This window comes from Pristiophorus japonicus, chromosome 5, assembly GCF_044704955.1.
Source record: "Pristiophorus japonicus isolate sPriJap1 chromosome 5, sPriJap1.hap1, whole genome shotgun sequence".
Lineage (NCBI taxonomy): Eukaryota > Metazoa > Chordata > Chondrichthyes > Pristiophoridae > Pristiophorus > Pristiophorus japonicus.
The window spans coordinates 178222185-178366363 of NC_091981.1; the positions used below are offsets into that span (position 1 = coordinate 178222185).

The following is a 144179-nucleotide window of genomic DNA, read 5'->3' on the forward strand; positions in this document are numbered from 1 at the left end:
ATCTCCAGGCTCCTCCCACAGCCCTCGGTGGGACCTCTCCATCCCCAGCCTTGCCTGCACCCTCTCCATCTCCCCATAAGTATTGGTGCCATAGTATTATTGTTAAATTGTTCTAACTATAGCTTAAAGATCTATAGTTAGAGGGAGAAGAGGGAGATAGCATATAACATCGCATTGGTCTATTGGTCAGACTGATTCTACCTGTCCCATCTAGTTGAATACCTTTCTCACAACAGCCTACCACTTTACTGATGCAATTCCCTAAACAACAATCATTTGGGTCACATGGGAGCAGGGATATAGAGAGGAGGCCAAGCACCTCACAACAAAGAGGGATTCCAAATTGAATGGAAAGACAACCAAGAGATGGCTGAGGTGCTGATCTTTGCCTCTGTTTTGATTGGTGAAGATGATTCTGCATTGCCTGAACTGACAGATAGATGCAGTGCTAAAACTAAATCCAAGGCAGTCAATACAGAGTTAGCCCTGGCTAGTATTAGGGCCCATAAGGAAGATCTGGCTGCTGTCCCTGGTACTGTTCATCGCAGAGTATTAAAGAAATGGGGACTGTGGTTTGACAGTTGCTGGCTCACATATTTAGCAGTTCATTGAGGACTGGAGCTAATCCTATGGACTGGAGGGAGGCCCATGTGGTGCCCACATTTAAGGAGGGAAGCAAGTCACAACCGGGGAACTACAGACCAGTTAGTTTGCTATAGGCAAACTGCTGGAAATGATTATTAGAAATGTGCAGTACAATCATATCAAAAGAGCAGAAGTTATTAGAGAATCTGAACGTGGCTTTTGTACATGGAGATTCTGGGGGAGAAATTGGGGTCAATTGCCCCTGGGGGCACTAACAGGACGCAAATGACTTTTCACTCGGGCGCGGTGCCCCGAACGACTCGCACTAAATTTCGTGGGAGTTTAGCGGCGGTGGTAACCGGTCGTGCCCTGCTCCACTGATGATGATGACGTCATCATCATTCGCAGCAACCTGTTTTCACCCCAGAGCAAAAATTCGGGAGTGCCTCCTGAAGGTGCGCTGGGCGATGACAGCTTCAGGGGATGCGTACCCCGAGACAGCAGACTGCTCACGGGGCGCTAGTTACAGGGGAGGTGGCGTGCACAGAAAAAAAAATAGCCGACTTACTGGTCGCGGATCATTGTATCCTTTAACGCAGGGTCCTTGTCGTGATCTGGCAGCTCAGCACACTGCTGATTGCAAGACACCCCGCTCCCCGGTGGTCCACATAGGGACCTGCAGAGTCTGCAGCTGGGCCCTCCCCTTTAATGGTGGGGAAGGCCCCTTCTACGCAGCAGCATTATGCGTCCCAGTGTGTAGCGCTGTGTGCCTCTCCCTGTGCTTCCGCCCTGCTCACGCCCCACAGAGGAAATGGAGTGCATTATAAGAACATAAAACATAAGAAATAGGAACATGTGTAGGCCATACGGCCCCTCGAGCCTGCTCCGCCATTCAATAAGATCAAGACCATAACATGGTAGAATTCTTTATTAAGGTGGAAAGTGACACAGTTAATTCAGAGACTAGGGTCTTGAACTTAAGGAAAGGTAACTTCGATGGTTTGAGGCGTGAATTGGCTAGAATAGACTGACGAGTGATACTTAAAGGGTTGACGGTGGATAGGCAATGGCAAACATTTAAAGATCGCATGGATGAACTTCAACAATTGTACATCCCAGTCTGGAGTAAAAATAAAATGGGGAAGGTGGCTCAACCGTGGCTAACAAGGGAAATTAAGGATAGTGTTAAATCCAAGGAAGAGGCATATAAATTGGCCAGAAAAAGCAGCAAACCTGAGGACTGGGAGAAATTTAGAATTCAACAGAGGAGGACAAAGGGTTTAATTAGGAGGGGGAAAATAGAGTATGAGAGTAAGCTTGCAGGAAATATAAAAACTGACTGCAAAAGCTTCCATAGATATGGGAAGAGAAAAAGATTAGTGAAGACAAACATAGGACCCTTGCAGTCAGATTCAGGTGAATTTATAATGGGGAACAAAGAAATGGCAGACCAATTGAACAAATACTTTGGTTCTGTCTTCACGAAGGAAGACACAAATAACTTTCTGGAAATACTAGGGGACCGAAGGTCTAGTGAGAAGAAGGAACGAAAGGAAATCCTTATTAGGAGGGAAATTGTGTTAGGGAACTTGATGGCATTGAAGGCCAATAAATCCCGGGGGCCTGATAGTCTGCATCCCAGAGTACTTAAGGAAGTGGCCCTAGAAATAATGGATGCATTGGTGATCATTTTCCAACATTTTTTCGATTCTGGATCAGTTCCTATGGACTGGAGGGTAGCTACTGTAACACCACTTTTTAAAAAGGAGGGAGAGAGAAAATGGGTAATTATAGACCGGTTAGCCTGACATCAGTAGTGGGGAAAATTGTGGAATCAATTATTAAAGATGAAATAGCAGCGCATTTGGAAAGCAGTGACAGGATCGGTCCAAGTCAACATGGATTTATGAAAGGGAAATCATGCTTGACAAATCTTCTGGAATTTTTTGAGGATGTAGCTAGTAGAGTGGACAAGGGCGAACCAGTGGATGTGGTGTATTTGGACTTTCAAAAGGCTTTTGATAAGGTCCCACACAAGAGATTGGTGTGCAAAATTAAAGCACATGGTATTGGGGGTAATGTACTGACGTGGATAGAGAACTGGTTGGCAGACAGGAAGCAGAGAGTCAGGATAAATGGTCCTTTTCAGAATGGCAGGCAGTGACTAGTGGGGTGCCGCAGGGCTCAGTGCTGGGACCCCAGCTAGTTACAATATACATTAATAATTTAGTTGAAGGATTTGAGTGTAATATCTCCAAATTTGCAGATGACACTAAGCTGGGTGGCGGTGTGAGCAGTGAGGAGGATGCTAAGAGGCTGCAGGATGACTTGGACAGGTTAGGTGAGTGGACAAATGCATGGCAGATGCAGTATAATGTGGATAAATGTGAGGTTGTCAACTTTGGTGGCAAAAACACGAAGGCAGATTATTATCTGAATGGTGATAGATTAGTAAAAGGGGAGGTGCAACGAGACCTGGGTGTCATGGTACATCAGTCATTGAAAGTTGGCATGCAGTTACAGCAGGTGGTGAAGAAGGCAAATGGTATGTTGGCCTTCATAGCTAGTGGATTTGAGTATAGGAGCAGAGAGGTCTTATTGCAGTTGTACAGGGCCTTGGTGAGGCCTCACCTGGAACATTGTGTTCAGTTTTGGTCTCCTAATCTGAGGAAGGATGTTCTTGCTATTGAGGGAATGCAGCGAATGTTCACCAGACTGATTCCCGGGATGGCAGGACTGACATATGAGGAGAGACTGGATTGACTCGGCTTGTATTCACTGGAGTTTAGAAGGATGAGAGGGGATCTCATAGAAACATATAAAATTCTGACAGGACTGGACAGGTTAGATGCAGGAAGAATGTTCCTGATGTTGGGGAAGTCCAGAACCAGGGGACACAGTCTAAGGATAAGGGGTAAGCCATCTGTGACTGAGATGAGGAGAAACTCCTTTACTCAGAGAGTTGCTAGCCTGTGGAATTCCCGACCGCAGAGAGTTGTTGATGCCAGTTCATTGGATATATTCAAGAGGGAGTTAGATATGGCCCTTATGGCTAAAGGGATCAAGGGGTATGGAGAGAAAGCAGGAAAGGGGTACTGAGGTGAATGATCAGCCATGATCTTATTGAATGGTGGTGCAAGCTCGAAGGGCCGAATGGCCTACTCCTGCACCTATTTTATGTGTTTCTATGTTTCTACGGCTGATCTGATCATGGACACTCAGCTTCACTTCCCCGTCCGCAGCCCATAACCCCTTATCTCCTTATCATTTAAGAAACTGTCTATTTCTGTCTTAAATTTATTCAGTGTCCCAGCTTCCACAGCTCTCTGAGGCAGCGAATTTCACAGATTTACAACCCTTTGACAGAAGAAATTTCTCCTCATCTCAGTTTTAAATGGGCGGCCCTTTATTTTAAGATTATGCCCTCTAGTTCTAGTCTCCCCCATCAGTGGAAACATCCTCTCTGCATCCACCTCGTCAAGCCCCATCATAATCTTGTACGTTTCGATAAGATCACCTCTTATTCTTCTGAATTTCAATGAGTAGAGGTCTAACCTACTCAATCTTTTCTCATAAGTTAACACCCTCATCTCCGGAATCAACCTAGTGAACCTTCTCTGAACTGCCTCCAAAGCAATATATCCTTTTGTAAATATGGAAATTAAAACTGCGCGCAGTATTCCAGGTGTGGCCTCACCAATACTCTGTATAGCTGTAGCAAGACTTCCCTGGTTTTTCCCCTTTGCAATAAAGGCCAAGATACCATTGGCCTTCCTGATCACTTACTGTACCTGCATACTAAACTTTTGTGTTTCATGCACAAGTACCCCCAGGTCCCGCTGTACTGCAGCACTTTGCAATCTTTCTCCTTTTAAATAATAACTTGCTCTGTGATTTTTTCTGCCAAAGACCTCACACTTTCCAACATTATACTCCATCAGCCAAATTTTTGCCCACTCACTTAGCCTGTCTATGTCTTTTTACAGATTTTTTGTGTCCTCCTCACACATTGCTTTTCCTCCCATCTTTGTAACGTCAGCAAACTTGGCTACGTTACACTCAGTCCCTTCTTCCTAGTCGTTAAGAACATAAGAACATAAGAACATAAGAATTAGGAACAGGAGTAGGCCATCTAACCCCTCAAGCCTGCTCCGCCATTCAACAAGAACATTGCTGATCTGGCCGTGGACTCAGCTCCACTTACCCACCCGCTCCCCGTAACCCTTAATTCCCTTATTGGTTAAAAATCTATATATCTGTGATTTGAATACATTCAATGAGCTAGCTTCAACTGCTTCCTTGGGCAGAGAATTCCATAGATTCACAACCCTCTGGGAGAAGAAATTCCCTCTCAACTCGGTTTTAAATTGGCTTCCCCGTATTTTGAGGCTGTGACCCCTAGTTCTGGTCTCCCCGACCAGTGGAAACAACCTCTCTGCCTCTATCTTGTCTATCCCTTTCATTATCTTAAATGTTTCTATAAGATCACCCCTCATCCTTCTGAACTCCAATGAGTAAAGACCCAGTCTACTCAATCTATCATCATAAGGTAACCCCCTCATCTCCGGAATCAGCCTAGTGAATCGTCTCTGTACCCCCTCCAAAGCTAGTATATCCTTCCTTAAGTAAGGTGACCAAAACTACACGCAGTACTCCAGGTGCAGCCTCACCAATACCCTATATAGTTGCAGCAGGACCTCCCTGCTTTTGTACTCCATCCCTCTCGCAATGAAGGCCAACATTCCATTCGCCTTCCTGATTACCTGCTGCACCTGCAAACTAATTTTTTGGGATTCATGCACAAGGACAGAAGAAGCTGGTGGACTTCTTCTGGAACAACAGGAAGCACTGGGTCTCTGTCGCGGTCTTGAGTCTCCCGCTTGAGGAGGGCGGTCAGTCGTTGGTGTGCGTCAGCGCCCAGCTCGCGACTTTCCGTCTTCAGACCCTGCAGAGATACCTTTACGTCGAGCCCCCTCCTAGGTGGTGCGCTCTGGCGAGGTATTTCTTCCGCCAGCAGCTCGACCTCAATTATGACACGCAGCTCCTGTTTGTGAACTTGGGGGGTGCCAGGACCGCCCTCCGGGAGCTGCCTGTCTTTTACAGGGAACTCATCAGGGTCTGGAACAAAGTCTCCACCAAGCGCAGCTCTCCGCCGGCTGGAGTGGCGGCCGTCCTGCAGGAACCGCTGCTCGGGAATCCGTACCTCCACGGCCGAGGCTTCATGTGGCGGTCGGAAGAGAGGGCTGTGGCTGGTGAGGTGACCAGGGTCAGGGACCTGCTCGATGGCGGAGGAGCGGGCTGGATGGCACCAGTCACGCTGGCGCGGCGCCTAAATTCTGCCAACGTCCGCCGCGCGGCCGATGCCATCGAGTCGCTAAAAACAGCTCTGGGCCCTGACTCCGTTAGGTGTATCGAGGAGGCTCAAGCACGTGGGGAGATCCCGTCCGAACTGACCCCCGTCCGGACGGAATTCCTCATCGGTGCCAAACCCCGGAACCTCCCTCGGGGGCCGGCGCCTCACAACTTGAGCCGCCTCGGGGAAATCCCCTCCGTGCCTTTCAGTTCCGCGCGGAGGGGTTTCCTGTACGGGCTGCTCCTGCACACCCTCAACTTTGCCATCCTCGCCGGCCGTCCGGACACGCCATGGCGTACCATCTTGCCGTCCGGAGGAGGCGGGGGTCCCCGATGGAGGGCACTCTACGCAGGGGTCCTCCCACTATTCATCGGGGACTTGGCCTGGAGGGTGGTGCACGGAGCAGTGCCGTGCAACAAATTTTTAAGCCGGTTCACGGACTCCCAGGCCGCCTGCAATTTCTGCGGTCTGGAGGAGTCCGTGTTCCATGTTTTTATTGAATGCACAAGGTTGCAGCCCCTGTTCCACTATTTGAAGGGGCTGCTCCTGAAATTCTGGCTGCACTTCAGTCCCACTCTCCTGATCTTTGGGCACCCTGTGCGGAGGGGAGCGGGTAGGTCCGAGGGCCTCCTCGTAGGACTGCTCCTGGGCACGGCCAAGGGTGCCATCAGCCGGTCCAGGCAGCGGGCGGTCGAGGGGGTCGTTCAACCTGACTGCCTGCCTCTCTTCCGCTCTTACATCCGATCCAGGGTGTCCTTGGAGATGGAGCACGCGGTGTCCACCGGTACGCTCGCGGCCTTCCGCGAGAGGTGGGCACCGGAGGGACTGGAGTGCATCATCACGCCCGGCAACCAAATTTTAATTTGATTTTACGTTTTAAAGTTTAATTTGTTTTAATTGCCGGTGCTTTTAGTGTCCCCCTCTCCTTTTATAGGGGGCACTGGAAAAAGGAAAAATTTGATTTTAGTGCCCCAAAAAAAAAAACACAAAAAAATAAATAAAAAAGGGGCCTTGTAAATGTCTTGTGTGTGTCATCCAGGTCGGGTGGCACGGATACATGTTTTATGTTTTTGCAGGTGAACTCCAAAAAGAGTTTCATGCACAAGGACCAATCGTAGAGCAGTGGAGGCGTGTCCTGCTCAGTTGGAGCTGTGAGCAGTGAGGGAAGCAGCAAGCAACTTGAGCTCCTGCCTGGAGAGCCCTGAGACCAGCCCAGGAAGAGAAGGAAGGAAGGGGCTTCACCTTCAACTTTTATCCAGAGGGAGAGGAGGAAAAAGCAGAAAACTTTGAACATCTTTATCATTTCTGCAAGGAGTTGGAGAGAGGGGGAAAAGACAACAACATCCAGTGTGGAAGGAGGGAGACTCTACTATCTCTACAGGTGGGTGTGGGTGCATTTCCCCAAACAGACTTTGTTGTATCGGTGGGGGGAGGAAAGAAGACCACTGAGGGCCGGAACATCGCGGGGGGTGTGTGTGTGTGTGGTAGTGTGCGTGGGGGCTGTGCTTACAACTAGGCCCCCCCCACAATTGGAACCCCCCCCACCCCCCCCCACATTTGCCTAGCCTGGGATAGCTGGAGCTACCAGGCTGAAGATTGTTATTAATCACCCAATTAAAGATCGTTAGGAGTGCCTGGTGGCTCCAGCTACCCCAGGTGAAGACATCTTCTCCCCCCACCTGAAGACCACCTCAAAGACTTTTGTGTTTTGCCATCTGGGGAGTGCACCCACCCACAGCTGCGAGGAGAGACCTGCCCTCGCAGCCCCCCCCCTTCCCACCCCCCTCTCTCTTTTCTCTGCTACTCTGTTTCTCCCCTCTCTCTCTGAGAACCCTTTCCTTCCAAATTTAAAAAAAAAACAATTAAGACAACTGAGCAGAGGGAGCAAGGCCTCTCCCCAATTGTCAACGAGGGGAGAGGTGCCTCGTTAAGGGCTCCTCTGCTCAGTTAAATACACGAGGCCATTAAAGACCATTAAGGCCTGTGACTTTGGGGTGGGTGTAGCCCTTAAAGGGACCCCGTGATGGCGACCCCATCCACGCCGGTGGCAGGGCCAGCAAGGACGTATGCGCAGGTGGCAACCGCTTCCACAGCACCTCCTGCGCCACCCGCTGCCCTGCCACCATTTACACTTATAACAAAAAAACACGGGGTCAAGAGCTACACTCACCCCACAATGAGCATCGAGGAGTGCGTGCGGGCGATGGCTGGGGTAGTCGGCCCCTCGGCCATTGTCGCAGCCTCCAAGATGTCTGGGAAGGCTGTTTTCTTCCTGGGGTCGGAGCGGGCGGTGTCCCTGGCCCTCGAAAAGGGGCTCACGGTGGGCGGGACGTTCCTGCCGGTGGATCCTCTCGAAGCCACCGCGCAGAGGGTCATCGTGTCGAACGTCCCGCCCTTTGTTCCCGCTGGGCTCCTCCTCCCTCACCTACAACAACTGGGGGAGGTAAGGTCAGGGATCAACCCCATACCGCTCGGCCTCAGGGAGAGCAGCCTGCGCCACGTGTTCTCCTTCCGCCGCCAGCTCTTTGTCCGGCTGGCGCGGGAGGACATGACAGAAGGGCACTTTAATGTGGTGCACGAGGGGACTGCCTACCGCGTCTTCTGGACGTCGGACGGCGTGCGGTGCCATGCCTGCAGGGAGGTGGGGCATGTTCGCAAGAACTGCCCCGCCTCCAAGGCCGCCAAACCACCAAAGGCGGCCAAGGCTGGCGCTGCCGCCACCCCTCCCCCTAGTTGCGTCCGCGTGCCGGGAGCCATGGGTGCGCGGGCATCGTCGGAGGCCTTTGTTTTCAGGGCCTCCGGCGGGGGGGAGGGAGAGCGTCCGACCGGAAAGAAGGTGCGGAAGAAGACAAAACATCAAGAGGCGGGTCCTCTCGGTGCGCCGGATAATTTGACCACCGCGCTCAGCCCAACCCCGTCACCGGCGAGCGCGGGGTGCCCCGAGCCCGTGCCCGAGCCCTTGAACAACACCACAGAGGGGCCCGGGCGCGGGCAAGAAAAGGAAAAGGGGGGGGCGGAGCGGGAGGCCTCGGCAGACATGGAGGTCTCCCTGACTCCGCGCGCCCCCAGGAACAAAAAGAGGCACCGCCCCAATGACGCGGAGGGGGAACAACATCCCTCCGCGGAGGAGTCGGTGCCCGCCGCGTGTCCCGCGTCCCCCACCAGCGCCCCCAAATTGCGCTGCAGGCGCGAGGAGTCTTTCCCCGGGGAGGGTGAGACAGTTGAGGCTGCCCAGCCTCTGCCTCCCGGGGATGGAGTGGAAGATCTGCCTGTCGTGGGGGGCGTGGGGACCGCGGAGGAATGCGTAGCCGCCGGGCCGGGCGTCCCGGGGACTGAGGCGGGCGAGGCCGAAAAGGCCGAATCTGAGCCCGCCCAGCTATTACCCAACTTCCCCCGGGAGTTGCTCGACCCGGCAGAAACAAAATATATTGATTTTAATGAAACTGTAGATGCTGGGCCGGGGGGTGGCAGCGGGGAGGGGGAGGAACACCCACCCTCGCCCCTTACTTTGGAGCTGGAGCACTTGGAGGGCCTGGGGATTTCCTATGGCCGGGTCTCTCCTTGTTCTCCGGTTCCTGGGGCGGAGGGGGAACCCCTTCCGCTGTCATTTCCCGACCCAGCACCATTTTTAAAAGAGCCCAGTGGGGACTCCTCTGCCGACGATCCTGGGGGTGGGATCGGGGCAGTGCCAGGGCCGGTTGGAGCGGCCGGTTCATTTGCCGTACCTTGTGCGGTCGATGGGCCGGCTGCTGGCGGCCACCTCCCGGAGGAGGACGGGGACTCGGTGGGGGACGCGGGTGAAGACCTAGAGACCACCGCCAGTGAGGCGGTGGATCTGCTCGCGGCCGCCGCTGAGGCCCTCCTCGTTCCTGCAAAGGAACTCCGGGACTTTTTGGCCCAGAGCCGGGGTCGCCGCGACCAAGCCCGACTGGCCCTGGAAAAATGGTCCGAGCCGGAGCTGATCAAGGGGTCCGTCCGCGCCGCCGTTAAAACCTTGGCCGCGGGCGGGCCCTTGACAAAGGAGCAGCACCTTGAGCTGCGCGAGCTCGAGGGACTCCTCGCTGGGCTGCGGAGGGAGCGGAGTTCAACAAAAGACTCCGCTCCCTCCCCCACAATAGGTTAAGGTAGAGGTTGCACTATGCTTTTGCCATGAAGATAACCATAGCCAGCCTCAACATCAACGGCGGCAGAGGGGCACGCCGTAGATTTGACAATTTTTCGCTCCTGCGGGAGGGGAAATATGCGGTGTGCTTCCTGCAAGAAACCCACACCGTTCCGGGAGACGAAGCCACGTGGCTCCTGGAATGGCAAGGAGAGGTCCGCATGAGCCACCTCACCGCCATTTCTAGTGGGGTGGCCATCTTGCTGGGCCCGCATTTTCAGCCGGAGATCTTGGGGGTCGAGGAGCCCGTGCCAGGCCGCTTGCTGCACGTAACGGTTCGCCTGGGGGACGTGCCGCTCCATCTCGTGAACGTGTACGCCCCTCATCCCGGCCCGCAGCAAACGCGCTTCTTTGAAGAGGTGTCCGCTCTTCTTGGCTCCGTCGACGTCGGCGACTGCATTGTCCTCGGGGGGGATTTTAACTGCACCCTCGAGGCGAGGGACCGCTCCGGTGCCCCGCAGTGCATGACGGCGATGGAGAAGTTGAGGGACCTGGTCGGGTCCTTCGACTTGGTGGACGTCTGGCGAAATCTCCACCCCGACTCCAGCGCCTTTACTTGGGTGAGGCCTGGAGTTGGATGGTCTAGAGTCGACCGCCTTTACGTGTCTCGGGCGTACGTTTCCTGCGTCCCGGCGGCCTCCATGCGGCCGGTGCCGTGTTCGGACCACCACCTGGTGTGGGCGGAGCTCGCTTCGCTCCGCGCGAGGACGGGGTCCGCGTACTGGCACTTTAACAACCGGCTGCTGGAGGACGTGCGGTTCCAGGACTCGTTCCGTCGATTCTGGTCCGACTGGAGAAGGAAGCAGGGGGGCTTCCCCTCCTTGAGGCTATGGTGGGACGTGGGCAAGGCTCACGTCCGCGTCTTCTGTCAAGAGTACGCGAGGGGGTCGACCAAGAGGCGGGCGGCCAGAGTCGGGCGCCTAGAAAAAGAGGTGCTCGACCTGGAAGCCCGTCTCGGTCAAGTCGTCCAGGACCCGGCCCTGCGGACGGTGTACGAAGCGAAGAAGGCCGCGCTGAAGGACCTGCAGCTCGTCGGGTCCCGAGGCGCGTTCGTGAGGTCGCGGATCCGGTTCCTGCGGGATCTGGACTGCGGCTCCCCCTTCTTCTACTCGCTGGAAAAAAGGCAGAGTGTCCGTAAGCAGCTCTTGACGCTGCTGGCCGACGACGGCTCTCTCGTCTCGGATCCGGAGGGCGTCAACAACAGGGTCCGTGAATATTACGGGGCTCTGTTCTCTCCGGATCCGTCCAGCGAGGAAGCGCGTAGAGTTTTGTGGGAGGACCTGCCGAAGGTCGGCCCGGAGGGCGCCGAAAATCTGGAAGCTCCGCTAAGCCTGGCGGAGCTGACCGGTGCCCTCGCCCGGCTCTCGAGGGGAAAATCCCCGGGGCTGGACGGGCTGACCGTGGAGTTCCACAGGGCGTTCTGGGACGTCCTGGGGAGCGACTACGCGCGGGTCCTGGGGGAAAGTCTGGCGACCGGGGAGATGCCCCTCTCTTGGCGCAGGGCAGTCATCGTCCTGCTGCCTAAGAAGGGCGATCTCCGCCTCCTTAAGAACTGGCGCCCGGTCTCCCTCCTCAGCACGGACTACAAAATTTTCGCCAGGGCGATGTCTGCTCGCCTTGGTGCCGTGCTGGACCACATGATCCACCCCGACCAGTCATACACGGTCCCGGGCCGGACGATCCACGACAACATCCATCTGGTCCGGGACCTCATCCATTGCTCCCAGGAGGCTGGTCTGTCGGTCGCCTTCCTATCCCTCGACCAAGAGAAGGCGTTCGACAGGGTGGATCACGACTATCTGCTCGGAACTCTGCGCGCTTTCGGGTTCGGGACGCATTTGGTCGCCCGGATCCGACTTTTGTACGCCGCCGCGGAGTGTCTGATTAAGGTTAACGGGTCCTTGACGGCGCCCCTTCGCTTTAGGAGAGGGGTGCGCCAGGGATGCCCCATGTCCGGCCAGTTATACGCCGTTTGCGTGGAGCCTTTCCTGCGCCTCTTGCGGACGAGGTTGACGGGACTGGCTCTGCAAGGGCCGGGCGTGGAGGTCGTCCTCTCGGCTTACGCCGATGACGTGCTCCTCGCGGTAGAGGATCCCGCTGACCTGCGGAGGATGCGTGAGTGCCAGGAGATTTACTCGGCCGCGTCCTCCGCCAGGATCAACTGGGAGAAATGTTCCGGACTCCTGGTGGGTCAGTGGCGGGTGGACTCCCTGCCGGAGGAGCTCAGGCCTTTTGCCTGGAGCACGACCCATCTCCTCTATCTGGGAGTCTACCTTAGCCCCGACGAGGGAACCTGGCCGGCGAACTGGCAGGAGCTGGAGGCCAAGGTCGCCGCTCGCCTAGGGCGCTGGACAGGACTGCTCCGAGTGCTGTCCTACAGGGGTCGAGCGCTAGTCATAAACCAGCTGGTGGCCGCAATGCTGTGGTACCGGCTGGTCACTTTGACCCCTCCCCCTGCGTTTGTCGCCAAGATACAGAAGAAGCTGGTGGACTTCTTCTGGAACAACAGGAAGCACTGGGTCTCTGCCGCGGTCTTGAGTCTCCCGCTTGAGGAGGGCGGTCAGTCGTTGGTGTGCGTCAGCGCCCAGCTCGCGACTTTCCGTCTTCAGACCCTGCAGAGATACCTTTACGTCGAGCCCCCTCCTAGGTGGTGTGCTCTGGCGAGGTATTTCTTCCGCCAGCAGCTCGACCTCAATTATGACACGCAGCTCCTGTTTGTGAACTTGGGGGGTGCCAGGACCGCCCTCCGGGAGCTGCCTGTCTTTTACAGGGAACTCATCAGGGTCTGGAACAAAGTCTCCACCAAGCGCAGCTCTCCACCGGCTGGAGTGGCGGCCGTCCTGCAGGAGCCGCTGCTCGGGAATCCGTACCTCCACGGCCGAGGTTTTATGTGGCGGTCGGAAGAGAGGGCTGTGGCTGGTGAGGTGACCAGGGTCAGGGACCTGCTCGATGGCGGAGGAGCGGGCTGGATGGCGCCAGTCACGCTGGCGCGGCGCCTAAATTCTGCCAACGTCCGCCGCGCGGCCGATGCCATCGAGTCGCTAAAAACAGCTCTGGGCCCTGACTCCGTTAGGTGTATCGAGGAGGCTCAAGCACGTGGGGAGATCCCGTCCGAACTGACCCCCGTCCGGACGGAATTCCTCATCGGCGCCAAACCCCGGAACCTCCCTCGGGGGCCGGCGCCTCACAACTTGAGCCGCCTCGGGGAAATCCCCTCCGTGCCTTTCAGTTCCGCGCGGAGGGGTTTCCTGTACGGGCTGCTCCTGCACACCCTCAACTTTGCCATCCTCGCCGGCCGTCCGGACACGCCATGGCGTACCATCTTGCCGTCCGGAGGAGGCGGGGGTCCCCGATGGAGGGCACTCTACGCAGGGGTCCTCCCACTATTCATCGGGGACTTGGCCTGGAGGGTGGTGCATGGAGCAGTGCCGTGCAATAAATTTTTAAGCCGGTTCACGGACTCCCAGGCCGCCTGCAATTTCTGCGGTCTGGAGGAGTCCGTGTTCCATGTTTTTATTGAGTGCACGAGGTTGCAGCCCCTGTTCCACTATTTGAAGGGGCTGCTCCTGAAATTCTGGCTGCACTTCAGTCCCACTCTCCTGATCTTTGGGCACCCTGTGCGGAGGGGAGCGGGTAGGTCCGAAGGCCTCCTCGTAGGACTGCTCCTGGGCACGGCCAAGGGTGCCATCAGCCGGTCCAGGCAGCGGGCGGTCGAGGGGGTCGTTCAACCTGACTGCCTGCCTCTCTTCCGCTCTTACATCCGGTCCAGGGTGTCCTTGGAGATGGAGCACGCGGTGTCCACCGGTACGCTCGCGGCCTTCCGCGAGAGGTGGGCACCGGAGGGACTGGAGTGCATCATCACGCCCGGCAACCAAATTTTAATTTGATTTTACGTTTTAAAGTTTAATTTGTTTTAATTGCCGGTGCTTTTAGTGTCCCCCTTCCCTTTTATAGGGGGCACTGGGGAAAATTGTGATTTTAGTGCCCAAAAAAAAAAAACCAAAAAAAAAGAAAAACACAAAAAAAAAAACAAAAAAAAAAAAGGGGGGGAAAAAAAGGGCCTTGAAAATGTCTGGAGTGTCACCCAGGTCGGGTGGCACCGTTTATTGTTTTTATGTTTTCACAGGTGAACTCAAAAGAGTTTCATGCACAAGGACCCCAAAAAAAAAACCAAAAAACAAACAAAAAAAAAGGGGCCTTGAAAATGTCTGGAGTGTCACCCAGGTCGGGTGGCACCGTTTAATGTTTTTATGTTTTGCAGGTAAACTCAAAAGAGTTTCATGCACAAGGAGCACGACCCATCTCCTCTATCTGGGAGTCTACCTTAGCCCCGACGAGGAAGCCTGGCCGGCGAACTGGCAGGAGCTGGAGGCCAAGTTTGCCGCTCGCCTAGGGCGCTGGACAGGACTGCTCCGAGTGCTGTCCTACAGGGACCGAGCGCTAGTCATAAACCAGCTGGTGGCCGCCATGTTGTGGTACCGGCTGGTCACTTTGACCCCTCCCCCTGCGTTTGTCGCCAAGATACAGAAGAAGCTGGTGGACTTCTTCTGGAACAACAGGAAGCACTGGGTCTCTGCAGCGGTATTGAGGCTCCCGCTTGGGGAGGGCGGTCAGTCGTTGGTGTGCGTCAGCACCCAGCTCGCAACTTTCCATCTTCAGACCCTGCAGAGATACCTTTACGTCGAGCCCCCTCCTAGGTGGCGTGCTCTGGCGACGTATTTCTTCCGCCAGTAGCACGGCCTCAACTACGACACGCAGCTCCTGTTTGTGAGTGTGGGGGGCGTCAGGACCGCCCTCCGGGAGCTGCCTGTCTTTTACAAGGAACTCATCAGGGTCTGGAACAAAGTCTCCACCAAGCGTAGCTCTCCGCCGGCTGGAGTGGCGGCCGTCCTGCAGGAGCCGCTGCTCGGGAATCCGTACCTCCACGACCGAGGTTTTTTGTGGCGGTCGGAAGAGAGGGCTGTGGCTGGTGAGGTGACCAGGGTCAGGGACCTGCTCGATGGCGGAGGAGCGGGCTGGATGGCGCCAGACATGCTGGCGCGGCGCCTAAACTCTGCCAACGTCCGCCACGCGGCCGATGCCATCGAGTCGCTAAAAACAGCTCTGGGCCCTGACTCCGTTAGGTGCATCGAGGAGGCTCAAGCACGTGGGGAGATCCCGTCCGAACTGACCCCCGTCCGGACGGAATTCCTCATCGGCGCCAAACCCCGGAACCTCCCTCGGGGGCCGGCGCCTCACAACTTGAGCCGCCTCGGGGAAATCCCCTCCGTGCCTTTCAGTTCCGCGCGGAGGGGTTTCCTGTACGGGCTGCTCCTGCACACCCTCAACTTTGCCATCCTCGCCGGCCGTCCGGACACGCCATGGCGTACCATCTTGCCGTCCGGAGGAGGCGGGGGTCCCCGATGGAGGGCACTCTACGCAGGGGTCCTCCCACTATTCATCGGGGACTTGGCCTGGAGGGTGGTGCACGGAGCAGTGCCGTGCAACAAATTTTTAAGCCGGTTCACGGACTCCCAGGCCGCCTGCAATTTCTGCGGTCTGGAGGAGTCCGTGTTCCATGTTTTTATTGAGTGCACAAGGTTGCAGCCCCTGTTCCATTATTTGAAGGGGCTGCTCCTGAAATTCTGGCTGCACTTCAGTCCCACTCTCCTGATCTTTGGGCACCCTGTGCGGAGGGGAGCGGGTAGGTCCGAAGGCCTCCTCGTAGGACTGCTCCTGGGCACGGCCAAGGGTGCCATCAGCCGGTCCAGGCAGCGGGCGGTCGAGGGGGTCGTTCAACCTGACTGCCTGCCTCTCTTCCGCTCTTACATCCGGTCCAGGGTGTCCTTGGAGATGGAGCACGCGGTGTCCACCGGTACGCTCGCGGCCTTCCGCGAGAGGTGGGCACCGGAGGGACTGGAGTGCATCATCACGCCCGGCAACCAAATTTTAATTTGATTTTACGTTTTAAAGTTAATTTGTTTTAATTGCCGGTGCTTTTAGTGTCCCCTTCCCTTTTATAGGGGGCACTGGGGAAAAATTGTGATTTTAGTGCCCAAAAAAAAAAACAAAAAAAAAAAAGAAAAAACACAAAAAAAAAAAGGAGGGAAAAAAAAGGGCCTTGTAAATGTCTGGAGTGTCACCCAGGTCGGGTGGCACCGTTTAATGTTTTATGTTTTGCAGGTGAACTCCAAAAAGAGTTTCATGCACAAGGAGCACGACCCATCTCCTCTATCTGGGAGTCTACCTTAGCCCCGACGAGGAAGCCTGGCCGGCGAACTGGCAGGAGCTGGAGGCCAAGTTTGCCGCTCGCCTAGGGCGCTGGACAGGACTGCTCCGAGTGCTGTCCTACAGGGACCGAGCGCTAGTCATAAACCAGCTGGTGGCCGCCATGTTGTGGTACCGGCTGGTCACTTTGACCCCTCCCCCTGCGTTTGTCGCCAAGATACAGAAGAAGCTGGTGGACTTCTTCTGGAACAACAGGAAGCACTGGGTCTCTGCAGCGGTATTGAGGCTCCCGCTTGGGGAGGGCGGTCAGTCGTTGGTGTGCGTCAGCACCCAGCTCGCAACTTTCCATCTTCAGACCCTGCAGAGATACCTTTACGTCGAGCCCCCTCCTAGGTGGCGTGCTCTGGCGACGTATTTCTTCCGCCAGTAGCACGGCCTCAACTACGACACGCAGCTCCTGTTTGTGAGTGTGGGGGGCGTCAGGACCGCCCTCCGGGAGCTGCCTGTCTTTTACAAGGAACTCATCAGGGTCTGGAACAAAGTCTCCACCAAGCGTAGCTCTCCGCCGGCTGGAGTGGCGGCCGTCCTGCAGGAGCCGCTGCTCGGGAATCCGTACCTCCACGACCGAGGTTTTTTGTGGCGGTCGGACGAGAGGGCTGTGGCTGGTGAGGTGACCAGGGTCAGGGACCTGCTCGATGACGGAGGAGCGGGCTGGATGGCGCCAGACACGCTGGCGCGGCGCCTAAATTCTGCCAACGTCCGCCACGCGGCCGATGCCGTCGAGTCGCTAAAAACAGCTCTGGGCCCCGACTCCGTTAGGTGCATCGAGGAGGCTCAAGCACGTGGGGAGATCCCATCCGAACTGACCCCCGTCCGGACGGAATTCCTCATCGGCGCCAAACCCCGGAACCTCCCTCGGGGGCTGGCGCCTCACAACTTGAGCCACCTCGGGGAAATCCCCTCCGTGCCTTTCAGTTCCGCGCGGAGGGGTTTCCTGTACGGGCTGCTCCTGCACACTCTCAACTTTGCCATCCTCGCCTGCCGTCCGGACACGCCATGGCGTACCATCTTGCCGTCCGGAGGAGGCGGGGGTCCCCGATGGAGGGCACTCTACGCAGGGGTCCTCCCACTATTTGTCGGGGACTTGGCCTGGAGGGTGGTGCACGGAGCAGTGCCGTGCAATAAATTTTTAAGCCGGTTCACGGGCTCCCAGGCCGCCTGCAATTTCTGCGGTCTGGAAGAGTCCGTGTTCCATGTTTTTATTGAGTGCATGAGGTTGCAGCCCCTGTTTTGTTATTTAAAGGGGCTGCTCCTGAAATTCTGGCTGCACTTCAGTCCCACACTCCTGATCTTCGGGCACCTGTGCGGAGGGGAGCGGGTAGGTCCGAGGGCCTCCTCGTAGGACTGCTCCTGGGCACGGCTAAGGGGGCCATCAGCCGGTCCAGGCAGCGGACGGTCGAGGGGGTCGTTCAGCCAGACTGCCTGCCTCTCTTCCGCGCATACATCCGGTCCAGGGTGTCCTTGGAGATGGAGCACGCGGTGTCCACCGATACGCTCGCGGCCTTCCGCGAGAGGTGGGCACCGGAGGGACTGGAGTGCATCATCACGCCCGGCAACCAAATTTTAATTTGATTTTATGTTTTTGTTAATTTGTTTTAATTGCCAGTGCTTTTAGTGTCCCCCTCCCCTTTTATAGGGGGCACTTGGGGAAAAAAAAGGAAAAGGAAAAAAAAAGCCTTGTAAATCGTTGGTGTTTCCCCCAGATCGGGGGGGCACAGTTTAATGTTTTTTGTTTACTCCCAAAAAGAGTTTCATGCACAAGGACCCCCAGGTCCCTCTGCACCGCAGCATGTTGTAATTTCTCCCCATTCAAATAATATTCCCTTTTACTGTTTTTTTTTCCAAGGTGGATGACCTCACACTTTCCGACATTGGGTATTCCATCTGCCAAACGTTAGCCCATTCGCTTAACCAATCTAAATCTCTTTGCAGCCTCTCTGTGTCCTTTTCACAACCCGCTTTCCCACTAATCTTTGTGTCATTTGCAAATTTTGTTACACTACACTCTGTCCCCTCTTCCAGGTCATCTATGTATATTGTAAACAGTTGTGGTCCTAGCACTGATTCCTGTGGCACACCACTAACCACTGATTTCCAACCCGAAAAGGACCCATTTATCCCGACTTTCTGCTTTCTGTTCGCCAGCCAATTCTCTATCCATGCTAATACATTTCCTCTGACTCCGCGTACCTTTATCTTCTGCAGTAATCTTTTGTGTGGCACCTTATCGAATGCCTTTTGGAAATCTAAATCCACCACATCCATCAGTACACCTCTATCCACCATGCTCGTTATATATAGATTGTAAATAGTTGCGTCCCAGCACTGATCCCTGAGGCACTCCACTGGTTACTAGGTTGCGCTCCACTTTCTCTCAGGAGCAGTAACCACAATATCGTGAGCGGGGCTGGACTTCCGTGCCTGGCACAGGAACTCCCGCCTTGCACTTGTTACCGCCACCAATCGGGACGCGACACAATTTCCCTCCCTATGTCTTACCAGCTTCGTCAACCATTTTTGAAGAGGTCACAATGTTAGTCAATGATGGATACTTTTATCTTGATTTTCAAAAAAACCTTCGATAAAGTACCGTATCAAAGACTATTAAGCTAGGTTGCATCCAGCTGGCCATGCCCTCTTTAAATATATAAATCAAGTTCAATTATGTCATTGGCCCCAGTCTGCTATTTATGAATATTGAAAGACAATCAAATTTTTAGCTGAATATTATTTGTAGGCAAAGTGTAGTGACTTGGATGAAGGCATCAGGGAAACAATCCTTAACTTTTGCTGACGATATGGAGGGGTGTATTGGAGCTATGTGAGGATGAAATAGATTTCTGGCTGATAATTCCAGGCATGTGTATATCATGCAGGGTTACTCTATTAAGGCTGAAGTTCATGAGAAGGGCTTGAAGGTCATAGCTCATGAAGCACTTATGGTCCATGATAAGTGCACAAGATCTTAGAGAAAGCAAATAGGGTGCTAGGATGAATTGTAAAGGCAGTTAAATACAAGGCTAAAAATACAGCATTAGAAATATGATATTGCTTTATAAAAGATCCCGATATGGCTGCAACTAGAAAATTGTGCTCAGTTTTGGCCCACCTCACACAATGGAGGATATCGGGGCTCTGAAAAGATTCAGAGAAGAGTCACCAGAATGATACCAAGTCTTTGGGCTCTTAGTCATCAGGACAGGCTCAGGGAACTGGAAGGTTTTCAGAAACAAACACAGAAGGGTTATGACTGAGATTTTTAAAATGAAGGGAATAGATTCTGTTGGAGAGGATAGGCTAATTGGAATTAAACAGGGAAGAGAGGACTAGGCAATTTCAGTACAATGTACAAAAACATAAGAAGATAGCAGGAAGTATTTCTTTTTGCAGTTCACCTGTGCAGTCAATATGGATTCACAGCAGGCCTTCAAAAGGGTGCTGGCTACGTTCCTGGGAGTGGACCTCATCTCAAGTTATAGAAGGTAGTTGGGATCATCAGGTATTGCAACCTCCTGGAGTTTGCTTGATAGCCTTGCGGGGGGGTCAGAGGAATATTTCCTAGAGTTTGTTTCCTAAACTGGCCTAAGGTTTTTTCTCGCAGCATCAGAAAGTCCTTGGAAACTTGGAGTTATTCCCAAAATATTTTTTCGGAAACATAACTAGAGAAATGATATTTCAATAGAATTGAGCTACATACACAGACCACCGTCAAAAGAACTTTAATGATTTTCATGAGACTGGTACCATTTGATGATTTCCTTGGAGAGTTTCAAGTTGCCAAGCTCCCGCCATCCTGTTGAGTACCATCTGCAATGAAGTCTTCAGGTACCTGCATTGATATCTTTCTGATTTACTTCACTGAGTAAGCATTCCACATCAGATTCCCAAGTGAAAGACAGCAACCCTGCAGTGACTTTGGACAACAATAGACACTGAGGTTGCCTTTGGGCATCTGGGGTTTTTCTGTTCCCTGATGTGACGTTCCACAGGCAATGCTGCATTATTCTTCTGGTACCACAGAGACTTCATATTCCAACACTTTTCCGCACACCACCATCTCCAGCTCATTGTGTCGAACTGTTCCATTGTAATAAGAAATTGGGACAAGAATTGTCTCTGTACATGTTTCTCTTCTCTGGGCATGTGGCTTCTAAATATTTCTACATTTTGTTCTTGAAGTCTCCTGCAGCTAATGGTCTAGAAAATCGATCGCACTTCACAATGGGTGAGCAGGAGGTGCCCACTCGCTGTATGCACCTGCTCACATGAGCGCAGAGACCATGTGAAATTCGTGCTGGCTGCTCATTATCGCATGTCAGGCATACATGTAGCCGGTGCATCCCACGCTGCTTATTGGCTGCGTGCCTGTTTGGGGGAGAGTGGGGAATCGGGCATCTCTAACGCCACTTAAAGTCAGTCAATACCTCTTAAAGGGGAGGTGCACTGTGGCTGTAGATAATAGGGAAACATTAAAGATCAAAATGGCATCAAGGCCCAGAGAGGGCACCTAGGTTTCCTGATGCAGCATTGGAGGCCCTAGCCCAGATGGTGGGCAGGAGAAAGGAGATCATGTGCCCCACCCGGGGGAAGAAGCCCTCCAGACAACACTTCCGCTGCCAGTGGGAAGAGGTCACTAGGGAGGTTTAATGAGGTGATGAGCCCCCAGGTCATTGCTGCAATGGTGAAAAAAATGTAATGGCCTCACTAGCAGTGTTCTCTTTCATTTTCTTTTGGAGGCTCAACCCCTTAAACGGGCTGCACGGCCCATTCACATTTCTGTGCATGCGCGTTTTTTTCTGTTGTAAAGCCGGCAAGCGGCATGCATGGGAGTCCGGTCAATGGGAACATTGCTCGCTGGAGTTGTCGAGGTAAGAATCTATCTCTCATCTCAACTACGCTCTCCTCACACTTGCACCATTGTCAGTCACACTACTCACAACATTCTCCTCCTCCCTGACTCCCTTCACTCTTCTCGAGTCATGACTATGACCACTGGCAATACTGGAGACGGGTCTCTGGTAGTAGGATTGTCAGCTGTGGCTCAGTGAGTAGCACACTTGCCTCTGAGTCCAAAGGTTGTGGGTTCAAGTCCCACTCCAGAGACATGAGTACAAAATAAATCTAGGCTGACACTCCAGTGCAGTGCTGACGTAGTGCTGCACTGTCAGAGGTGTCTTCTTTTGGATGAGACGTTAAACCAAGGCCCCATCTGCTCTCGCAAGTGGATGTAAAAGATCCCATGGTACTATTTCGAAGAAGTGCAATGGAGTTATCCCCGGTGTCCTGGCCAATATTTATCCCACAATCAACATAACAAAAAAACAGATTATCTGGTCATTATCACATTGCTATTTATGGGAGCTTGCTTGTGCACAAATTGGCTGCTGCATTTCCTACATTACAACAGTGATTACACTCCACAAGTACTTAATTGGCTGTAAAGTGCTTTGAGATATCCAGTGGTCATGAAAGGTGCTATATTAATGCAAGTCTTTCTTTTCTTGCCCATTTTTTGCCTTCTCATTCTCCCACCCTACACACTCTGACAAAATGCAACACCCGTTCATCTTCCTCTGCTCGTCATTCACACTACAAACTAACCCTTCTCTCCCTTTTTCATTTCAGTTGCTAAAAATGTCAAGGACCCTGTGTCATTTCAGGAAGAAGGGGGCAGCCTTCCTGAAGTTGCAGTGTTACTCAATCTGACGCCATTAAGCATCAGCTCAGAGACATGTACTTTCGAGCGTAGGCTAGAGAAGGGGTCTTCACGTGGGAATCACTGGACACAAGTATGCAGAAGCTAGGGTAGAACATGGGGTGTCACAAGTGGCAGCATGCCAGAGGGCGAGATCACTCACTTTAGCTCTGCTGCAGAGGACTTGGATGATGATTTTGAGATCCCAGGCTACCAAATAAGGCTGATGGACATATACCAGGAAATGCTAGGTGCACTGGGCAGCCTGCCAGTGAGCTTGCGCACAATGTCTGAGAGCAGAGAGGAATCCAGCTCCAACTTGTGTCGGGGCTTTGCGCAGAGCATGGAGACTATTCTGTTGAACATGGAGCGAGTGGTCAGCTCCATGAACCGGACAGTGGTGCCTAACATGAAAAAGCCTCTGCTAACAGCTCTCAAAGCTGCCACGGAAGCTCAGATGGCTACCATCTTGGCTTTGGTAGCCACTGTTGACAGGGGCTTCAAGAGCATCATATCATTCCTGCACTGTTCTTGTGCAGAGTAGAAGGAGTGCCGGGGCGCAATCCCACTAGTGTGGTATTGGCTCAATGGGAGAGGCACCTATTGTCCTCTTTCAGGATGACAGCATGCCTGCTACCCTATTACCCACTCCACCACTGCCCTTGTAAGTGCCACATTGCCAGCTGGGCCAGACTGCCCCAGCCCACGTTAAGATGCTGCAGTCTGTAGCCACGCCCTCAAAACTCAGAGCTGCTCAAGGCCCCTTGATAAACATGTTTAAAATCATAAAGGAATGAAACAGGAGATAAAGGCCTAGAAATTTGAGTCGGCCAGAAACCTGCCAGTGCCACCATGGACCAAAGTTAATGGCCGTCTGCAATAAGAGCGTAGGCAGCACCGGTATTTTGGTGATGCCTGCTGATTTACATTAGCGCAGCACAAATCCTGCAGTGTAACGCACTGTTTTGTAGCATGGCTGTAGCATCCCTGGAGCAAGGCAGCTTTCTCTTAAAGGTAGTCTGTCATTCTACAAAGCAGTGTTGATACATTAAAAGGGAACTGCCTTCTAAACTGAAAAAAAATCATTTAAAAATAGGCAGTTTTTAGCCCTTAGAGCTCAATTGCCGTCTGAAAGAAATAAACATTAAAAGAGTTTTCAGCTCTGAAAGCTAAACGGCCTTCCAGATGTAAAAAATGGTAAAAGTGCTTCAGTACTAACACAAATAGTTCAACAAGCCAAGGAAGGGGCACCCAGGGTCTCGCACGCAGCACTCCAGCTTTGGGCAGGGGTCAACACTGCAAGAGAGGTCCACCAGAAAGAAGGATGTGGGACCACATCACCGAGGTGATCACTGCCAGCAATGGCATGGGGCATGGCTGAGTCCTTGACCAGTGGCGGGGCTGAAAGGATACAAGATGCTGGTATCCTCATATGTTATTCTCCTTCTCACATCCCACTTTCTCCTCATCCCACAATCTCTTCTGATTTACAAGATGCACATGGTGTAAGCATGCAGCTCTTGCTTTCCTGTTCTCCCCTCACCATAACTCTACCCTTGTGTCTTCCTCATTTCACACACCCAAGAAATGCAGCCTGCCCAGCCAGTGGTTGACCAAGAAGAGAGGGAGGAGAGAAGAAGAGAGGGAGAAGAAGAGAGGGAGAAGAAGAGAGGGAGAAGAAGAGAGGGAGAAGAAGAGAGGGAGAAGAAGAAACAACAACAATGTCACTTGATCTGAGACTCCCAGCCACCAGCTCCTTGAGGCCATCCACCAAGGCCATCTGCTGCATCTGCCACTGAAAGTCAGCAACCTTCCACTAGCCATGCTGCAGCCACTGACATTGGGTAGGATAGGCAAAGGCAGACACAAGATAATCACTAGGGGAATGCACAAGGGTGTTGTTTTGATTTCTTGATGTCATATTGGATGGATCGATATATAAAGTTGGATTGGAAAGTTTGGTTTGTGGTGGCTTTTATTTCAGCATCATGGCCAAAAGGAGGCTGTGATGGCCAGCAGCAGGCGGATGATTCCATGCCGGATATCCCAGCCAGAAAAGGGCTGTCTGTGTTGCATCCTTCCTTCTAGTTCCTCTTCTTCTACTTCTTCCTCTCCTGCATCTTTCTCTTCCCTCTGTGAGCGGATGCTGTAAATCTGATACAGAAACATAGAAACATTGAAACATAGAAAATAGGTGCAGGAGTAGACCATTCGGCCCTTCGAGCCTACACCGCCATTCAATATGATCATTGTTGATCATGCACTTCAGTACCCCATTCCTGCCTTCTCTCCATATCCTCTGATCCCTTTAGCCGTAAGGGCCACATCTAACTCACTTTTGAATATATCCAACAAACTGCACTCAACAACTTTCTGTGGTAGAGAATTCCACAGGTTCACAATTCTCCGGATGAGAAAGTTTCTCCTCATCTCAGACTTAAATGGCTTACCCCTTATCCTTAGACTGTGACCCTTGGTTCTGGACTTCCCCAACATTGGGAACATTCTTCCTGCATCTAACCTGTCTAAACCCGTCAGAATTTTATATGTTTCTATGAGATCCCCTCTCATTCTTCTAAATTCCAGTGAATATAAGCCTAGTCGATCCAGTCTTTCTTCATATGGCAGTCCTGCCATCCCGGGAATCAGTCTGGTGAACCTTCGCTGCACTCCCTCAATAGCAAGAATGTCCTTCCTCAGATTAGACCAAAACTGTACACAATACTCAAGGTGTGGTCTCACCAAAGCCCTGTACAACTGCAGCAAGACCTCCCTGCTTCTATACTCAAATCCTCTCGCTATGAAGGCCAACATGCCATTTGCTTTCTTTACTGCCTGCTGTGCCTGCATGCCTACTTTCAATGACTGATGTACCATGACACCCAGGTCTCCTAGCACTTCCCCTTTTACTAATCTGTTAACCATTCAGATAATAATCTGCCTTCCTGTTTTTGCCACCAAAGTGGATAACCTCACACTTATCCACATTATACTGCATCTGCCATGTATTTTCCCACTCACCTAACCTGTTCAAGTCACCCTGCAGCCTCTTAGCATCCTCCTCACAGCTCACACTGCCACACAGTTTAGTGTCATCTGCAAACTTGGAGATATTACATTCAATTCCTTCGTCTAAATCATTAATATATATTGTAAATAGCCGGAGTCCCAGCACTGAACCTTGTGGTACCCCACTAGTCACCGCCTGCCATTCTGAAATGGACCCGTTTATTCCCACTCTTTGCTTCCTGTCTGCCAACCAGTTCTCTATCCACGTCAATATATTACCCCCAATACCATGTGCTTTAATTTTGAACACTAATCAGCAGCACTCCCTGCACACTTTAAAAGCAGAAAATGCTGGAAATACTCAGCAGGTCAAGCAGCATCTCCACCTGGGATGTGAACTCTCTTTCTCACTCTACGGATGCTGCCTGATCTGCTGAGTATTTCCAACATTTTCTGTCTTCTCAGAGGCCTTCTTTTAACATCCAAAGCCTTGCAAGCATTCAGCAGAACTCCCTGCACACTTTAAAAACGTTTACATATATTGCTCCAAGCCACTACTTCAATAAAATATTAAAAATCCAGTCCAAAAACTTAAAACCAAGCTTATCTGAAAGATGTTTGTCCCTTTATGAAGCGCTAACAGCGTATCAGCAGGACTGCTTCACACAGTTTGTTTGTGCGTGTTTAGGACTTAGTTTAATGATGAGCGAAAACGGCCACATTAACAGTCGTGGTGTCAAGTCACGCAGATTGACATCATGATTTGCTAATTTACATTTCAGAGGCTGTCAACGGCAGCGCTATGGCCCTTACCAAAATGGCGGCTACCGAGTGCCGTGCCGGAAGTGAGGTGGCCGCCATTTCTTTCAAGAAAACCAGCGTTAACGGCCAGTGTTAAAGTAAGTAATTTCTCGGCCAAATAACCTGATTGCTTTCAGTGGTTGAGGGGTTTAGACAAGGCTAACAAGGCAAGAGATTTAGAACAGAGAGCAGGAGAAACCTTTTTGCACAGAGGATTGTGAGTCTGTGGAAAGCAATACCAGAAAAAGCGATTGAAGCAGAAACCATATCAATGTTAGATAGGTAGTTGAAGGAAAGGAGAATAAAGAGATATGAGAATGAGGCAGGTATATATGATAAGGACTACTGTGGAGGATAAATGCCAGCATGTGCTAGTTGGACCAAATGGTCTGTTTCTGTGGTGTAATTTTTATGTTGCAATTTCTATGTAATACTATCTAATACTGTACCATTTTGTCTGTCGGGGTTTCAGGAGCTTGGGTGACTTGTGCCAAAAGCTCAAAAAGGTCGGTGTATATCAATATTCATTTTGCACTCTTGCTGAAGGAGAACTACCTATTAATGACTGGAGATTGGATGTCATCACTGAAACCATTGTAACAGGATATATTACACAACACAACCAGTGCCTGTGTTTTCCAGTTTGCTTAACACTTTGGGGTGGGAATTCCTTCTGGTCTGTTTTCGTGACTTAAATGGGCATCACTTAAACCGATAGGCCCAAGGCCAGCCCACAATTGCACCTCATTCATTTTTTTTTTGGTTGAGCTGCTGGTGTCTGTCGCACCTCTGCAGACATCTTACCCATTTTATGATGAATATCGATCGAACCAGTTGCCTCACAGGCAGTGGCCCAAAGATAAGTCCAGCAGGGGGGGGTGTAAGGCAATTGGGGAAGGCGATTGGGAATATAGTGGAGACAAGGGAGCCCTCTTGCTCCACAGCAATGATTTCTGAATTAAAAATATAAATGTACCTTTTGTTGCCGGCTGATGCTTTGGCCTTTAGGGTCGCTGAAGTATCCTGAGCGGAGCAGACCTGGCTTCTGTAGCACTCATCAGCATTTCATTTCCCAGAGGGAGACGAAAACTGGTGTTAGGCCCCTTATTTATACATGTAAAATCTTAAAACCTATTTTAGATGGCCACCAGGAATGCCTGAAAAAAATGGCCTGACCTAATAGCAGGTCGTATGTCTTCCAGGCATAATTTGGGTGCAGGAAGTTGGCCCCCAAAATTAGCTCTCGTTGTGCCCGTAAAACGGATACAATGAGGTCCAGTTTCTCCCCCAGTAACATTAAAGGGATTATTAACAATATAGGGGCTGTGTGATTACAGGTACTAGTAATGAAACAAAGAGTAACAGGAAATATTTTAAATTATCAGAATAAAGCTTAAGAAAGATGTGAAAACTAAAGGACAGACAAAATAATTCAAGTAGCAAACAACAAATATGCCTTAAATTCAGAAATCTTCAGCAACATTTGTATGGTGTCTATCATCTGTAGTATAAAAACTGTGTGACTGGACTTCCAATCAGAGACTCAGAAAGGAATTAAAATAACCAATGCTTTTATTTGAGACCCTTCATCACTAACAGAGATTAATGTTAAAGAACATGGCTCTGAAGAGAATCATGACCTGATTTTTGCTTCAAGACATATCTTCAAATATTAAAATGAATCCTTGATTGTTAAACATATTTCAGACCACAAGAAGCTTAAAGATGAAAGATGTTAGTCCCTTACTTTGCTGCAGATGGTTATACAATCCTGCTAAAAGGAAAGCATATTTAAACCCAAATAAAAAAGCAATGCCACACTTACATCTCCGACTTATTCTCAATAATTTCTGTTTGCTGCGATAGAACAAAGTAGGAAAAGTACAGGACAAAAGACTGAGGTAATTCAAGTTTATCATCTTTTATTCCTTGATGTTATTCTTGTTCTCTGCAAACAGCATTTGTCAGTCAGTAACAGCTCAATTTGTACATTTGTTCACACTCCACTCCCACAGAAGGAAAACTGTGTACACAATCCCGGATATAGTACTGACTGGTACAAATCATCATACATATTTTATTATACATATTTGTCATTAAACCTGCTGACAAGGGTGGCGCTGTTGTTGTTTGGCAAACTGACCTCTACCTTGCAGAGGCTAATCGGCAACTCTCTGTCACCTCCACCTACCTTCCCCTGGACCATGACCCCACTACCGAACATCAAGCCATCATTTTCCAGACCGTTACAAACCTCATCTCCTCTGGAAATCTTCCCTCCACAGCCACCAACCTCAGATTCCCAACCCCACATAGCCCACTTTCTATCTCCTTCCCAAGATCCACAACCAGGACGGCCCTGGCAGACCCATCGTTTCAGCCTGTTCTTGCCCCATGAAACTTATTTCTTCCTATCGTGATTCTATTATTTCTCCCCTTGTCCTACATCCGCGACTCCTCCGATGCCCTCTGCCACTTTAACAGTTTCCAGTTTCCTGACCCCAACCATCTCCTTTTCACTATGGACGTTCAATCCCTCTACACTTCCATCCCTCACCAGGATGGCCTGAGGACGCTCCATTTCTTCCTCGAGCAGAGGCCCAACCAGTCCCCATCCACCACCACGCTCCCCCGCCTGGCTGAACTTGTTCTCACATTGAACAACTTCTCCTTTGGCTCCACTCACTTCCTCCAAATTAAAGATGATGCTATGGGAACCTGCATGGGTCGTAGCTATCCCTGCCTTTTCATGGAATACGAAGAACATTCTTTGTTCCAGTCACACGCGGGACCCCTCCTTCACCTCTTTTTCTGGTACATTGATGACTGTATCAGTGCCGTTTCCTGCTCTCGCCCTGAACTAGAAAATTTCATTCACTTTGCATCCAATTTCCACCCTTCCCTCACCTTCACATGCTCCATCTCTGACTCTTCCCTTCCCTTCCTCGACTTCTCTTTCTCCATTTCTGGGGATAAGGATAGTCTATTGACAAATATTCACTATAAGTCCACTGTCTCCCACAGCTACCTGGACTACACTTCCTCCCACCCCGCTTCCTGCAAGGACTCCATTCCATTCTCCCTGTTTCTCCATCTCCGTCGCATCGGCTTTGATGACACCACCTTCCACATTAGTGCCTCTGATATGTTTTCATTTTTCCTCAAACGAGGATTCCCCTCCACTGTGGTTAACATGGTCCTCATCAGTGTCCGTTCTATTTCCCGTACTTCCTCTCTCACCCCTTCTCCTCCCTCTCAGACCCATGACAGGGTTCCCCTTGTCCTCACCTTTCACCCCACCGGCCTCCATGTTCAACGGATCATCCTCTGCCATTTCCGCCACCTCCAGTGTGATCCCACCACCAATCACATCTTCCCCTCCCCTCCCCTCTCAGCGTTCTGAAGGGACTGCTCCCTCCGTGACACCCTGGTCCATTCCACAATCACCCCGAGCACCCCCTCCCCTTCCTACGGCACCTTCCCATGCAAGCGCAGGAGATGCAACACCTGCCCTTTTACCTCCTCCCTTCCCATTGTCCAGGGCCCCAAATACTCCTTCCAGGTGAAACAGTGATTTATTTGTACTTCTTTCAATTTAGTATACTGTATTTGCTGCTCACGATATGATCTCCTCTACACTGGGGAGACCAAACGCAGATTGGATGACCGCTTTGCAGAATACCTGCGTTCAGTCCATAAGCGTGACCTCGAGCTTCTGGTCGCCTGTCACTTTAATTCCCCACTCCACTCCCACTCTGATCTCTCTGTCCTCGGCCTTCTACACTGTTCCAATGAAGTTCAACGCAAGCTCGAGGAACAGCACCTCATCATTCGTTTATGCACTTTACAGCCTTCTGGACTCAACATCGAGTTCAACAATTTCAGACTATAACTCCTGCCCATATTTTTTTTCCCTTTCCTCCATTTTTTTTTAAACCCCTTCTTTTTTTCTTCTCTTTCCATGGCAGCTGGTGATGATTCTGTCATTAACACACCCCATCTAGACTCATCTTTTGTTTCCTAACTTGTGCCATCACCATCTCATTTTTGCCCATCATCCTTTTTGTCTCTTAAATCACTCCTGCCTTCTACCCTATCACAGACCTTTCCTTCTGTTTTTTCCTTCCCTCCCCCTTTCAGTGCCCCTGCACTTGCTTAAGGAGTTGTTACATCTCAAACTTTTCCGGTTCTGACGATGGATCACAGACCCGAAACGTTAATTCTGTTTCTCTCCATAGATGCTGCCTAACCTGTTTAAACTTCCAGCACTTTCTGTTTTTATTTCAGATTCCAGCATCTGCAATATTTTGCTTTTGTACACATATTTTATTATTGGATTGTGTTCGCAACCTTGGTGTCATATTTGACCTTGAAATGAGCTTCCGACCACATATCCACAGCATAACTAAGACCGCCTACTTCCACCTCCGTAACATCGCCCGACTCCACCCTTGCTTCAGTTCATCTGCTGCTGAAGCCCTTATCGATGCCTTTGTTACCTCTAGACTTGACTATTCCAACGCACTCCTGGCTGGCCTCCCACATTCTACCCTATGTAAACTAGAGGTGTTCCAAAACTTGGCTGCCCATGTCCTAACTCGCATCAAGTCCCGCTCTCCCATCACCCCTGTGATTACTGACCTCCATTGGCTTCCGGTTAAGCAACGCCTCGATTTCAAAATTCTTATCCTTATTTTCAAATCACTCCATGGCCTCGCCCCTCCCTATCTCTGTAATCTCCTCCATCCCCACAATCCCTCCCCCCCCCACCCCGAGATGTCTGCACTCCTCTAATTCTGCCCTCTTGAGCATCCCTGATTATAATCGCTCAACCATTGGTGGCCGTGCCTTCTGTTGCCTAGGCCCCAAGCTCTGGGACTCCATGCCTAAACCTCTCCACTTCTCTACCTCTTTTCTCCTTCAAGACGCTCCTTAAAGCATACCTCTTTGACCAAGCTTTTGCTCATCTGTGCTAATTTCTACTTATGCGGCTCGGTATCAAATTTTTCATCTCGTAATACTCCTGTGAAACACCTTGGGACGTTTCACTAAGTTAAAGGCACCATGAAATATAAGTTATTGTTGTTGTGTATTCTATTTTCCCACTATAACAAAATGTTTCTGAAGTAAAATTTATCAGGGATGATGATCTGAGCTGTCGATGTAACCATTACAGTAATGGGTAACAATTATCCCTAGAGCTGTAACAAATTTTTCTGAAAAATGCCAGCCTACATTATAACACACAATCAGTCCTCAATCTGATGTGGAAAACCTCTTACAATTGCCAGATCCTTCACAATCTCTACCACAAAACTTTGAGACATTCACAAGATGTGAGAGCATGTCAGGCATCAGAGGTGCTTTTCAGCCATTATGATTTCTTCCCTCCCCATCAGCGAATTCCAGAAATGTTACACAGCGAAGTCTCTGCCTGCTGAAGCAAGCTATGGACAATGCTTAGTCAAATGTGTGCTCAGTCAACAACTAGATGCTCACTGGAGTGATTCACTGTATAACATGCAATGATGCCGGTTGTAGTTCGCTGAGCAGATAAACTCTCTCCTGCCCCGGTATGAAACAACAATCCCTCTGCGAATTGTTCCAGGGTGTAGTTGGATGCAGAAAATCTCCAATTTGGCTACACAATCAGCCTGAAGAGGCATTCGATAAGGTACCATGTAAAAGATTGTTACGCAGGATAAGGGCTTACGGGGTTGGGGGTAATAATGGACACGATGGGCCGAAATGGCCTCCTTCCGTGCTGTAAACTTCTATGATTCTATGAATATATTAGAATGGATAGAGGATTGGTTAACGGGTCATTTTCAGGTTGGCAGGCTGTAACTAGTGGGGTGCTACAAGGATCAGTACTGGGGCCTCAGCTATTTACAATCTATATTAATGACTTAGATGAAGGAATCAAGTGTAATGTATTCAAGTTTGCTGATGATACAAAGCTAGGTGGGAAAGTAAGCTGTGAGGAGGACACTGCGGGGGACAAATTCACTCGCACCCTGTTTGGGGGTTAATTTTTTTAAGTTTGAAAGCTAAGTGCCAGGCTAAATCAAGCGCTCCACTTCCTTCTTGGTGCGCAATCGGCAACAGGCGGAGCGGCGACTTCAGCAGCGCTGCACACTGGGCCATGCAGCACTGCTGCATTCAAAGGTTCCTTCCCTCTCTTAAAGGGAAGGGCCATCGCTGCAGGCTCTGCAAAAAAAAAAATTATTTACCTGGACCACCGAGGCAGCCACGATCTCATGCAATCAGCCCGACACTCAATCCGAGGCGTTACTGCGACGATGTGCACGGCAATGATGTCACGATCTCCAGGCAAAGCAAATCAGTGCTCAATGCTGTAAACATAGAAACATAGAAAATAGGTGCAGGAGTAGGCCATTCAGCCCTTCTAGCCTGCACCGCCATTCAATGAGTTCATGGCTGAACATTCAACTTCAGTACCCCATTCCTGCTTTCTCGCCATACCCCTTGATCCCCCTAGCAGTAAGGACCTCATCTAACTCCTTTTTGAATATATTTAGTGAATTGGCCTCAACAACTTTCTGTGGTAGAGAATTCCACAGGTTCACCACTCTCTGGGTGAAGAAGTTCCTCCGCATCTCGGTCCTAAATGGCTTACCCCTTATCCTTAGACTGTGACCTCTGGTTCTGGACTTCCCCAACATTGGGAACATTCTTCCTGCATCTAACCTGTCTAACCCCGTCAGAATTTTATATGTTTCTATGAGGTCCCCTCTCATTCTTCTGAACTCCAGTGAATACAAGCCCAGTTGATCCAGTCTTTCTTGATAGGTCAGTCCCGCCATCCCGGGAATCAGTCTGGTGAACCTTCGCTGCACTCCCTCAATAGCAAGAATGTCCTTCCTCAGGTTAGGAGACCAAAACTGTACACAATACTCCAGGTGTGGCCTCACCAATGCCCTGTACAACTGTAGCAACACCTCCCTGCCCCTGTACTCAAATCCCCTTGCTATGAAGGCCAACATGCCATTTGCTTTCTCAACCGCCTGCTGCACCTGCATGCCAACCTTCAATGACTGATGTACCATGACACCCAGGTCTCTTTGCACCTCCCCTTTTCCTAATCTGTCACCATTCAGATAATAGTCTGTCTCTCTGTTTTTACCACCAAAGTGGATAACCTCACATTTATCCACATTATACTTCATCTGCCATGCATTTGCCCACTCACCTAACCTATCCAAGTCGCTCTGCAGCCTCACAGCATCCTCCTCGCAGCTCACACTGCCACCCAACTTAGTGTCATCCGCAAATTTGGAGATACTACATTTAATCCCCTCATCTAAATCATTAATGTACAGTGTAAACTGGGTTCCCACTGCCAGCACTGGCATGAAGCTCCCGCTGAATATGGCGCTAACGGGAGGAGCAAAGGCACCCAATTCCGCTTTCAAAGAGCCTGCAAAGGGATATGCTATGTTTTCAGATGCTCTGATAGTGACTCCACGAGACAATGTGTTGTGCTTGAACTGAAGTGACCTTAGTCCATTTAATGTAACTCCAGAGCAAGGATTACACCTGGTTGTCTGCCTTTTATACTCGGTCTGACACAACTGTACAGGTAACCTACAAGTCTCCCACAGCAGTGCCCTCTTGTGGCACACCTTGTAATAGTACAAGCAGTAACCATGTAGGTACATGACATCACTCTCCCCCAAGTCCTTAGTGCAAATCGCCTTTGCATTGACTGTGCTCTGGGCTTAGCTCTATCTGGTTGACCCTTGGAGGGTCATTTCCATCTTGGTGAGTAGGTGGTTTTTTGTTGGTAGTAGAGTTGCTGGTGGTTTCTATTTGTGTGTCCATGACCACTCCATTCTCTACCCCCCTCCCCCCTCCCCGACATACAGATTGTGCCGTTGGCTCATTACATTCATATACATTCAAGTCCAAAAAAAATCTGCATTTACAGTGTAGCATTCGTGGTACAGTTGTGAGATAAGTACATTTGAAGGTGAGGTACATACTTGGAATATACTTGGAGTCAGTGCTGGTGTCAGCACCGGTGCATGGGGACAAACTAGTGCCAGGACTGCTGGATGGTGTCCCAGTAGTCTGGTGGCAGCGCAGTGCCCAGTGCTGGCAGTGGGAACCCGGTTGGCTCAAGGGGCTTTGCCGTTGCTCCTAGCGTCGGGCTGGTTCACAGATGCCTGTGACCTCCCTGTCCTTTCCTTGTGCCCCGGGTCGCTGCTGCTCCCTGAGGAGCAGTCGTCTGGCAGTGCACAGGGAACTGCTGACTCACTTGCCTGGGCGTTATTTGGTTTGGGATCCTGGCTGGTCCCAGTCCCATTTGGGGGAACTGTCGCGGGTGACCCTTCATTCCCGAGTGAAGCCTTGGTGGCGATCGGGTCTGGGGGCTGCGCCTTATTGCGGTTTGCTCTTTCAGGCTCATGGCGGTTGGTGCCATCGGGTGCCTGAGAGGTGGAGCCGATTGGGGGAAGGTTATCGATACCGATACCGTTGCCATCCTGAGATCGCTTGCTCTGCAGCTTGTATATATTAGCTGCTTGTGGCCACACTCCGAGAGCATCACTCTGGTCCAAGGGACGCAGGCTACAGCATTGGGTAGCTCGTTGGACCTGTGTGCTCCCAATGGGTGTTTGCCCACAGCATTGACTGTATGCAGTTGAAATCCTACATCGCACCACATTTAATTACTTATTGTAAATAACTGTAGCTCCAATCGCAATTGCGTGACTTTTTTTTGCTTATTGCAGGTACACAACTCTGATCATCAATTACACATTGTACATGATCGCAATCGCGTGACTTTCCGTGACGGGACTGGACAGGTTAGATGCAGGAAGAATGTTCCCGATGTTGGGGAAGTCCAGAACCAGGGGACACAGTCTTAGGATAAGGGATAGACCATTTAGGACTGAGATGAGGAGAAACTTCTTCACTCAGAGAGTTGTTAACCTGTGGAATTTCCTACCGCAGAGAGTTGTTGATGCCAGTTCATTGGATATATTCAAGAGGGAGTTAGATATGGCCCTTACGGCTAAAGGGATCAAGGGGTATGGAGAGAAAGCAGGAAAGGGGTACTGAGGGAATGATCAGCCATGATCTTATTGAATGGTGGTGCAGGCTCGAAGGGCCGAATGGCCTACTCCTGCACCTATTTTCTATGTTTCTATATTTCTATGTTTCCTTGCTTATTGCATGTACACAACTCTGATCATCAATTACACATTTTACATCTAACTCACAGTTACTGTTACATTGATTGAGAGTGTGGAACTGTCCCTTTGAGTGTGGTGAGTTGTGGGCCTCCTTTAAGAGAGCCTTGCTATCTTTACCCCAATCCTCTTCTTTGATTGGTGCCAACGTGTTGCTCCATCAGCGCTGCACCTCGTGGTCTGGCCGCCACCATCTTTTTCTTCGGTGCATCACCTCGTGGTTCGGGCACTAACTTTCTTCCATCCATGATATCGACTGCTGTGATCCTCTTCTCCCCGGGTTCTGCCACCGAAGCTGGGAAGTCACCTCTGGGTCCGATTTTCTTCCTCCGGAGTCCTGCCACTGGAGCCCAGAAGGTGCGTTCGGGTCGTCTCAGCTGGATCATCTCCACACAGTCGTGCTGAGCAGTCTGTGTCTCAGGTGCTGTGCTGGCCTGCTCTCTGTGTGCCGGATCCAACCTCAGATGGGGGCTTGCTTTGCCTCTGAGCGCTGGGGACGTTGATCGCTGGAGGGGTGAAATCTTCCCATTTCCAATGGATCTTCTCCATCCACCTTCTTCCGAGTAGCGTTGGTCCATCACCTGCAACAATCCACAGAGGTAACCTTGTGCACCACGCCATCATGGAGTACCTTTACATCAGCACTACCAACGACTGGGATAAGTTAATTGGTGTAGGTGCGCAGCTTTGCCTGAACCAGGACCAACTTGGGTCGGTCAGCCTGATTGTCCCATAGTCTCATAAAGGCTTCTTGATTCATTACTGACTGGCTCGCCCCTGTGTCCACTTCCATGAAGACTGGAACGCCATTTATCTTGACTTCCATCCTCAATGGAGAACATTCGGTGGTGCAGGTGAACATGCCATATACCTCATCGTGGGGCTGAGCTGCCTCTCTGACTATCGCTTCATAGATTCATGGCCATCTGTAGACTCTTCATCAACACAGTGAGTCATATTTCTTTTACACATTCACTGGAGGTGGCCCCTTGTGCTGCAGCCTTCACATACTCTGGGCCCAATTTTGGCCATGACTTGCATCAATTTTTTTGGAGTAAGTTGTTTTTTCTGGCTTAAGTTAAAAAGTACCATTTTCCCCCAAAACCTTGCTCCAAAGTAAGTCAGTTAGGTACGATTTTTTTTTAGTTAAGTTTTTTTTCAAAAGGGGTCATTCCCAGACACTTATGCCAGTTTTGGCCATTTATGCCACTTTGGCCAGCAAAAACTTACTCCAAATTGACTTAGGTCAGCGTATGTGGCCAGTTCTGAAAAACATTGCGGGCAGTTAAGAATTCGGCACAGGTTAGTACACTTAAAGCACCAACACTTAAAAAGCACTAAACAAAGCACAAAAATAAGCATTCAATAACAAATAAAAAATACAAGGAAGCTGAGAGGACCTGCACCAAGACTTACAAAGCACTAAACAAAGGCCAAAAAGTAATAAGCAATTAATCAATAACAAATAAAAAATAGAAGTACTACCTTTATGCCAGAATCAAGTTTTTTTTAAAGTTCCCCCCCCCACCCTCATCAAAACACTCTTCCTCCCCACCTCCCACCTCAAACTCTCCTCCTCCCCCTCCCAATCAAAACTCTCAAGCACAACCATCAATAAATAAAAAATAAAACTGAAGTCCTACCTCGGCCCGGGAAGTCAGCGGACCGGCCGGCCGGTGCGGGAGGCCATTCGGCCAGGGATAGGGTGCGGCGAAGATCGGAGCGTCCCTTCGGCCAGGGATAGGGGCTGTGAGCATCGGGTCCTGCTCACAGCCCTCAGGACATGTTGGGAGGGCAGGAGCATGCGCGCAGCTGCCGGCAATGCGTTCCGCGCTGGCCTATTTCTCCGCCCCCCACTTCACTAGCTATGCCACGCTGGGACACTGGAGAGTCGGCAGAGCGGGCAGAATGGTGCCCCTTTTTTCGGCGCTGTTTCCAGCGCGCCAAGTTGGCGCATTTAAGGTAAGTGCGCCGAAAAAAGGGGTTGGGGAAAATTTAAAATGGCACTGGTGAGCCCTGTGATTCCCTCTGCAATGCCAGCATGGTGCTACTTGATTAGCCCCCCTCAGCGGACTCTTAAGGGACTCGGGGGTCTATTCTCTCTCCCCTGAGAAGATTCACGTTCTACAGTCCAGCCTCGAAAAGGTGCCATTCTGTGCACAGTACTTGCTGGGTTTGAGTCCTGAGGATGAGTCATCCACTTAGAGCCGCAGGTCGAGGTCATGAATGCCTGGCTCACGGAGATGGCCTTCTGCAATGTGACTGTGGTATCCTCAGATAGTAGCTTATGAAGAAGGCCCTCCTGGCTGATTCCGATGACAAAGATATCTGGCAGCGCTTTGGTGAGGTGGTCACCGAAATCACACAGTGCCGCCAGCCTCCTGAGGTCTGCAGCATATTTCGTGATCTCCTGGCCTTCGGGCCGTCGGTGTCTGGCTGTGAGGATGCTCTCTTTGGGCTTGAGTTGTTCTTGGATCAGCGTTACATGCTCCTCGTACATGGTCATTGTCCTCGCTGGTGCCAGCAAGTCCCTGATGAGGCCAGGGACAGTGGGTCCACAACTGGTTAACAGGATAGCTCTGCGCTTATCAGCCAGTGTGGCCAGATTGTTGCCTGCCAGGTTATTTGCTGTGAAGAAATGGTCGAGCCTCTCCACAAAGGCTTCCCAATCATCACCATCGGCGAATTGCTGCAACATACCAAAGTTAGCCATTTTCGCGTGAAGGTCCGTAATTTCGTCACCAATTATTATGTCCTCAGATGCTCTAATAATGACTCCACAAGACAATGTGTTGTGCTTGAACTGTAGTGATCTTAGTCCATTTAATGTAACTCCAGAGTGAGGATCACACGTGGTTGCCTGCCTTTTATACTAGGCCTGGCACACCTGTACAGGCAACCTACAAATCTCCCACAGCAATCCGCTCTGGCACACCTTGTTGTAGTACAAGCAGTAACCATTTAGGATACATGACAGGATATAGACAAGTTAACTGAGTGGGCAATAAAGTGGCTTGTGGAGTATAATTTGGGGAAATGTCAGGTTATTCACTTTGGGAGGAAGAATAGAGAAACAGAATACTTTTAAAATGGTGAGAAACTATTTAGTGTTGGTGTTGATTGCGATTTCGATGTCTTTGTACAGGAAACACTTGGGGGGAGAAATTCGGTCACAACTCATTTGGGGCGATAACTCAGGCGGAGCAGTACTTTTAGCGCCTTGAAAAAGTTTGCCACTCCCGCCCAGAAATTCGTCAGAATCAGTTGAAGAGCTGAGAGCTGACAGGGGGGATAAATCAGCCATTGCACACCAGAGCTGGGTGGGGGGCTGAGGCAGGGTGGGGGAGGGGGGCGGGGTGCGATAACGAAAGTTTGGTCGGTATATTTTGGTATGTATAGTCGGTATATTGCACATGTGCGGAATTTCAAATCAGATCCCAGGAAAAGCCGAGTCTTAAAGACACGGCATAATAATGCACCCATTAAAGTTTTCAAAGTCACTTGTTTTCAACCTGTACTGTTATGTCTGCCTGCTGCTGCAAACTCGGAGGCTCACGCACTGTACTCTGTGTAAACGTTGCACTGTCTGTGACCTCCGAGGGGAGTGCTTCCTTATTCTTTTAAGAAGCCACCAGTTAACGGTTCTGCAAGCCTGTACCGACTGTTTTTCCAAACGTTGTTATTGGCAGGCGCTCAATGAGGAGCATGTACTGAAATTAGCGACTGGGGCACAAGCGTGCGAGTTGCACCAGGAATACGTCAGGATCGGAGTGATCGTCATCAGCCAAGCACTAGCGCTTTACGCCCCCGGTGAGCCTCTCATGAATTTTCGGGCAGGGCACTAAAAGCTGCACACCCGGTCGGTAACCTCTTACGCTCCCATTAACGCCCCCTCTGACCGCTAACTGAGGAGTTGGACAACTGAAAATCCAGCCTAGAGAGTTAGCATGCAGATAAAGCAAGCAATTAGGAAGGTAAATGGCATGTTGGCCTTTATTGCAAGGGTGTTGGAGTACAAGAGTAAGGAAGTCTTGGTACAATTGTACGGGGCTTTGTTGAGAGCACACCTGGAGTACTGTGCACAGTTTTGGTCTCTCTATCTGAGGAAGGATATACTTGATTTAGAGGCGACACAACAAAGGTTGACTGGATTGAATTTCTGAGATGAGAGGGTTGCCCTATGAGGGCCTATATTTTCTGGAGTTTAGAAGAATGAGAGGTGATATCATTGAAACATACAAGAGTCTGAGGGCAATTGACAGGTAGATGCGAAGAAGTTATTTCCTAGAACATGGGGACACAGTCTCAGGATAAGGGGTCAGCCATTTAAGACTGAGATGAGGGGGAATTTCTTCTCTGAGAGTTGTGAATCTTTGGAATTCTCTACCCCAAAGGATTGTGGATGCTGAATCGTTGAATATATTTTTTGAGATAGATAGTTTAGGGAATCAAGGGTGATGGAGATTAAGCGGGAAAGACAAAGATCAGCCATGATCTTATTGAATGGCGGAGAGGGCCCAAGGAGCTGTATGGTCTACTCCTGCTCCTAATTCTTATGTTTTTATAAAAGTGATGCATCCGCCTCAGAACACTTACAAATTCAAATTCCTTTGCCCATTATTCTTAATTTGTAATGGTTAATGCATTCATGTTAAATTCCTTTGTGCTCTATTTTAGCAAGATTTTATGTCTTTGTTAAAATAGTGGTCACAGGCATTTGACACAAACACATTAACCAGTCTCTTAGAAATTAGGAATTTCAACTCCGTACTCTTCTCCCTCAGCAACATTGATGGTACTAAACTCAACCTTGTAATCTTGAAACACATTTAAAAATAAACTTGAATGTTTCAACTGTACTAAAAAAGGTTGCTGTTGATTTTGGTAAACTCGGGGAAAGTGTTTGCAGCAAACATTGTATCAGACAACAAAATCAATGTCTCCTGTGCTGTCCTGTTGTTGCCACAACTCTACAACTGGGAACATTCGTTGGTAACGTCTCCAAGAGTTTCACATGAGATTTTCATCAAATGCCAAAAAAAGTTCTGTAATACAGAGCAAAACAATTAAACAAATAATGAGTTTGCCAAGTAATTTTATTTACTCAACCATTCTATTATTTTATCTGTGTTAACTATTGTACCAAGTTTGGCAAGAAGCCCACAATGGAATACAAACTGGATTGCAATTATAGTATAGTAAAATGTTACCAAGTAGTTATGGATGATAAAAGTCTATCACAATTTATAGTGAAGCAACAACAACAGTATACATTTATATAGCATCTTTAATGGTGTAAAACCTCCAGAGACGTAATTTGACTTCAGCCACAAAAGGAGATATTGGAACAGATGATCAAAAGATGTAGATTTTAAGGAGCATCTTAAAAGGAGGAGAGAAAGATAGAGAGGCAGAGAGGTTAAGGGAGGGAATTCCAGAGCTTGGGGCCTAGGCAGCTGAAGGCACATCTGCCAATGATTGAGCGATTATAATCAGGGATGCTCAAGAGGGCAGAATTGGTGGAGTGTAGAGATCTTGGAGATTTGTAGGGCTGGAGGAGGTTACAGAGATAGGGAGGGGCGAGACCAATGAGGGATTTGAAAACAAGGATGATAATTTTAAAATGCAGGTGTTGCCGGACTGGGAGCCAATGCAGGTTAGCAACCACAGGGATGATGGGTGAGCAGGACTTGGTGCGACAACAATTTTTAAAAAAATTTATAAAAACAGATTAATCACAATACTCCACGGTATTTAACTGTTAATCATTTTTTAAAATTGAATTGATCAAGTAACATTTGCCTTTTAGCTAGAGACACCAGATGAACAGTGTCCTCTAGCTTGTTATAGCATCACAAAGCATTAGCACCCGATGAAACAGTTTTCCCATCGAAACAACAGCGCTTGGTCACACTGATTGTCAAAAGTGTTTGAATACTAGCACCTGGTCAGGCGAAAAGGAATCTGAATTGGTTACTTAGCAATTTTCACACCTTGACAAAAAGACTTGTAAAAAGGGTTTAACACATTAATTGTCAAAAATGGCATAACACTACGGGGCCAAAATTGTCCTTTTCCTTAAGGCCTGCTACCACCGCAAATTGGCGGCCACACTGCGGAATGGAGTGGCCATCGACTTTTAGTGGAATGGCCGCTGATAACCCAATTGCCCTTCCGATGTTTCCCTGTGGCGCCCTGAACCCCCCCATCCACCCCCACACCACTCCGCTGCTGCCGATCTGTGTTAAGTTTATCACCGTATTAAGTGAGCACAGCCGATCTACCCGCCCCCCCCTTCCCCCCGCCCACAATGGCAAAATTCCCCTCTGAAAATCTTCTGCCCGCATGGCGGCGCCAAAACAAGCTTTTCCCCGGTGGTCCAGTGAGGATGTGGCCTTCTGCCACTGCCACCATGTTATTTTGTCTGTCGGCCACAGCCTCTTGGGTGCCAGGCCACAGGCCCGGCCGAAACCCTCCCTGGTGGCCCAAAGTTTTAAAATCGCGAAGGCCCCCCCTTTAAGTGAAAGGGGGAGCCATGGTGACCCGGTGCCGTGATGACGTCATCGTGGTGGTCACTCCACAACCTCCAACTTCCGTCCCTCAGGTGTTGCCACCACCACCTATCCACCCCTCTAGTGTACTCACCACCCCCTTTAGGAGCGGCTTCCGGATCCAAATAAAAAAAAACAAAGAGCGGAATTTCGCTCAAGAGGCAACCTCAACCACCGCGGCGGTGAAAACACACAAAACGGGGTGGGAGCTCCCTATTTCGGGCGGAGGGCAATTTCGGCCCCTATAGCTTTAGTGAGGCAGTGCAATACTTAAAATGAATATGTCCAGATTTTTGCAATTCATTTAAATGTTTCATTCATTTAACAGGGGCAACTGTCATTGGAAAATATAGATAAAGGATTTGTGCATGAAGATTTTATTCTCTTAAAGCTTTATTCTTTTGTCAGCTATTTGTTTAAGTGTTCCTAACTGTATTGACTTGTCCAGAGTAGAAACAGCTGCAACTGAGGTCACGTTGGTGAAGGGACATCCGAGATTTCCTGAGGATGTAATGAGGTTGTCAGACAACACACTCCCCAAGGCTGTAGTGAGAACTGAAGGGAGGAAAACATTCCCATTGTGGCCAATTAAAGCAACTTGTACCTAAATGTTTTGCCAACATGATAGCTCTGAAAAAAACACACTGATGTTAGAGCATTCAGATAATTGCTGCTGATATACATGGGAGGATCTGTAGATGCAACTCAGTTTGATGAGCCACCAGTGTCATCACAGACCACAGACTAATGGCTAATCTTTTTTCTTACTGTCATTGTTTACATGATGTTACAACCAAAAAGATTTCCCCAAATGGCTGTCTGGTGTAATCAAGTCATAAGCTACGTATTGTTAACAATTGGATGTCTTGCCACCTGTTTACACTCCTATAGAATGTTAATTGTGTCCACTGACACCTGCCTGTCATATTTTAATGGGATTTTATAATTAACGTGACAGTCTGTGAGTCTAAAATCACCTTGTAATTGCACAATCTGGCTTTTGCTCACAAATTATTCTCATTGCTTTCCAATAATTTTTCAACAGAAGATTTTTGATCCTCCTTTTATCCTTCGCAACTTAAATTTCTAATTTAGAAAATGAGGGTTTAAATAAAATTAAAATATATTTTTGCAATAACATATCCATAGAATCATCTTTTGTCTTTTAATGCCTTAATAATGATCTTATTTGAAAGCCTCAACCTTTTACAGAAAAGCCTAGATTTTACCCAGACCTAGAACACTGAGCTGCATTTGGATTGGACAGGCTAAGGATGAGCAGTGTACATAATTTCCCAGGGTGCAGCAGTACCATTCAGTCAGCTGTACTGATGGAATACTTTAAGGGGGCTGCTAAACATTGCTGATTGCTTTCTCCTCTTCGGGAGACCAGGCCTGGATCATGACCTGAACCCCCAAGTGGATCCCAATTTCCGCAATTTGGTAAACAGTATGTCTGTTCTCAAGAGGCATACTGCCACTCAGGAAACACCATGTACTTTTGAGGGACAAATCACGGGAACTGTCAATGTAGGTATGATATATTCTTTACGACATCGCTAACAACGCACACTACAAGATGGCTCCAACACATCATGTGATCTTGTCACATGATCCTTTTATTGTAGTTACATCAGCAGTTGCATTACCACAGTAGTCCACTGGGTGGAGCAGTAGTCCACTAGGGGGAGCTCTATCACAGTAGGAAATCCCCATCACTCTGAGGCCGCCGGCCTTGTAAGGGATCGGCGTATGCTCGACCCCATGGAAACGCTGACATTAAGCCAGCACCCAGCAGATGGAGTTATGGCAAGACAGCACTTGAAGGGCATAAGAATTTTGGCCCCTATAAGTATTAGGCCTCATCAATATCACCAATACCCATGTATGAAAGATCAAATGACACATTGTGCATGTTATGTGTACCAGTGGCCTGGTGAGTCACCCAATCAAACCAAATCCTTGAGGATTGAAGTTTACAACCAGGATATAGCCAGAGCTAATGGTATATTCATTTCTACACAGCAAGGGTAATTGCCATTGAATTCCAATAATCAGGATAATTAACATTATCAATGAACCTTTCAATTTATTAGAGTAACTTGAAAAGAAAGGGAACTGGAACATTGTAGGGACAGTCAGTCTAATAATAATATCTGGTTGAGAGTAGAATCTGTGCTATGGCATGAGACAAATTCTAGGAGGAAGGAAAAGTTGAAGGTGGTAAAGAGATCCACAGTTTTGTGCTCCTGGGAAATGGTGAGTACAAGCAGACTGTGATGAGTGTTTATTTCAACATGTCGGAGATACTAGAAGAAAAGAATATAGCACGCATTACTTGGAGCTTAGAATGAATACAAGAGGGAGAGTTCCAAGCTAAATCAATCAATCCTAATTCAACTGAAGAAGTGCTTAGACACTAACGGAGTGAGGACAAAAGTGAAAATAAAGAACTTAGGAGAGAAGTTTAAAAAAAAAACATCAGGAAGGCAAAGAGAAATGACAAAATCAAATTATTAGGGAATATAAAATTAAAATAATAAAGTGTTCTACAGACACATAAATAAAAAAAAGGAAAATTAAAGTAGGATAGGGCAACTAGAGGATGAACAATGTAAACTCACAGGTAATGGCAAAGACATAGCAGAAGTACTGAATAATATTTCTGCAGCTTCCGATCTGTGAGCCACACACTTTCCTCCATCTTGGATGCTCTAGTCCCCATTAAAACCATTATTCTCTCTCTCCTTGGTCATTCCCCCTGATATGACCCTCATCTCCGCTCCCTTAATTCTAAGGGACACAGGCTTTAATGTATATGACGGCCATCTGGCTGAACCACATAGAGCACTATTGGGTCCTACTCTCCTCTCCCAAAACCATTCACTATTCCAGGATCATCCACCCTCACCTCCAACAACAAGTGCGAGGACCAGCAAGTGATCAGGAAGGCCAATGGAATCTTGGCCTTTATTGCAAAAGGGATGGAGTATAAAAGCGGGGAAGTCTTGTTACAGTTGTACAGGGTGTTGGTGAGGCCACACCTGGTATACTGCGTGCAGTTTTGGTTTCCATATTTAAGGAAGGATATACTTGCTTTGGAGACAGTTCAGAGAAGGTTCACAAGGTTGATTCCGGAGATGAGGGGGTTGACTTATGAGGAAAGGTTGAGTAGGTTGGGCCTCTACTCGTTGGAATTCAGAAGAACGAGAGGTGATCTTATTGAAACATATAAGATTATGAGGGGGCTTAACAAGGTGGATGCAGAGAGGATGTTTCCACTCATAGGGGGCATAATCTTAGAATAAGGGACTGCCCATTTAAAACTGAGATGAGGAGGAATTTCTTCTCTCAGAGGGTTGTAAATCTGTGGAATTTGCTGCTTCATAGAGCTGTGGAAACTGGGTTATTGAATAACTTTAAGACAGAGATAGACAGTTTCTTAACTGATAAGGGAATAAAGGGTTATGGGGAATGGGCAGGGAAATGAACCTGAGTCCATGATCGGAACAGCCATGATCGTATTAAATGGCGGAGCAGAATTGAGGGGCCGTATGGCCTATTCCTGATCCTATTTCTGATGACTTCTTTGTCACTAAGATTGAGACTATCTGTTCAGGTACCTCTGCCACTTCCTTAACTTCCCCAAGCCCACTTGGCCAAATGTCCTCTAATGTTCTCCCTTGCCATAGCCCTGAACTTGCATCTTTCTCCAGTTTCTCTCCGATCTCCCTTCATGCCCTCTCCAAGCTCATCTTGTCCATGAGACTCACTTTCTGCTCCCTCGACCCTATTCACACTAAACTGCCAACCACTTAACTTCCCTTCCTGGCCCCCATGTTAGCTGACAATGTTAATGATTTTGTCTCCTCAGGTACTGTTCACTCCCCTTGAAATCTGTCATCATCACCCCTCTCCTCAAAAAGACAACCCTTTCACCCCTCTGTCCTTGCAAAGTACCGCCCCATCTCCAAACTCCCTTTCCTCTCCAAAGTCCTTGAAAATGCTATCACTTCCCAAATTTGTGCCCATCTTTCTTGGAACTCCATGTTTGAATCCCCCCAATCAGGTTTCCACCCCTGCCATAGTACTGAAACGGCCTTTATCGAAAAGACATACTATGTGACTGTGACTGTGGTGAACTAACCCTCCTCGTCTTTCTCAACCTGTCTGCATCCTTTGACACAGTTGATTACATCTCTCAGTTGGCTCCAACGCCTCTCGTCCATCATCTAGCCAGGTAGCACTGCACCCACTTGATTCCATTCTTATCTATCCAGTCATAGCCAGAGAATCATGTGCAAAGGCTTCTCTTCCTGCTCCTACACCGTTACTTCTGGTGTCCCCCAAGGATCTAATCCTTGGCCCCCTCCTATTTCTTATCTACATACTGCCCCTTGGCAATATCATCCGAAAACACAGTCAGGTTCCGCATGTACACTGCCGACACCCAACTCTACCTCACCAGCACCTCTCTCAACCCATCCACGGTCTCTAAATTCTCAGACTGTTGATCCGGTATTGGATGAGCATAAACTTCTTGCAACTAAATATTAGGAAAACCAAAGCCATTGTCTTTGGTCCCCGTCACAAACTCCATTCCCTAGCCACCAACTCCATCCCTCTCCGTGGTAACTGTCTGAAGTTCAACCAGACTGTTCACAGATTTGGTGCCATATTTGAACCCGAGATGAGCTTCCACCCACATAGCCATGCCTTCACTAAAACCACCCCTACTTTCACGTCGGTAACATCACCCTACTCCGCCCCGCCTTAGCTCATCCGCTGCTGAAATCCTCATCCATGCCTATGCTACCTAGACTTGACTATTACAACGCACTCCTAGCTGGCTTCTTAGCTTCCACCCTCCGTAAATGTAATCTCATCCATAACTCTGCTGCCTGTGTTCTAACTCACACCACGTCCCGTTCACCCATCACTCCTGTGCTGCTGACCCGACATTGGCTCCCGGTTAAGCAACGTCGATGTCATGTTTGTAACCTTCACATAATTGTAACCTTTATATAACAACACTGTACACTGTGTACACCTGAGTAATGCACACCTTGATCACAGGGGGTGAACTTGTGGGAGACACTCCTCACCTGGTCATCCAGGTATATAAAGTGCGATCCCACGCAGGGTCAGCACTTCTTGGTCCTGGGAATAAACGTTCAGGTCACGTAGTGACCTTGTCTGCAGTACATGCCTCGTGTAATTCTATAGTAAGGTGTAAAGACACTACATTTGGCGACGAGAAACGGGAATCAACGACCCACGAGGATGGCCACAGGTAGCACAGAAGAACGGTACTGTGTTGGTGAGGACTGGGACGATTTCATTGAGAGGCTCCAGCAGAGCTTTGTCACAAAGGACTGGCTGAGAGAGGAAGCGGCTGGCAAACGGAGGGCGCATCTACTGACCAGCTGTGGATCCAAGACGTATGCGCTGATGAGACCTGCTCGCACCCGAGAAGCCGGCAGACAAGTTCTTTGAAGAGGCCAGCACTCTGATCGGTGAGCACCTCAAACCCGCGAGCAGTATACACATGGCCCGGCACCGGTTCTATACATACTGGCGTCGGGAGGGACAAAGCATATCGGACTTCGTTGCGGACCTTCGGCGTTTGGCCAGCTTCTATAAGTTCACAGACGCCTGCAGGGGGGAGATGTTAAGGGATTTCTTCATTGAGGGCATTGGTCTTGCCGGGATTTTCAGGAAGCTTATTGAGACCAAGGACTTGACTTCGGAAAGGGCAAAGGTGATAGCTCAGACTTTCATGGCAGGGGAAGAGGAGACCAAGATAATTTACGCGCGCAGCCCTGGTTCCAACGTGGCGATGGACCAGGGAGTTAACATTGTAAACGAGACACAGAACCCCGCAGGCAGGCAAGGGCAATTTGACACCGCCCAGGCAGCAACAGGCTCTAGCTAGGGTGGGCCAGCAACAGAGACAATGGCAGGGGGATTGGCAATTCACGCCATCACAAAGGGCAATGAGTCCTGGGATGGAACCATTGACACTCAGCAACAGAGTTCTCAGGAGTAATCAAAGAGACAATCAGAGAGGAATGCCTGTTAACAGTTCCTTTGTTCACAACAATCTCAGCTCCTGCTGGAGGTGTGGTGGCAGACATGCTGCGAAAACCTGTAGGTTTCAACAATTTATCTGTAGAAACTGTAACTTCAGTGGACATCTGACCAGAATGGGCAGAAATCCCGTAGCGAGGCTAGTTTATGAGGCAGAGGAACCAGATGAGGGGTCTGCAAGGCAGGGTGACGCTTGTGGCAAAGCTATGGACACTGAAGTCCAGCAGGTTCATGTGGCAGATGTCCACAGCTCGTACACCAAAACGTCACCTATGATGATGAAAGTTCTATTAAATGGCATCCCGGTACACATGGAGCTGGACACAGGAGCCAGCCAGTCACTTATGAGTGCCCAACAATTGGAAAAACTATGGCCACTCAAAGCTAACAGGCCCAAACTGGAATGCATTGACACACAGCTACGGACGTACACCAGAGAGATCATCCCAGTTCTAGGCAGTGCAAACTTGGTGGTCACACACAATGGATCGGAGAACCGGCTGCCACTCTGGATTGTCCCGGGGAATGGTCCCGCGCTCTTGTGGAGGAGCTGGCTAGCCGAGATGAACTGGAAATGGGGGGATGTGCACGCCATTTCATCTGTGGAGCGAAGGTCATGTGCACAGGTCCTACAGAAATTCGAACCACTTTTTCAACCAGGTGTCGGGACCTTTAAGGGCACCAAAGTAGTGATTCGCATCACCCCGGACGCCAGACCAGTGCACCACAAAGCCAGAGCCGTGCCGTATGTGATGCGTGAGAGAATTGAGGGTGAGTTGGACAGGCTGCTAAGAGAGGGCATAATTTCGTCTGTAGAATTCAGTGACTGGGCAAGCCCCATCGTTCCTGTCCTTAAAGCGGATGGCTTGATCAGGATTTGTGGCAACTACAAGGCCACCATCAACCGAGTGTCACTACAGGACCAATACCCACTTCCGAGAGTAGAAGATCTTTTTGCCACGCTGGCAGGTGGCAAGCTGTTCACCACGTTGGACCTCACTTCAGCCTACATGACTCAGGAACTGGCTGAAGAATCCAAGCTTCTGACCACAATCACTACGCACAAGGGGCTATTCGTTTACAACAGGTGTCCGTTTGGCATTCATTCAGCTGCCGCTATCTTCCAGAGGAACATGCTTAAATCCATCCCTGGAACAATCGTATTCCAAGATGACATCCTTATCACGGGTCGAGACACCGAGGAACACCTCCACAACCTGGAGGAGGTGCTACGCCGACTGGACCGGGTAGGCTTGCGACTAAAGAAGTCCAAGTGTGTGGTTTTGGCCCCAGAGGTTGAGTTTTTGGGCAGGAGGGTTGCCACAGACGGGATCCGGCCTACCGAATCCAAAACGGAGGCGATCCGTCGTGCGCGCAGGCCCGGCAACACATCGGAGTTGCGGTCATTTCTGGGACTATTGATCTACTTCGGGAACTTTCTGCCGAACTTAAGCACATTGTTGGAGCCGCTGCAAGTGCTCCTGCGTAAGGGTTGTGAATGTCAAGAACGGGCTTTCAATCGGGCGCGGAGTCTGTTTTGTTCTAACAAGCTGTTGACCTTGTACAACCCCTGTAAGAAACTGGTTTTAATGTGTGATGCATCATCCTATGGGGTTGGGTGCATGTTGCAGCAGAGTAATGATGAGGGCCAACTTCAACCTGTGGCTTATGCCTCCAGGTCGCTCTCCCAGGCAGAACGGGGATATGGGATGGTGGAAAAGGAAGCACTCGCATGTGTCTATGGGGTGAAAAAGATGCACCAGTACCTTTTCGGCAGAAGGTTTGAGTTAGAAACGGGCCACAAGCCGTAAACATCCCTGTTGTCCGACAGCAAGGCTGTCAATGCCAACGCGTCAGCTCGCATACAGCGGTGGGTCCTCACGCTGGCTTTGTATGACTACACCATACGGCACCGGCCTGGCACCCAAAATTGCGCTGACGCGCTCAGCAGGCTCCCACTGGTGACCACCGAGGGGGCGTCGGAACAAAGCGCGGAGATGGTCATGGCCGTTGAGGCTTTCGACACCGCAGGATCCCCCATCACAGCCCACCAGATCAAAATCTGGACCAACAGAGATCCCCTCCTATCCCTGATAAAGAAAGGTGTCCTGACTGGGGATTGGGTGCCCGCACACAGGGCGTGCCCTGAAGAGATCAGACCGTTTCACAGACGGATGGAGGAGCTCTCCATCCAAGCCGACTGCCTGTTATGGTGCAGCCGGGTAGTCATGCCCCAGAAGGGAAGGGAAGTATTCATCAGGGAACTCCACTGCGAGTAGCCAGGCATCGTGCTAATGAAGGCCATTGCCCGGTCACATATATGGTGGGCAGGAATTGACTCAGACCTGGAACACTTGGTTCGCAAGTGCACAACGTGTTCTCAGCTGGGAAATTCCCCCAGGGAGGCCCCACTCAGCCCGTGACCCTGGCCCACCAGGCCATGGTCACGTATTCACGTAGACTATGCGGGCCCATTCATGGGAAAAATGCTCCTGATTGTTGTCGATGCGTACTCGAAATGGATCGCGTGCATCATATTGAATTCGTGCACGACATCCACCACCATGGAAAGTCTGCGTACGGTCTTTGCGACCCATAGCTTGCCGGACATCCTGATTAGCGATAATGGCCCGTGCTTCACTAGCTATGAATTCCAGGAGTTTATGTCGGGTAATGGTATCAAACACGTCAGGACAGCACCGTTCAAGCCGGCTTCCAATGGCCAGGCGGAACGTGCGGTTCAAATCATAAAACAGGGTATGCTCCGGATTCAAGGACCCTCCCTTCAGTACCGCCTATTGCGCCTCCTGCTGGCCTATAGGTCCCGCCCGCATTCGCTCACGGGAGTCCCGCCCACGGAACTACTCATGAAATGCACGCTTAAAATGCGGCTGTCCCTCATTCACCCAGACCTGTCAGACATTGTTGAGGGCAAGCGCCAGTCCCAAATCGAGTGCCATGATCGCAACTCAGTGGAGAGATACATAGAAATTGATGACCCTGTATTTGTTCTCAATCATGCTTTGGAACCCAAGCGGCTTGAGGGTACTGTAATTGGCAAAGAGGGGAATAGGGTCATAGTGGTCAGACTTAACAATGGGCAGATATGCCGCAAACATCTGGACCAAGTAAAGAAAAGGTTCAGCATGGACACTGAGGAAGATCATGAGATGTCACCCACACCACTGCCAGTGAACGAGCAACAAGGACATTTACCAGCATGCACAGTCCCTGCAGCCAGCCCGGACAGGCCGGAATCACCTCAGGCGACAGAGACGCATGCCAAGGCCCAACCACCAGAGCCCCAACTGCGGCGCTCCACGAGAGAGCGTAAACCGCCTGAAAGACTCAATCTTTGACCCAAAGACGTTGGGGGGAGGTGATGTCATGTTTGTAACCTTCACATAACTGTAACCTTTATGTAACAACACTGTACACTGTATACACCTGAGTAATGCACACCTTGACCACAGGGGGTGAACTTATAGGAGACACTCCTCACCTGGTCATCCAGGTATAAAAAGGGAGGTCCCACGCAGGGTCAGCACTTCTTGGTCCTGGGAATAAAGGTTCAGGTCACGTAGTGACCTTGTCTGCAGTACATGCCTCGTGTGATTCTATAGTAAGGTGTAAAGACACTACAGTTTCAATTTTAAAATTCTCATCTGTTTTCAAATCCTTCCATGACCTCGCCCCTCCCTACCTCTGTAATGTCCTCCAGCCCTTCAACCCTCCGAGATATCTGCACTCCTCCAATTCTGGCCTCTTGCGCATCTCCGATTTTAAACGCTGCTCCATTGGGTGCTGTGATTTCAGCTGCCAAGGTCCTAAGCTCTGGTATTCCCTCCCTGAACATCTTCGCCTCTCTCTGTCACTTTCCTCCTTAAGACGCTCCTTAAAACCTATCTCTGTCCTAATATCCCCTTATGTGGCTTGGTGTCAAATTTTGTTTGATAAAGCTCCTGTGAAGCGCCTTGGGACATTTTGCTACATTAAATGCACTTTATAAATGGTAGTTGTTGTTGTACAAAACTTAATAACTGATTCTTCAAAACTGCTTTGGCATTCTCCTCCCTTCAAGCAGTGCCTCAAGCTGGGATACAATTCCACAGGCACTCAGCAGTTCTTGGTACCTCATCAAAGTCAGTATTCTTTCTATGTGAGCTCAGATAAGGAGAGAATTATTTGATTCCCTGGGCCATCACACACACAGCTTTGGAGGAAGAGGGAGGGTCACCGGATTCCTCATTATTATTTCCCTTTCCCAATCTGGGAATGCTGATCCTAACTGTTGCTCCATCCGCTGAGGTGTCTAATTCAGCACAGACCATAAACCATGAAACCCTCTGGTCTGTGTGGCTTAATTTGCCCATGGAATAATTGCAAAGCCTATATATTAGCTTTCAAATTCTTAGTGCTTAACCTACTGAAAGTTACTTAGGACCAGTCTAGAAGTAATCCAGCAGCCATTATTTAAATTCTTTATACAACTAGAATTGATACTGCCTATTTAAACAAGGTGGTTAGAATATTGTCATACAGATATTATGTATCCCTTTAAGAAGCAGATGTACAATAACATCAATATAATAAAAGCTTGTTGTCCTTTTAGCAAGCAGTTATACTGATCTGGATGATCACTGGACAGATATTCTGTATCTTTTAACATGTGGGCTGTATTGGTGCAGCATCCAACTCAGGCCAAAGCTCCAATTGAAATCTAAGCATCAGGAGGCAGTGAAACATTGGACAAATTTAATCAGCTCTCAGCTGGGCTACCAGGTATAGAGAAGCACTCCGTGTGGGGGGCTGAGAGATTGGCAGGACCCGTTTCATCCTATAGACATGTATCTCCCATTGTGTAATGTGATTTTTATATCCACTTGTGAGGCTTGATGAATAATTCATTGCCGGCCAAATCACTAATGAGTTATGATCATGGCCACTGGGATTTTGTGGCTGCTACTTTTTTTCCCATTTAGGACCACTCATTAAAGTTGCTATATGCTACATTCTTCAGTGAAACCAGACTGACTTTAAAAAGAGAAAAAAGGTGCATTGCAGATCCACTATGTACAACCACTCATCTAAAATTCATATATCTGTACATCAGTAAATAACTGTTTCTGTAATTCTTTGCAGAGTGGAGACAAGTTGATTTTACTCACCTTAGAGTAGAGGGATGAGGCCAATTATCAAACACTCCCACTGGCGTTACTAACTCAGCAAAGGTCAGGAACTGAACCGGGGATTTTCCTGTTCTGTGTAGCTGAGACCGATACCACACCATAAATTTACTCATTGAACAATTAGGGAACTCAGCAAAATTATTCAATGAAAATGAAATCAAATTGCTTTGTTATAGAGTAAAAAACGTACAATACAATTACATTGAAGGAGCATAGCTAAAAAAAACAGCAGGGTAGGTAGGTAGGTAGATAATCTTTACCTTGTAAAAGTAATGTTCTATCTTTCAACTAAAACATGAGTTTTAATGAGTAATTCTGTCATTTTGTTTATGCTGAGGAAGTCAAAGGTCATGAAATTGTGATTCTGATTTGCATTTCTATCAGTATTTTTTTCTTAGAAATGCTCTGTTCTAAAAAAAATATCTCTTTAACAACCCCAAGCTTGCCCCTTTAATTACTAGCTCGTTATCAAACACTGTGCAACACAGAAAAGTTTTGAGTGTTTATAGCATGGACTGCATTCTTCAGCCCACTGAGTCAGATTTACAAATACACATTTGGCTGCACTATTTTCAACCCATATATGGACATGATCTCTAAATTAAAATGATCTGAACCAAAATCAGAAAATGCTGAAAATGCACAGCTAAATATTCCTGGACAGAGAGGCAGCCAGCATAAAATTGTTCATTGGGCAATTGCCGAGCTGTCTCGTCGGCAGGGACCTTTAAGTAATTCCCGGGGGAAGAGAGAATGATTGGTGTACACAGCTCACCGACAATATGCTGTTAAGGCCCGAGAACAATTTCAGGTGAGCCTCAGGCCTCTGGCATCTGCCGTGCTCCACCAATTTTGCATCCGAAAAAGGGCCTAAACAAATTTACTTTCACTGCACTTTAACATTTTAAATATTGAAATGATTTGTTTTTTAAAAAATATATTGTTTATTGCAGCACTTATTGAATATGATGGCCACCAACAGACCAACGTGATATCAGTCACGTATGCATTAAGCTGTCTTGTTGGCCTACTGGATTCATATTCAATCCAATTGATGCCTGGTAGGCATTCCCTATGTAACTGAAAACTTGGATAGAGTTCAGTGGCAGCAATAATATGATGTCAATTGTTTCCCAATAAAGTCTTCGGTGTCACTGATAACAAGTGCAGTTTATGGTAATGGAGGGCCTGTTAGAGACAAGATAACAGAGTTACATTATGCATCAGCATCCAAATATGAAATTCAGTTCATCAAATAATCCTACATATAAGAATGCCCTTCTTAATCTTCTATACATTTAAACTATATCATGAATGATTTTCAGATCTATCATACCATAGCGCTTGTCTTAATGCCTACTCATAACAGTGACTAGCTGTTTGAGAGTAAACACGGCATTGATGTTGATTTCAAGGGACACTCGCCATTTCCTATTCACTTATTGCAAGAGTTGTGAAGAGGACCTCTGAAACACATCAGCAGACTTTCTGGGATACTTTGTCAACACTTCACCAACACTCGAGCAACATTTATTCTGCAAATTCTCTGAGGACTTCACCAAACAATGTAAGTGCTGTGCTACTCCACCTTAAGCAATCACTAGGAGAAAGGTGATTAATAAATCCCTAGGGCCTGATAGTCTGCATCCCAGAGTACTTAAGGAAGTGGCCCTAGAAATAGTGGATGTATTGGTGATCATTTTCCAACATTCTATAGACTCTGGATCAGTTCCTATGGATTGGAGGGTAGCTAATGTAACCCCACTTTTTAAAAATGGAGGGAGAGAGAAAACAGAGAATTATAGACTGGCTAGCCTGATATCGGTGGTGGGGAAAATGTTGGAATCAATTATTAAAGATGTAATAGCAGCGCATTTGGAAAGCAGTGACAGGATCGGTCCAAGTCAGCATGAATTTATGAAAGGAAAATCATGCTTGACAAATCTTCTAGAATTTTTTGAGTGGACAAGGGAGAACCAGTGGATGTGGTGTATTTGGACTATCAAAAGGCTTTTGACAAGGTCCTTCACAAGAGATTAGTGTGCAAAAGTAAAGCACATGGTTTTGGGGGTAATGTATTGATGTGGATAGAGAACTGGTTGGCAGACAGGAAGCAAAGAGTAGGAATAAATGGGGTCCTTTTCAGAATGGCAGGCAGTGTGGTACTGCAAGATTCAGTGCTGGGACCACAGCTATTTACAATATACATTAATGATTTAGACGAAGGAATTGAATGTAATATCTCCAAGTTTGCAGATGACACTAAGCTGGGTGGCAGTGTGAGCTGTGAGGAGGATGCTAAGAGGCTGTAGGGTGACTTGGACAGGTTAGGTGAGTGGGCAAAAGCATGGCAGATGCAGTATAATGTAGATAAATAGGAAGCTATCTACTTTGGTGGCAAAATCAAGAAAGCAGATTACTATCTGAGTGGTGACAGATTAGGAAAAGGGGAGTTGCAACGAGACCTGGGTGTCATGGTACATCAGTCATTGAAAGTTGGCATGCAGGTACAGCAGGCGGTGAAGGCGGCAAATGGCATGTTGGCCTTCATAGCTAGGGGATTTGAGTACAGGGGCAGGGAGGTGTTGCTACAGTTGTACAGGGCCTTGGTGAAACCACACTTTGAATATTGTGTACAGTTTTGGTCTCCTAATCTGAGGAAGGACATTCTTGCTATTGAGGGAGTGCAGCAAAGGTTCACCAGACTGATTCCCGGGATGGCAGGGCTGACATATGAAGAAAGACTGGGTCGACTAGGCTTATATTCACTGGAATTTAGAAGAATGAGAGGGGATCTCATAGAATCATATAAAATTCTAACGGGATTGGACAAATTAGATGCAGGAAGAATGTTCCTGATGTTGGGGAAGTCCAGAACCAGGGGTCGCAGTCTAAGGATAAGGGGTAAGCCATTTATGACCGAGATGAGGAGAAACTTATTCACTCAGAGAATTGTGAACCTGTGGAATTCTCTACCACAGAAAGTTGTTGAGGCCAGTTCATTAGATATATTCAAAAGGGAGTTAGATGTGGCCCTTACAGCTAAAGGGATCAAGGGGTATGGAGAGAAAGCAGGAATGGGGTACTGAAGTTGCATGATCAGCCTTCATCATTTCGAATGGTGGTGCAGGCTCGAAGGGCCGAATGGCCTACTCCTGCACCTATTTTCTATGTTTCTATGGTCAGGGGTATCTTGCTAGGAGTCCCCCTTGGTCTGGACAAAGAATAGGAGGAGATGAGGTCAGGCAGAACAGCACCAGCTGCAGCAGGGGAGAGGGACAGGAGGGCGAGGAGGGAAAGGTGTGTCTTTCTCCCCTGCGGGTACAGGATATCCCTCCTTCTCTAGACCTCCTCTGCCAGGGCCTCCAGAACCTGTGTGCCCTCTCCTTGGTCCCCGAGCCATCCTGCAACATGCTGTTGTGTGGCAACCAGCGCACTCCACACCTTCAGCAGAAGTGAGTGCGAGGAGCCCACATAAAATGCCCAACAAAAATTGCATCCAATCAGCACTTGATTCTGGTTTACACCTCCAGGCAAGTTCAAGTAATGGTAATCAGCAATTAGGAGCAAAATTGTGTGCTAAATCCAGACTTCAAACAGGCGAGTCTTATTAACACTGTACCCATTTAGTGCCTATTTTCACCCTTTTGCCAAAATAACCCCCTTCATCATCTCTGATTTATTTGATTGTTTTATGCCTATCCCAATTTACACATTTAGGGGGCGAATTTCGGTACCGCCCTGTCTGGGGCGGTAACTTTTAACTTTTAGAAAATGGCTTGCAAAATTGTGTGAAATTGGGCGTTTTCGCCCCAGGAGTGAAGGGGGATGGTAAATGAGGCGCTAATGGTCTCAGTTGGGCACTGCATGGGTGCTATTCACAGAAAGTTACCCAATTTCAGCTGACTTGCATTCAGCAATCAGCCTTCAATTCTTGCCGCCAGCTTGATCTAGCTCTTAAAGAGGAGCTAACTTCAACCTGCTGTTGCTCATTTTCAGCATTGCTGCACTTGAGTCAGTCATCTCTGCATCTCAACAACTGGGAGACCTTTTGTGCAATAGCTGGTGTGAATCCCGCTTCAGGGCCTTGTACAGGGCCTTGGTGAGGCCACACCTGGAGTATTGTGTACAGTTTTGGTCTCCTAACTTGAGGAAGGACATTCTTGCTATTGAGGGAGTGCAGCAAAGATTCACCAGACTGATTCCTGGGATGGTGGGACTGACCTATCAAGAAAGACTGGATCAACTGGGCTTGTATTCACTGGAGTTCAGAAGAATGAGAGGGGACCTCATGGAAACGTTTAAAATTCTGACGGGTTTAGACAGGTTAGATGCAGGAAGAATGTTCCCAATGTTGGGGAAGTCCAGAACCAGGGGTCACAGTCTGAGGATAAGGGGTAAGCCATTTAGGACCGAGATGAGGAGAAACTTCTTCACCCAGAGAGTGGTGAACCTGTGGAATTCTCTACCACAGAAAGTAGTTGAGGCCAATTCACTAAATATATTCAAAAGGGAGTTAGATGAAGTCCTTACTACTCGGGGGATCAAGGATTATGGCGAGAAAGCAGGAAGGGGGTACTGAAGTTTCATGTTCAGCCATGAACTCATTGAATGGCGGTGCAGGCTAGAAGGGCTGAATGGCCTGCTCCTGCACCTATTTTCTATGTTTCTATGTTTCTATGTTTCAAGTGAGAGGGCCACGTGGTTTAATAATGTGGCACTGGAATCATTGGTGGAGAGAATAAGGGAATTGCTGGTCCCTCCATCTGGAAGGATGCCATCACCGCAGGTATTCAGGGCCATGTGGCAAGACATGGCCCAGGGGGTGTCGGCCAGCAGTGGTAGACAGAACCCTCACACAGTGCAGAAAGAAATTCAATTACCTCAGTCGGGTGGTGAAGATGAGTACATACTGCTACACCTCCTACATACCAGCCTCTGAAATAAAAACAGAAAATGCTGGAAATGTCAGCGGGTCAGGCAGCATCTGTGGAGAGAAACAGAGTTAACGTTTCAGGTCGATGACCCTTCGTCAGAATTGGCAAAGGTTCGAAACTTTTGCCAGTTTTCAAATTTTTCCCCGTTGGGGGAAACAACGGTATCATTATCCCCTCTCCTTTCCTCATCCCACTTCCCCCTCACACCAGAAGGCTTTATCACTTTCCAGCTCCTGATACTGTCGAAATTCCTTGCTCCATTCCTGCCCCGCTGCCTTCAACTTAATGCGATTTATGCTTTCAGATAACTAGAAACATATAAAGTTCTGATGGGACTGGATGCAGGTTAGATACAGGAGGAATGTTCCCGACGTTGGGGAAGTCCAGAACCAGGGGTCACAGTCTAAGGATGAAGGGATAAGTCATTTAGGACCGAGATGAGGAGAAACTTCTTCACTCAGAGTGTTGTTAACCTGTGGAATTCTTTACTGCAGAGAGTTGTTGATGCCAGTTCATTAGATATATTCAAGAGGGAGTTAAAGGGATCAAGGGGTATGGAGAGAAAGCAGGAAAGGGGTACTGAGGTGAATGATCAGCCGTGATCTTATTGAATGGTGGTGCAGGCTCGAAGGGCCGAATGGCCTACTCCTGCACCTATTTTCTATGTTTCTATGTTTCTATGTGGAGCCTAAATCTGAGCCCCCCCAACACAGTCAGGAGGGAGAGGAAGAGGAGGAAGAGAAGAGAAATGGAAGTTGAGCACTGCATCATTACTTCTATCACCCGCAGGCACCAGCTCAGATACTGGCACTACGTGTTTGTTAGTAGAGGGGTCTGCAATGGGTGATGCACCGGGGCCTAGCGGGCTGCAGCAAGGTAAATGGGAAAAGGAACCTCAGGAGCCATCTCCCCAGAGGGTTCGTTCACGCGCGGGTTCTGCTTCACAGGACTCAGATGAGGACCTCGATGGGGAAGCATTCACACAAAGGATGATGGCCATGCACTCTGACATCATAGGCACAATGGCAAAGGTGCCCGAGAGCCTCTTGGCAATAGTAAGCAGCGTGGAGTCGTCCACCTCCAGCATTGCACATTGCATACAGCATGGAGCCCATCATTGCCATGCTTCAGACAATGATGGACTCCCAGAGAGACCGTGCGAATGCAGACTTCATGACGCGTGTCATGGATGACATGGCAGCTTCCATTGCAGCACAGGTGGAAGCAACGCAACATCTTAGTGCTATAATGCAGACAATGGTTGGTGGCATAGAAGTTCAGACTGCTCTCATGCAGTCTCAGCTTGATGCCACACAACATCTTGGTGCTATCATGCAGTCAGTTACAGACTGCTCTCACAGTCTCAGCTGGATGCCATGCGTGCTCTGACTGCTGCCATCGCTGCTGGGTCCACTACAGTCCACTGGGGATCTCACGGTGTTGCAGCAGGCCACCAATCTGTGCTCCAGCAGACTGGTGGGGGTGCTGAGGTGCTGCCCTGGGGAAGTGACACTGGGTCAATAGGGCAGGAACCCGCTGTCCTCTCTCAGGGTGACAGCATTTCTGAATTCACCACTGCCACTCCACCATTGCACTTGTCACTGCCTGTCACCCAGCCAGCCCAGACTGCCACTGCCCAGCCTGAGGTGGTGCAGTCTACAGCCAGGCCTTCCAGGCCCAGAGCTGGTCAAGGGCGTCCTGCATGGCCATCTGTAGTCTCTGGCCCTGACACTCAGCAGCCTTCCACCAGCCGTACTGCAGCCACTGGGGAGATACTGCAGAGGAGCACAAGAATAGTTAAAGCAAAGAAGGAATATAATGAAATGCAAAAGGGTGATTCTTAAATACATTATTATACCGTTTATTGTTATATCAATTTTGATTAAAATGTTTCATCTTTGCTGTTGTCTCTCATTTCAGTTTTGGGGCTGTGGTATGGAAAGGGAAATTGATGTGCAGATGGGGACCTGTAAAGCACCAGGAAGTGGGATGGAATTCACTGGAATCGCAGTCTGTTGAGACGGTCACGGACCGCCCTGGCAGAATCGCGATTGAGTGACTGCCTCCTCCGTCGCTGGTGTTGCTGCTCCTGCTCCTCCTCCTCCTCATACTCATTCTCCTCCTCAGGTGGAGCGGCTGTGGTTGGTGGCAATGGCTGCCCCTTCATGATGGCAAGGTTGTGCAGCATGCAGCAGACGACAAATAGGGACACCCACTCAGGCAAGTACTGGAGGACTCCTCCCAAGCGGTCAAGGAAGCGGAACCATTGCTTGAGCACTCCGATGGTTTGCTCAATGATATTTCTGGTGGTGGCATGGCTCTCATTGTATGAGAGTTGGGCAGGAGTGTTGGGGTTGTGGAAGAGAGTCATGAGCCAGGTGGAGAGCGGATAGCCCTTATCTCCGAGCAGCCAGCCACGAGCTTGATGTGATCACTAGAAGAGTGCTGGCACACTGGTCTGGCGCAGGATGAAGGCATCATGCTGCTGCCAGGATAGTGGTCATTGACAGTGTGGATTTTGTGTGTGTGATCCTGCACATTAAGTGAGTGGTAGTCTTTGCGATTACGGAATATCTCAAGATTGTGATGCGGTACCCGCAAAGCGACGTGGGTACAGTCAATGACACCCTGCACCATGGGGAATCATAGAATCATAGAAATTTACAGCACGGAAGAAGGTCATTTTGGCCCATTGTGTCCATGCCGGCCAACAAGAGGCTATCCAGCCTAATCCCACTTTCTAGCTCTAGGTCTGTAACCCTGCAGGTTATGGCACTTCAGGTGCACATCCAAGTACTTTTTAAATGTGATGAGGGTTTCTGCCTCTACCACCCTTTCAGGCAGTGAGTTCCAGACCACCACCACCCTCTGCGTGAAGAAATTTCCCCTCAAATCCCCTCTAAACCTTCTACCAATTACTTTAAATTTATACTCCATGGTTGTTGACTCCTCTGCTAAGGGAAATAGGCCCTTTCTATCCACTATATTTAGGCCCCTCATAATTTTATGCACCTCAATAAGGTCTCCCCTCAGCCTCCTCTGTTCCAAGGAAAACAAACCCAGCCTATATAATCTGTCCTCATAGCTAAGATTCTCCATTCCAGGTAGCATCCTAGTAAATCTCCTCTGTACCCTCTCAAGTGCAATCTCATCCTTCCTTTAACACGGTGACCAGAATTGCACACAGTACTCGAGCCCGCTATCCTGACGAAGCCACATGCACGCTTGTGCTGTTTCTCTCTGGTCATGAGGAATGATCTTATTGTATGGCGGAGCTGGCTCGAGGGGCCAAATGGCCTACACCTGCTCCAATTTCTTATGTTCTTCTTATGTTTTTTTGGGGAAGGAAATGTAGACACTTTTCCTTTTGTACAGAGCATCTGTGACCTCGCAGATGGAGCGATGGACAGCAAACTGGGAGATGTTGGCAATGCTTCTTAGTGAATACTTTGCATCTGTTTTCACAAAGAAAAGGGGCAATGTAGATACTGCTATCGAGGAGGAGTGTACGAAATAGACATAGTGAGAGAGGAGGTATTGGGGGGGTTTGGCAGCTTTGAAAGTGGATAAGTCCCCAGGCCCGGATGAAATGCATCCCAGGCTGCTGAGTGAAGCAAGAGAGTAAATAGCAGAGGCTTTGATCATCATTTTCAGTCCATTTTCAGGCATGGTGCCGGAGGACTGGTGATGTGGTACCCTTATTTAAGAAGGGAGAAAGGGATAGGCCGAGTAATTAAAGGCCTGTCAGCCTAACCTCAGTGGTGGAAAAATTATTGGAAATAATCCTGAAGGACAGGATAAATCTACATTTAGAAAGGCAAGGATTAATCAGCGACAGTCAGCACAGATTTGTTAAGGGAAGATCGTGTTTGACTAACCTGATTGAATTTTTCAAAGAGGTAACCAGGAGAGTGGATGAGGGTAGTGCGTACGATGATGTGTATATGAACTTTAGCAAAGCTTTCGATAACGTCCCACATGGCAAACTGGTCACGAAGGTAAAAGCCCATGGGATCCAGGGCAAAGTGGCAAGTTGGATCCAAAATTGGCTTAGAGGTAGGAAGCAAAGGGTAATGGATGATGGATGATGGATGTTTTTGTGACTGGAAGGATGTTTCCAGTTGGGTTCCGCAGGGCTCAGTACTGGGTCCCTTGCTTTTTGTGGGATACATCAATGATCTAGATTTGAATAAAGGGGGTATGATTACAAAGTTTGCAGATGACACTAAAATTGGCTGTGTGATTGATAATGAAGAGGAAAGCTATGGACTTTAGGAGGATATAGAAACATAGATGACTGGTCAGGTGGTCAGATTCATGAAGGGGAAATCATGTTTAACTAATTTACTGGAATTCTTTGAGGATATAACGAACATGGTGGATAGAGGTGTACCGATGGATATGGTATATTTAGATTTCCAAAAGGCATTCGATAAGGTGCCACACAAAAGGTTACTGCAGAAGATAAAGGTATGCGGAGTCAGAGGAAATGTATTAGCATGGATAGAGAATTGGCTGGCTAACAGAAAGCAGAGAGTCGGGATAAATGGGTCCTTTTCGGGTTGGAAATCGGTGGTTAGTGGTGTGCCACAGGGATCGGTGCTGGGACCACAACTGTTTACAATATACATAGATGACCTGGAAGAGGGGACAGAGTGTAGTACAAAATTTGCAGATGGCACAAAGATTAGTGGGAAAGCGGGTTGTGTAGAGGACACAGAGAGGCTGCAAAGAGATTTGGATAGGTTAAGCGAATGGGCTAGGGTTTGGCAGATGGAATACAATGTCGGAAAGTCTGAGGTCATCCACCTTGGAAAAAAAATAGTAAAAGGGAATATTATTTGAATGGGGAGAAATTACAACATGCTGCGGTGCAGAGGGACCTGGGGATCCTTGTGCATGAATCCCAAAAAGTTAGTTTGCAAATGCAGCAGGTAATCAGGAAGGCGAATGGAATGTTGGCCTTCATTGCGAGAGGGATGGAGTACAAAAGCAGGGAGGTCCTGCTGCAACTGTACAGGGTATTGGTGAGGCTGCACCTGGAGTACTGCGTGCAGTTTTGGTCACCTTACTTAAGGAAGGATATACTAGCTTTGGAGGGGGTACAGAGACGATTCACTAGGCTGATTCCAGAGATGAGGGGGTTACCTTATGATGATAGATTGAGTAGACTGGGTCTTTACTCGTTGGAGTTCAGAAGGATGAGGGGTGATCTTATAGAAACATTTAAAATAATGAAAAGGATAGACAAGATAGAGGCAGAGAGGTTGTTTCCACTGGTCGGGGAGACTAGAACTAGGAGGCACAGCCTCAAAATACGGGGGAGCCAATTTAAAACCGAGTTGAGAAGAAATTTCTTCTCCCAGAGGGTTGTGAATCTGTGAAATTTTCTGCCCAAGGAAGCAGTCGGAGCGACGGCTGCTCCGGTCCAAACACACTTCCGCCCCTCAGTCGGGAGTGCACCGCTCCGACCAAAACAGTATACAAACAGCTGAATGTCGCTCGACATTATTGGGGCGGAGAAAATCTACAAAACCAGTGAGTGCGCCACTTTTTTGTTGGGGGCAATTTCGGGCCCAAAGTCTCCCCAAGGTTCTGAACTCTGCTATTGTTCAGTTTGGCCCTTTGTACTTATTTTTCCTCACAAAGACAGTTTATGCCTACAATGACATGAGCTGTGCAAATGATTCCATAATTCTGCCACTGCTCTCATGCAGTGTTAGAAATGTATTATTTTTCATCTTGTGAAACCCCATTGTAAAAGTTACACCCGATATATCAACCTTTGCAGCACAAACTGCTCAACAGCTCATTTTGAAGGTGGCAGCAGCATTTTCAGAGCAAATTGCTCCTGGGATTTCACCTGCTGGAAACTTCCTAATGCACCTACACAAAGGCCCCTGTTTAGTATTATAACCCACTTAACATCATAATTCTGGCCATCACAACAAGAGGGTGCCAATTAACTATACGTTGCAGACGAGTGATATTGGAAAAATATTACATATTATCCATTTGAACACTGAAACAACATATCATGATTGCACCATGAATATCTATATTCACTCAAAAGTCTATTCCATTCTTCTTGAAGGTTCTGGGATATAAAAAGTTACCAGAAACAACTCAGATACTAACTGATAAACCTTCACCATTAAAACAGCAACTTAAAACACAGCCCAATTAACATTTAATGCCCCAAACAGGATTTTACCTTGAGACCTTTCCCTCTTAATTAAGTTGTTTCTTCTGAGGTTATTAAGTTTGTCAAAGTATGTGCAAGAACCTTAATTACACAATTGCCAATTAGCACAGGCTTCACTTAGAGCTGTGTGTCCGGTTTGGATAATTGGATAAGACAATTAAAAGTAGCCTATTAAACAGAGCATAGATGTGAAGTTAATTGGTGGTTACTGTAGCCAGTCCGCTGCTGATTATGATGATTAATGGCCTCGGTGGAGAAAGCGAGGACATCAAGAGGGAAGGAAAGGTCACCCACCGCCTGCTTACCTTGTCACTGCACTTCAAACATTTTCGAAGGTCTAATACTGGATATTGCCTCTGGGAAGCAGCAGTGTTATCAGTGATCAATTCCAATTGTAATGTGTCCCACTGAGCAGTGCCAGAGATGGGGCCTATTCCTTGTGTGGTGGAGCCACCTACAGGCAGATAGGAATACAAAAACTTGCACCATTTTGCAAAGAGCTCAATTTAAATTCTGTTAAAGAAGCAGAAGCTAGACGTGACCCTAAATAATTTGACAAAAGGAAAGAAAAATGCGATATGTCACAAGCTTTTTTGGCATCAACTAACGTGGCATTTTTTGTACATTCATTTTCTGCTAATTAGGTCACTTAGGACAAAAATAAAGTAATTATCCATATGGGCTTACCACCCTCAGTCAACCCATCCCCAACCAGCAGTAACTATTTCATGTCGACAGAAAGTATATATTGTAACCATCCATCCTGAGATCTCACCACTGATGTCAAAAAGAGGCAGAAAAATATGATACACAACTTACTTTTCAGTGGGTTTCTCCTAAATTTCTCCCACATTCTCTCCCCCTCTCCTGAAGGTACTGACTCATATTTGGGGACTGACCACCAATGTACCCTCTAATGCACGATCCCTTTAAATTGGCTGTATGACCGCACAGTAGCCCCATATGCGCTATACCATTCAGCGGCAGCAACTGGTGAGCGGCCTGCGTGGGACCATGCGATTGGTGTGCCGCCGCGCACCTTCGGAGCAACATTGTTGACCATCCCCCAGTACTTCATCCCAGTCAGTGGCCATTCTTCATGTGCAAGCATCATACCCAAGTCTGATTGTATACTCAAACGTTAGCCCTACCTTCCTCTCTCCACAGATGCTGCATGATCTACTGAGTGTTTTCAGCAGTTTCTGTTTATTTTTGATTTCCACCATCTGCCATATTGTGCTTTCTGAGGCTCCCCTGACTGTTCTTCACACACAAGCACTTTCTAACAGAGATCAATTGAGAGCAGAAACTGCAGCTGATTATCCCCCTTCTCCTCGGACCCCCAGGATAGTGAAAATAATTGCAGCGCTCCCACTACAGCTGAGATTCTCAAACTCAGCAGCGACCATGGATTGAACCTGGGATCTTCCAGTTCTCTTCCACATCACATGGTGGATTTAACAAATCAATTATTCAAAATAGTGACATTTCACAAATGTATGCACATAAATCGGTTATTTGACCTGTAAAAATGAGTTGATTTTAACTCTGCCCACTAAGCGGAAACCGGGCGGGTGGGCAATTAAAAACAAGAAGATGACTTACTTGCTCAGCTCCTGACCATTTCCCAATTTTAACCTGCAGGGCTTTGCAGGCAGATGAGGTGCCCACCTAAAGCAGGCTTTTGCCAGGTGGGAAAGTAACTTGCTGGAGCGGTTTTCCACCGGATACCCACTCCAAGGTAAAATGTGTCCCAATGAGCCACAAATATGTAAATAGCATCTGAAAATTAACATTGGATGCAACGCTTTAGCTAAATTTTATTTTGCTATTCTAGTGACGGAATTTAAATTCCATATGTGTCAAACAATTGGCACAGTTACATCAGGCCAGATAGAGAAGCTTATCTTGTACGGGCCAAATGCTGTCAGCTAAATCTCAATTATCATCCATGTAAGCATAGTGCGGTGAGCAGAATGCTATTCATTTACTTAATTGTCAAGAGTTGTGAAATCAAAACCTAGATGGAAGCGCACCATTCTTAACACTCTGCACTTGGCCTAAATCATTGTCGCAGGAAAACCAACCTGAGAGATCAGCATCCATTCACGTGAACAATTCAGTGTCAAACCTGGAGCACTGACAAGAGTCTTTCTCTTCTATTCATAATGATTTTTACGGTTCAGGCTTTTAAAACAGCTTTTAATGGCTGTATAATCACTTCCCATGTGCAGGCCTCACAAACTGCAAGCATCCGTTGTATGAGCTCCATCCATTTTTTTAGGAAGCATTAATTTACAACACCTCTGATTGGGCCCCCTTGATGACAAGGCCTGATTGCTGATTGGTCCCCTTGGAGGATAAGACACACCCAGCAGTCTCTCTTTGCAAAGTGTAATTCAAGCCATTCTGACTGCCGACTCCAGAGAGAACAGACCTTCTCCCACCCCTCAGTGAAATTCCTGCCCCCACGCCCCATCGCCCAAGTTCCTAACCTCCTCCCTCCAGCCCACGATTCTGACATTCTCCCTCTGCCCAGGTTCCTGACCTCCCCTGCCCAGGTTCCTGACCTCCCTCTGCCCAGGTTCCTGACCTCCCCCTGCCCAGGTTCCTGACCTCCCCCTGCCCAAGTTTCTCCTCACAGATTCCTGACCTTCTTCCCCAAACAAGTTCCTGATTTCCACCCCCCCCGCCCCCCGCCATAGAGGGGGCATTGTGTGTGGGTCACAGATTGTTAACAGGTTTATTGGGTATGAAGTGAATAGTGACAGTGTCGTGACTTCTGGATTTTGTCCAGTGCAATGATGTCACCGAGCTTTCTGAGAAATCAACCAGGTATAGGGGGGAGGAGAGGGAGATGATGGTGCGGGTGTAAAGGGGGTGGGGTTGGAAGAACGTGATCCGTCTTACCATCTGGATCATGTTCTCACTCTCAACCCCCTCACCCCACCTTTAGACCCGGATCACGTTCTTCTGCCATCCCCACTGTGCTCCCCGTGCTTTTACTGCCCCACTCCCACCGTTCCTGACCTCTCCCCTCCCCTCTCTCCCCTCTCTCCCCTCTGATCCCCTCTCCCTCTCCTCTCTCTTGCTGCCTCCTCCCAGTCTCTATCTGTCCCTCTCTCCCCCAGTCTCTTTCTCTCGCTCTCTCTCTCTCTCTCTCCCCCTGCCCCACTCTCTTTCTGCCCCACTTTCTCTCTGTCCCAGTCTCTCTCTCTCTCTCCCCAACTCTTTTTCTCTGCCCCACTCTCTCTCTCTGCCTCAGTCTCCCTCTCTCCCAGCTCCAATTTCCTCTCTCTCTCAGAAGACCACAATAACGTTCATGTAGATAATCACAGCGATATTCTAGGCAAAAGTCCTGGAGGCTCCTTTAGTAAGTGATTGATTTTCGAACGATAACCCAAAAGCCCCAGTAGCAGGCTTATGCTCAAGCAGCAGCTCCAGGCTCGGCAACGAGGTTCGGCCCCACTTCCGGCTTCCTCATATATCATACTGCGCATAGTCTTCAAAGGCTATCGCTGTGTCACACCAAAATCCCTGAAATCCGACATTTGTCAGCGACTTCATGCTGCTCACACTGGCGTCGAGAGCACTCTTCGATGTGCCAGAGAATCGGTTTACTATCCAGGACTGAACAGTGATATAAAAGGCTATGTTTCAAAGTATGAAACATGCAACACTTGGATAAAGAATTAATAAGACAGGAGTTTTGTTGTTTGTTAAACTTGTAGTTGTTGCATACATGTATTCATAAGACGTTAACTACCCATTTATATTGAAGCTAATTTTAATTCAATTTTGTTTCTTATGAAAGGAAAGGTGCAATGAGATCATGTATAGCGCCCTCTAGCTCGGAGGTATAGGGAGCTGTATTGAGAGAGAGGGTCTGTGAAGGAACATCATCTTAAGCTCCACATGGCTGTCTGAGATCTCCCAAATAAATAGAGTTAAGTTGAACTAAGAGTGTTCAAGTTCTTTTAACTGTTGATGTCAATAGGCATAATTAATCTGATTACAAACATCCTTCACAGTATTTGTTTGCATTTCCGAACAGTTCTCACACTTTCAATAGCTAAAACTTGATGAATTTACACTTATTCAGTTGACAAAGGTGTCAACCAAACATACAATAGGGGCATTTAATCTATTTAGCAGCAGCCATGGCTACTTACATTGAGGCAGATAACATGAATTAGTAAATCACAATCTAAGTTAAACATGGATCAAAGGAAACTTTGTAATGACATTCCAGCTGGACTCTGATATCTGATTCCATTTTAGGTTTAAGGACAGGAAAATGGAAACCATTTTAAAGAAAGAATAAACTTGCATTTATAGAGCATCTTTCAAGTCCCCAGGTTCTCTCAAAGTGCTTCATTGGCAAATCTGGGCTTCAATAGTATTAAAAATAAATACAAACATTATGGGGCAAAATTATCTTTATTTATCAGAGCTGTTACCAACAACATATAGCTCCACCTAGTGGACTACTGCTCCACCTAGTGGACTACTGTGGTGATACAACTGCTGATGTAAATACAATAAAAGGATCATGTGACAAGGTTACCTGATAAGTTCCTGTAGAGCCATCTTGCGTATGTGTGTGTTTGTGATGTGGTAAAGAATATATCACATTGGCGATGACGATAGGATAATCGGATTCCCTAGCTGAAATTTTTGTTGGTGGATGATCCAGCTAAACAACAGAGAGATTCTGAGAGGTTCTTTATTTTGCAGCACAGCTAAAAACCCAAGGTAAATTTCAAGCACACTGTTGACATTGCCAAAGTACAGATGGCTGCGCCTATGGGAATAATAGGATGCTTGGGTGAGTTCCATTGTGACTGAGAGACTTTCGGAGCAGATGTGGAGTTTGCCTCTCTAGTAGTGGCAGGAGAGAAGCCTGCCTTAATAGATAGAAATTGGTTGGGATCACTGAAGCTGGATTGGAATTAGATTTTTCGTGTTGAAATGAAATTTGCATCGAAGGATGATGTCATCAAACATTATCCAAAGGTGTTCTGTGAAACAGGCAGTCCGATCCAAGGTTTCAAGACGAGTGTCAGAGTGCAGAAGGATACTAGACCAGTTTACTGCAAGCCACGTCCCATACAATATGCACTCTAGGAGCAAGTTGAGCAAGAACTCAAAAGACTAGAAACTGAGAACATTATGTTGAAGGCAGTTCTAAGTAATTGGGCTACACCCATTGTTGTTGTACCTAAGTCAGATGGTAATGCTGATGCTATGTCCAGGTTGCTATCCCCATTACAATTTACACCCAATAGGGAAGAATGTTCTATTTTTCATACATTGATGAACTGCCAGTCACAGCTGAAGAGATTGGTAGAGCTACCAAACATGACCTAGTTATGTGAAAGGTGTATGATTACACAGCAAATGGCTGGCCAAACCAGGTATCAGAGAAAGATATTCATCCATACTTCGTTTGTACGAATGAATTGTCAGCGGATTAAGATTGCATCATATTGGGTGCAATAGTTATTCCAAATAAGTTCAGGTCCAAATTATTAGGAGATCTTCATGACCAGCACCTGAGTATGTGTTTAACTAAGAGTTTGCACGCAGTTACTTATAGTGGCCAGGACCAGGTTTAGATAAAGATATAAGTTGGCCAGGATTGCACCCATTTTAATGTCATTTTTTGGCGTTAAAAGTATTGTTTTGACGTTAACATTTTTTCCCGTCATTTTCCGATATTGGCCAGTGGTTTACTGTCAGCGTTAAAAAATAACGAGCGCCTTTTTTCAAAACCGTTTTTGTGATGTCACTCGGCATCAAATACTCCGATATCGGTGTTTTTGAAAAATTGGCCAATACCGCCATTTTTAAATACCGCGAAAAATATCGCCCAAAAGATGCGGGTCTTACCAGGTCAGATTCACAACAAAACCGGCGCTAACAGCGCCATCTTGAAAAACAGAGCTCCAGTTCAGTGAATGAAAGCATTTGGAGGGAAGGCTGCGTTTTACACTTTGAGGTTTTTGAGAGTTTATACTTTGTTTTTAAAGACATTTAAGGACATTAAAAAGAATGGGGCCTATGCTATCTCTGCCATTATTGCTGGCTGATTTTGCTATCAAGCAGAGACCTGGAAGAAGGCTTATTCGACAGATTTATCAGCATAATCAAAGAGGTCGCAGACTTATAGGGAGGAGGCCTTACCCCGAATGAGCTTTCAGGGAACAGCACTCATACCTGCACCTGTCTAAGGCACAGTGCATTAGAAGGCTGTGCTTTTGAAAAGAGCTGGTCACAGAGATATGCCAGATCATAAAGGCAGGTCTACAGCCTACCAGCGGCAACATGGCTGCACTGCCCGTCGAGGAGAAGGTGACTGCGGCACTTGCCTTCTGTGCCTCCGGCTCCTTTCAGTCATCAGCAGGAGACATATACTCCATCTTGCAGTACGCTACACATCGCTGCATTCGGCAGGTGACTGCTGCACTGTACGCACGTAGGAAGGACTTCATCAACTTACCAGTGACTAGGGAGGTACAGAATGAGAAGGCTGTAGGCTTTGCACGAATTGCTGGCTTCCCCAAGGTACAGACTGCCATTGACTCTACGCACATCGCCTTGCGAGCACTTTTTCAGGATTCAGAGGTTTACCGAACATGCAGTTTGTCTGCGACCATATTCAGCACATCATGGCAGTAAATGCAACAGTTCCAGGAAGCATCCATGATGCTTTCATCTTGTGTGAGAGCAGTATCTCACAGCTGTTTGAGCATCAGCCAGAAGGCCAGAGCTGAATGTTAGGGTCAAAGGTTACGGCCTCGCCACCTGGCTCATGAATCCCCTCTGCAACCTTTAGACAGAAGCCGAGCATCGCGACAATAACAGCCATATGCAACATGCAATATCATTGAAAAAACAATTGGAGTGCTGAAGCAGCGCTTCCGATGCTTGGACCACTCTGGAGGCTCCCTGCAGTACTCCCCTCAGCAGGTCGGTGAGTTCACTGTGGTGTGTTGCATGCTACACAACGTAGCCATCATGAGAGGACAGGATTTGCCACTGGGGATTGCAGGACCACCTCAGAAGAGAGGGGGGAAGAGGGAGGGAGGGAGGGAGGAGGGAGGAGGGGAGGAACAACCCATACCACCACCACCCCCAGGACGACAGGGTAGGAGACCTCATGGAGCTTTCGCCATTGCAAGAGCCTTGCGTCAGCAACTGATCATGCAAAGTGGTGAATTAAGGCTGAACGGCACATTTCATCATTGACTGCCCACTGTATCCCATCATGTTGACTATTTCCCCCTGTTATTTTGCAAATGAGACACTGCACAAGTTTGGTTTAGTTGAAAAAATAATTTGACATTTATTAAACATTTGTACTTTAATGCAACTTTCTAAACGTTCATTTTGTAACTTTAACATTTTTGATGAAACTTTTCAATTGTAAACATCACTTAAATAAAAACCAACCAACAACAAAAGAACAAAAGAACAGCAAAACAACAACTCCTGCAGCAAACATCCTTCAGTTGCAGCAAACTTTCCACCCGCCTAATTTGAACCCCCCCCACCCCCGTCCATTGTTGCCCTTGGCCCCACCTCGGCTCCTACCCCCGGTGGTCCCAAGATGTTTTTTAGCGGACAGGGCGCTGCTGTTGTTGGGGGACAGATGTAGGAGACGCCAATGGTAGCCCTGGAGAAGCTGGGGCTGCAGAAGGCCCGGTTTCTGAGTGTTGCTCAGCCTCACCACTCACTGGTGCTATCGGTCTGGGTGGTCTGACACTGGGGACTGGAGTGCCATGAGTCAAGGCCATCAATTTCCGCTGGGCATTGACCGCCTCGGTGGGCTCGCGTGTTGCAGCTACTAGCTGCGACATGCCCTCCCTAACGTCCGCAGATAGTGCTGCAATGTTTCCCGAGATCCCACCCATGACCTCAAGGAGCTGTCGGCTGAGTTGGATGCTCTCCCCAGACATTCCCACCAAATCAATTTCCCGGTTTGCCTGCATTTCGGCAGAGCGGCCTTGCCGACTCAGCCTCCGCACAGACTGCAGACGGCCTTTCTGCCCTGGGTGTGCTTTGCTGCAACCCACTGGGACCCGGGACCTCGGATGCTGGATAACCATGGAATGTTCCGGTTTCCTCCTCCGGTGGACTGCGGGCTGCAGCTGAAGCCGCTTGTGCCTGCGTGGCCTCCCCCACACCCACCAACACTGCCCACCCCTCCCCCACCCACCATGTGAAGTTCTTCCACCTCCTGTGCTGTTTCCTCAGCAGGGCTGAGGTCAGTGTCCTCGACTACAGCATCCATCGAGCTGGGGGCATTCTTTGCCATCTCCGATAAGTCTGAATCCACATCTGCAAAATATAAAACAACAGACGACTGGTTAGCAGCAGGGGAGAGGGCAGGGTGACATCAGTAGGCTCACATAGCGCAGGCTCATTTGAAGGACCACCACTACTGCATTACATGTCAACGACTGACAGTACATCGCATTAACTGAACCCTAGCCCAGTCACAGTACAGTACATCGCATAAACCAAAGCCTAGATCACAGACAGTACTTAACATTGAGCCAACCCAGATCGTGGATTTTGGAGGACTTACTCTCAGCGTTCGCACGGGTAGTCGATCTCTGCACCCATCAGACCTGGAGTAAATAAATAAAAATCTTACTTACTCTGACTACCCTGCAATGGTCACGCCATCTCTTCCTGCACTGGAGATAGGCCCTCTTGATGGAAGCTGTTCTGCCACACGTTTCCAACGTTGTTTCATAGCAAATGGGTGCAGTTTTCCACAACCAATCCTTGCAATCTCCTCCAGTCTGCTCTCTACAGCACTGATCAGGGCTTCACTGCATCCTGTGTAAATTTCCTGGCCCTCTTCCTTTCTGAATCACCCTGTATTTTTAGTATTTAGAACACCTGTGTTGAACTATGGTGAACTCTGAAAATGGATGATTCAGCCCTAGGTGTATTGTGCATGTGCAGGCACACCCAACGCATGATCTGGAAGGTACCAGAAAGATCGAAAGAAAAAAAAAACGGGGGGGGGGGGAATTTTTTTTTCTTGCACATGCGCAGAACGAGCGTTATTTTTAGCGCCAAAAAATTCAGTTTCGTCACAAAAATGGCACCATTTTAATCGCTTCGCCAAACATTACAAAACGTTTAGCCAACTTTTTGCGTTTATTTTTTGCCGTTAAAAAAAGTTGTTAAACACGAATAGCGCCAAAAAATGGTGCTTTCGCAATTTGGCCAATTTCTAGCCTTTTGAAGATATCGTTTGACATGTTGCACACTGACTATCGGTAAGCAAGAAACTACCATCAGTACCATTACAGCCATGGAAATGGTCTCCCAAGGTGTGGCAGAGGTTGTATATAGATTTTGCTGAGCTAGAAGGACAACAATTGTTCATGGTGATCGACAGCCATTTGAAGTGGGTAGATGTGGAAAACAAGTAAAAGACTAGACAATTTGCGAGATTATTTTCTTCATATAGCCTCCCAGAAGAAATTGTGTCTGATCATGGGCTGCAATTTTGTTCATACAAATTTGCACTGGTCATGAGCAGAAATGCTGTGAAACACATACCGAAGTTCCACTGTAGCACCCTGCTTCAAATGGTGCAGCAGAGCGCACAGTATAAATTGCAAAACATGACCTCAGCAAGATATTGTTGGATTCAAATCCAAGGAAACGACAGTTGTCGTTGGGTCACAAACTAACAAATTTTCTAATTACTTATCGTAATACTCCTCATACAACTATTGGTAGAACACCAACAGAGTTGTTTCTCAAAACAACAGCCACGAACCAGATTGTTAAAGCCAAACCTGGCACAGTCATTAGAAGAAAAACAATCAAGACAGAAAGTGAATCATGATAGAGGTAGAGTAAAAGAGAGAAGTGCGAAATTGAATCAGAAGGAGAGAGTAAAGAACCATCACCATAAATGGTTAAAGTGGTTTCCAGGAAGAGTAGTGAAGATATGTGGCCCTCGCACATATTTGGTCAAGATGTTTGATCATGGAAAGGTTAGGTTTGTTCACATTGATCATATTTTACCTACAGATGTGGAAGGAGTTGAAAGTTGGAATGATTCGATTATTTCTGATGAGTCAGATAGTCTTGTTACAAGTAGAGTACCAATAGCAAATCCTGCATCAGATGTACTAGAAACAAATCCAAGAGAAAGTCAGAATTTAAGTCTGAGTCTGGCAGACAAACAAACAGTCTGAAGTTGTAGAGAGTCCAAATGTAAATCAAGGGTTGCCCTTGGAGAAAAACTCTCCTCAGGCTCAACCTAGAATGAGTTTGACACCAGGTTTGGAAAGTTCTGTTCAAGAGCGAAGGTATCCTCTTCGAAACAGAAAACAAGTGGTTAAGTTTGATTTGTTAATATGGCAAAATAAGTCCATATCTTTTGTTGTGTATAACCATGCAAGTTATGTAAGATGATTATTTTGTTATGATTACGTCTTCATTAAGGAGAGAGAAGTGTAATATAGAGCTCCACCTAGTGGAATACTGTCATAATGCAACTGCTAATGTAAATACAATAAAAGGATCATGTGACAAGGTCACCTGACAAGTTCCTGTAGCACTATCTTGTGTATGTATGTGTTCATAACGTCGTAAAGATGATATCACATTACCATGAAAATTGAAGTCACTAAGCCTAATCAGTACTACTAAAATATTTTCATTAGCACTGAGTAAAATGAGGTCAAGCACAAACAGGTTATTTATGGGTGGTGCTTATCTTTCCATCGCTATATGACCTGAGATTAGAATCTATGTGGGCACTCCAACTACAATGTTATGCACCAGACAGAAATCATCAGTTTTGTGGCAATGAAAAATATTAAACCCATTGAACATCCTGTTTGTCTGATTACATCTAAATAACCTTATTTTTCGTGGGCAGAGTTTTCACAATACAGTCAAAAGCCTTACTGGTGTACAGTGGGTTTGAAATAATTCACAAATAAAATTTAATGCGCATAAAATATCTACCTTCTTTATAAGTTAACAATAGAGAAAGAACTCTGTTGTCATTAGCTGAGGTGGTTACTTCAGCATGTTTAGAAATGGTAAAAATGGAACCGGACAGTTTGGGTCCCTTAGATAGTAACATAAGGATAAAAGATAATGGAGTCCATTCAGTTTACCTGGCCATTTAGGTTCTTGTTCATGACCCAGACAGACTGATTTCATTTCCTAAAAGAAGAAAATAAGTCTTGGAGTGGGGGGAGGTGGGGGGGGGAGATTATTCACCGCTACCTACAGGATTATTTGATATGAGGAATAATTCAAATCATTCTGTAACTGCCAATGTATAACCTATTTTGCTAGCTTGGATATGCACTTGAAGTGCTGTAACCGACAAGGCTGGAAAGTGGGATTAGGCTGGATAGCTCTTTTCCTGCCGACACAGATACGATGGGCCGAATGATCTCCTTCTGTGGCGGAAATGTCGATGATTCTATAATAAGTTTTCAGTTTTGCATCATTTTCAAGGCATTGGACTGTACAAGCTGTAGATGCACCAGAGCAGCAGGCCTCCACCCATTGGCGATGTGTGCTGCCGATCTTACCAGAATTATAGAGGTCAGCTCATTCAACTGTTGTCATCATCATTGTCCCTCAAAATGAGGATGACTTGCTTCCACGTCAAAAAAAAAGGAAGAGTTCACAGGTGTTTCGAATGAAGAACCCGAACAACATCCTCAAGGGTGGAAGGTGCCGGTGCGTGGATTTTTTTTTTAAACGTGTGGTGGCCGTTGCACACCAGCCACTACATGGGCTTGACAGAGCTAGGTCTTGGTCCAGTGGCAACCCAAGACAACTGAAGACCAGCTCTGCTGCACGGACCTAGTGCGCACACGTATCGCAGTGTGAGCTGGCCCATGTTGCCCCTGGGCCCTAAACTCACATCTCCCCTGGGCCCCGATCACATCTCTCCACAGTTTCTCACCACTCCTTCGCCCCAATCTCGCCGCTCCTGCTGTATCTGCCCTCGCTCCAATCACCGATCTGGACCTTGCTGACGTCAACTGTTGTATGGCGAGTCTAGAGCCCCAACTCCTGTATAAATGGGAGTAAAGTGCAGGGGGTGGGGCAGGAAACTTGTTGCTGCAGTATTTAAGAGCTTGCAGCAACTTAAATTGTCAGCAGTTTCCTGGAGGGACAGTGGGACAGAAACTGGTGGTTTCTCCTCCAGCTTTTGTTACAATGTCCAATTGCACTGGTTTCTTATCAGGAGATTTCTGTGCTTGTTCGAATCTACAAAGATGGCATCAACGTCAGCGCTGGCTCAGGTGAGCCCAGAATTTCACCTATAGGTCCTCACTGGTGAATTGAGACTGAGGAGGGACCATTTGCTGCCACCTGTGAGATATCCTTCAGATACTTATCACTTAATGCTGTTAATATTGTTCCAGGAGAACGTGGCACACAATGCCTGAATGGGGAGGACCCCGGATATACACAAGCTGACAGTTTGAGAAGCAGGCATTGGATGTTCAATGATGACATCGGTAGATCATGTGACAGTTTCAATGCCCAACTAATAGTCTTTCAGGGGAAAAGATCAACCACAACCAAATGTGGGGTGGGGTTGGGGACTGAACTATTGCAGGCCCTCAGACCTGTTAAACCACTAATGTAATAGAGCATATTTTCAGCTGTTGAGTAGCAGCATAGAATCATAGAAATTTACAGCACAGAAGGAGACGTTTCGGCCCATCGTGTCTGCGCCGGCCAACTATGAGCTACCCAGCCTAATCCCACTTTCCAGCTCTTGGTCCGTAGCTAATATGTCCTTACTATACAGTACAAATGCACACGAGGCCCATACTTGAGAAAAGGTCACTCTGTGACCAGTAACCTTTATTAGCCAGCACTGAAGTGAAGAAGGTGGGTGGAGCTTCCCCTTTTATACCTGAAAGTCCAGGTTAGGAGTGTCTCCCACAAGTTCATCACCTAGTGGTCAGTGTTCTCATGGTGTACAACTTAGGTCAGTTTATACATGGGTTACAATGACAGTTGAATACATGACATCACCTCCCCCCTCAAAAGTCTTATTGGGATCACAGGTTAAGTCTATCTGGTGGTTTACGCTCTCTTGTAGAGCACCTGAATTGGGGCTCTGGTTGTTGGGCGCTGGCCTGTGTGTTTGCGGTGCCTCAGGCCTATCCAGACTACCCACAGTGACTGGGCTCTCCTCCACTTGGTTCCGGTGTTTGGTCACCTGTGGTGTAGTGAACTCGACATCGTGTTCTTCCTCTGCTTCTTCTATGTGGTTGCTGAACCTCCTTTTTGTTTGATCCACGTGTTTGTGGCAGATTTGTCCATTGGTAAGTTTAACTACCAAAACCCTATTCCCCTCTTTGGCAATCACAGTGCCTGAAGCCATTTGGGCCCTGCAGCGTAGTTGAGGACAAAGACAGGGTCATTGACATCAATACATCGCGCCCTAGCATTCCCATCATGGTAGTCACATTGTGACCGGCTCCTGCTCTCAACAATTTCTTTCATGGTGGGGTGTATAAGGGATAACCTGGTTTTGAGCTTCCTTTTCATTAGCAGCTCTGCGGGTGGAACCCCTGTGAGCGAGTGTGGTTGGGATCTATTGGCCAACAGGAGGCGTGATAAGCGGCTTTGTAGGGAACGCGCTTGAATTCTGAGTATCCCCTGTTTGATTATCTGCACTGCTCGTTCCGCTTGGCTGTTTGAGGCTGGCTTGAACGGTGCCGTTCTGACATGGTTGATTCCATTTCCTGCCATGAAGTCCTGGAATTCAACGCTTGTAAAGCACGGGCAATTGTCGCTGACCAAGATGTCCGGTAGACCATGGGCGGTGAACATTGCCCGTAGACTTTCTACCGTGGCAGAGAATGTGCTTGAGTTGAGAATGTCACACTCGATCCATTTGGAGTAGGCGTCTACTGCAACCAAAAACATTTTTCCCATGAAAGGACTTGCGTAGTCCACATGGATGCATGACCATGGCTTGGCGGGCCAGGACCAGGGGCTAAGGGGGGCTTCCCTGGGCGCATTGCCAAGCTGGGCACTCGTGTTACACCTGTGAGCACAAAGTTCCAGGTCTACATCTATCCCTGGCCACCAAACGTGTGACCTGGCAATTGCCTTCATCATGACAATGCCTGGGTGCTCATGGTGGAGTTCTCAGATGAACACCTCTCTGCCCATCTGGGGCATGACTACTCGGCTTCCCCATAGTACGCAATTGGCCTGAATCGAGAGTTCATCCTTGCGCCTGTGAAATGGTTCAAATTACTCAGGGCATGCCCTGTACATGGCTGCCCAGTCCCCATTCAGGACACATTTCTTCGCTAAAGACAGTAGCGGGTCTCTATTTGTCCAGACTTTGATCTGACGGGCTGTCACGGGTGAGCCTTCGCTTTCGAAAGCTTCAACAGCCATGGCCATCTCAGCAGCATACTCGGTTTCTCCCTCGGTGGTGGCTAGTGGGAGCCTGCTGAGTGCATTGGCGCAGTTTTCAGTGCCCAGTCTGTGCCGAATTGTATAGTCATAGGCGGCTAACGTGAGTGCCCACCTCTGTATGCGGGCTGACGCATTTGCATTTATGGCCTTGTTGTCGGCCAGAATGGACGTTAGGGGTTTGTGATCTGTCTCCAGCTCAAATTTCCTGCCAAACAGATACTGGTGCATTTTTTTTTACTGCATAGAAACATGCAAGCGCTTCCTTTTCTACCATCCCGTAGTCCCTTTCTGCCTGGGACAGACTTCTGGAGGCATAAGCTACTGGCTGTAACAGACCTTTGGCATTAACATGCTGCAACACACACCCGACACCATAGGACGGCGCATCGCATGTTAAAACAAGTTTCTTACATGGGTCATATATCATTAACAGATTGTTGGAGCATAACAAATTGCGTGCCCTATCAAAAGCCCTTTCCTGGCTGTCCCCCCAGACCCATTCGCGACCTTTGTGCAGGAGCATGTGTAGCGGCTCTAACAGCGTGCTCAATTTGGGAAGAAAGTTACCAAAATAGTTCAGGATCCCCAGGAACGAACGCAGCTCTGTCGTGTTGCGGGATCTGGGTGCTCTCTGAATCGCTTCCGCTTTGGACGCAGTAGGTCTGATCCCATCTGCTGCTACCCTCATCCCCAGGAATTCTACCTCTGGAGCTAGGAAGACGCACTTCGCCTTTTTCAGTCGCAGACCTACCATGTCCAGTCTGCGTAGCACCTCCTCCAGGTTGTGAAGGTGTTCTTCAGTATCGCGACCAGTGATGAGGATGTCGTCTTGAAAAACCACCGTCCTTGGAATCGACTTGAGGAGGGTTTCCATGTTTCGTTGAAAGATTGCGGCGGCCGAGCGAATCCCGAACGGACATCTGTTGTACTCAAACAACCCCTTGTGTGCCGTGATGGTGGTCAGCTTCTTCGACTCACTCGCCAGCTCCTGGGTCATGTAAGCTGAGGTCAGGTCGCAAAGAAGTCCTCCGCTCTTGGTAGCGGGTACTGGTCTTAGAGTGACACCCGATTGATGGTGGCCTTGTAATCACCACATATCCTGACCGACCCATCCGCCTTGAGCACCGGCACAATCGGGCTCGCCCAGTCACTGAATTCGACTGGAGAGATGATGCCTTCCCTCAGCAGGTGGTCCAATTCGCCTTCTATCTTTTCCCGCATCACGTACGGCACCGCTCTGGCCTTGTGGTGTACTGGCCTGGCGTCCGGGTTTATGTGAATCACTATCTTGGTCCCCATGAAAGTGCCAATGCCGGGTTGAAATAGTGAGTCAAATTTGTCCAGGACCTGTAAGCATGATATTCGCTCCACAGAAGAAATTGCATTGACATCACCCCATTTCCAGTTCATGACAGCAAGCCAACTCCTCCCCAGCAGTGCGGGACCATCCCCCGGGACAATCCAGAATGGCAACCTGATCTCCGAATCTTTGTGGGTCACGACTACCGTGGCGCTGCCTAGCACCGGAATGATCTCCTTTGTATATGTCCGTAGCTGTGCATCAATCGGCACTAATATTGGCCTCCTGGTTTTGGACGCCCACAACTTGTCAAACTGTTTGATACTCATCAGGGACTGGCTGGCCCCTGTGTCTAGCTCCATTGATACTGGGATGCCATTGAGGAGCACTTTCATTATTATCGGTGGTGTCCTGGTGTATGAACTGTATATGTGCTCCACATGCACTCGCTGAACTTCAGCTTCCAGCGATTTCCCTCAGTGTCCATTTGGCCTCGTAGGGCTTACATCAGGCCCATCCTCCTCGTACATCAACCTGGCTGCAGGCTTCCTGCGCATATGTGCCAAGTGACCGCTGACGTTGCATTTTCTGCAGGTATATTGCTGATTATTGCAAGCTCTAGCTGTGTGTTTGCCTCCACACTTCAAGATGAGCCGTTGTTGGAAACAAAAGATGCATTACCAGTCGATCGTCTGACTGTCTCTGTAACTGTCCTTAAGCGCACCATTGACAGGGTTGATGGCTCCATTACTGGCCGCATTGTCCCTTGCGATGGCATGAATCGCCGTTCAGCTAGCCATTGTCTCTGTTGAATTCCCCCTTTGGGTTCGACTACATGCTCGGGCATGTCCGATTGCCCCTGTCTGCCTGGAGAACTGTGTGCCGCATTAACAATGTTGACTCCCTGTCCATTTGCTGCATTTAAAGCAAGATTTTTGTCAAACATCATCCTGGTCTCTTCCTCCCCGGAGATAAATGTCTGGGCCATCAAAGCCACCGTTTCCAGGGTCAAGTCTTTGGTCTCAGTTTCCTGAAAACCCCAGCGTGCCCGATGCCCCCAATAAAAAAGTCTCGCAGCATCTCCGCTCTGCATGCATCTGGGAACTTACATAGGCTCGCTAGTCACCGGAGGTCTGCCATGAAGTCGGGAACGCTTTTCCCTTCTCGCCGCCGGTGCATGTAAAACCGGTGTCTCGCCATGTGCATGCTGCTTGCCGATTTAAAGTGTTCTCCGATCAACTTACTGAGTTCTTCAAAAGTCTTGTCCACCGGCTTCTCTGGCGCTAGAAGGTCCTTCATCAGGGAGTACGTCCTGGATCCACAAATTGTCAGGAGATGAGCCCTGCGTTTGTCGGCCGAATCCCATCCCAGCCATTCCTTAGTGACAAAACTTTGCTGTAGTCTCTCAATAAAATTGTCCCAATCATCACCAACACAGTATCTCTCGTCTATGCTGCTAGTGGCCATGCTCGCGTGGTTTAAATCCCAGTTTCTCGTCGCCAATAATATGTCCTTACGATACAGTATAAATGCACACGAAGCCCATACTTGAGAGAAGGTCACTCTGTGACCAGTAACCTTTATTAGCCAGCACTGAAGTGAAGGTGGGTGGAGCTTCCCCTTTTATACCTGAAAGTCCAGGTTAGGAGTGTCTCCCACAAGTTCACCACTTAGTGGTCAGTGTTCTCAAGGTATACAACTTAGGTCAGTTTATACATGGGTTACAATGACAGTAGTCATGTATGGCACTTTAAGTGCACATCGAATTAATTTTTAAATGTGGTGAGGGTTTCTGCCTCTACCACAGGCAGTGAGTTCCAGACTCCCACCACCCTCTGGGTTTAATGCCCAACAGCAGAGTTGGGCATTAAACTTGGAGGAAAACCAAGAGATCAACTGAAACTTGTCTTTTTTCCCCCTTTTCTGCATTATTGTTTTCCCATCCTAAACAAAATGATTCAAATTGCTATTGATTTTTTTTTAGATCAGTTGTTCCTTGTTAAGGTCTTTGTTAAATATGAGCTTTCAGAAAAAGATATAGCAAGTTCCCAAAGGAAGAAATAAAAATGACCAGATAGGAATTGGCTCAGCCACTCACCTGGGACTAACTCAGCAACGGAGAAGCTAAACGCTTTGGAAGAGTCTCTGTCCAATTTAGTTAAAAGAAAGAACAAACTTACATTTACATTAACATAAGTGTCTGTCATGATCTTGGGACGTCCCAAAATGTTTTACAACCAATTATATATTTTTGAAGTCTGATCACTGTTGTAATGTAGGAAATGCGACAGCCAATTTTGTGCCCAGCAAGGTCCCACAATGTTATTTAATATTGCTTGCTCAGCAGTACCCTTTTTTCCTGTTAATAGAATTAATGAAAGCAAAGTTTATATTAATAATGCTCATTCGACTTGCTGTATGTAAACATTCAAAATAAATATTGATTTTCATTCATGCTTATCATGGGAAGCAAAATAAAATAATTCCGCAGAGTCAAAGATGATGGGCAAAAAATGCGAGTGGTTTGTACCACCTGTTAACGCCATGAAATGTCGGAAAAACAGCGACCGGCGCACTTCCGCCAGCTGGTGGCAGGTCCCACAGCAGGCACCATTTTTCAAAGGCCGGTAGCACTGCCAATAAACACGGTCAGTGTAGGGATTTAAATCAACGAGATCATGATGTCATTGAGTGTGCAACACTCACTTGACACCCGATCTGCAGCATTGGATTTCGCTGTTCAACTTACCGGCATGGCTAAACAACTTTAGAGAAAGCAGGCGTTCAACAGCAGGAAGGAGGCTCCAGCAATGATATTTAAAGGGATCATCAACAATCAGTTGCACCTGTCATGCTTATGCAGTTTGAGTGATTGCTACTTTCTGCTACTCCAACAGCTTTCTTTACTTATTTCAAGGTTCTAAGGAAACAGAGTGTTGCTGCAAATGCAGAACGCCTTCATTAATTTTTGTTCACATTTGTTCACAGGCATGGGAGCGGTACTGGCAGTCGCCCTCGCCCTCCAGGATCTACGATGGAAGGAGCGGAGACAGTGAGGAAGATGGGAACATGCGCGCAGAGGAAGTAGTAGGTGGGCCATGAGGGCTCTCAACAGGAAGCCTAGGGTTTTCCGACAACACTTTTCCTATCTCCAATTAAGCAAGGAGCAGTGTATTAGAAGGCTCCGCTTCACCAGGGAGGTGGTCACAGAATTCTGCCACCTCCTGCAACCAGACCTCAGATCAGGGCGACCACAGCTCTCTCAGTGGCAGTCAAGGTCATCGTGACCCTCAATTTCTTCACCAGCGAATCCTTCCTGTCTGCAACAGGAGATACAGCTAACATTTCGCAGTCTGCCGTCCATCGCTGCATCTGGAAGGTCACAGAGGCTCTCTACAGTAGGAGAAGGGACTACATTTCCTTCACCACCACCAGAGAGAAGCAGGACGAGCGTGCATGTGGCTTTTCCAGGATAGCGCAATACCCCATGGTGCAGGGCGCCATTGTCTGCATCCACGTGGTTTTGCGGGCACCGCATAACAATCCAGAGATCTTCTGCAACCACAAACGCTACCACACACTTAATGCAGTTGGTGTGTGACCACAGACAGCGAATCCTCAATGTTAATGCCCGCTATCCAGACAGCAGCCACGTTGCCTCCATCCTGCACCAGACTGGAGTGCCAGCACTCTTCCAGCCACCATGTCAAGCTCGCAGTCCAAGACAAGGGCTATCGGCTCTCCACCTGGCTCATGACTACCCTCCACGACCCAAACACTCCTGCCCAGCACTCGTAATAAGAGCTATGCTACCACCAGGAACATCATCAAGCAGACCATCGGCCTGCTGAAGCAAAGCTTCTGCTGCTTTGGCCGCTCAGTTGGAGCCTCAAGTACTCGGCTGAGCGGGTGTTCCATTTTGTGGTGGTCTGCTACATGCTCCACAACTTGGCCATCATGAAGGCCCAGCCCTTGCCACCAGAGATTGCAGGACCACCTCAGGAGGAGGGAGAGAGAGAGGAAGAGGAAGTGGAAGATGAGGAGGAGGACAAGGAGAAACAGGAGCGAGGAAGGAGGCAGCTGCTCAATTAGCCTTTCAGAAGGGCGGTCGCCTCGTCAGAATGCAGTTCGAATGAATTAAACCCCAGATCCCTGTTGCCCACCACATCCCCATCATTTCATCCCTGTTGAAGGCCATATCACAGCGCAAAGCTGAAATGCAAGACACCACAAAATAATCCAAAGTGAATGAATAAATGTAATAATATCAACACATATTTACAGCAAAAATATTAACTATTCATCCTTGTGCAATCCCTTAGTGCTTCTCGTTACTGTGACTTTGCCTACTTTAATGCTCCTACGAAGTGTTGGCCCTGTGGCTGCAGCAGGGCTGGTGGGAGACTGCTGAATGTCTGTGTGGGAGACTTCAGTTGGCCTGGCAGGATGCCCTCGACCAGCTCTAAGCAGCATCAGGTCTGGGTGGCCACGATCTCTCTGGGAGTCTACCATCCTTTGCAGACTATAAATGATGGGCTCGATGGTGCGCGCAGAGCCTTGTGCAATGTTGAAGGTTCTCGGGCACCTTGCTATTGCACCGATCATCTCTTTGTGCGTGCCCATCACCCTTTTTCTAAAAGCCTCCCCAGCAAGGTCTTCATTTGAGTCCTGTGCAGCAGAACTTGTGCGTGAACTTGCCCTCTGGGGAGCTGACCCCCGAGCTACCCTTTCCCTGGCTTTGCTGCAGTCTACTCGTCCCCGGTGCCTCACACTGTGCAGATCCCGCTACTATACTAACTTCTAAAGAAAGCATTGTGCCAGTATCTGAGCTGGTACCTGCGGGTGAGACATGCAGTGACGTGGTGTGTTCTTCCTCCTCCTCTTCTCCCACCTTGCTCTCTACGGTGCCCTCGGACAGGCTGCTGAGGTACTTGCTTATTATCTGAAAACATTAAGGCACAAGAGTCGGGTTAAGGTGAGGGGAGTGGGGCAGGAAGGGAGAAATGCTGCATACAGCATGATTAGCTGGAAAGTGCAAAATGCTGGTGGGGTGAGGGGGAATTGGGATGTGAGAAGAAGGAATAGTGATGAACATACCATTGTTGTCCCCAAGGGGGTCAATGTTGCCGGTTGCCATGGCACCCACCACCTGGCGCCCAATAATCTGCAGCACTCTATTCTCCAGCGCAGACAGTGGTTGATTGTCGGCTTGTCCCCCACCTGTGCATTCCTGCTCCCTCCTTTTGTGAGCCACCTTGGCCTGCAAGAGAAAGGAAAGTGTATGAGTGAGTGTGGAGCTATGTGTTTGGTGTTGTGCCTGCCTTAGTTTAATAGCTGTCATTGTGTGCAGGGTGTGAGATGTGGGTATGAGTGTTGGTAGGTAGAGTTTGTTGGTGGGAGAGTGCTGGGGGCTTTGGGCAGTGTGTGAAGACTGCGGTTCAGATGGTGATATGTAGCACTTGTTGAAGCATTCACTCATCTTGACCGCCCGAGTGAGGTCGTTAAATTTCTTCCTGCACTGTGCATTGGTCCCGGAGACCACAGTGCTACCCTCGACATGCCGCACTACCTCCCTCCACATGGTGCAGAATATATGCAGCGAGGGCCTCTTGCCATTTGTCGGGTAGAGCACCTCCCTCCATCTCTCCACAGTGAACACCAACAATGCTTGATCATAGAATCTATGGGCTCTCTCCCTGGGGCGTGGATCAGCCATGAGTACAACTGGACCAATATCAGGTGCAGTCTAATCGCAAGTCATAATTGCCATAGGCTTTTTCCTGCTCTTGCTCATGCTCATGCTCATGCTCATGCTCATGCTCATGCACATGCTCATGCTCATGCTCATGCTCATTCTGGCTGAGACAGCTGCACAGCCAGCAATGCTGAGAATGAGGTTCTGCAGCATCAATTAACCTCCCCTTTAAGAACTGAAAAAAGCCTATGGCAATTATGACTTGTGATTAGACTGCACCTGATATTGGTCCACCCTTTGAGTGTAATGCCAAGGAGCTTGGATTTGAATACTTGAATAACCACTCCAATCATTTCTTTGAGCAATGAGCATGAATTTTGTGTGCCTGCTAAAGCATTAGTGCTTGGCGCTAATTCCAACTTTTCAAATTATACCGTCCATTCCTGGACTTTAATGAATTTCTAGCCCAGTTATGTTTATAATAAGAATATCTAGAGACTAGAAGGGTTATGCTTACCACAGCAAAGACATGGCATCTCACGTGCAAGGTTGCTGATGTATGTTGATAGATTTGTGTCTCTGTACTATGCAGTCGCCAGAGACTACCATATAAGGCAATGCCAGTTTCAGTTTGAATAGAAAACAGTGTATAAATATAAGCTATTTCTTTGTTCAAGCAGCACGAGGAGACACGCTTGCCTACATTCCCATGCTCTGTGATTATACTCTTGAAAATTGCTTTTTATGCAGAAGTTAAAGAATAAAATGATTATAACCATAAGACTGAATTTGTTATACTCAAGTGAACAACAGAGGTGGTTTTAAAACAACACCACCTCAGGAGGAGGATGAGGGAGAGGAGAACGAGGAGGAAGAGGAGGAGGAGGGAGGGAGGAGGTAAGCAGCCAATTGTCCATCTGGTTGGGCTTTCCATGAACAGCTAATCACACTCTGATTCGAATAAATGAAACCCCAGATCCCCGTTGCTCACCACATCCCCATCATACCATCCCTGTCTCACAGAATATCACAACGTCCTCCTGGGCACAAAGGTGAAATGAGAGACACCACAAAAGATTCCAAACAAAATTACTAAATTTATCAATAATCAAATCACACATCTTTACATCAATACTATTAACTAATCACCTCTGTGCAATCCCTTAGTGTCTGTCTTTCGTATGGCTTTTCCTAACCTTGTGCTCTCCCAATGGCTGCAGCATGGCTGGTTGAAGTCTGCTGAGTTTCCATGGGGGAGCCTTCAAATGGCCTTGCAGGATGACCTCAAGCAGCTCTGGATCTGGAAGGCCCAGTTGCAGACTGCACCACCTCAGCACAGGCGGCAGTCTGGGTTGGCTGGCTCAGCGGCAAGGGCAATGATGCAGTGGCAGTGGTGGGATCAGGAATACTATCATCTTGCTCCACTGCCACTCTCCCAGGGCGGCACCTCAGCATTCTTAGCAATCTTTTGGAACACAGATTGCTGGCCTGCCGCGACACCCTGCAAGCCCCGGTGGACAGTGGCAAACCCAGCTAGGATGGCAGCGGTCTGAGTTTGGGTGGCATCAAGCAAAGACTACATGAGAGCGTCCAAGCTTCCACTGCAGCACTAAGACGTTGAGTCGCTTCTCCCTACGCTGCAATGGAAGCTGCAACACCACACATCATGTGCACCATCGTGTCTGGGTCGCCACGGTCTCTGTGGGAACTGTCCAATCATTTCCAGGGTGGAAGTCTTCAGCTCCAGGTTCTGCGCAGAGCCCCGAGCTGTTGGAGTCGGACACCTCCACATTCCTTGACATTGCCGAGAGGCTCAATAGCAGGCTTACCGTTCCACCTATCATCTCCAAGTGCATGCCCATCACCCTTGTTCTGAAGGCCGCCCCATCGAGGTCCTCATCTGAGCCGTGTGCAGCAGAACTGGCTCGCAAACTCACCCTCCGGGGAGCTGGCCCCCGAGCTACCCTTTCCCCCGGCCTTGCTGCAGCCCACTCATGCCTGGTGCCTCACCCTGTGCAGATCCCGCTTCTACACTGGCCTCTAACGTTTGGATAGTGCCAGTTTCTGAGCTGGTGTCTGTGAGTGAGAGACGCTGTGACACGGTGTCTTATTCCCCCTCTTTCCCCCCTCGCTCTCTACGGTGCCCTCGGGCATTTGCTGCTCAGGTGCTTGCTGATTATCTGAAAGCAGAAAGCCACAAGAGTCGGGTTATGGTGAGGGCAGGGGCGGTGGCGGGGGAAGCCAGAAATACATGCATACAGCTTGAAAGTTAGAAAAGATTGTGGGCTGAGGGGTAGTGGGATGTGAAAAGAAGGATTAGGAATGAACATACCATTGTTGTCTTCAAGAGGTTCAACCTCGCCGGTTGTCATGGCATCGACAATGTGGCATCCAATGATCTGATGTACTTACCCCTTGAGCTGGCTTAGTTCTTGCTTGTAGGCCTATCCCCTGCCTGCCTACTCCTGCTCACGATGATTATGTGCCAGCTTGGCCTGCAAGAGAAGGCGAAATGTTGAGTGAGTTTAGTGCAATGTATTTAGATAATGTGCCAGCCATAATTTAATAGCTGTCAGTGTGTGCAATGTGTGAAATGTGGGTGTGAGTGTTGCAGCCATGACAAGGTTGTAGACTGAAGTGAAACTCTGTTTGTGAGGTATGAGTAGATAGGTAGAGATTGTTGCTTTGTGAGTGCTGGGGTGTGTGAGGCTTGTGGTGCAAATGGTGGGATGTGGAATTTGCCTTCACTCACCTTGACCATCCATATGAGGTCATTAAACTCCTTCCTGCACTGGCTGGGGATCCTGAGGACCACAGTGCTGGCCGTGACATGGTCCGCAATCTCACACCACATGGTTTGGGATGTGTAGTGTGAGGTCTTCCTGTCAGTTTGTGGGTATAGGATAGCCTGCCTCCTCTCCACCGCGAATACCAACACCTGTAGAGCTTCACCCGAGAACTTCTGGGCTCTCTACCTTGGTCGAGCATCTGTCATCACGAGTGGTGGTGGCGGCGGCGACAGTGGTGGTGGCGGTGGTGGTGATGGTGGCTGCGGTGGTGGTGGTGGCGGTGGTGGTGGTGGTGGCTGCGGTGGTGGTGGTGGCGGTGGTGGTGGTGGTAGTGGCGACAGTGGTGGTGGCGGCGGCAGCGTCGGCGGTGGTGGTGGCGGTGGTGGTGGTGGTGGCGCCGGCGACGGTGGTGGCGGTGGTAGTGGTGGTGGCGGCAGCAGCGGCAGTGGTGGCGGTGGTGGTGATAGTGGCTGCGGTGGTGATGGTGGCTGCGGTGGTGGTGGTGGCTGCGGTGGTGGTGGTGGCGGTGGTGGTGGTGGTGGTGGCGACAGTGGTGGTGGTGGCGGCAGCGTCGGCGGTGGTGGTGGCGGTGGTGGTGGTGGTGGCGCCGGCGACGGTGGTGGCGGTGGTAGTGGTGGTGGCGGCAGCAGCGGCAGTGGTGGCGGTGGTGGTGATGGTGGCTGCGGTGGTGATGGTGGCTGCGGTGGTGGTGGTGGCTGCGGTGGTGGTGGTGGCGGTGGTGGTGGTGGTGGTGGCGACAGTGGTGGTGGTGGCGGCAGCGTCGGCTGTGGTGGTGGCGGTGGTGGTGGTGGTGGTGGCGCCGGCGACGGTGGTGGCGGTGGTGGCGACAGTGGTGGTGGCGGCAGTGGTGGCGGTGGTGGCGGCAGTGGTGGTGGTGGCGCCGGCGGCGGCGGTGGTGGTGGTGGTGGCGCCGGCGGCGGCGGCGGTGGTGGTGGTGGCGCCGGTGGCAGCGGTGGTGGTGGTGGTGGCGCCGGCAGCGGCGGTGGTGGTGGTGGTGGCGCCGGCGGCGGCGGCGGTGATGGTGGTGGCGCTGGCGGCAGCGGTGGTGGTAGTGGTGGCGCCGGCGGCGGCGGTGGTGGTGGTGGTGGCGCCGGCGGCGGCGGTGGTGGTGGTGGTGGCGACAGTGGTGGTGACGGCAGCAGCGGCAGTGGTGGCGGTGGTGGCGGCAGTGGTGGTGGCGGCGGCGGCGGTGGTGGTGGTGGCAGCACCGGCGGCGGTGGTGGTGGCGGCGGCGGCGGCGGCGGCGGTGGTGGTGGTGGTGGTGGTGGTGGTGGTGGTGGCGAATGATGTTTCAACTACCCTAACAATAAGGTGCTACAGCATTAATGTACCTCACCTTTAAGTAGTGGAAAAAGCCTGTGGCAAACATGACTGTGAATTAGACTGGCCCTGGTATTGGTCCACCTCTTGAGCGTTAAGCCAATGAGCAGCAGTTTTTGCACTGTCGTTAATGAAGAGTGAACACGAATTTTGCGTGCTACCTAGACTACTTTCAGGTGGCATAGCTTAACCTCGTTTGGTCGTAACACTGCCCATTTGATGGCTATATTCAATTTTTAGCCCAAAAAGTCTAGATGCAATAGATGTTTGCAGTTTGCAACAGACTTTTGTTTGATGATCAAATATCAATAAGAATGATATTCAGTGAAATTGTTCACATTTCAATCTTGTGTGTACAATTATACCGACACATTCTTTATTTTAACTGCTTTTTCCTGTAAATCTCAGTTTTAAAAAAACTTATGACTTTGACAATCTACAAAGCAGTTACAACTTTTATTTTCAACTTGCCTTGGTTTCCAGCACTCTCACCTCTCGACTTATAAGTTGTTGGTTCAAGCCATATACCAGGACTTTTGGTTGGGGCTGCTCTTTCAATGAGACTTTAAAGATCCCTCAACACTTGTGGAAGAGATGCGAGGAGTTCTTCTTCAACGAATACATCTTAAAGCAGATCATCTCACGGCGCAGAAAAATGGCTGGGGCATTTACCTATATAACAACCGTCACTACACTTCAAAATAATTAATTGTAAGTGAAGCACTTTGAGATACTTCTGAGAGACTTGATGATATGAATACAAATCTTTCTGTCAATACTTAAGAGTAAGGCAATTTTAATGCAAGAATATTAAAGTTCACGGAGCAAACACCAGGTGGAGCTAGTATTGCTCATAAAGACATCTCAAAGTGTTCAACAGGGCAGAGGAAAGACCAGTTCATTCTAAGCAGGAGGAAAAATAGAAATGGAAAAGTTACAGATGGAACCAAAGGCACAGTGAAAGAAAAGTGTTCCTTGGAGGCGTTTGAAATCAGAGAGGGAGGGAGGAGGCACGATAGAGGGATTTGCAGAGGGAGCTGCATAGGGCAGGAACATAATGGCTGAAAGAACACCTGCTGATGGTGGAATGGAAGGAATGAGGGATGAGAAAAAACCTACATTACAACAATGACTACACTTCAAAAGGTACTTTATTGGATGTAAAATGCTTTGAGACCTTTGGTGATCGTGAAATGCGCTATATAAATGCAAGTTTTTCTTTCAGTGTCAGCAGTATTGCCAACTCACGCGATTCCATCGTGAGAGGCACGATTTCGGAGTAAAATAAAGCTTCATTTGTGATCTTGTGGCAGAACACCTCAATCTTAAGATTTTTTTTTAAATACTTTGATTTTCACGTGTGCATATCGCGTAATTTTTCACGCATGCACAAATCGGTGTTTATCCCAAGATGTAGGTGTTTCTAAAAGTTGTTTGACTCTAATTGTTAGCAGCAGTGTTGAAGTACAACATGGTCAGATTGTTACATAGAAACACTGGTACTTCACCACATTGATGCAGTGCTTGTCCTGTTCCTCAGTGTAACTGACTGTACAATAGAGTTCAATTTTGCGAGGGGATAATGCAGAGAATGTGTTGTGTTTTTGACGTGGAGAGCTGATAAGGAGGAGAAGTGGTGGGTGTATTAAGTAATTGTATATTAGATTGTGCTCCATTACAGTGAGATTTAACAGAAGTGCTGTGTTTCTGGTTGAGGCCTTCATCAAAAAGGAATTAAACGGAGCGTATACTCTTTGTGAAGTTCATTACTAATTTACATAGAATGAATGGAAAGCTTTGACCATTTGTGATGCATGTCTTTACTACTATAACCTAAACCTATTTTTAGAAAACACAGCCTACTGACAGTGACTAGAGGCTTATCGTGTGTTTCAGGCATGGAGTCATATCCAATGGGAGCCCTGTGACATTGCTAAGAAATATATCCTGCTAAGAAAGCCCTATTCAGCCAATGCCTCGCTACCATCCTGACAACTCCAAGTGACCCAGAGATGCAGAGTGTCCACAGTGTCTGGTCTGCCCTCAAGGCTTCCATAATTACCACCTGCAAAGAGACGCTTGGTCACTCGACTAGGAAACACCAAGACTGGTTCGACAATGTTAAGTCCTGACTCTAATCTACTGACTTACACGAGACACATGCTGAAGTCAAGGTCACTCAGGACCTGCCTCTTTAATTCCAGCTCTCCAGTGCTGCACTTGCCTGAGACCTCCCTTTATATACCTCAGTGGGACAGGTATGGAGTGTCTCCTGCAAGTGCATCCCTGGTGGTAAGGTATGCTTATTGTTACAGGTCATATCCAGTTACAGTCATGTATAGCATGGTAAGATACAGTTATATACAGTAATGTGAGATACATGACATCACCCTCCCCCAAGGTCTTATTGCCTTTATAGATTCAGTCTCTCAGGTGGTCTGCGCTCTCGCATGGAGCGTCTTAGTTGTGGTTCAGTTGTTTGCCTTGGTGTCTGTTTTTCATTCAGTGTGATTGCTGGTATCTCGCCTGGGCTGTCTGTTGAGACTGCCCTTTCCTCAGGTTGTTCCACCTGTCTGTCCACCAGGTGTGGTGTGAGTTCCACATTGTAGTCTGCCTCTGGTTCTTCAGTGTTATCAGTGAATCTACTTTTTACTTGGTCTACATGCCTCCGGCAGGTTTGGCCATTGTCCATTTGTACAACCAGTAGCCTGTTTCCCTCTTTGTCTGTTACTGTCCCTGCAAGCCATTTGGGATCCCAACCATAGTTTAGCACAAACACTTTGTCTCCTATCTCATTCCACCTCCCCCTCGAATTTTGGTCAGCTTTTGATGCTTAGCCTCAACAATTTCATGCATGTCTGGGAGGATTAACGAGAGCCTAGTCTTTAAGGTTCATTTCATCAATAGTTGCGCGAGGGAAACCCCAGTCAACGAATGCAGACGAGATCTGTATGCCAGCAGCAGTCGCGACAGACGGCTCTGCAGCGTGGGACCTTGGATTCTGAGCATGCCTTGTTTAATGATCTGCACTGCTCGCTCTGCCTGGCCATTGGAGGCTGGCTTGAAAGGTGCCGTCTTAACGTGATTTATACCGTGGTCAACTATCATGAAATTCTGCGCTGGTGAAGCATGGACCATTATCACTGACAAATATGTCAGGAATGCCGTGCATTGCAAACATGGTTCTCCACAGTGGTGGATGTGGTGTTAGAGTTTAAAATGGTGCACTCGATCCATTTTGAAAATGCATCAACGACTACGAGGAACATTTTGCCCATGAATGGGCCCGCATAGTCTACATGTACTCACGATCATGGTTTGGTGGGCCTGGGCCAGGGGCTTAGGGGGGCCTCCCTGGGGGCATTACTGAGTTGGGCACAAATGGTGCACCGACGGACGCAGAGCTTCAAGTCCGCGTCAATGCCAGGCCACCAGACATGAGATCTGGCTATGACCTTCATAAGGGCGATCCCCGGGTGCTCGCGATGGAGCTCCTGGACAAACGCCTTCCTGCCTCGTAAGGGCATAACTACTCGGCTGCCCCACATCAGGCAGTCTGCCTGTAGTGAGAGTTCATGCATGCGCCTATGGAAGGGTTTGACCTCCTTGGGGCAGGCATCGCGAGCCTCTGCCCAGTCACCGGTTAAAACTCATCTTTTAACTAGAGATAACGTGGGGTCGCTGGTGATCCAGGCTCTGATTTGGCGAGCCGTCATGGGCGAACCTGTGGATTCAAAGGCATTGATTGCCATGACCATCTCACAGTCCTGTTCGTTGGACCCTTCTGTGGTCGCCAGGGGTAGCCTGCTAAGCACGTCGGCACAGTTGTCTGTGCCTGGTCTGTGCCTTATCGTGTAGTCGTAAGCCGCCAGCATGAGTGCCCACCGCTGAATGCGCACCAAGGCGTTGGCGTTGATTGCCTTGCACTCGGATAGTAGGGATGTGAGGGGTTTGTGGTCGGTTTCTAACGCAAACTTGGCCCCGAAAAGGTCTTTTTGACATCATACACGCACGCGAGCGCCTCCTTCTCAACCATACCGTACCCGCGCTCCGCCCGTGAAAGTGACCTGGAGGCATAAGCAACGGCTGCAATTTACCCACATCATTGATGTGATGTAAAACGCACCCGACCCCATACGCTGACGCATCACACGTAAGGACTAACTTTTTACCTGGGTCAAAAAAGGCTAACACTCTTGGAACACAGAAGGTTGCGTGCCTTGTTGAAGGCGCGTTCTTGGGCGAGCCCCCAAAACCAATCGCACCCCTTTCTGAGTAGCACATGGAGAGGCTCCAGCAGCGTGCTCAAGTTCTGCATAAAGTTCTCAAAGTAATTGAGTAGCCCGAGAAAGGCGCACATTTCCGAGACATTCCGGGGCCTTGGTGCCAGGCGAATCGCTTCGGTTTTGGATTCGGTTGGGCGGATTCCATCAGCGACAATCCTTCTGCCCAAAATTTCTGTGTGATGTAGATTCTAACTTTAGCCCCTTTGAAGGTGCCCACACCTGGCTAAAAGAGATGTTCAAAACGGCTTAGAACTGTTGAGCAGGAGGTCCGTTTCTCTGACGACATGGCGTGAACATCATCCCATTTCCAATTAAGTTCTGCTAGCCAGCTTCTCCCCAACAGGGCTGGGAGATCCCCGGGGACAATCCACAGGGAAAGTCGGTGCACCATCCCTTTGTGTGTGACTGAGAGCATGGCGCTGCCAAGGACTGGGATGATTTCTTTAGTATAGGTCCTTAGTTTGGTGTCGATCTTTGTGAGTTTTGGTCTATTGCTTTTGTGCGGCCACAGCTGTTCAAATTGTTGAACGCTCATGAGGGATTGACTGGCCCCCGTGTCCAGTTTCATGTTGACAGGTGTCCCGTTGAGTAGAACCCTCATCATAAGTGTAAGAACAGTGGACATTGATCATGTTAACCCGCTGTACCTCGGCGTCCCGTGCACTGTTTCAACCGTCTTCTGGTCCGCTTTCCGACCCTTCTGATTCTTATACCAGCCGAGCTGCTGTTTTTTTGCACATGGGAGCCAGATGCTCTGTGTAGTTGCAGTTTCTGCAAACGGCATGCTGAAATCGACACACCCTGGTTGAGTGCCTTCCCCCACATCTCCAACACAGACTGTTTCCATTGTTTTTGAAGGATGAGCTGTGTCTGGCTGATCTCCCTTGAGCTTCTCTCAATCTGTCGTTGATTGCTCGCATTGTGGGTTAATGAGGTGTGATCGGCCGTTCATGTGATCCTTGATTTTGATGGCTTCTGGCGCCACTGTCTGCTGTTGAAGGCCTGCTCTCCTGCTTTTGTCTGTGTGTGGGGGTAGCGGTTTGTTTCACAATGTGAACCCTTTGTTCCGATGCCTCGTTGGTTGTCATACCCGAAGTATAGATCAGCCTCGTTTCTTCTTCGCCTGCCAAGAACGTCTATGCGACCAGTGCTGCTGCTTCTAGAGTCAAGTTCTTAGTCTCTATAAGCTTTCGGAATATGCCTGCGTGGCCTATTCCTTCAATAAAAAAATCTCTCAGTACTTCGCTCCTTAATTCATCGGGGAACTCACATGAACTAGCCAGCCTCCGAAGTTCCGCCACGAAGTCGGGTATGCTTTGGCCCACACAGCGTCTGTAGTTGTAGAACCTGTGTCTGGCCATGTGTAGGCTGCTCGCTGGCTTCAGGTGGTCTCTCACCAGTGTGCTCAACTCCTCAAATGACTTGCTTGTTGGTTTCTCGGGTACCAGCAGGTCTTTCATTAAAGCGTATGTTTTCGAGCCACAGCTGGTCAAGAGATGGGCTCTTCTCTTTTCTGCCTTATCGTTGCCCAGCCAGTCTTTGGTCACAAAGCTTTGCTGGAGCCTTTCTATAAAGTCACCCCAATTGTCTCCAGCATTGTATTTCTCATCTGAGCTGTTGGTAGTCATTCTGTGGATTCTGTAATCCCGTAACTCGTCGCAACTGTTAAGTCCTGACTCTAATGTACTGACTTACACGAGACACATGCTGAAGTCAAGGTCACTCAGGACATGCACCTTTAATTCCAGCTCTCCAGTGCTGCACTTGCCTGAGACCTCCCTTTATATACCACAGTGGGACAGGTATGGAGTGTCTCCTGCAAGTGCACCCCTGGTGGTAAGGTATGCTTATTGTTACAGGTCATATCCAGTTACAGTCATGCGTAGCATGGTAAGATACAGTTATATACAGTAATGTGAGATACATTACAGACAAGAACGACCAGGAGATCCAGGAGCTAATCTGCTGCGAGTGCAAGGCATTCTTGAACTGAAAACAGCAACACAACTCGAGGGCAAGAAAGCAGCTCTACAGATGTCTGAAGGCCAAGGTCCAACAGAAAACCCATAACCTAAAGAACAGATGATGGGTGGAAAAAGCACAAGAAATCCAGCAGCTAGCCGACAACCACAATGTGCGAGGATTCTTTAGCGCAGTCAAAACGACCTACGGCCCAAGCACCCAAGGCCCTACCCCACCACTGGCCAAGAATGGAGAGGTGCTCATCAAGGACAGAGAGGCAGTTGGTGCCCACTGGAAGGAGCACTTCAAGGATCTCCTTAACTCTCTTCGACCTGAGTGTCCTCAACTCCATCCCACAGCATGCTATCCACCACCATCTCAGCACAACCCCAGCCCGGCACAAGGTTGAAAAGGCTATCTGACAACTGAAGAACAACAAGGCATCAGGAGCAGATGGAATCCCCGCCGAAGCAATAAAACATAGTGGAGAAGAACTACTGGCGCGGATTCATAACCTCATCTTTCTTACCTAGAAGGAGGAGATCATGCCAGGAGATCTCAGAGACGCTGCAATCGTGACCATATTCAAGAAAGGTGTCAAGTCCGACTGTGGTAACTACTGGGAAAGTCATCGCAAGAATCCTCCTCAATCGTCTTCTCCCTGTGGCTGAGTCGCAATGCGGATTCTGCCCACTAAGGGGCACAACGGGCATGATCTTCACCATGCGGCAGATACAAGAGAAATGCAGGGAACAGCACCAACTCTTATACATGGCCTTCCTTGACCTCACAAAAGCCTTTGGCGGTGTCAACTGTGAGGGATTATGGAGCGTCCTCCTCAGATTCGGCTGCCCTCAAAAATTTGTCAACATTCTCCGCCTGCTCTATGATGACATTCAAGCCGTGATCCTGACCAATGAATCCACCACAGACCCATTTCACGTTCAGACCAGAGTCAAGCAAGGCTGTGTCATTGCACCAACGCTCTTCTCGATCGTCCTTGCTGCAATGCTCCATCTCACCCTCTGCAAGCTCCCCGCTGGAGTGGAGCTAAATTACAGGACAAGCGGGAATCTGTTCAACCTCCGCCACCTCCAGGCCAGATCCAAGGTCGTCCCATCTTCCGTCATCAAATTATAGTATGCAGACGACGTTTACGTCTGCGCACACTCAGAGGGTGAACTCCAAGCCATCGTCAACACCTTCACTGAAGAGTACGAGAGCACAGGCCTTACGCTAAACATCCGTAAGACACAGGTCCTCTACCAACCTGACCCCGCCACACAGCACTGCCAACCCGGTTATCAAAATCCACAACGAGGCCTTGGACAATGTGACCCATTTTCCATATCTCGGGAGCCTACCGTCAACAAGGGCAGATATCGACGACAAAGTCCAACACTGACTTCAGTATGCCAGTGTAGCCTTCGGTTGCCTGAGGAAGAGAGTGTTTCAAGACCAGGACCTCAAATCTGGAAACAAGCTCATGGTCTACAGAGCAGTGGTGATACTCACCCTCCTATATGGCTCAGAGACATGGACTATGTACAGCAGGCAACTCAAAACACTGGAGAAGTACCACCAATGTTGCCTCCACAAGATCCTGCAAATCCATTGGAAGGATAGGCACACCAGCGTCAGTGTTCTCGCTCAGGCCAACATCCCCAGCATCGAAGCATTGACCACGCTCGATCAGCTCTGCTGGACGGGCCACATCATCCGCATGCCTGACGCAAGACTCCCAAAACATGTGCTTTACTCGGAGCTCCAACACAGCAAGTGAGCCCCAGGTGGACAGAGGAAATGCTTCAAAGACACTCTCAACGCCTTCTTGAAAAAGTGCAACATCCCCACCGACAGCTGGGAATTCCTGGCCCAAGATCACCCAAAGTGGAGGAAAAGCATCCGGGAAGGTGCTGAACACCTCGAGTCTCTTCGCCGAGAGCAAGCTGAAGCCAAGCATAGACAGCGGACGGAGCGCGCGGCAACCCAGGCCCCCCCACCCACCCGTTCCTTTAACCACTGTCTGCTCCACCTGTGGCAGAGAACTTAGGTTCCGCATTGGACTCTTCAGTCACCTGAGGACTCACTTTTAGTGTGGAAGCAAGTCATCCTCGACTCCGAGGGACTGCCTAAGAAGAAGAGAAGGTGCCCAATGGGAGCCCTGTGATATTGTAAACTTTTCCTAGCCTTACATGAGGTGATCGTAAAGTGGCAAATTTCCTGTCAAATAGAGCAGAAAAGACGTGGTGGAAAGATATGGCAAAAATGAATGAAATTTGGGTCTTCAGGGTTAAAGCTTTTTCCAAATTTCTAATTATAACACTTCTTTAAAAAAGGCAAGAAAAGCCACATAAGTGTAAAAAGTATTTGGATATACACTTTTAGTGCCGTAACCTACAAGGCTACGGACCGAGCTGGAAAGTGGGAATAGGCTGGATAGCTGTTTTGGCACAGACACGATAGGCCGAATGGTCTGCTTCCGTGCCATAAATTTCTATAATTCTATGGTTCTATAATTTTGTCTCACATCCCCTCCAAACCCAAGCAAAACTAGGTATCTTCCAGCAGTGCATAAAATCACGATTTCAAAGTATTAAATTTACCAAAATATAATTGAGTTAAGTATTAAATACCCTTGCTGTTGCATAAGTGTTTTGCTGAATCAATTGTTGAGAAAGACAAGTTTATGTAATAATGGAATCGTCCTTTTCTTTAAAGCTTAGTAAATTTTGTTGGAAAAATATGTAATTATTGCATTTCACAGTGAAAGATTTTTTCCCTAAATTATGTAATTAATCAGCTATGTTTCAGAAAGCGTAATGGTCAAAAGCAAAGTGAGGCCAGCCTACAAGTGACTTGACAGAGGGGCTACTGATCCACCTACTCCTGCTCCTATTTCTTATGTCTTATGTCTTATGTCAGTAATCGGTTAATGGCAGCCAAATGCGCTTCCTGTCTGGGAACAAAGGTCGCAGAATGCGCTTCCTGTCTGGGAGCAAAGGTTGTGGAATGTGCTTCCTTTCTGGGAGCAAAGGTCAGCAACAGGTCAGATCTGAGATTTTCTATACCAAATCTCAGGATTTTAAAGATTTTATCTCCTGATTTATGCGTTGGGGTTGGAAATACTGTGTCAGAGGAATGGAGGAATTGAGAGTCCACGTAGGGGCTGCAGGGGATCAGTGAGGTTGGGATGAGGCCATAGAATGATTTGAAGGTGAGGACAAGAACTTTGAAGTCAATTGAGGCACAGGGAGCCAATGCCGCTTGAAGAAGATAGGAAAGATGGGTGGAAGTTAGCTGGGAAAACACCCGAGCTGTAAGACCTGGAGGTGATAAAGGTGTTAATAAGTTAATGGCTACAAGGCCCAGCATCCAGGAGGGATACAAATAAAGAAAGTGTTGTGTATGCATGCCTGTTTACTGTGTGATGTCTGTAACACTGTTATGCAACACTGAATGTACCCTTACACTGTACACACCTTGCCTGTACACCAGAGAGTGCTGCTGCTGGAGACCTAAGGGTTACCTGCACACTGCAGGTAACCCAGTATAAAAAGGAACACACAGCTTGTTGTCTGCACTCAGGAACTGCAAATAAAGGACTACAGGTCTACACAGTTTAAGTATCATACTCTGCCTCATTACTAAAGGTGCCTACATATACTACAATTGGCGACGGGAATACGAGGTCACGAAACACACGCTCAGCATATCGAATCTCAGCAACTTTCAGCAATTTACCAATGGGGAAGATTGGGACGCTTTTGTAGAAAGATTGGAACACTTAAGGAGACTAGCTGCACCGTGCGACTTTGGCGACCACTTAAATGAAGCACTAAGGGACTCTAAACCGATGAGAGCAGTGCACCGCATTGATACTTCTAAGGGCAGAAATGCTGCCCTGAGTCCCGCAACCCTGAGTCCGCCACATAGGGTAAACCGGCTAGCCCCGTGCTGGCGCTGTGGAGGAAACCACAGGGCCCACCAGTGCCGCTACAAAGACTATACATGCAAAGAGAAAAGGCACCTTCAAAGGATTTGTAGAAAAAGCTATACTCACCATGTCTCTGATGAGTTGGCTGATCACCGGGGCTCCGACACAGAGGAAGGTGAAGTTGCTCAACCCCTGGAAGAAAAGTATGGAACTCATACCTGCTCCACCGAAAGTTCTCCATGGACAATGAAAGTAGACGTCGACGGGGTCCCAGTTTCTATGGAGAGCGACACAGGGGCGAGCCAGTCTGTGATGAGCCAAGCGACCTTTGAAGAACTTTAGATGAATCCCGCCAATCGACCACAACGGCAGCTTTTCCAAGCGAAACTGCTCCCAGGCCTCCGGGCTCTGGCAATCGACCTCGAACATGGATCCATCGCAGCATCCGGAGATTCCACTGTCCAGCTCAACTGCCCACAGCACCCCGGCAAAATCTCCGAGACCGAGGATCCAAACTCCACTTTCCGGGCGGGGGCAGCACTCCAAGAGGAACATCGACGAAAGAAATGGATTCCCAACATCCAGGATCGAACCTGTGGAAGAAAGGAGCACCACAGCCTACCTGCAGCAAGACCGGAAAATGGCTGCAGCACCACAAGCAGCAGAACCTGCAATCAAAATGGCCTCCTCCATGCCACGAGTGAACATGGAGGAGCATCATGTGACATCGAGTGGCCAATCGGATTTGAAGGCTCCCTTAAAGGAGACCGGTAACCAAAAAAATTTAAAGGGGGAGTTTCAACTATTTGAGTACACGGACTTTAAAGCTAAACATAGAAAAATAGAAACATAGAAACTAGGTGCAGGAGTAGACCATTTGGCCCTTCGAGCCTGCACCGCCATTCAACAAGATCATGGCTGATCATTCCCTCAGCACCCCTTTCCCGTACTCTCTCCACACCCCTCGATCCCCCCAGCTTCAAGGGCCACATCCAACTCCCTCCCGAACACATCCAATGAACTGGCATCAACAACTCTCTGCGGCAGGGAATTCCACAGGCCAACAGCTCTCTGAGTGAAGAAGTCCCTCCCCATCTCAGTCCTAAATGGCCCACCCCCCATCCCAAGACCATGTCCCCTGGCTCTGGACTTCCCCAACACCGGGAACATTCCTTCCGCACCCATCCCATCCAGTCCCGTCAGAATCCCACACGTTTCCATGAGATCCCCTCTCATCCCGCGACCGAGACTCCAGGATGGTATGTTGCCTCCCTGGTGCAAGGGTCAAGGATGTCTCGGAGCGGGTGCAGGACATTCTGAAATGGGAGGGAGAACAGCCAGTTGTCGTGGTGCACATTGGTACCAACGACATAGGTAAAAAAAGTGATGAGGTCCTACGAAACGAATTTAAGGAGCTAGGAGCTAAATTAAAAAGTAGGACCTCAAAAGTAGTAATCTCGGGATTGCTACCAGTGCCATGTGATAGTCAGAGTAGGAATCGCAGGATAGCGCAGATGAATACGTGGCTTGAGCAGTGGTGCAGGGAGGGATTCAAATTCCTGGGGCATTGGGACCGGTTCTGGGGGAGGTGGGACCAGTACAAACCGGACGGTCTGCACCTGGGCAGGACCGGAACCAATGTCCTAGGGGGAGTATTTGCTAGTGCTGTTGGGGAGGATTTAAATTAATATGGCAGGGGGATGGGAACCAATGCAGGGAGACAGAGGGAAACAAAAAGGAGGCAAAAGCAAAAGACAGAAAGGAGATGAGGAAAAGTGGAGGGCGGAGAAACCCAAGGCAAAGAACAAAAAGGGCCACTGTACAGCAAAATTCTAAAAGGACAAAGGGTGTTAAAAAAACAAGCCTGAAGGCTTTGTGTCTTAATGCAAGGAGTATCCGCAATAAGGTGGATGAATTAATTGTGCAAATAGATGTTAATAAATATGATGTGATTGGGATTACGGAGATGTGGCTCCAGGATGATCAGGGCTGGGAACTCAACATTCAGGGGTATTCAACATTCAGGAAGGATAGAATAAAAGGAAAAGGAGATGGGGTAGCATTGTTGGTTAAAGAGGAGATTAATGCAATAGTTAGGAAAGACAATAGCTTGGATGATGTGGAATCTATATGGGTAGAGCTGCAGAACAAGCAAAGGCCAAAAAACGTTAGTAGGAGTTGTGTACAGACCTCCAAACAGTAATAGGGATGTTGGGGAGGGCATCAAACAGGAAATTAGGGGTGCATGCAATAAAGGTGTAGCAGTTATAATGGGTGACTTTAAAATGCACATAGATTGGGCTAGCCAAACTGGAAGCAATACGGTGGAGGAGGATTTCCTGGAGTGCATAAGGGATGGTTTTCTAGATCAATATGTTGAGGAACCAACTAGGGGGGAGGCCATCTTAGACTGGGTGTTGTGTAATGAGAGAGGATTAATTAGCAATCTCATTGTGCGAGGCCCCTTGGGGAAGAGTGACCATAATATGGTGGATTTCTGCATTAGGATGGAGAATGAAACAGTAAATTCAGAGACCATGGTCCAGAACTTAAAGAAGGGTAACTTTGAAGTTTTGAGGCATGAATTGGCTAGGATAGATTGGCGAATGATACTTAGGGGGTTGACTGTGGATGGGCAATGGCAGACATTTAGAGACCGCATGGATGAATTACAACAATTGTACATTCCTGTCTGGCGTAAAAATAAAAAAGGGAAGGTGGCTCAACCGTGGCTATCTAGGGAAATCAGGGATAGTATTAAAGCCAAGGAAGTGGCATACAAATTGGCCAGAAATAGCAGCGAACCTGGGGACTGGGAGAAATTTAGAACTCAGCAGAGGAGGACAAAGGGTTTGATTAGGGCAGGGAAAATGGAGTACGAGAAGAAGCTTGCAGGGAACATTAAGGTGGATTGCAAAAGTTTCTATAGGTATGTAAAGAGAAAAAGGTTAGTAAAGACAAACGTAGGTCCCCTGCAGTCAGAATCAGGGGAAGTCATAACGGGGAACAAAGAAATGGCAGACCAATTGAACAAGTACTTTGGTTCGGTATTCACTAAGGAGGATACAAACAACCTTCCGGATATAAAAGGGGTCAGAGGGTCTAGTAAGGAGGGGGAACTGAGGGAAATCTTTATTAGTCGGGAAATTGTGTTGGGGAAATTGATTGGATTGAAGGCCGATAAATCCCCAGGGCCTGATGGACTGCATCCCAGAGTACTTAAGGAGGTGGCCTTGGAAATAACGGATGCATTGACAGTCATTTTCCAACATTCCATTGACTCTGGATCAGTTCCTATGGAGTGGAGGGTAGCCAATGTAACCCCACTTTTTAAAAAAGGAGGGAGAGAGAAAACAGGGAATTATAGACCGGTCAGTCTGACCTCAGTAGTGGGTAAAATGATGGAATCAATTATTAAGGATGTCATAGCAGTGCATCTGGAAAATGGTGACATGATAGGTCCAAGTCAGCATGGATTTGTGAAAGGGAAATCATGCTTGACAAATCTTCTGGAATTTTTTGAGGATGTTTCCAGTAAAGTGGACAAAGGAGAACCAGTTGATGTGGTATATTTGGACTTTCAGAAGGCTTTCGACAAGGTCCCACACAAGAGATTAATGTGCAAAGTTAAAGCACATGAGATTGGGGGTAGTGTGCTGACGTGGATTGAGAACTGGTTGTCAGACAGGAAGCAAAGAGTAGGAGTAAATGGGTACTTTTCAGAATGGCAGGCAGTGACTAGTGGGGTGCCGCAAGGTTCTGTGCTGGGGCCCCAGCTGTTTACATTGTACATTAATGATTTAGACGAGGGGATTAAATGCAGTATCTCCAAATTTGCGGATGACACTAAGTTGGGTGGCAGTGTGAGCTGCGAGGAGGATGCTATTAGGCTGCAGAGTGACTTGGATAGGTTAGGTGAGTGGGCAAATGCATGGCAGATGAAGTATAATGTGGATAAATGTGAGGTTATCCACTTTGGTGGTAAAAACAGAGAGACAGACTATTATCTGAATGGTGGCAGATTAGGAAAAGGGAAGGTGCAACGAGACTTGGGTGTCATGGTACATCAGTCATTAAAGGTTAGCATGCAGGTACAGCAGGCGGTTAAGAAAGCAAATGGCATGTTGGCCTTCATAGCGAGGGGATTTGAATACAGGGGCAGGGAGGTGTTGCTACAGTTGTACAGGGCCTTGGTGAGGCCACACCTGGAGTATTGTGTACAGTTTTGGTCTCCTAACTTGAGGAAGGACATTCTTGCTATTGAGGGAGTGCAGCGAAGATTCACCAGACTGATTCCCGGGATGGCGGGACTGACCTATCAAGAAAGACTGGATCAACTGGGCTTGTATTCACTGGAGTTCAGAAGAATGAGAGGGGACCTCATAGAAACGTTTTAAATTCTGACGGGTTTAGACAGGTTAGATGCAGGAAGAATGTTCCCAATGTTGGGAAAGTCCAGAACCAGAGGTCACAGTCTGAGGATAAGGGGTAGGCCATTTAGGACCGAGATGAGGAGAAACTTCTTCACCCAGAGAGTGGTGAACCTGTGGAATTCTCTACCACAGAAAGTAGTTGAGGCCAATTCACTAAATATATTCAAAAGGGAGTTAGATGAAGTCCTTACTACTCGGGGGATCAAGGGTTATGGCGAGAAAGCAGGAATGGGGTACTGAAGTTTCATGTTCAGCCATGAACTCATTGAATGGCGGTGCAGGCTAGAAGGGCTGAATGGCCTGCTCCTGCACCTATTTTCTATGTTTCTATGTTTCTATCCCTCCAAACTCCAGTGAACAAAGGCCCAGTTGATCCAGTCTCTCCTCATATGACAGCCCAGCCATCCCTGGAATCAGTCTGGTGAACCTTCGCTGCACTCCCTCAATAGCAAGAACGTCCTTCCCCAGACTAGGAAACCAAAACTGAACTCAATATTCCAGGTGAGGCCTCACCAAGGCCCTGCACAACTGCAGTAAGACCTCCCTGCTCCTATACTCAAATCCCCTAGCTATGAAGGCCAACATACCATTTTCCTTCTTCACCGCCTGCTATACCCGCATGCCCACTTTCAGTGACTGATGAACCATGACACCCAGGCCTCGCCGCACCTCTGCCCCTCCAAATCCGCCACCATCAGACAATACTCTGCCTTCGTGTTTTTGCCCCCAAAATGGATAACCTCACATCCATCCACATTATACTGCATCTGCCATGTATTTGCCCACTCACCCAACCCATCCAAGTCACCCTGCAGCCCCCCAGCGTCCCCCTCACAGCCCACACCACCACCCAGTTTAGTGTCATCTGCAAACTTGGAGACACTGCACTCAATTCCCCCATCTAAATCGTTAATGTATATTGTAAAGAGCTGGGGTCCCAGCACTGAGCCCTGCAGCACCCCACCAGCCACCGCCTGCCACTCTGAAAAGGACCCGTTTATCCTGACTCTCTGCCTCCCGTCCGCCAACCAGTTTTCTATCCACGTCAGTACATTACCCCCAATACCATGCACTTTGATTTTGCACACCAACCCCTTGTGCGGGACCTTGTCAAAAGCCTTTTGAAAGTCCAAATACACCACATCCACTGGTTCTCCTTTGTCCACTCCGCTAGCCACACCCCCAAAATATTCTAGAAGATTCGTCAAGCATGACCTCCCTTTCATAAATCCATGCTGACTTGGTCCAATGCTGTCACAGCTTTCCAAATGTGCGCTACTTCATCCCTAATGATTGATTCCAACATTTTCCCCACTACCGATGTCAGGCTAACCAGTCTATAATTACTCGTTTTCTCTCTCCCTCCTTTTTTAAAAGGTGGTGTTACATTAGCTACCCTCCAGTCCATAGGAACCGATCCAGAGTCAATAGACTGTTGGAAAATGATCACCAATGCATCCACTATTTCTAGAGCCACTTCCTTAAGTACTCTGGGATACAGACTATAAGGCCCCGGGGATCCACCGGTCCTCAATCCCATCAATCCCCCTAACACAATTTCCCGACTGATAAGGATATCCTTCAGTTCCTCCTTCTCACTAGACCTACTGTCCTCCCTCGTGAAGACAGAACCGAAGCATTTGCTCAATTGGTCTGCCACCTCTTCGCTCCCCACTATAAATTCACCTGAATCCGACAGCAAGGGACCCACGCCTGTCCTCACCAATCTTTTTCTTTTCACATATTTATAGAAGCTTTTGCAGTCAGTTTTTATGTTCCCTGCAAGCTTCCTTTCGTACTCTACTTTCCCCCTCCCAATCAAACCCTTAGTCTTCCTCTGTTGAATTCTAAATGACTCCCAGTCCTCAGGCCCGCTGCCCCTTCTAGCCAAATTATATGCCTCTTCCTTGGCTTTAACACCATCCTTAATTTCCCTTGTTAGCTATGGTTGAGCCACCTTCCCCATTCCATTCTTACTCCAGACAGGGATGCAAAACTGCCGAAGTTCATCCATACGATCTTTAAATGTCTGCCATTGCCCATCCACCGTCAACCCCCCCCAAGTATCCTTTGCCAGTCTATTCTAGCCAATTTACGCCTCATACCGTCAAAGTTACCTTTCCTTAAGTTCAGGACCCCAGTTTCCGAATTAACTGTGTCACTCTCCATCCTAACAAAGAATTCTACCATATTATGATCACTCCTCCCCAAGGGACCCCGCACAACCAGACCGCTAACTAATCCCTTCCCATTACACATCACCCAGTCTAGGATGGCCAGTCCCCTAGTTGGTTCCTCGACATATTGGTCTAGAAAACCATCCCCAATACACTCCAGGAAATCCTCCCCCACCGCATCGCCACCAGCCCGGTCAGCCCAATGTAGATTAAAGTCGCCCATGGTAACTGCCGTACCTCTACTGCACACATCCCCCACCTCCTGCCCAATGCTGTCCCCAACCCCACCACCACTGCCCGGTGCAATTAAAGATGCATTTAAAGGGTGCAAGTATAAAAATGTATGCAATGTAACCATGAATTGTGATGCTGGTTTAACTAATGTGACTAATAAGATGAATTCAGGTGTCAGTAAGGTTAAGAACATGTTTATTACGCTTAACAATTATGATAGAGTTTGTGAAATGCCTAATGTAACCATGTCTGTTGAAACCAGGACACCCAAAAGTGATGCAAATGCTAGAATGTATAATGCAGGCTCAACTATGTGTGATCAGAGCCAAGGTGTCATGTATACCGGTCGGACACTGCCAAAGGACATTGGGTCCTACAGGGACCATGCTGATGCCAATGGACTTCCCCTGTAGGAGACCCCCAGGTCCATCAGGCTATCTGGCCATGTAGCCTGGACCTTTGGAACGAATGTGATGCCCCTTGCAGGATACACACAGCCAGTGGGAGCAGACCCACTACAGGGACAGTGGTCAATGGGCAGCCCAGTCACCACCAATGGCAACCTGCACCAGATCAGCCCTACAACCCCTGGCCACCAGGGCCAACACCAGGAGCATGAGGCCAATACCCTCCAGCTTCCCTGGCAAACCCTGGGATGACCTGACCCTCATCCCCATTGGTGGACAAGGAGCCCACCCAGTCTTGTGGCCCTGCCCACCACCCCACAACAACAGTGGACAAGGAGCCCACCAAGTCTTGTGCCCCTGCCCACAACTACCCACATCATAGTGTATACACACCACCCACTGCTGCCGTGGCTACCCCCCCCCCGAGGGATCCCACAACAGTAACACCCACATGGTCTGTATGTAAGCGAGGGGAAACGTACGAGGCCAGTCTCAAGCACAGGGGTCACACCTGGCAACCACACAACCCTCACCACAGTCTCCCATAGCCCACCACTGATCACCTCCCCTGGGCATGACAGTAAGGATATGAAAAATGCTCAGGGGGGAAGTATTGTTGTGTATGCATGCCTGTTTACTGTGTGATGTCTGTAACACTGTTATGCAACACTGAATGTACCCTTACACTGTACACACCTTGCCTGTACACCAGAGGGTACTGCTGATGGAGACCTAAGGGTTACCTGCACACTGCAGGTAACCCAGTATAAAAAGGAACACACAGCTTGTTGTCTGCAGTCAGGAGCTGCAAATAAAGGACTACAGATCTCCACAGTTTAAGTATCATACCCTGCCTCATGGAGTCATTACTAAAGGTGTCTACATACACTACAGAAAGAAAGAAAGACTTGGATTTACATAGTGCCTTTCATGACCACCGGATGTCTCAAAACGCTTTACAGCCAATTATGTACTTTTGGAGTGTAGTCACTGCTGTAACATAGGAAATGCAGTTGTAAGATTCCAAAATTCGTGGAAACCCCCCAGTGTTTGGACTCACTGAAAAGGAAATTCAATTTGGCCTATTAAACAGAAAGTTTGGGATCCTAAAATGCATATGGAAGAAATCTACGAGTTTTAACTAAGTTTGGGATTTTAAAAGGCATGTTTGGGCCTGTGGGGAAAAGCTGCAGTGACAGAGGTGTGGGATTTAGAAGTTGGACATTGTAGCTAATCTGTTTGTCTGGGGGAGCTGTTTAATCATAGTCAAGCTCCCAGAAAACATTAGCCTTTAAACAATCGACCACGGAAGAAACATTATCCACCCCACCCACAGGACCCAAATATCACATACATATTCCAACACTTTTTCAACATGCATAGAAATATCTGGCTCAGCCCAGACTTCCCGAAGCCAAAGCAGTGCTAGTACAATGGACAAGAGTTCATCAGCTCATAAATAAGGAGTATCACGATCCCAAAGTCTATTAACACCAGATTAAAACATTTAATCAAGTTTCAGTTAGCTAGCCCGCCAAAATATATATAAAGAAAACCACTTAAAATCAATGGGCAGCAAAACTTAAACAAAAGAAACGTTAGATTTGGCGCAAAGATTAAACAGCCTCTCAGAGTATAATTGAGGGTCTATCGTATCAAGAGAATTATTCTGACCATCACAGGAAAACTTTTCTGACCATCACTTCAGAACAACAAGATCAAGATCGAGAGCACACGGCGAGAAAACACAGGAAGAAACATCGTGACATCGGAGAAAAGAACTTCAAAAACCAATCAGTGGAACATCAATACCAACTGACTTGGTAACAGCCATCAACCAGACCACCGCGACCGACGAAACCAACCAGGAAAATCAACCATCAAAAAAACCGGGGTCCACGTAAGTTTTCCACTCTACAATTTGTGCCTAGACTATCCAGCAGGTAAAAATTACTTCAAGAACTTAAAACCTTATTGCTAACAAAGGAAATTGGCTACTCACCAGAGATAAATCCAAAATGCGTCTGACCGCATCAGCGGACTCACCCCAACTGGCTTCAATACGCAGCAGAGGTCTTCTACCACATCCAGGGTATGGCAAGGCAAACTGACTATAACCAAAGAACCCCGAAACCGCGAAACAGCCCTAGCTGTCAAAGGAAGGATCTGGTGAGCATGAATCCCTGGAGCCCTAGAGTTTGACCTAGTTAAAGAGTAAGTGGGAAGTGGGAGATATTTCCGATGTGTTTATTACCTGTAATAAAGTATTCCCCATTGTTTTGAACCTTTTTGTACAATTTTACAGTTTTATTGGAGTGTATTTGTGTTATTTGCTTTCTTGAGTAAAACCCAAACCTTCTTTGTACAAAACAGTTGTTTGCTGCACTTTATCACACCCTGATTAATAAATCCAAAGTCAAGAACCAGGGAGTGGGAGCGACTCGCAAACACTCTGGTCAGGAAGGCAAGCTGACAGACCCACCACCCCCTACACTGTCAATTTGCACACAAGCAAGCTGCCACAAACAGCAATGTGATAATGACCAGATTACCTGTTTTTTTGTTATGTTGATTGAGGGATAAATATTGGCCAGGACACAAAAGTGAAGTAACTATATAAAGAAAAAAACTGGAGGGCATGCCAATAATTTTATAGGAAGTATTTTAATGCAATGGTCTTTTCTACTTGGTGCAGGATTTGGGTTCATAGCATCACAAGGGTCGTCGACCCGAAACGTTAACTCTGCTTCCTCTCCACAGATGCTGCCTGACCTGCTGAGATTTCCAGCATTTCCTGTTTTCATCACAATATACCTCTTCATAGGCAGTCCCTCGGAATCGAGGAAGACTTGCTTCCACTCTTAACATGAGTTCTTAGGTGGCTGTACAGTCCAATACGGGAACCACAGTCTGTCACAGGTGGGGCTGATGGTCGTTGAGGGAAGGGTGGGTGGGACTGGTTTGTCGCACAATATACATACAGATGAGGAAGGCCATTCAGCCCATTAGCTTATCTATTCTCCATCACAATATCCAACTGTTTCTTAAATGATTCAGGATTTTCACCTTCACCACCTACAAAACATTAAAAAATAAATCAGTTACTGCAAAGCACTTTGGGGTGTCGTAATGCAAGTTCTATCTGCGTTCTTAACCAATCCAGAAGTTAATTCTTTATGTTGACCATTCTTTGTGTGAAGAAAAATTTCCTGACATCAATTTTAAATGTCTTTTACTAATTTAAATCTTTGTCCCCTTATTGTGGCAGTTCAGTGTGAAATACTGTTCCAGGTCTATCTTTACTACATCATTTACCGTCTTACTTACCTCTATAACGTCACCCCTCTGTCTTTTTTCAGAGCTGAAAAAGCCAAGTTCCTCCAATCTTTCCTCATACCTCAGTTCTCTGAGCGCCTCACACTTCCCAATCTCAATGGTGGGCATCACATCAGACAGAAGCAGGGAGGACACCTTCTCCTAGGAAGGAAGGAAACTTCAATCTGTGCCCTCCTACTACCTGCTTGCAGACTGATCTTGGGAAGGAAGGGTGCCGTGATTGGTCCCTCCATCACTGACAGAGAATGCTATGTAAGTCTGGGCAACCTAAAGGAATTAAACTGGAAGTTGAGGGAGAGCTGGGGTTTTCAAGATACCAACTAGCTCATGCAGTTGAAACTTCTATGTCATAATCCTAAATATTTTCATTGTGAAAATAAAAATAAAATCATATTTTTCTCGTACCCCACTTAATCAATTATTCTTCACGTTTAGTTTCTTTCTGCAGACGAACATTTCTGGCTTGCAGGCCACAAACTTAAAACAGCACAAATATTTGAACATATTTCAGTAGTAAATAGCCATCACATGTGATGTCGTAGCGTCAAAGGACATCACACTCAAAATGATTGGCAAGAAACTGTGAACAAAGTAATTTTTTGATTGTCATAGGGAACTGAGGGGCCTGCCAGTAATAATTCTTTTACACATTACATTGCACATCAGTTGCTCAATGCCAATGTTTTCATTTTTTTTAAACAGACCTTTTCATCAACCGAACCGGCTATTTACATATCCTCAACATCTCCCTCCTCTGCCCTTACCTGCATAACTCTGTATATAGCTATTTCCAGAAAGTCCAACTTGTCTAGAACTCTGCCGTTCATGTTCTGTTTGCCCATCACTCCTGTCCTTGCCGACCTTCACTGCCCCCAAAGCTTTAAATTTGAAATCACTTCACTCTATCTCCACAAGCCCCGTAATGCCTCTGAAATGCTCTGTTCCACTGATTCCGTACTTATGTTCATTCCCCCTTTGTCACTACTGATAGCACTTCGTGGATCTGTAGCCATCCCAATGCCTGCCACAGCCAGGAGCTAACATCTGGAAGAGGGAAGCATTACCTCAAATCGGATCTCTCACCATCCCCCCGAAAGGCGCTGCTCAGAGCCGAGCTTACGGCTCACAACTCAACATAGGCCCATACAGCAGTGTCTGGTCTCCAGTCATCTTGGACCCCCTTGCCACTGGACCGACCTTGCTCTGCTAAGCCCGTGTGGTAGCCGGTGTGCAATGGCCACCCCACGTTAAAAGAACTCACGCACTGGCATCTTCCACCCTTCAAAATTAAGTTCTGCACCTGGAACATCAGGACCTGTTTATCTGAATGGCAACAGATTCGGAAAAGGGGAGGTGCAATGAGACCTGGGTGTCATGGTTCATCAGTCATTGAAAGTTGGCATGCAAGTACAGCAGGCAGTGAAGAAGGCAAATGGTATGTTGGCCTTCATAGCTAGGGGATTTGAATATAGGAGCAGGGAGGTCTTACTGCAGTTGTACAGGGCCTTGGTGAGGCCTCACCTGGAATATTGTGTTCAGTTTTGGTCTCCTAATCTGAGGAAGGACGTTCTTGCTATTGAGGGAGTGCAGCGAAGGTTCACCAGACTGATTCCCGGGATGGCTGGACTGACATATGAGGAGAGACTGGATCAACTGGGCCTTTATACACTGGAGTTTAGAAGGATGGGCGGGGATCGCATAGAAACGTATAAAATTCTGGCGGGACGGGACAGGTTAGATGCAGGAAGAATGTTCCCGATGTTGGGGAAGTCCAGAACCAGGGGACACAGTCTTAGGATAAGGGGTCGGCCATTTAGGACTGAGATGAGGAGAAAATTCTTCACTCAGAGAGTTGTTAACCTGTGGAATTCCCTGCCGCAGAGAGTTGTTGATGCCAGTTCATTGGATATATTCAAGAGGGAGTTACATATGGCCCTTATGGCTAGGGGGATCAAGGGGTATGGAGAGAAAACAGGAAAGGGGTACTGAGGGAATGATCAGCCATGATCTTATTGAATGGCGGTGCAGGCTCGAAGGGCCGAATGGCCTACTCCTGCACCTATTTTCTGTGTTCCTGTGTTTCTGTGACTCTCATGGACAACCCCAACAGCGAAGGACTGGAACGTCTATCATTGCCCGGGAACTCAGACGCTTCGACGTCGACATCGCCGCCCTAAGCGAGACCCGGTGGGCAGGGGAAGGCCAGCTCAAAGAACAAGGTGATGGTCACACCTTCTTCTGGAAAGGCAAACCAGAAGAAGAACGGCGTCTCCATGGAGTTGGCTTCATCATCAAGAATGAGCTGATGGGCCATCTCAGAGACTCCCCCTGCGGGATTAGCGAATGTCTCATGACCCTACGGTTCACCCTATCCCGGAACCAGTGCGCCAGAGTTATCAGCGCATATGCTCAAACAGTCGACGCAACAGATGAGACCAAAGAGGAATTCTACTCCAGCCTCGAACAATCCCTATCCCACGTCCCTACGGACAACAAACTGATCCTCCTCGGCGACCTCAATGCCAGAGTCAGTAAGGACACAGACCTCTGGGGAGGCGTAATCGGCAGAGAGGGGGTTAGGGAAAATCAACTCCTAACAAAATGCCTAGAACATGACCTTGTCATCACTAACACCTTGTTCCATCAGAGGGACAAGTACAAGGCATTATGGCAACACCCTCGCTCCAAGCATTGGCACCTGCTTGACTACGTCACCGCCTGTGTGAGGGACCGCAAGGATGTGCACATCACCCACGCCATGACAGGAGCTGATGACTGCTGGACGGACCACCGCCTAATCCGCTCCATCATTAACATCAATATAGCCCCAAAGCAACAACAGCAACAGAAACAATGCCGCAGAAAAATCAATGCCGGGACACTCAACGACCCAGTTAAGAAAGCCCTACACAGCCAGCGCCTCACTGTCAACCTGGCGACCCTCGATAACCCCGAGACGCAGAGTGCCCACAGCGCCTGGTCTGCTCTCAAGGCCACTATAACCAGCATCTGCGAAGAGACGCTCGGTCACTCAACCAGGAAACACCAAGACAGGTTTGACGAGAACGACCAGAAGATCCAGGAGCTAATAAGGCACAAGCGCAAGGCATTTCTGAACTTAAAACAGCAACCCAATTTGGGAGCAGCAAACCAGCTCTACAGGTGGCTGAAGGCTGAGATTCAACAAAAAATCCGCGACCTAAAGAATAGATGGTGGGTGGAGAAAGTACAGGAGATCCAGCAGCTGGCCAACAACCATGACGTGCGAGGATTCTTCAGCGCAGTCAAGACCACATACGGCCCAAGCACCCAAGGCTCCACCCCACAGCTGGCCAAGAAGCACTCATTAAGGACACCCGAGGCAGTCAGGGCCCGCTGAAAGAAGCACTTCGAAGATCTCCTTAACCGAGGCTCTGCCTTCGACATGAGTGTCCTCGACTGCTTCCCACAGCATGCTGCCCGCCATCTCAGCAAAACCCAAGCCCTGCATGAGGTAGAAAAGGCCATCCATCAGCTCAAGAACAAGGCATCAGAAGCAGATGGGATCACCGCTGAGGCACTGAAGTATGGCAGAGAAGCACTATTGGCACTAATGCATGAGCTCATCTCTCTTATCTGGAAGGAGGAGCATATGCCGGGAGATCTCAGAGATGCTGTAATCGTGACCATCTTCAAAAAAGAGGACAAATCTGACTGCGGCAACTACAGAGGAATCTCCCTGTTGTCGGCCACTGGGAAAGTCATCGCAAAAATCCTCCTCAACCATGTTCTCTCTATGGCTGAAGAACTCCTCCCAGAGTCACAATGCAGATTCCGTCCACTACGTGGTACAACGGACATGATCTTCACCGCGCAACACCTACAAGAGAAATGCAGGGAACAGCACCAACCCTGTACATGGCCTTCTTTGACGAAAGGCCTTTGACACTGTCAACCGTGAGGGACTATGGAGCGTCCTCCTCCGTTTCGGCTGCCCCCAAAAGTTTGTCACTATCCTCCGCTTGCTCCACGATGACATGCAAGTCATGATCCTGACCAACGAATCCACCACAGACCCAATCCACGTCCGGATCGGGGTCAAGCAGGGCTGCGTCATCACACCAACGCCCTTATAGATCTTCCTTGCTGCAATGCTCCATCTCACTATCAACAAGCTAGTGTGGAACTAAACTATAGAACCAATGGGAACCTGTTCAACCTACATCGCCTCCAGGCTAGATCCAAGGTCGTCCCATCCTCTGTCATCGAACTACAGTACGCGGATGACACTTGTGTCTGCGCACACTCAGAGGCCGAACTCCAAACCATCATCAACACCTTCACCGAGGCATACGAAAACATGGGCCTTACGCTAAACATCCGTAAGACAAAGGTCCTCCACCAACCTGACCCCACCACACAGCACTGCCCCCCGGTCATCAAATTCCACAGCTCGGCCTTGGACAACGTGGACCATTTTCCATACCTCGAGAGCCTACTATCAGCAAGGGCAGGCATCGATAATGAGGTCCAACACTGCCTCCAGTGTGCCAGTGCAGCCTTCGGTCACCTGAAGAAGAGAGTGTTTGAAGACCAGGACCTCAAATCTGGTACCAAGCTTATGGTCTACAGAGCAGTAGTGATTGCCCCCTCTATGGCTCAGAGACTTGGACCATATACAGCAGACAACTCAAAGCGTTGGAGAAGTACCACCAGCGCGGACTCCACAAGATCCTGCAAATCCACTGGGAGGATAGACACACCAATGTTCTCGCTCAGGCCAACATCCCCAGCATCGAAGCACTGACCACACTCGACCAGCTCCGTTGGGTGGGCCACAGCGTCCGCATGCCCGACACAAGACTCCCTAAGCAAATGCTCTACTCGGAACTCCAACAAGGCAAGCGAGCCCCAGGTGGTCAGAGGACACCCACAAAGCCTCCTTGATAAAGTGTAACATCCCCACCAGTACCTGGGAATCCCTGACCCAAGACCGCCCAAAGTAGAGAAAGAGCATCCAGGAGGGCACTGAGCACCTCGAGTCTCGTCGCCGAGAGCATGCAGAAACCAAGCGCAGACAGCGGAAAGAGCGTGCGGCAAACTAGGCTCCCCATCCACCATTTCCTTCAATCACTGTCAGCCCCATCGGTTACAGTGATTTTAATTCCCGCATTGGACTCCTCAGTCACCTGAGAACTCAGTTTTAGAGTGGAAGCAAGTCTTCCTCGATTTCGAGGGACTGCCTATGATGATGACTGATAGCATCAATCCTATTCTCTGAAATTCAATCCTAATCCTACCTTCACTTTTAAAAACTTCCAACCCTCTTGGTTGCTCTCTTCCTGGCTCAGTATCCATACCTTACACCCATCTGTGAAGTGCCTTGCCCTGTGAAGTACTTTAGAGGTGTTATATAATTCAAGTAGTTGTTGTTGATACAATGAGTGTGTGGGTACAGAAGGACAATCAGACTATCTGTTTCGGTGCTAGCTTCAAATTCCCGCTATTTACTCTAATCCCATTTCCATGCTCTTTCCCCAGACTCTGTCATTTTTTTTGAAGTGGTTATCTAATCCCCCCCTTAAATATTGTGATCCACTTTGTTTCAACAGGCGATTGCCATGATGTGTGATGTGTGAGAAGGCCTTATAGCTTCCCCTTTTATGGTTTAAGTACAAATAATTTAGCTGGGTTAGTAAGACTTTCAACACTAAGTCAGAAAGTCGTGGGGTCAGACCCAGTCCAGGACTTGACCACTTAATCTAGGCTGACACTTCTGTGCTATGCTGAGGGAGTGCTGCACTGTTGGAAGTGTCGTATTCAGGATAAAATGTTATTCCAAGTCTCATTGCCTATTTAAGTATAAATCAAAAAAATCCCATGGCACTATTTGTCGAAAGCAGTGAGTTCTCCCTGTATCCTAACATTCCTCCCTCAACCAACACCACTAAAACAGATCATGCATCTCATTTGCTGTTTGTGGGATCTTGCTGTGTGCAAACTGGCTACTGTGTTTGCCCACACGACAGTGACTACACTTTCAGCTATTCACTGGTTGTGAAACACTCAGGGACTTCCTGAGGACGTGATATAAACTCATAAAATGATACAGCACAGAAGGTAGCCATTCAGTCCATCGTGCCTGTGCCAGCTCTTTGCAAGAGCTATCCAATTAGTCCCACTCCCTTGCTCTTTCCTCATATCCCTGCAAATTTTTCCTTTTCAAGCACATATCGAATTCCCTTTTGAAAGTTACTACTGTTGCATTTGCTTCCACTACACTCTCAGACAGTGCATTCCAGATCATAACAACATACTGCGTAAAAATTAATTCTCCTCATCTACCCACCCACCCCCAGTTCTTGCCAATTATCTTAAACCTTCTTAATTCTGACTGTATGCTCCCCCTGTTACTAAGCACATGTGCAATCTATATCTAAGTCACCATTACACAGAACATCACCAGCTCAATTCCCTGAGTGGGTGGGGCCCATGTGGGGCTAGGACGTAACCACATTTAGAGTTTCAGTTTGAACTGAGTCAGAGACTAAGTTTCACGAGAATGAAACATCAAGTTTCACGAGAATGAAACATCCTTTGACAAACCAGTCAACATCAGACTGTTAACAAAATACCGTACTGAAAAGATTATTCTTTTTAAACTACCAAATATAAGGTATTTTAAATTTTGCTAGCCATTACACTAACTTCAAGCCACTGAAACACTGTAACAAGAAAATAAATATCTCTTAAAAAAAACAATGAAAGTTTCAGCTGATCTTAGCACCAGCACTAGAAGGATGACAGTCGAGGCCTCAAGGCAGGAGCTGGGCTATGGAGAGTAAATCAGCTACACTCCTGATTGTTATCCAGCAGCCTGAGGAGAGAAAGGGGGGAAATGTCAGAGCACAGAAAAACTCCGCCCTCCCTACCCCCAAGTTTCCTCAAGAAACTAACTCGGTAATTCCAACATTCTGTAACTGGTTTCTTGAGCCTACAAATAGGGAATGTTTCTGAAAGTCATACATTTATGGACCATTGACTACTGCACTTTGCTTTATGAATTGTTAGAATCTGTTCCAGTACTTACTGAGGGTTGGGAATCTTAATTTAATTGGGGAGATGGCTTCGCCCAGGTCACAGTGACGTCACGAGGATTTAAAATCTGGAATGGGAGGGAGCAATAGGAATGGTCCTCAGCCCTTACTGATTATATTTTCTTATATACAACAAATAATATTAAGTTTGAACACATTCTTCATAGTTCAGCTGGTTAAGGTGCCGGGTAGCTGAGGCAAACAGACCAAGAAGGTCTTTAGTACAATCTCCAATCTCTGCTGAATTAGCTGATGTCAGCCTAGGCAACTGTAGGGAGTTATAATTAGCCTAAGTTCTGTAACCATCGGGTCCCCAAGAATTGTTGGACATTATCTGGACATTGCGTTTTAATATTTGCTCACTGCAGAAAAAACTGGAATCCTGTTTGTGGGAGGGGCCCAGGTACTTTTCCATGTTGGACTTGAAATGATGGGCAAGGGTGGTCTGGGAAGACAATGGCCAGGATAAGACAACTCACCACAGGTAATGGGCAAATGGAGGGTCCATTGTTAGTTCATTGTTAGTTCAGAGAAGGGTCACTAGGTTGATTCCGGAGATGAGGAGGTTGACTTATGAGGAAAGGTTGAGTAGGTTGCGTCTCTACTCATTGGAATTCAGAAGAATGAGAGGTGATCTTATCGAAACGTATAAGATTATGAAGGGGCTTGACAAGGTGGATGCAGAGAGGATGTTTCCACTGATAGGGGAGACTAGAGTTAGAGGACATAATCTTAGAATAAGGGTCCGCCTATTTAAAACTGAGATGAGGAGAAATTTCTTCTCTGAGGGTTGTAAATCTGTGGAATTCGCTGCTTCAGAGAGCTGTGACAGCTAGGACATTGAATAAATTTAAGACAGGAATAGACAGTTTCTTAAACGATAAGGGGATAAGGAGTTATGGGGAGCGGGCATGGAAGTGGAGCTGAGTCCATGATCAGATCAGCCATAATCTTATTGAATGGCGGAGCAGGCTCGAGGGGCCGTATGGCCTGCTCCTGCTCCGATTTCTTATGTTCATATGTTCTTAAGCAATGTGAACTCGTCAGAGTTAGATCAGATGAACTGATCAGTCAGCAAGCCATTACCTGAATGAGATAACCCCAAGAGGTGGGAATACCAGAACAATAGAAAGCCATTAAGTCCCAGACCGGTTGGAGACGAAACCCCACACCAGCCATCAGTGGAATACCCAGAAGCCACATAAACAGGAAACTTCAAAATAAGAACAAACTTTATTCGGCCTGAAAAGGCAAATGAACTGGAGATATAAAAGAGGCCATGTGGCCACAGCTCTCTCTCTCTTGCTCTCGTTGCTTCGCCTCTACAAGAACCGAGCACTCCGTGTGGGACGGAGAGAAGAAACCAGAAGAGACATGTTTTCACCAGGAGAAGCAGCTAGCAAGCCAATGAATCGATGAGCATCATCTCTGCCCATGCAATTTTAAGATCACAGCCACGGTGTGAGGGGGTATCGTGTGTTCTCCCAACCAAATCATAGTAAGGGTTTTAAGGGGGAGGTTTTAGACGTTGGGTACTTCGTGATAGGGGCCTGTCTAGATAGGCCAGTCTGTGTGTTGTACTGTGTTTGTTTGTATTACACTACCAGGGTGTGTTCTTACTGGTTGCAGGTGTGTTTTAACTTGAATAAAAGCATTGCTGGTTGAGGCCGAGCTATTTGTCCGTGACTCATTCATCTGTTCAGTACAGTAATCACTCCCAAGTCTAGAACTATTTTAATGTGGGGGTGCGTCGAAAACACCTAAGGGAAACCACTTACAGTTCCCAGATTTGGGAGCAGCGAGGTTGAGGTGGGAGGGGGAGGCAATTCGACCAGGGTTCCCACTCCGATTGCTATCTAGCAACCACTGCTGGACCTGCACATGTATGAATGTTGGGTGTGAGCAAATTCAGGCTTAACTGTAATGCCTGCTATGGTTAAATAGCTTGCCAACACTCACAAATAAAGAAATAGGTACTGGAGGGTGAATGGCAGCAGAGGTGGATGTGATGGGAGAAAAATGGTCGGAAGCATCATTGGGGCGAATTTTCACTTCAGCAACTGCCCGGCTAAGTATTCAAAATATTATTTAAAAACTTGCATTGGTCAAATCTTGTCCACTGACCATACTCTCTGTTTGCATGAGTTTTGGTCACACTTTTATGTCAGCATTTGACATTGTAAAATAATAGGGACATAGGAACAGAAGGAGGCCATTCAGTCCCTCAAGTCTGTTCCACTATTCAATTAGATCATAGCGGATCTGCATCTGAACCCCATTTACTTGTCTTTGTTGCATATCCCTTGATACCCTGACCTAACAAAAATCTATCGATCTCAGTCTTGAAAATTTCAATTGACCCAGCATCTGCAGCCTTTTATGGGAGAGAATTCCTGATTTGCTGCTAAAAACCTCGAGCATCCTGTTTGGTTGATCTAAGGAATCTGATCAAATGGAGAGAGTTATCGCTGCCATTGAACAAATCCCACTGAGTCACACCCAGCACCACTAGTGTTGCAGAGAAACTTATTCTGCTGAGGCAGTCCCTCGGAGTCGAGGATGACTTGCTTCCACATTAATATGAGGTGGCTGATGAGTCCAATACGGGATCTACAGTCTCTGTCACGGGGGGGGGGGGGCAGATGGTGGTTGAAGGGACATATGCGTGGGGTCCTTGGTTTGTCGTGTGCTCCTTCCGCTGTTTGTGCTTGACTACCGCATGCTCCCGACAAAGAGACTCAAAGTGTTCGACGCCTTCCCAAGTGCTTCTTCTCCACTTTGAGCGGTTATGAGCCAGGGATTCCCAAGAATCGTTGGGTGAAGTGGAGATTAAATAATTAACCTCGACACAGTCTGTTAGGAATCAAACACAAGTTTATTTTACTTGCAATGGAGAAAACAGGCCATCGTCAGTCCCTACTGAACTCTCCGCACCTGTTTCTCTACGAACAAAGAACACATAGGGTTTTTATACATTTAATTGACCTATAATGGCCGGACATTCAATACATGAGACATACATTGATTTGAATGGACACAGCCCCTTGTCACTCAAGGTGAAGATGGTTTCCATCCCGCCTACCCCTGGGACCTTTCTGCCAACATGTTTCTGGGTTGTTTATGCAGCTTTGGAATGTTATGTTATCTGTCCATGCTCTTGCTCTGCTTTGACCTTTGGTCTACTGGGTACCAGTTTTGCTGATGTGTCGGTTTGAAATCAACTATCCCTGAGTTATCTCTTCTGTAAAGACATCAAGGATCTGACGAGGCCCTGAGACAGTGCAGATGTACATTTTGTTTCTTGGCTTAGGTTTTGCAAAGACTGCTTCTATCGAACACACTTTAACCCTCTATTCCATATCTAATTTGTCCAGTGTGACTTATTGCCCACTTCAGTGAGGATCTTACATTTTTGCAGAGAAACACAGGCGGACAGGTTACTTTAAAAAAAATGTTGTCGATTTTTGATTTGTTAGGTTTTATCAGTGTTACCAAAATAATCAGTTATGGGAATCCTGACACAAAGTCATTGACTGTAATCAGAAGGAATCCTCCCCTGGGGCTCAGTATATCTGTTGGCCCATGTTGCCTCAATAGTAACACAACCAAAATTATAGGAATATTAGGAATTCACATTATTTTCCACATGTATGAATCAGAAAGATGTTTTTGGACAGATTTGTAGGAACAGGCTAAAGTTCAATTTCCATATGGACTCTCTTTGTGTTTAGTTGACAGATGTTGTGTGTCTGAAACAAAACACTCACATTCTGGGATTTTGCAAAGGAGAATATTTTCCCAGTTCACTGTTTTTAAAAGTTATAACATCCTGGAAAATCCTGGACTGGGACGGCCAACCAAATTTCAGCAATTGTTTTTATTTCTCCTTAGAATATTTCTGTGTATGAACCAACGAAAGCATACATTTAAAAAAATTTCCCCAAGGAAAAAAAATCCAGGAGAATGAATTTTAAAATCTTATTCACCATGGGAAGAACATAAGAACATAAGAATTAGGAGAAGGAGTAGGCCATTCGGCCCCTCAAGCCTGCTCCGCCATTCAATGAGATCATGGCTGATATTCTACCGGAATTCCACTTTCCTGCACTATCCCCATATCTCTTGATTCCCTTAATATCCAAAAATCTATCAATCTCTGTCTTGAATATACTCACAGACTGAGCCACCACAGCCCTCTGGGGCAGAGAATTCCAAAGATGCACCACCCTCTGAGTGAAGATGTTTCTCCTCATCTCAGTCCTAAATGGCCAACCTCTTATTCTGAGACTGTGACCCCTGGTTATAGACTCCTCAGCCAGAGGAAACACCCTCCCTGCATCCACCCTGTCAAACACTGTAAGAATTTTGTATTTTTCAATGAGATCACCTCTCATTCTTCTAAACTCTAGAGAATATAGGCTTAGTCTACTCAATCTCTCCTCATAGGACAATCCCCCTATCCCAGGAATCAGTCTGGTGAACCTTTATTGCACTCCCTCAATGGCATGTATATCCTTCCTTACGTAAGAAGACCAAAACTGTACACAATCCTCCAGGTACAGTCTCACCAGGGCCCTATATAATTGCAATAAGACATCTTTACTCTTATACTCAAATCCTCTTATAATAAAGGCCAACATATCATTTGCTTTCTTAATTGCTTGCTGTACCTGCATGTTAACTTTCAGTGATTTGTGTGCAAGGACACCCAGGTCCCTCTGAACACCAACATTTCCTTAAAGAAAGGTAACTTCGACAGTATGAGACGTGAATTGACTAGAATAGACTGGCGAATGATACTTGAAGGGTTAACGGTGGATAGTCAATGACAAACATTTAAAGATCACATGGATGAACTTCAACAATTGTACATCCCTGTCTGGAGTAAAAATAAAACGGGGAAGGTAGCTAACAAGGGAAATTAGGGATAGCGTTAAATCCAAGGAAGAGGCATATAAATTGGCCAGAAAAAGCAGCAAACCTGAGGACTGGGAGAAATTTAAATTTAGCAGAGGAGGACAAAGGGTTTAATTAGGAGAGGGAAAATAGAGTATGAGAGGAAGCTTGCTGGGAACATAAAAACTGACTGCTAAAGCTTCTATAGATATGTGAAGAGAAAAAGATTAGTGAAGACAAATGTAGGTCCCTTGCAGTCAGAATCAGGTGAATTTATAATGGGGAACAAAGAAATGGCAGACCAATTGAACAAATACTTTGGTTCTGTCTTCACGAAGGAAGACACATATAACCTTCCGGAAATACTAGGAGACCGAGAAAGAGGGTCTAATGAGAGGGGATCTCATAGAAACTTACAAGGTTCTGACAGGACTGGACAGGTTAGATGCGGGAAGAATGTTCCCGATGATGGGGAAGTCCAGAACCTTATCCTTAGTCTTAGGATAAGGTGTAGGCCATTTAGGACTGAGATGAGGAGAAACTTCTTCACTCAGAGAATTGTTAACCTGTGGAATTCCCTATCGCAGAGAGTTGTTGATGCCAGTTCATTGGATATATTCAAGAGGGAGTTAGATATGGCCCTTATGGCTAAAGGGATCAAGGGGTATAGAGAGAAAGCAGAAAAGCGGTTTGAGGGAATGATCAGCCATGATCTTATTGAATGGTGGTGCAGGCTCGAAGGGTCGAATGGCCTACTCCTGCACCTATTTTCTATGTTTCCATGTTTAGGAACTGAATGAAATCCTTATTAATCAGAAAATTGTGTTCGGGAAATTGATGGGATTGAAGGCCGATAAATCCCCAGGGCCTGGTAGTCTGCACCCCAGAGTACTTAAGGAAGTGGCCCTAGAAATAGTGGATACATTGGTGATCATTTTACAACAGTCTATAGACTCTGATCAGTTCCTATGGACTGGAGGGTAGCTAATGTAACACCACTTTTTTAAAAAGGAGGGAAAGAGAAAACAGGGAATTATCGACGGGTTAGCCTGACATCAGTAGTGGGGAAAATGTTGGAATCAATTATTAAAGATGAAATAGCAGCGCATTTGGAAAGCAGTGACAGGATCAGTCCAAGTCAGCATGGATTTAAAAAAGGGAAATCATGCTTGACAAATCTTCTAGAATGTTTTGAAGATGTAACTAGTAGAGTGGACAAGGGAGAACCAGTGGATGTAGTGTATTTGGATTTTCACACAAGAGATTGATGTGCAAAATTAAAGCACATGGTTTTGGGGGTAGTGGATAGAGAACTGGTTGGCAGACAGGAAGCAGAGAGTAGGGATAAACGGGTCCTTCTCAGAATGGCAGGCAGTGACTAGTGGGGACCGCAGGGCTCAGTGCTGGGACCCCAGCTATTTACAATATACATCAATGATTTAAATGAAGGAATTGAGTGTAATATCTCCAAGTTTGCAGATGACACTAAGCTGGGTAGCGGTGTGAGCTGTGAGAAGGACGCTAACAGGCTGCAGGGTGACTTGGACAGGTTAGGTGAGTAGGCAAATGCATGGCAGATGCAGTACAATGTGGATAAATGTGAGGTTATCCACTTTGATGGCAAAAACATGAAAGCAGAATATTATCTGAATGGCGACAGATTAGGAAAAGGGGAGGTGCAACGAGACCTGGGTGTCATGGTACATCAGTTATTGAAAGTTGGCATACAGGTACAGCAGGCAGTGAAGAAGACAAAAGGTATGTTGGCCTTCATAGCTAGGGGATTTGAGTACAGGAGCAGGGAGGTCTTACTATAGTTGTACAGGGCCTTGGTGAGGCCTCACCTGGAATATTGTGTTCAGTTTTGGTCTCCTAATCTGAAGAAGGACGTTCTTGCTATTGAGGGAGTGCAGCGAAGGTTCACCAGACTGATTCCCGGGATGGCAGGACTGACATATGAGGAGAGAAAGATCGACTGGGCCTGTATTCACTGTAGTTTAGAAGAATGAGAGGGGATCTCATAGAGACATATAGAATTCTGACAGGATTAGACAGGTTAGATGCAGGAAGACTGTTCCCGATGTTGGGGAAGTCCAGAACTAGGGGTCACAGTCTAAGGATAAGGGGTAAGCCATTTAGGACTGAGATGAGGAGAAACCTCTTCACTCAGAGAGTTGTTAACCTGTGGAATTCTCTACCGCAGAATGTTGTTGAGGCCAGTTCATTAGATATATTCAAGAGGAAGTTAGATATGGCCCTTACGGTTAAAAGGATCAAGAGGTATGGAGAGAAAGCAGGAAAGGGCTACTGAGGCAAATGATCGGCCATGATCTTATTGAATGGTGGTGCAGGCTCGAAGGGCCAAATGGCCTGCTCCTGCACCTATTTTCTATGTTTCTATGTTTCCCGACCTCTCACCATTTAAAAAATATTCTACTTTTCTATTTTTGTCCTACCTAAGTGGATAACTTCACATTTCTCCACATTATGGGCTCAATTTTCCCCAAGCCCGTTTTCTGACGTATTGCCAGAGTTACACCCATTTTTCTAGGCCAGAAATACACCGGAAATTATTTGCCAAACTTTCCCCAATGCATAATTCGAATTTGGCGCCACGCAGCGTGTCCAGTCATCTTGGGGGGTGGAGCCTGCTGTCTGAGCCGGAAAACAATGCTGCACCTTCTGCACATGCGCGGAAATTTTTTTTACATTTTTGACGTCGTTCCAATGGACGCGTATGCTCAGTACAGCTCGGATTTGGCAATTGGCCTTTTTAAAGAGCCAGTTGTGTGTATGAGAACATTGAGTGCTGTGTGAGAGCATTGTAAAAATCGCAGCTGCAGCAATACAAGATGCACCGTGGTGCAAGGACCAAAACTTTCTTACAGGAAGAAGTGGAGGCACTAGTTACTGTGACTGAGAACAGATGGCAGGAGCTGGACACCAGCAGAGGTCACATAAAAGTTACACCCAAAGAAATGAAGAAACGCTGGAACCAACTTGCAGAAGATTACAGTGCAATGGTGACCACCAGGAGATCTGGAGGCCAGTGTAAAAAGAAATGGCAGGACCTTGGTCAAGTAGTTAGTGTAAGCAATATTTTTATTTATTCAATGCAATTGCAATTGCAAATATGACCAGCTGTTTTTGTCCCACCCAGCAGAAAGATACCCTCTCTAAAAAGTTAGGTTTTCATCTTTGCAGAGGAAGGTGCCACATAATAAAAGGGAAAAAACTCGAACAGGAGGAGGCCTGGCAAATCTGCACCCACTGACACCATTGGCAGAGAGGGTCGCTGCTTTGATGGGTCCTGCCTGAAAAAAAGCAATCAGTACTGCACAAGCCGGGCCCACACTCAAGGGAGAGAGTAGGTCCTGCAAATTCATTGTGGTCCTTCAAATCAACCCGCTGCCTGGCCTGCGATGTGTGAGCCTACTCATGTCACCCACCTTGCCCCCTCCTCTGCTGCTAACCATTTGACTGTTCTATTATATTTTGCAGAACTTGAGATCAACCCTGACGATGCAGAAGAAGATTCAGACGCTGACGAGCCTGAAGAGGAGAACATCTTCAAATCCAACCCTCCAGACCAACATGGGGGTGAGGGGGAGGGGATGGAGCTGGATAAAGCTCCCATTGTTGTACTGAATTTAGAGGAGGTGCAACTCATGGAGGTGCCAGCCACTCCCGTGACTAGTGGTTTGAGTGTTGGTAGGACATTCCATGGTTTCACGCCTTCTGAGGTTGCGGGTCCCAGTGGTGGGGTGCAGCAAGGCACACCCATGGCCCCACCGTCCCAGGCTGTGGGTCTCAGTGTTGGGGTGCGAGCCACACCCGTGGGGAGGAGGGGAAGGAGAGCTCGACCGCGCTCTCTAGGTGCAGGATCTCACAGATGTGGTTCAGATTATGTCATTGAGTGCAGAGAGCAATGACCTTACCCGATCACTCCTGGATGCCATCAGTGGGGTGAGTGATGAGGTAGCGGGACTGTCATGAGAAGTAACAGCAATGACACGAGAAATGGGAACGATATCCGGGACCATCAGTGAGGGAATAGTGGCCATGAGGGAGGGAATGTCAGAGGTAGTGCAAACCACGTCACTGACCATGAGGGAGGGAATGTTGCAGGTCGTTGAGGCTGTCAGGGTGCATGAGGGACGGCATGTTGGAGTTAGCTGCTGCAATAAAGGAACACGCCCAGACCCCGAACACATTGACCGAATCAATTGTCATACCCACTCCAATCCCGACATCAGCCTCTGAAGAGCCCAAAGCCGGGCCCACCAATTTGCCGCCTGGGCCCTCCAACTTGCCGCCTGACGCCGATACCCACCCTCACCCCTCCCGCCCCTCAAGAGGTGCGCAGTACCCGAGATGTTAGAAAGAATAAGTTTGGGACCAAACCCAGAATCACTGCACCACCGCCTGTGGGCAGGAGTGGTGGTGTGTACAAGACCAACCGCAGGGGGCGGTCCTAGAATAAGGGGGAGGAGAGATGGGTGGGTGCAGCCTTTATTTGCAGCTGTTGTTGTTGTTGTTATTATTATTATTGTTACTGCTGTAACTGTTCTCAAATTAAGTTTTTTGTAAGTTATGTAAAGTTACAAGTTTATAAGTGATCTTAAAGTTTTTAAGTGATTTTGAAGAGTGATATTAAAGTAAATTTTGATACAAGAATAATGTTATTAAAGTTAAGTACATTGTAAACTTTTGAATAAAATATATTTTACATTAAAACTGAATCATGTTCCATTAACATAATACAACATTACGGAACAGCTCCAAACAATAAACATGTCCATGTGGAATAGTTGTCGCTGAGCCCTCAGGCATCAGTAAAGCGTTCACAGATGAGCTGCTGGCGCAAGGCTCGAGAAATCGTTAAAGGAGCACAATGGCCCGCCCTCCTCTGCCGTCGTGCTCCGGCCTCAGGCACTTGCATGGCTTCCTCATCCTCGTCATCTTCCTCCTCCTCCTCCTGCTCGTCACCTGCATCTTCCACATCATTATCATCAGCCACTCTCACCGCAGGTGGGTCTTCCACTACCAGGTGCTGCTGCCTCGTGATGGCTAAACTATGCAGCACACAACAGTGAACTGACCGACAATCTCAGGGGAGTACAGCAAGTAGCCTGCAGAATGGTCCAGGCATCGGAAACGCTGTTTCAATATGACAATGGTCCTCTCAATGATGCTGCGCATCGTAATGTGCGACATGTTGTATTCACTGTTAGCTTCCGTCCGGGTTATCTGTAGGGGTGTCATGAGCCAGGTGGCGAGGACCCTTTGTCTCCCAGTAGCTAGCTCTGTCCTTCTGGCTGCTGCTGCTGAAACATGGCAGATATAATGCTGTCATGCACGATTAATGCATCATGGGTGCTCCCAGGGTATCTTGCATCGACTGACATGATATGATGCATGTCGTCACACACGAGCTGCACATTAATGGAGTGGAAGCCTTTTCTGTTTCTGCACATCTCTGAATCCTCCAAAGTGCTCGCAAGGCGATGTGGGTATAATCAATGCAGCCCTGTACCTTGGGGAAGCCAGCAATCCTGGAGAAGCCCACAGCCCAGTCATGCATTGCTTGGGCGGTCATGGGGAACTTTATGAAGTCATTCCTACACGCATACAGCGCAGCTGTCACCTGGCAAATGCAGACATGTGTTGCATGTTGAGAGATGGTGCATACATCCCCAGTTGTAGCTTGAAATGATCCGGAGGCATAGAATGAAAGTGCAGCTGTACCCTGCACTTCAACTGACAAAGCAGTCCTCCTGACGCTTCCAGGTTGCAGGTCTGCTTTTACTAACTCACAGATCTCAGTTACAACTTCTTTGCGAATACGCGCTTTCTGACACAGTCTACATCACTCAGGTGCGGGTACGAACACCTGTCTCGATATACCCGAGGTAGGTAAGGCCTCCTGCCCAGCACCCTATGGGCTCTGATGTTCCTGATGTAATGAAGTCAAATCAATTGTCTCCTATATAGCACCATGATGCAGAAGATTCACACAAGGTATGGCATTGTCAGTATTGCCCCCATACTTAAATTTAACCTCTGAAAGTAGCTCAAAACGGCACGAAAACAGGCAGCACAGGTTCGCAGTTCTCTCTCGCTCCAAGGTTTGTATGGATGGACCACACCCCGCCGAGCCCCGAGCCCCTGTGTCTGGGCGCGGGGCCGATTCTGCTGGCCAAACCAATGACGCTCCAGCCCTGCTTCAAGACATTCGGTGGTTGCATGTGAGTGAGTAAACAAATGAGAAAACTCCTGAAATCCAACAAATTTACACTTCTACGTTGACAGGTTAAAAAAAAGATGAGAAGTCTTGTGATTTCTCCTCTCTTCCCCCCCCCCCCCCCCCGGCCACTTAACTAATTGGAGTCTTGTGACCTCCCCTTCTCTCTCTCCCACCGCCCCTGCCCCCCCCCCCCCCCCCCATTCATTGTAGTCTTCAGTGCAGAAGCCTTCCGATTGGCACCTCGCTCTCTCTATCCTCCCTCCTCCACACCCGCCCCCCCCCCCCCCCCCACCCCACCACGGTTTGTTTTGTAGCTGAGCCCCGAGCCGCTGTGTCCAGGCGCAGAGCCGGTACTGCCAGCCGAACCTATGATGCTCCAACCCTGCTTCAAGATGGTGGCGTGTGAGTGAGTAAAAAAGTGAGAAAACCTCTGAAGTCCAACAAATTTACACTTCTAACTTGACAGGTAAAAAAACATTGAACTTTATTACTGATTTTGACAGTGTTCTTGACTCCCTCCAAAATCTTCGATTTTAAAACAATGGCCTCTTTCAGCACCGATTTGTCAATGTGCGCTGGTTTTCTTAGTGCCCAGAAGGTTTTTCGGGAGTGGCCAGATACGCCGACCCAGGAGGTAAAAATGTTGGCCAAACTGCAAACAATTGAAAAAACCGGCGCAGACATGAGGGAACATAAAAAAAAACTGGCCTAGAAAAATTGTAACTAAGTCAGTTATGCCGACGCAGATCGCAGGGGGAAACTTGGAAAAAAAAAATACTCCAAAAAAAACGGCGCATGCCAAAAAAACGGTGCAAATGACCGGGTAAAATTGAGCCCAATATTCCATTTGCCATGTTCTTGCCCACTCACTTAACCTGTCTATATCCCCTTGAAATCTCTTTGCATTCTCCTCACAACTTACATTCCCACCTAGCTTTTATCATCAGCAAACTTGGATATATTACAGTTGGCCCCCTCATCTAAATCACTGATATAGATTGTGAATAGCTGGGGCCCAAACACCGATCCTTGCAGCATCCCACTAGTTACAGCCTGTCAACCTGAAAATGACCCGTTTATTCCTACTCTTTGTTTCTGTCTGTTAACCAATCCTAAATCCATGCTAGTATATTACCCCCAATCCCATAATTTTGTTCAATAACCTCTTGTGTGGCATCTTATTGAATGCTTTCTGAAAATCCAAATACACCACATCCACTGTTCATTCTTATCTGTTCTGCTAGTTACAACACTCTAACAGATTTGTCAAACATGATTTCCCTTTCATAAATCCATAAATCCTAGTATTATTTTCTAAGTGCCCTGTTACCACGTTCTTAATAATAGATTCTAGAATTTTCCCTACTACTGATGTCAGGCTAACTGGTCTGTAATTCCCTGTTTTCTCTCTCCCTCCTTTCTTAAATAGCAGGCTTACATTAGCTACCTTCCAATCTGTGGGAACCATTCTAGAATCTATGGAATTTTGGAAGATGACAACCAATGCATCCATTATCTCTATATTGGCCAGGACACCAGGGATAACTCCCCTGCTCTTTCAAAACTCTGGGGTATGGCCATCAGGTCCAGGGGATTTATCGGCTTTCAATCCCATTAATTTCTCCAGTACTACTTTTTACTAATACTAATTTCTTTCAGTTCCTCATTCTCGCTAGACACTTTGTTCTCCACTATTTCCGGAATGTTTTTTGTGTCTTCTTCCATGAAGACAGACACACAGTATTTGTTTAATTTATCTGCCATTTCCTTATTCCCCATTATAATTTCTCCTGTCTCAGCCTGTAGGGGACCCACATTTACTTTTGCTAATCTTTTCCTTTTTACATACCTATAGAAGTTTTTACAGTCTGTTTTTATGTCTCTCGCTAGTTTACTCTCATATTCTATTTTCCCTTTATCAATTTCTTGGTCCTCCTTTGCTGAATTCTAAAATCCTCCCAATCCTCAGGCCTACTGCTCTTTTTGGCAACATTATAAGCCTTTTCCTTGATAGAATACTATTTAACTTCTCTTGTTAGCCACAGTTGGACCACTTTTCCGGTGGGGTTTTTGTGCCTTAAAGGAATGAATGTTTGTTGTAAATTATGTATTAATTCTTTAAATGCTAGCCATTGCTTGTATACCATAATACCATTTAATGTAGTTTCCCAATCCACCTTAGCCAACATCCCCCTCATACATACGTAGTTTGCTTTGTTTAGATTTTAAGACGCTAGTTTTGGATTTAATTAAATCCCTTTCAAAATTAATGTAAAATTCTATCATATTATGGTCACTCTTTCCGAAGGGCCCCTTTACTGCTAGGTTATTAATTAACCCTTCCTCATTGCACAATACTAGATCTAGTTGGTTCCTCAACATACTGATCTAGAAAATCATCTTGTATACAGTCCATGAATTCGTCCTCCACACTATGGGCCCAAGTTTCGGCCTCAGTTGCTCCTGATTTTTTGGAGCAACTGGTGTAGAACGGAGTATCTTAGAAATTCAAATTCTCGGCATTTAGTTTGCTCTAGTTCTAGTCAGTTAGAACAGTTTCACTTTGGAACAGAATTTTTTTTCAAAAGGGGGCGTGTCCGGCCACTTACGCCTGTTTTCAAAGTTTAGGCAGTGAAAACTTACTCCAAACTAACTTAGAATGGAGTAAGTGAAGATTTTTGTATGCTCGAAAAAACCTTGTCTACACTTTAGAAAATCAGGCGTCGGTTACAAATCAGGCGTAGGGAATGGGGGGGTGGGGTTTAAAGGGAAGTTTACAAACATTAAACACTTCAGTTTTACAAATAAAGAGCCATCATCAATAATAAATGATAAAAACATCAATAAATCAACTAATAAATCAATCAAAAAAAATTAATAAGAAATAATTTTTTTTAAAAAAATCAATAAATAAAACATTTTCTACTTACCAACTGCAGCACCGGGAGCCCTCCAACAGCGTGCTGGGATGCCCCCCCCCCCCCCCCCCCACAGTGTGTCTCTGTCAGTGTTTCTATCTCTCTGTCTGTCTGTCTGTGTGTGTCGCTCACTCTCTGTCAGTGTCTGTGTTTCTGACAGTGAGGGGAGGGGGAGAAGGGGGGTAGAGGGAGAGAGGGGGGGGCAGGGGGAGGGGAGGGAGGGAGGCAGAGGGGGGGAGGGATGGGGGAGAAGGGGGAGGGAAGGGGGGGAAGGGGGGAGGAGAAGGGGGAGAGGAGAAGGGGGGAGGAGAGGGGGGGGGAGAAGGAGAAGGGGGGAAAGGGAGGGGGGGAGGAGGGGGGGGTAAAGGAGAGGGGGGAAGGAGAGGGCAGGGGAAGGAGAGGGGAGGGGAAGGAGAGGGGGGAGGGGGAAAGGAGAGGGAGGCTGAATGGGCCGGGCCCGGCTGGGCCCAAGACTTCGGGCAGGGCCCATCCCCAGCACCAGATTTACAGGTAGGTGGCATTGGGTCGGGTCAGGAGTGCGGGTCCGTTCGGGGGGAACATAGGTCGGGGAGAGCGCGGGTCGGGGTCGGGAGCGCGGAGCGACGTCGGGTAGGGTCGGGTCGGGTCGGGGGTGGGGGGGCAGTCGGGAGCACGGGTCGGGTCGGGGGGCGGGGGGAGGAGGGAGGTCGGGTTGGTTCGGGTAGGGAGGGTGCGCGGGTCAGGTCGGGTCGGTTCGGTTCGGTTCGGGTCGTGGGGGTGGGGGCAGAGGGAGGTCGGGTCGGGTCGGGGGGGGCTGGAGACAGAGGGAGGTCGGGTCGGGTCGGTTCGTGTCGGTTCGTGTCGGGGGCGGGGGAAGGGAGGTCAGGTTGGTCGGGTCCGGTCCAGGTGGGGAGGAGGGGGGTCAGGAGCGCGGGTCGGGTCGGGGGGGGCTGGTGGGTGGGAGGTCGGTTCGGTTCGGGTCGGGGGGGGTGAGGGAGGTCAGGTCGGGTCGGGGGGGGGTCCGGTCCGGGGGTCGGGTCGGGTCCAGGGGCGGTGGGGGGGGGAAGCGGGAGTCGGGTCGGTGTCGGGGTCGGGTCCGGTCCGGGGGCGGGTGGGGGGGGTCGGGTCCAGTCCAGGGGCGGGGGGTGGGGGGGAAGCGGGAGTTGAGTCGGGTCGGGAGGAAGCAGGAGCTGGACGTGGGAGACAGCCTTATTCACGCAGCCCCAGTGAGGCCATTCGGCCAGGGCTAGGGGCTGCGTGCTTCGGGCCCCTCTCATACAGTTTTGGGCACCTGGAGCTACTGCACATGCGCGCCCACTGTAGCGCGCATATGCAGAAGTCCCGGCACTGTTTTCAGTGCAGGGACCTAGCTCCGCCCCCCACAGCTCGTGCTGCGCCGCGCCGAGAGCCAGAGGACCAGCAGGGAGCCGGAGAATCTGTAACTTTTTTTTAGGCGCACTTTGTGGCACGAAAAACGGGCGTCCAGGTCAGGGCTGTGTCGTTCTAGGCGCGGCCCGAAACTTGGGCCCTATTAGTGCAAATTTGGTTTGCCCAGTCCATATGTAGATTAAAGTCCCCCATGATTATTGTATTACCTTTGTTACACGCATCTCTAATTTCCTGATTTATGCTCTGCCCTACATTACCACAACTGTTTGGGGGTCTATAAACAACTCCCACCAATGTTTTCTTCCCCTTGCGGTTTCTTACCTCCACCCAAACTGATTCCACTTCTTGATTTTCGAGCCAAGATCCTTTCTCTCTATTTCTTTATCCCATCTTTTATTATCAGGCCTGCCCCTCATCCTTTTCCATTTTGCCTATCTCTTCTAAAAGTTAAGTATTCTGCAATTTTAATTCCCAACCTTGGTCACTTTGCAACTGCTTAAGTTTCTGTTCTTCTGCACAGCCCCCTATATGGAATTAGAAAGATAACAGCTTCATTTTGAAAAATCACAGGGCAGCTCTTACAGCTTTGCTCAGGCAGATACAAGCAAAAATGTAGCACAATATTAAAATACCATTTCATTTATTTATTCTTTAAATAAAGTCACAAACATAATTGTGATTTGATAATGTAAGATTAGGGGGTCAAAATTGGCCTATTGTGCGCCTCTCGTTAGCGCCTCCGGGGTGGGGGGGGGGAAACAGAGGGGGTGCGCTTGCGGCTCCCACGAAATTGTGCAGGAGTTAGTGGAGGCACTAAACCAGTAGCGCAGCGCCCCTGCTGGTAGTGCCCCTGGCTGCTGCACCTCCGGCAATGATGTCATCAGAATGCGCGCCGACCCCTTTTCGCTCCGTAGCAGAAATTGGGCAGAACCCCGCGTGGCTGCCGTGGGCAATGTCAGCGCCAGATTTACGTATCGCGAACCAGGCCACACTCCGCTTGCAGGGTGAAACCTAAAGGGGAGGTGCTCGCTGCCATTTATTTTTGCCGATTTACCGGTCGGGCCTTTCTCTGCCAACTTTGCGGCGTCCGTGCTGTGATCGTGCAGCTCGGCATTCCGTTTCGATGCCGGGCTATGGCCATGGCACCCCGCATCCCTGGTAGCCTAGTGGAGGCCCATCAAGAGTAGTACAGAGCTCGCAGCGTCCCTCCCGTTTAATAGAAGGGGAGGGCCTGTGAAACACATCAGCGCGTCGTGTTGCGCACGCTTAGCACCCTCGAGCCCACCCTGGAGCACCTGACATTGCGCTCCACTTCCTCTCAGGGGCAGTTACCCCAATTTAGGTCACGGGGCGGGACTTCTGAGCCGGGCGCAGGAAGTCCCGCCGCACGAGGGTCACTGCCCCCCAGTGGGGTGCTCCGGAATTTCACGGCCAGGATGTTTTAATATATTTCTTCTCGGGATGTAAGCCCGCATTTATTGCCCATCCCTAGTTATCCTGAGAAGGTGATGGTGTTGGCCCTTCTCCTTGAACCGTTACAATCCTTGTAGTCATGTTGCTTCCACATAGATGTTAGGTTGGAGAATTCCAGGATTTTGACCCAGTGACAATAAAGGAACATCAACATATGTCCAACTCAGTATGGTGCATGACTTTGAGGGAAACTTGCAATTGATGATGTTCCAAAGACATCAGTATGCTTGTCCTTCTAGATGGTAATGGTCATGGATAGGGAGGTGCTGTAGATGTAACCGTGGTGAGTTGCTGCAGTGTATGCTGTTGATCATACATTCTGCAGCTAATCATCATCATCATCATGGGCAGTCCCTCGAAATCGAGGAAGTCTTGCTTCCACTCTAAAAGTGAGTTCTCAGGTGACTGTACAGTCCAATATGGGAATTACAGTCTCTGTCACAGGTGGGAGACACAGTTGGAGGAAAGGGTGGGTGGGGAGTCTGGTTTGCCGCACGCTCTTTCCGCTGTCTATGCTTGGTTTCTGCATGCTCTCAGCGACGAGACTCAAGGTACTCAGCGCCCTCCCGGATGCTCTTCCTCCACTTAGAGTGGTCTTGGGCCAGGGATTCCCAGGTGTCGGTGGGGATGTTGCACTTTATCAAGGAGGCTTTGAGGGTGTTCTTGAAACGTTTCCTCTGCCTACCTGGGCCTCGCTTGCTGTGTAGGAGTTCCGAGTCGAGTGCTTGCTTTGGGAGTCTTGTGTCAGGTATGCGGACGATGTGGCCCGCCCAACGGAGCTGGTGGAGTGTGGTCAGTGCTTCGATGCTGGGGATGTTGGTCTGATCGAGAACACTGACGTTGGTGCGTCTATCCTCCCAGGGGATTTGCAGGATCTTGCTGAGACATCGTTGGTGGTATTTCTCTAGCGATTTGAGGTGTCTGCTGTATATGATCCACGTGCCAGTGATGGAGCAATGGATATTGATTACAGTGGCAGGGACACCAATCAAGTGGCCTGCTCTTTCTTGTGTGGTTGTTGAGTGTTGTTGCAGCTGTACCCATCCATGCAAAGTTACGAAGAAAATAACTGACATCCAACACTGAAATATTGGGGTCAAATTCTAATTGCTGTTTAGCCAGCCTCCTGCTGTAACTCTTGCCTTGTCCCTCAGAATAACTCAGGTAAATAAACTGAGGCTGAGGCTTGACCTTAGTTTGGAATTCCCGCTTGGCCATGGAGGAGGCGGATCCTCTGCCTGTCCCTTGCAAGGCCATATACAGAGGAGGTGGGCCACAGGAAGTTGTTCATGCTTCCTCTGCCCATAACACTGGAGAACGACAGATCCAGTGACATGAGGCGTATAAGAAAAAATTAAAATATGCTTGCAGAAAGGCATAAGCGGACCTCACCGGTGGGTCCCGGCCAGAGAATTAGCCTGAACCCCCGAAGAATAGATTAAAATAATGATTAGCTCCCTTACAAGTGGGACTGAGGTGGGAGCAAAGCATGGGATCTCTAGGTGAGGGGGTCCCTCAATAGAAAGCATGGCCGGAGTTTCCGTACCGTGGGGCAGACAGACACTGGTGATGTCTCTGTGGCATGGACACTCACTAGCCCCATGAAAATTAGCTGCCCTCCCACTGACCTCACCAGCTTGGATGGGGTCCGCACTGGAGAGCAGCAGTGAGCGCAGTGCTGGTATAACTGCCAGGGTCATGATCCGCGGATTTCCCGCTCCCTCGTGTTTTCAACAGTGAACCTTCTCAGTCCTTCCCAGTTTGTTTTTCAGGTTTAATGTGTGTAACTAGTGATGACATTACTCTAAGTCATGGCAATTTGTCACATTTTTTTCAGCTTATCCAAGTTCCATTTAGAACACCACCAGATTGATTGCATATAAGTCAGAGAATGTCAACAGCAGCAATCACTCTGACTTCAAAATTCTGACCCTCATCAAGGATGGAGAACAGCTAGATCAGCTGCCTGCAGCTGGAGTTTGGGGAAGAGCCAATTCTGCCGGGACTCTACGCCACTTTTTCACTCCAACCATTGTTCTAGTAATTTGGCAGAACAGCCTCTGTGCAATTTCAGATTCAGGTTACTATTGTGTTTTATTCAAGGAGACACATAATGTTTCTTTCTCTCTCTCCTCTCCTGAAAGTGCTGACTTGCATTGGAGCACAGGTCCATGGGAACTGCCTAAAACAGTGCCAGCAGGTTATTCAACTGGTGGAGCAGCACAGGTGAGCAGTGCCCGCCCCCCCCCCCCCCACTCATGCAGTGTCCCCCTATTGGAGCTTTCCAGTAGAAATTGCTGAATGAAAAAAAGGAGTGGCAACCATGCCTGGTTTCATATCCTCTGCAGCCCAGGGGAACTAAGGCCAATTGTTGTGTCACGTCAGCTGAAATCAGCTAACTCTGCACTAACAAAGATCGACCCTTAGATCTTCCTGATTTTCACATTTTAGTATCACTCTAGGCAGTGCACTCACTATTTGAACTAGTTATCGGAATGCATAGTTTCCCATCTGTCGTGATCGCTACCATTATTTTTCTTTTGATCAAATAGGATTTTATATGATCTGTATTGATTTGAAATGGCCTATGGTATTCATGTTTTATATATGGTAAGTGGATCATATTCATGAAATGTAGTTGTGTAAGCTTCTGTATAATATCTGGGATTTGCACCTACTCTTGTTCTTGTTGGTCAGTCAGTGGAATGTTGCAATGATTCCTGACCTTCTGCTTCACTGCAAAGTGTGATGTCTCCTATTTCATTTAATACTGCCTTGTAATTCCTCTGGCTTACATCTATGTTGCTGTAACATAGATACATCTATGTTGCTGTAACATAGATGTAAACCAGAGGTGTAGCAGATCATAAAGTTATCAATATTTTGTGACAGTTCTTCTGCAGCATATGATTATTTTTTTTTCCTGATTTTTTTCAAGATATGTTTTTTTTCAAATGTTATCATTTATAACACTGGGTGATTGTTTAGCTTTGGATTTCCACCTTTACTCAATCAAGCTTGGCCACCTCGGGCAATACCAGTGCTCCCTCTACAGACAAATCTTCCTTTTATACCAAGGTCATGTGAAGGAAGAACTCCGAAAACCTCCCTTTCACCAAACCTCCTCCCCTACACCCTCCCTCCTTCCTCACTTTTGCACAGAAAGTAGCTGCTCCCACAAAGAATTTCTCGAGGTGTCAGCTGTGGCTCAGTGGGTAGCACTCTTGCTTTTGAACCAGAAGGTTGTGGGTCCACATCCCAATCCAGAGACTTGAGCGCACAATGGAGGCTGGCACTCCCTATGCTCACTGCGTCTCGGCTGCAGTTTGATAACTGGACTTGCTGACTGTACTCGAGATGTTGTGTCCAGAATTTGTTCTGTGCTCAGCCTCTGTATCATAAATATAGATTTCAGGCTGCAATCCTTTGCTCCAGGTTTACATCCATGTAAAACACAAGCCGTTCCTCCCTTTACTTTCACCCCCACATGGTAGATCACTAAACTTTAGAAATGGGCCTCTTTAATGCTATATTGTACATTCAAATACTGTATATAGAAAGAGAAGGCAAAAAGAAACACGTTCAGAACATTAAAATCTTAGAAAATTCATTAAATTGTAAATTGTATGGTATTGAGCGATCAAGTGGTCAATAGAAAAAGTCCAAAATAGGAAATCATGCAATACAACTGTGAGCTGGCAATAACAGCTGGAGTCATTACACTGTCCCAGAGCCCACACCCACTCTACAGAAACATAGAAACATAGAAACATAGAAAATAGGTGCAGGAGTAGGCCATTCGGACCTTCGAGCCTGCACCGCCATTCAATAAGATCATGGCTGATCATTCCCTCAGTACCCCTTTCCTGCTTTCTCTCCATACCCCTTGATCCCTTTAGCCATAAGGGCCATATCTAACTCTCTCTTCAATATATCCAATGAACTGGCATCAACAACTCTCTGCGGCAGGGAATTCAACAGGCTAACAACTCTCTGAGTGAAGAAGTTTCTCCTCATCTCAGTCCTAAATGGCCTACCCCTTACCCCTACCACTGTGTCCCCTGGTTCTGGACTTCCCCAACATCGGGAACATTCTACCCACATCTAACCTGTCCCGTTCCGTCAGAATCTTAGAAGTTTCTATGAGATCCCCTCTCATCCTTCTAAACTCCAATGTATAAAGGCCCAATTGATCCAGTCTCTCTTCATAGGTCAGTCCTGCCATCCCGGGAATCAGTCTGGTGAATCTTTGCTGCACTCCCTCAATAGCAAGAACATCCTTCCTCAGATTAGGAGACCAAAACTGAACACAATATTCCAGACGAGGCCTCACCAAGGCCCTGTACAACTGCAGTAAGACCTCCCTGGTCCTATACTCAAATCCCCTAGCTATGAAGGCCAACATACCATTTGCCTTCTTCACTGCCTGCTGTACCTGTATGCCAACTTTCAATGACTGATGAACCATGACACCCAGGTCTCGTTGCACCTCCCCTTTTCCTAACTTGCCTCCATTCAGATAATATTCTGTCTTTGTGTTTTTGCCCCCAAAATGGATAACCTCACATTTATCCACATTATACTGCATCTTCCATGCATTTGCCCACTCACCTAACCTGTCCAAGTCACCCTGCAGCCTCCTAGCGTCCCCCTCACAGCTCACACCGCCACCCAGTTTAGTGTCATCTGCAAACTTGGAGATATTACACTCAATTCCTCATCCAAATCATTGATGAATAATTGCAAAGAACTGGGGTTCCAGCACTGAGCCCTGCGGCACTCCACTAGTCACTGCCTTCCATTCTGAAAAGGACCCATTGATCCAGATTCTCTGCTTCCTGTCTGCCAACCAGTTCTCTATCCACGTCAGTATATTACTCCCAATACCATGTGCTTTGATTTTGCACACCAATCTCTCGTGTGGGACCTTGTCAAAAGCCTTTTGAAAGTCCAAATACACCACATCCACTGGTTCTCTCTTGTCCACTCTACTAGATACATCCTCAAAAAATTCCAGAAGATTTGTCAAGCATGATTTCCCCTTCATAAATCCATGCTGACTTGGACCGATCCTGTCACTGCTTTCCAAATGAGCTGCTATATCATCCTTAATAATTGATTCCAACATTTTCCCCACTACTGATGTCAGGCTAACCGGTCTATAATTACCCACTTTCTCTCTCCCTCCCTTTTTAAAAAGTGGTGTTACAGTAGCTACCCTCCAGTCCATAGGAACTGATCCAGAGTTGATGGACTGTTGGAAAATGATCACCAATGCATCCACTATTTCTAGGGCCACTTCCTTAAGTACTCTGGGATGCAGACAATCAGGCCCCGGGGATTTATCGGCCTTCAATCCCATCAATTTCCCTAAAACAATTTCCCGCCTAATAAGGATATCCTTCAGTTCCTCCTTCTCACTAGACCCTCTGTCCCCTAATACTTCCGGAAGGTTATTTGTATCTTCCTTCGTGAAGACAGAACCAAAGTATTTGTTCAATTGGTCTGCCATTTCTTTGTTCCCCATTATAAATTCACCTGAATCCGACTGCAAGGGACCTACGTTTTGTCTTCACTAATCTTTTTCTCTTCACATATCTATAGAAGCTTTTGCAGTCAGATTTTATGTTCCCGGCAAGCTTCTTCTCGTATGCTATTTTCCCCCTCTTAATTAAACCCCTTTTCCTCCTCTGCTGAATTCTAAATTTCTCCCAGTCCTCAGGTTTCTTGCTTTTTCTAGCCAATTTATATGTCTCTTCCTTGGATTTAACACTATCCTTAATTTCCCTTGTTAGTCACGGTTGAGCCACCTTCCCCGTTTTATTTTTACTCCAAACCAGGATTTACAATTGTTGAAGTTCATCCATGTGATCTTTAAATGTTTGCCATTGCCTATCCACTGACAACCCTTTAAGTATCATTTGCCAGTCTATTCTAGCCAATTCACGTCTCAAACCATCGAAGTTACCTTTCCTTAAGTTCAGGACCCTAGTTTCTGAATTAACTGTGTCACTCTCCATCTTAATAAAGAATTCTACCATGCTATGGTCATTCTTCCCCAAGGGGCCTCACACAACAAGATTGCTAATTAGTCCTTTCTCATTACACATCACCCAGTCTAGGATGGCCAGCTCCCTAGTTGGTTCCTCGACATATTGGTCTAGAAAACCATCCCTAATACACTCCAGAAAATCCTCCTCCACCACATTGCTACCAGTTTGGTTAGCCCAATCAATATGTAGATTAAAGTCACCCATGATAACTGCTGTACCTTTATTGCACACATCCCTAATTTCTTGTTTGATGCTGTCCCCAACCTTACTTCTACTGTTTGTTGATCTGTACACAACTCCCACTAGCATTTTCTGCCCCTTGGTATTCCGTAGCTTTAACCATACCGATTCCACATCATCCACATTTCTTACCAATGCATTAATTTCCTCTTTAACGAGCAATGCCACCCTGCCTCCTTTTCCTTTCTGTCTATCCTTCCTAAATGTTGAATACCCCTGGATGTTGAGTTCCCAGTCTTGGTCACCCTGGAGCCATGTCTCTGTGATGCCAATTACATCATACCCATTAACTGCTATCTGCGCAGTTAATTCGTCCATCTTATTCCAAATACTCCTCGCATTGAGGCACAGAGCCTTCAGGCTTGTCTTTCTAACACACTTTGCCCCTTTAGAATTTTGCTATAATGTTGCCGTTTTTGCTTCTTGCCTTAGGTTTCTCTGCCCTCCACTTTTACTTTTCTTCTTTCTATCTTTTGCTTCTACCCCCATTCTACTTCCCCTGTCTCCCTGCATAGGTTCCCATCCACCTGCCATATTAGTTTAACTCCTCCCCAACAGCACTCGCAAACATTCCCCCTAGGACATTGGGTCCGGTCTTGCCCAGGTGCAGACCGTCCGGTTTGTACTGGTCCCACCTTCTCCAGAACCGGTTCCAATGTCCCAAGAATTTGAATCCCTCCCTTCTGCACCACTGCTCAAGCCACGTATTCATCTGAGCTATCCTGTGATTCCTACTCTGACTAGCACGTAGCATTGGGAGCAATCCTGAGATTACTACTTTTGAGGTCCTACTTTTTAATTTAGCTACTAGCTCCCTAAATTCATCTTGTAGGACCTCATCCCGTTTTTTTACCTATATTGTTGGTACCTATGTGCACCATGACAACTGGCTATTCACCCTCCCTTTCAGAATGCCCTGCACCCGCTCTGAGACATCCTTGACCCTTGCACCAGGGAGGTAACATACCATCCTGGAGTCTCGGTTGCGGCCGCAGAAACATCTATCTATTCCCCTTGCAATTGAATCCCCTATCACTATAGCTCTCCCACTCTTTTTCCTGCCCTCCTGTACAGCAGAGCCACCCACGGTGCCATGAACTTGGCTGCTGCTGCCCTCCCCTGATGAGTCATCCCCCTCAACAGTATCCAAAGCAGTCTATCTGTTTTGCAGGGGGATGACCGCAGGGGACCCCTGCACTAGCTTCCTTGCACTGCTCTTCCTGTTGGTCATCCATTCCCTATCTGGCTGTGTACCCTTTACCTGCAGTAAAACCAACTCACTAAACGTGCTATTCACGTCATTCTCAGCATCGTGGATGCTCCAGAGTTCATCCACCCGCAGCTCCAGTGCCGCAATGCGGTCCGTCAGGAGCTGCAGGCAGATGCACTTCCCGCACACGTAGTCGTCAGGGACACTGGAAGCGTCCCTGACTTCCCACATAGTACAGGAGGAGCATAACACATGTCCGAGCTGTCCTACATGAAAGTAATGTACAGAATAAATACAAAGTCTTGAGATTGTTTTTAGGTATGTTTAGTTAGAATAAATTTAAAACACAAGCAGAATGAGGCTCAATTACAACTACTGATGAGCAAAGGACCAAGTTCAGGATTTAAAAAAAAATATGCAGACATCACATTTTACCTCAGTGAGCTTCTTCAGGTATCCAGGCATTTAAAAAAAATGATTTTGCTTTTTGTAAGACTAGTCTCCTAAGCCGTTGCTGACAGATAGTCTGGGGCTTGGAGCACAGCAATGTTCAGCTGTTGAAGGTACAAAGGCCACTACTTAGTAAGTCCCTGTGAGTTTAACTACTCTACAGTGAGGGAACTTTGCAGCGTGAAAAAAGAAATCAGCATGAAAAGTCTTTCTTTTTAAAAAATATGTACACATACACTTTTTACACATATTTGTTGCCAAGGTCACAAAGTTTAACTCAAGTTATTCAGGGTTTATTGTTGTTCAGGCCGCAAGTCAGAACTCAGGACGAAATGTCTTAAATTGAATTTTCTTTTAAAAAGTCATAGGCTACAGACATCTGACTCCTGTGTTAATAGATGTCTTTTTTTGATGACGGACATTCCGAATTATACATTCTGAATAATTGTCTCTTGCCTTCCTTTAAAAAAAATTGCGAGCCTCAGTTGCAAAGACTTTGGGCACAATTTTCCCCAATGCCGTTTTTTGGCGTATTGCCAGAGTTACGACTTTTTTTTGGCCACAACTACTCCAAAAAAGTAGCAAGTTTCCCCGTTCTATTATTTTTAACTTGGCGCTGCGCAGCCTGTCCTTTAGCTTCGGGGTGGGGGGGGGCGATTGCGGGGGGCCGGGGGGAGCCTAATGTCTGCGCCGAAAAAACAATGCCCCCCCCATTCTATGCATGCGTGAAAAAAAAGGATGCTTTTGAAGTGATTGTTATGGGCGCGCATGCATAGTACAGCTCCCGGTCTGCATTCAGCCATTTTTAAAGAGCCAGCTGTGTGTGAGAACTTTAATTGTCATTGGAAAAATCGGAGCTGCAATACAAGATGCAATGCAGCGCAAGGACCAAGAATTTCTTACAGGATGAAGTGGAGGCACTAGTTACTGTGATTGAGTACAATTGAGTACGGCACAAGCTGGACACCAGCAGAGGTCACATAAAAGTTTCACCAAAAGAAATGAAGAAACGCTGGAACCAACTTGCAGAAGATTACTGTGCAAGGTGACCACCCCGAGGTCTGGAGGCCAGTGTAGGCCAAGTATCTTGGTCAAGTAGTTAGTGTAGGTAATATTTTTATTTATTCAATGGAATTGCAATTATAAATGTGACCATCTGTATATGTCCCACCCAGCAGAAAGACACCCTCTCTAAAAAGATATATGTTCAGCTTTGCAGAGGAAGGTGGCACACAAAAAAAGGGAAAGAACTCGAACAGGAGGAGGCCCGGCAAATCTGCACCCACTGACACACTTGGAAGACAGGGTTGTTGCTTTGATGGGTCCTGCCTGGAGAAAAGCAACCACCACTGCACAAGTTGGGCCCACACTCGAGGCAGAGGGTAAGCCCTGGAAAATTCCAGTTTGGCTTTCCTAAATGTTAAGGACTTCGCGGGCTAGCCATGCTTCAGTTCATGGGGATGTTTCCATCAGCTACACTTCGGTTGATGCAATGTGCTATCATTCATCATGGTCCTTCAAATGAGCCTGCTGCCTGCGCTGTGTGAGCCTACTCATGCCACCCACCCTGCCCCCTCCTCTGCTGCTAACCATTTGTCTGTTCTGTTATATTTTGCAGAACATGAGGCCAACCCTGATGAGGCTGAAACCAATGCAGAAGATTACTCAGACACGGACGAGCCTGAAGAGGAGAATATCTTCCAATCCCACCTTCCAGACCAAGAGCATGGGGGTGAGGGAGAGGGGGAGGTGATGGATGAAGTCCCCACTGTTGTACTCACTCTGGAGGAGGTGCAGATGACGCCCATTGAGGTGCCAGCCCCTTT

The 144179-nt window shown here is 47.9% G+C and overlaps 1 protein-coding gene and 1 long non-coding RNA gene across 2 annotated transcripts; both read left to right on the forward strand.

Moving 5' to 3' along the window:
* The first annotated feature begins 25930 nt into the window (after nucleotides 1-25930).
* LOC139264527 (uncharacterized) lies at nucleotides 25931-86301 on the forward strand. Its single transcript, XR_011593365.1, has 2 exons — nucleotides 25931-25970; nucleotides 82814-86301. It is a non-coding gene; the product is annotated as an uncharacterized lncRNA (long non-coding RNA).
* Nucleotides 86302-88562: 2261 nt separating this feature from the next.
* On the forward strand, nucleotides 88563-89672 carry LOC139264121 (calphotin-like). The gene has a single exon (XM_070880213.1). It carries the CDS (start codon nucleotides 88563-88565, stop codon nucleotides 89670-89672), a length of 1110 nt encoding a protein of 369 aa, XP_070736314.1.
* Nucleotides 89673-144179: the final 54507 nt, after the last annotated feature.

Coding starts and splice junctions, on each gene's coding strand:
- LOC139264121 (XM_070880213.1), top strand. CDS start 88,563: ATGGTGGCTGCGGTGGTGGTGGTGGCGGTGGTGGTGGTGGTGGCTGCG.